Source organism: Malaclemys terrapin, chromosome 25 (genome assembly GCF_027887155.1).
Source record: "Malaclemys terrapin pileata isolate rMalTer1 chromosome 25, rMalTer1.hap1, whole genome shotgun sequence".
In the NCBI taxonomy this organism is placed as follows: domain Eukaryota; kingdom Metazoa; phylum Chordata; order Testudines; family Emydidae; genus Malaclemys; species Malaclemys terrapin.
Window position 1 is genome coordinate 6,677,197 of NC_071529.1, and position 143,420 is coordinate 6,820,616.

The 143,420-nt window shown below is 50.8% G+C and overlaps 1 protein-coding gene across 1 annotated transcript; it reads left to right on the forward strand.

Annotated features, from left to right (window-relative positions):
- The first annotated feature begins 22,034 nt into the window (after window positions 1-22,034).
- On the forward strand, window positions 22,035-121,480 carry CRHR1 (corticotropin releasing hormone receptor 1). Its single transcript, XM_054014455.1, has 13 exons — window positions 22,035-22,336; window positions 41,614-41,698; window positions 78,582-78,701; window positions 87,643-87,728; window positions 94,315-94,421; window positions 97,668-97,788; window positions 100,306-100,459; window positions 102,195-102,255; window positions 103,697-103,769; window positions 109,899-109,984; window positions 113,208-113,343; window positions 113,895-113,936; window positions 120,008-121,480. Exons 1-13 carry the CDS (start codon window positions 22,301-22,303, stop codon window positions 120,146-120,148), a joined length of 1,248 nt encoding a protein of 415 aa, XP_053870430.1. The 5' UTR covers window positions 22,035-22,300; the 3' UTR covers window positions 120,149-121,480.
- The last annotated feature ends 21,940 nt before the right edge of the window (window positions 121,481-143,420 follow it).

The following is a 143,420-nucleotide window of genomic DNA, read 5'->3' on the forward strand; positions in this document are numbered from 1 at the left end:
AAATTCCCTTTTCTAATACAGGTCACCTAGTGCCTTTGAATGGTTTCCAAGCATGCCCTCTGTCCAATGGATCCAGTGCTTTCTGGGCAGCACCCTGCTTAGAAGCTGGCCCTCAGTTTCTAGAGGCAGTAAGTTCCACAGGTTAATTATGCCTTGGGAAAAGGTCTATGCCCTTTCCAGCCCCTGGGCCAGGCTGTACTCCCAGTACTTTTTACGCTTTGACCTGAGCATTTTAACCAATATTCAAGGCCTTGCAGGTTTTTTGTTTCAATTAGGATGAAAAATCAATATGCGTCAGATCTAGTCTTGGCCTGATCTTGTTTATTCATAAAGTCCTATTTCCCAGAACGCAGTAGAAACAAACAACAGCAGGGAGCATCCTTGCTCAGAAATCCCCACACCTGCCCCTCCAATGAGTTCTGTGCCCAAGAAGCCCCGTCTCTCTGCTTCATCTCAGGACCAAGCTCACAATCCCTTCTGGCTTTCTGCCTTCCACACACACAGCCTGCACCTGATAGCCTAGCCCTTATATTTGCAACCAGGGAAACCCCCGTCAATCTATCTGGTTTAGCTCTGCTCTACCTTTCAGCCTGTTGCCTTGGGCGGTCGCCCGCATTGCAACTGTTTTTAACCACATAAATGGGTTTTAATTGCTCCTTCTGTTGAGCCTGAAAGAGAGCACTTAGCTCTCATTGGCTTTAATGAGGTCTGTTAATGGCTTTGCCTCCAAGCACCTTACAGCGTAACACTGTTATAAATACTAGTACAAAGACGTTTTCACACAGGGCCGCTCTTGTGCTTCTCGAACTTTCCACGATTTCTATTGATTTTATTTTCAAAATGTGTCTTTTTTTTTTTTTTTTGGTAGCCTTTGACCAAATTTGAAAATCCAGCTGAGTTCTTGTTTGCTCTTGAAAGTACTTTCCCTAATTATTGGGAATAATCCCTCAGTAAAGTAATAACGGCTGAAATGAAAGGCCAGCTGAGATCTACATTGTACCCCATGTGTTTCCAGTCATTTGCATATCTGTGCTCTATGACTTAGTAGAAAAGGGTGGGGGAGGGTATAGAATTGTCCACTACCCTGGGGAACTTTTTGTTGGTTTCTGCTTCTTTATGCTTAGCCAGTCAAGCGCCTCATTTCTTCTAGGCTTCAGTCGATTACTTTTTGGAGAAATGGAGATTCATTTTTCATCCAACCCAAGTAAAATTAATAAAACGCGTTTCCACTTTCCCACAGTTCAGCTCCCACTTAAGGGCAATGTATAAGCCCAATTATTACAACCGGTAGCACGGATGAGCCTGAGTCCCAAACTCCTTATAGGGACAGCTCACCCCAATGCCCTTAGCCCATAACTGGGTGCGTTCTGCACTTTCTTCCCTGTTTAGGGGCATGACACCCTGAAAGCGGGATTTGATTTCTTTGTGTTGCACGTGGATTCCACCCTGATGAGACGCGCCGATCATCTCCCTCCACAGTGGCCTTGTACAAGTCACTGAGCATCTCAGTATCCCCTGAACACCCAAGTGCTCCATTTACCCAACCCTGACCTGGAGGAATTAACTCTGAGGCTGACAGGTGAGTTTGGTCTCCATGATCCCTTAAGTCTTTGGCCTCAAAATGGACATGTGCTGAGAGAGATGGTGATTTTCAAGAGATGGATGGATACCTGTCCACTGGGATCTGAACTGAGATCCTCCAAACTCATGTCCGATCAGTCACTGGGTATCCATCAAATATGGTCAACTTTTAGAACATTCCTGGGCTTGCTTTGGTCCAGGGTTCTAGCAGAGAAAGGCTCTGATCCCATTACCACCACCTGGAGCTATCTGGTTGCCCTGAGCGGTTGCAAACTTTTTTAGTTCGCCTTTGAACTCCAGCCCATGCATAAAGCCCGAGGAGAGTAACAATATATGCCACCAGGACCTGTCATCGCCTGGTCCCCACGCTCCTCTCCAGCACCAGCTGTCTCGGGGTGAGGTTTTCAGGTCAGACGTTACTAATCCCCGCCACATGAAAAGCCGGGTGAGTGGCAAGGACATGAAGAGCAGCTGGCTCGAGCGGAACCCGGGCAAAACATTGTTGGGAAAGGGGAAAGAACGGTCGGGGAGGTTAGCTTCCTCTTCCATTGTGCATGAGTGTGGTGGGAAACCTCCGGCCTCTGCTTGACTCCCCACGTAGAGCTTGGGTGATCAAGTAGCATCAGTCTCTAAAAGGGCTTTCTTTCTCCTCCCGCTCGCCAGGAGACTTCGTTCCTTCCTGCCAGACGAATAGCTGGCCACTGCGATCCTTGCATGTGGCACCTCCAGGCTGCACCACTATAACTCCCTAAATAGGAAGTTGTATGTGAAGACAATGCACAGGCTGGTACAGGATGCGGATGCCCGGCCTTCTCCAGGACTTAGCTGCTATGAGCTCATCAGGTCCATACTCCAGTCCCTCCACTGGCTCCCAGTCACTTCTGATGCCCGTTTAAGGGCTGGGTCCTAATTTTCAAAGCAAAGAATGCACCAAGCCCCTGCTCCATTGAAGACCACATTTTGATCCATGAACCACTGCAAGAGCGGGCATCCCTGGGATGATGCGCATCCGAGGCCAGGGTGACGCAGGTGAGAGCTTGCGAAAAAAAACATTCTCACCCAAGCAGATTCACCCACAGAACCACTCCCAGGTGACTCCAGAGGTCTGGAAGTCCGGACTGAAGAACCTTCCTCTTGGGAAAATTTTCCCACCATAGGAACAATACAAACTTGACAGTCCTATCTATAAACCCTAACCCAGACACCCCTCCTGCCCCTAGATCCCCTCCCAATCCAAAGAGGAAATTAAGAACCTAAGAATGGCCATACTGGGTCACACCAAAGGTCCATCAAGCCCAGTATCCTGTCCTCTGACAGTGGCCAATGGCAGATGCCTCAAAGGGAATGAACAGAACAGGGAATCATCAAGTGATCCATCCCGTCGCCCATTCCCAGCTTCTGGCAAACAGAGGCTAGGGACACCATTCCTGCCCATCCTGGCTAATAGGTCCATCAATGGCTATCTTCCATGAATCTATCTAGCTCCCTTTTGAGCCCTGTTATAATATTGGCCTTCACAACACCCTCTGGCAAGGAGTTCCAGAGGTTGACAGTGTGTAGCGTGAAAGAATACTTTCTTGTGTTTGTTTTAAACCTGCTACCCTTTTGATTTATATTAATTCATATTAAATTAATAAAATCTACAGCCAAAAACCCTCCTGCAAACAGAGTTTTGAGCTGAAAAAGGGAGCCAGGCCAGAGACTCATGAAATCTACAAGGGATTTCACTGTTGCTATTGATTTTATGTAGAAGACCGTCAGATACTAGATAGATAGGCAGGCCGGCCAAGAGCACTTTGCTAGCCTGGCTGCTCAGAGTGGAGTATTTAATTCATACGAAGAGCAAAGGGGCAGTTAAGGAAAGAGCCAGCCAGCAGCGAGCGGCGGGCAGAGCCAGCCAGCAGAGATCAGCTGTGAATGTAGTTTACATGGCACAAGCTGCCTGTGTATATGAACTGGCACCTCTGTGACATGCCTAGGTTTCGAATGCACCTGCTCACCCTCTCCAGCCCCTTCTCTCTGACTTTGCTCCGGGAAGCCTGGGTCCATCGTACATCGGCCAGTTTATCAAATGTGTTTATAAGCCACCCCCCTGCTGGGGATAATGGAGGCTCCCTGGGGGCACAGGTGCAGCCTACATACCCTGTCCATGGCAACAGTGCTGTGTAAATAGGAGCTGGCACGGAGATTTAAATGCCACATTCTTTCCATCCTCTGGGCCGACGAGTTAATGGACAGGGCACGGAGGAGCCTGGCAGCATGGTTCTAACCTCAGTGAGGTGGGCGACACTTCAGGAGCGTGTCAAGCAGACATGCATCCCGCAGAGTCCAACTCGGACGCATCCCAGGGGGAACACAGACCCAGCCGGGGCTGTTTCTCTCCGGCAGGGAGCTCCCTCATGAGTGATCGAACTCACTTTTCTCCCCATGGGTGCACGTGGCCTGGGGTAAGTGCCTGGGGACTGAGAGCCAGGGTCCTTGGGCTCTGCTCCCCGCTCTGGCAGGCAGTGGGGTCTAGTGAGCAAAGGACTGGGAGCAAACACTCCTGATTTTTTCTGCCCTGAGTGGGGACAGTCTCACCCTCCCTACTGGCACCCCCACTCCAGCACCTGTTAGACACACGCATGGGGGTAGGGGGCATTGCTCCCCCAAACTGCAAGCCTCGGGGAGGTGCAGAATTTGCACACACAGCCCCACGCAGCCCCGTTAGCCTGACTGGAGCTGCCCCCCCCCCCCGCACCTCCCAAATACAGAAGTCAGACTACACCTATGGCCACCTGGTGATAATGAACTAGACAGGACAGATTGGGGGGGATAGCTCAGTGGTTTGAGCATTGGCCTGCTAAACCCAGGGTTGTGAGTTCAATCCTTGAAGGGGCCATTTGGGGATCTGGGGCAAAAATCTATCTGGGGATTGGCTCTGTAGGGGGTTGGACTAGATGACCTCCTGAGGTCCCTTCCAACCCTGATAATCTATGATCTGCCATCAGCACAGAGGTGGGAACTATGCCACAAGTCACATTATGTGGGGCAGACAGTGACATTCCTTGGGGGGGGGGGTTAGCCAGTGTGTGGAAATAGCACATGGAGTTGTATGACAGCTCTGTTCTGCAGCTGAGAGTTTGTATATAAAGCCTGAGCAGGGACCAGAGCCTTTCTCCATCCTTTACAAAGCCAGCTCTCTGTCCCCTGAGCAAGAGAGAACCACCTTGGCCCATCCTTTGTTTCCTGGGGCAGCCCAGCCATGACAGGTCTTGTGGTCCAGGCACTGGGCTGAGGTGCAGGAGATCTGGGGTTAATTTCCCAGGTCTCCCTGTACGAGCTTGAGCGAGTCCTTTCTTTGGGCATGAACTTGCCAGAGATTCGGGTGCTGGTGCTCCAAGACCATTGCCCAGTGTGACCGATATGGGTTCATTGTTTCTGTCCATGTCTACGGGGGTGGGTTGTGACTCACTAACTGTGGTTCAGGTGCATTGAAATGACCTGAATACACTGACACAAACCCTTCCCACGCAGCAGTTCCACACTGAGCATGTATAGTATAATAGGCTTGGCCAGCATAGTGCATTCACTCTGGATTGAGTTAGTGTGGACGAATGTTCATGTGCACACATCATTCATTTGCCTTGGTTTGGCTGTCCTCCAACAGCTATCCCACACTGCTTTGGGTGTCGCTGTGACCAACCTGTCTGTTCACCAGGGGCCCTCCACTGCTCCAGGTTGAGGGGATGTCACATTCCTCTTTAGCAATGTAGATTGTCAGCTCTCTGGGGCAGGGATCATCTCTTTGTTCTCCCTACAGGGCCTAGCACAATGGGATCCTGATCCATGACTGAGATGCCTTGCCACTGCTGCAACATAGATAATAATAAATTCATCTGTACCTCAGTTTTCCCATCTGTACAATGGGAATAGCACTAAATGATCTCGCAGGATAGGTGCAAGGATAAATTAGTTATATTCATAAGGCGCTCAGCTCCTACAGTCATTCATACAAAGGTAGGCCGGTACACTTTAGTTAGTCACCCCCTCTCTCTGTGTTTCAACCCTCCCCTACGTACAACGGGGCAAACACTATTTCTCTATCTCCAATGGCCCTGATGAGACCCAGTTAATTAATGCTTCTAAACCAATTTGCAAGAGAGAGCAAAGCATTTGGATTACTAAGAAATAAACTTGCAGTGTATGGCGCCTGCCTGCGCTGCGTCATGACAAACCCTGCAATGCCAAGGTACGTAAATAGAGGACGAATTAATAGCAGCATCCATTATAATCTCCTTTCCAGAGCCTCCTGGGATTATGTGGCAGGGAGGTTGATTTGGAACTTCTGGACTGTTTGAAATAGATCCTCTAGGAAAACAAAACCCTTGTCCTTTTTCTGTGCCCGCCTGGTTTCTGGGGCTCTGGGGTCACTGCTGGGTTGTCCCCTGGCCAGTAGGGCAAAGGTCTTCCAATTCATCCAGTCCTGGGCATTACGTTCACGGCATACACACAGAGAGTAAGACCCAAAACAGAAACACTTTTCCGGAAAGGCTGCGACGTGACATTACTTCATGGCTTAGAATCCAGAAATCCGACATACAGCCACCAAAGACAGAGAGAAACAAAGCAAGCTGTGAACTCAGCCTACCTTCCTCCAGACTGGCTAAGGACCCAGATCACATGCTTCCCTACAGAGCCCCCCTCGCTGGCCAACAGGACCAGGACACTTTAGAATGTCAAGCGGTCACTTGTAATGTTAACACCGTTTTCAATGCACTGCCTTCAGGAACAGTTCAAGGCTCAGGTGTGCAGCTGCAGGAAACAGACATTTGGAGCAGCTGTTCCAGTCCCAGGCCCCTTAACACTGAGAAACCCTGGTGGTTCTGCTCAGCCTTTCCACCCCTGAATCCTGCTGCTTTCTCCCCCATGCACAAGGAGCAGACCTGGTCTTTCATGCTTCAATGACCTGGGTCATCCATGAAGAAGACAAGTAAGGTTTCCCTGAGATAGCAAAGTGCCTTTTGCAGAGTACTGGAAGAGGGATGCAACCTAACACCCTTGTGCCAGTCATCCACAGTGGGGCCTGGGACCGCTGCATCTTAATCCATTAGCAGTTACTGCCTCAGCTGAAAACCCCAATGCTGTGTGAAAATACTGTAGCAGGATCCTTGGTCTTTAGCTGGCCCAGCCACCCGTCTGGAAGGGGACAGTACACCGCACTGAGTGGGCATGGCTTTCACGTACTTTCTCTCCTGGATGTTTCTTAGGGCCCTTGGGTTTGGTTGGGTCTGATCTGTTTCCATGGGGATTTGAACAGCGCTGACCTTCCTGAGTCTGCCTGACCACGTGCTTCGGGAACAAGCTTTCCGCTGTGCAATGGTTTAAAATCTTCTCAGGCACGGGGGCTTGTTCCTGTTATTTCCGGGCTGCCCAGGGAACTGGTTCTAAAATGGGCCGCAGCTACAGGCTCATCGCAACAGCCACCGACTAGCAGCCGAGGACCAAATGAGCCAGGCAGGCGTCTCCATCTCCCCCTGCACCTCCTTCCCCAGCCTCTCTACAGACTCCATAGACCTCCTAAGGAAGCGAGTTGCTTAGGAGAAGGGTACCAGGGCGAACAGACTTGCAGTGTCCGATTAACCTGTCAAACGGGTGAATCCAGTAAATTTCATCCCAATTGACTCCTGCTGCGTGCTGTCGATGTGGGCATCTGGCCAAAGGTGTCAGGCAACGGTCTGAATGTGACACCGGGCGCTTTGATTAAATTGCCTCTTCATTTGCAAACTGCTTGGCTGATTAACTTCAGCTTTGGTTGGGAATGTCTCCTTTTCCCATCGACTAGACTTCCGCCCTCCCTCAGCCCCCATGTGGAGAGTTTCCTGATGCCACCAGGCAGAGGGCACGGGGGTGCGTAGGATTTTATGAGGATCAAATATATGAATATTCGTTCACCAGCGATGGCCTGTAAGATCTCTACCAAGAGCCAGTAGCCTGCTGGTCACTATAATCATTGTGAGATGAGGGTAAGGATCATATTTAAGCAGATATGTATCTACACTAAAAATTGTCTTCTTCAGGTATTGAAGGTAAATAGGTCACCAGGAGGTGACATGCCTCGGACAGGCCCCTCTCAGGCAGGAGGTAATAGATGCTTCTCTCCCTGCCTGGTCATATGTGTTCTGTGTATTGTCTGCTTCCTTGGAGGCCTATTTGCAGACTGAGCCAGATGCCGATTAAGAAATGATAAAATCTACCCAAAAGGTGTATACAGGAAAAACCAACCCTCAGGGGAGCGTCCTGTTATGAATGAGGCCAATGGATTGTTCTGATCTATCTGGGGGTGCTGCAAACAGACATGCGGGATCTGTCGCCAAGTCTGGCTGCAAAATGTTGGAAGGATACTGGCGGAGTGTTGCTCGATAAGACATGAAATGATCCCGTTAAGTGAGTCTGGGTTCTAGAATGCGTCTTAGGGTTCTATTTTAGATGGAGCCATTGGTCTCCAATCCTCCTTCTCACTATCCCTGGGATCTCTCGACACTGTCAAATCCGCACGTGTGTGTGTTCACCGGACACCCGTCGGAGTGCTGCGTGTCGGGCGGAGCGGGGCGCGGAGGGAAATGGGGACCCTGGGCTGCACTGCCTTTTTGGAAGCAGCAAACCGGAAAATACTGCGAGCGTCCAGTGCAACAGGGGCTGGCCACTCCAGGGAGACAACCACAGAGCTCCGGGTGCCTGTGGCTAGCTGGGAGAGATAGCAGGGCCTCCCTTGGCCTAGAGAGCTAGTGGAGCCTGGTGGAGCTAGCGAGCTGACCCACAACAGGCCCAGACAAGGCTCCTCACGCTAAGGGCAGGTGATAACGAGGTGCTACCCAATGCTGGGTGCCCCCGGGAAGCGTCACAAGGAGGAAGGACGGTCCAGTGGTTAGGGATCTAACCTGTGCTCCCAGAGACCTGCCCCAGACTCGCTGGGTGACCATGGGAAGTCACTGAGCCTGTTCCCCAGTGAGGATAACAGCCCTGCCCTGCCTCGCTGGGGAGCTGGGAAGGTGAATGCATTATAGACACTATAGTCAGAGGGGGCGGTAAAGAGGCCCGAGCAGCACCCAAGACAGACAGCAGCTGTGCAAGAGTGGGCTTCAAATGCTACTCCAGCAGACTAGGTGTCACTGACCCAGGTGTCCGGCTGCACCCACTCAAGGGCTCGTAGCTCGTTAAGGCCACCAAGCCATTCCGACCTTGCTGCTTGAAATCTTAACTTTAAAACTACACGTTAAATCAACTAATCTTCGGCCTCGCGCACTGGATCACGCCCAGATGAGTTCAATACACGACATTCTCTCTCCCTGCTTCTCAAGTTGTTTTGCAACCAAGTGGCAAAATCTATTAGCCTGTTTGAACTCCGGGGAGCAGCCTGTGTTCCTTGGCCGCCAGGATGTGAGAACACCTTGTTCAGTAAACCTCAGACCTGGGAGAAAAATTCAACCTTTGCCCCTGGCCTAATTTATCAGTTTCGATGTTCAACGTGTCTTTGCCTGTGGATTTTAGAGACAGGGCCAGTCAGAGGCTCATTCCAGAGACTCATTGAGACTCATTTCTGTGGAGTAATGACCAGCACTCCACACAGCACTCACCACAGGCGTTTCATCCGCACAGCACAGAGCACTTTATAAAGGGTCCCAATGTACAGATGGGGAAACTGAGGCACCAAATTGACTTCACCGTGCCATTTTCCATGCCTGCCCCAATGCACCGTGGGGCTCCGTGTTTATTGTCTCTTAGCGATCCCAGAACAAAAGTGCTCAGCTGCCGACTAAAATGAATTCAAACTGGGGACTTCCCGTCGCATACGTCATCCCTAGGAATAAAGGATCTGCAGGGCAAAGCAGGCCCACAGTGCAGTCCTGTTACTGTCAGCGGGCGTGCCCAGGTGTCATTGACTGTATTTCAGTACGTAATTCTGCAGACAGTATCCGAGCAGAGATAGACTCCATCTTCCTTCCCCTTAGCCGAGCTGCACAGCAGTATGGAGCACAGGCCAAGAGTGCTTTTAGTCACTAGAGCCAGCAGGTCCGACTCGGATGTACACAGGGGGGCAGCTTGGCTGAGTGAGACGACGACATGAGCTTTGACTTTGGGGTTTCATAATAATCCCCCCAAATAACAGACACTGCTGGGGACCCAGAAACATCAGGAGACTTACAGAAGGGGGGGGGGGGAGAGTTTAAAGGCATAAAAATCTAGTTCAAACTTTCCCCCAGTGTGATCTTTCAGCAAAGCTTTTTCTCTTCTTTTTACCCTTCCCTAATACCAGCTCCTGCCTTAGCCTCTCCGCCATGTAAAGGAATTTGAGATTAACTATGACGAATGTACTGACTCCCTTTTCTCAGGGACTGTTTTATTTTTCCTCTGCCGCATCTGACAAGTTGCATTTTGCCATAAATCCCTTCAATTAGGCCTTTAAAACAGCTCTGCAGTCATTTCCTTGATGCATGGGGTTGGAATTAGCTTAATGTCCCTGGCAGCCAGTTCCTTGACTAAAAATAGTGCCGGCTGGCTTCGCTTCCTCTGCCTCTCCTTCCTTTCTCCTGGCATCTCAGATGCGCTGTCATTGAGGTCCTCCTTCCCTGGGACTCACGGACAGGCTGGACGGCTAAGAGTTAACGCCCAGACCTAGATGGGAGCCACTCAGCTGCTGGCTGTCCTTTGCATGCACAGACAGTTTGCAGTGCTGGAAAATCCTCATTCCAGGTGGCAATGGCTATAGTGTATTGGCTTTGTGTGGAGGAGTGCGGAGGTGACTTGAGGAAGGCTAAACCCTGCTATTGAGGGTTGTTACACTCGCCCTGCTTTAGCTCGGGGAAAGAGGCCTGTGGCTGGAAGACTGCGGGGTACAACCCCAGCTTCTGCCCCCAGCCGGACGCTGTGTTGATCCAGCGCTTGTGCCTCTTTGCAGGACAGGGATCCCTTCCAGTGCGGGAGAAGGGGCAAAAGCAAATCATGATTCTGCTAAATGATTTTAAAGTTGGGGTGTGGTCACATCTGAGGTTGCCATGTGCTCCCTGCACAGCATCCCCCTGCCCTGCTATCATGCCACCGGTGTGTGCTGAGCTGTTCCAAGGCCAGCAGCAGGAGGAGGAGAGGTGAATGGGATAAATCATAGACTCATAGAAGATCAGGGTTGGAAGAGACCTCAGGAGGTCATCTAGTACAATCCCCTGCTCAAAGCAGGACCAACCCCAACTAAATCATCCCAGCCAGGGCTTTGTCAAGCCTGACCTTAAAAACCTATAAGGATGGAGATTCCACCACCTCCTGAGGTAACCCATTCCACTGCTTCACCACCCTCCTAGTGAAATAGTTTTTCCTAATATCCAACCTAGACCTCCCCCACTGCAATTTGAGACCAATGCTCCTTGTTCTGTCATCTGCCACTGCTGAGAACAGCTGAGCTCCATCCTCTTTGGACCCCCCTTCAGGTAGTTGAAAGCATCTATCAAATCCCCCCTCACTCTTCTTTTCTGCAAACTAAACAAGCTCAGTTCCCTCAGCGTCTCCTCATAAGTCATGTGCCCCAGCCCCCTAATCATTTTTGTTACCCTCTGCTGGACTCTCTCCAATTTGTCCACATCCCTTCTGTAGTGGGGAGGCCAAAACTGGATGCAATACTCCAGGTGTGGCCTCACCAGTGCCGAATAGAGGGGAATAATCACTTCCCTCGATCTGCTGGCAATGTTCCTACTAATGCAGCCCAAAATGCTGTTAGACTTCTTGGCAACAAGGGCACACTGCCGATTCATACCCAGCTTCTCATCCACTGTAATCCCCAGGTCCTTTTCTGCAGAACTGCTGCTTAGCCAGTCGGTCCCCTGTAGCAGTGCATGGGATTCTTCTGTCCTAAGTGCAGGATTCTGCACTTGTCCTTGTTGAACCTCATCAGATTTCTTTTGGCCCAATCCTCCAATTTGTCTAAGTGACTCTGGACCCTATCCCTACCCTCCAGCGGATCTCCCTCTCCTCCCAGCTTAGTGTCATCTGCGAACTTGCTGAGGGTGCAATCCATCCCATCATCCAGATCATTAATGAAGATGTTGAACAAAACCGGCCCCAGGACTGACCCCTGTGGCACTCCGCTTGATTCTGGCTGCCAACTAGACATCGAGCCGCTGGTCACTACCCGTTGAGCTTGATGAGCTCTCTATCCACCTTACAGTCCATTCATCCCGCCCATACTTCTTTAACTTGCTGGCAAGAATACTGTGGGAGACCGTATCAAAAGCTTTGCTAAAGTCAAGATATAAAAACAGCAACACCTGTGCAATGTACCATGGGTACATAAATGCAGCTGAGTCCAATGGAATGAATATCCCAGGGGCAGGTCCTGGACTGGAGCGGCTACTTCATTGCTTGTGGAGATACAGATGAGCCAGGCTTGCTTTGGCACTCTGTTAGGCCTGGTAACGAGACCCTTATCAGCTGGGGCCAGGGGTGGGGGCTGGAGCGGCAGGGATGGGGGAAGCAGCGCGATGCAAGAGGGGCAGGCAGGGCTTAATCATTTCATCGGTGTAAAGCATTGGCTAAAGCGGGCTGTGTAGCCCTCCGGTGTCAGGGTCAAATAAAGCATAAGAGCTTATCACTAGTAGCAGCTAACCAAGCCAGGTCTTCCTTTGGCACTGGTTTCGCAGCCTTGTACTTTGGGGCTGATAGTGGTGGGAGTTGTCCCTGTTCCCAGCTTATGGGTGAGTCACGTGAATGACACCAAAGTGAAAACCGGGTGCATAATTAAGCCTGCTTGAGACTATATTAATGAGAATTAATGTAGGTCATGTAAGAAGAGGTGCAGTGAGACAAATACATGGCTCAGGCCTGGTCTACACTGGATAACGTAGCTGAAGTCGACGTACTTAGATCAACTTACCATGGTGTCTCCACCGCGGTGAGTCGACTGCTGCCGCTCCCCCGTTGACTCTGCTTGCGCCTCTCACGGCGGTGGAGTACAGGAGTTGACAGGAGAGCGCTCGGGGGTCAATTTATCACGTCTAGACTAGATGCGATAAATCGATCCCTGCTGGATTGATCGCTGCCCGCCGATCCGGCAGGTAATGTAGACATACCCTCAGGCTTGCAGCCCTTACTCAGGTACAACTCCCCTTTAGAGATGGTTGAAATCCTGAATTTCAATCCCGGAGGAAATTCCAATATTTGCTTTCATCCCAAATTAGGACCAAAAGGGAAAATCTCAGAATTTGTTGCAAAATGAAATATACAGCGAATATTTTGTTTTGACTTTATCAGAATGATATATTATATTATATTATATTATATTATATTATATTATATTATATTATATTATAAAGCAATGAAGTCAGAACAAAACGTATCAATAATTTCCTGCAAAAATGCTCAAAAAATGGATCCATTCCTGTGAAATGTTTCAATTTAATAAAAATCAGCATTTTCTGGCAGAAATTGGTTTTCTCTGAAAATTTTTGAGCAGCTCTGCTCCCATGATAACCCAAGTTCCTGCCTCCCAAGGTAGCCGATACCAAATGCTTTAGAAGACAAAACCAAAACATAATGGGCCTTATTGTATATAACTATCTGAGGCATTTCTTCCTGACCTCAGTTGGGAGTTACTCGGGCCATGAAGCTTGAGGATTGCTACCCCATGTAATTTTTATCCTAGTTAGTATAATTCCAGTATGGAGACTCTTCTTATTCCTATGAGTCTAACATTTTAAAAAACTCATATCAAACTGCTTGTTCCAATAAAATCCTGCCACAATGAGTTCCGAGGCTTAATGTATATGTTTATATAGGGTTGATATGGAAGCTGTTGAAGTAAAACAGAATTGGACTGTAAAGACTGCTATCTTGTTTCACCACCTGTTGGTGCTCTGGGATGTTATGAGACCTAAGAAACAAAAAATAAACAGCTTGAATTTTTAAGGCTTTTAATGATTTTCAACTATTTTCTTGGCTAAATACACGTCATAATATTTGAGGAATTTAGTTTGTATTATATGTTTTAATGAAAGTGCCTAGAGCATGTGCCCTTCAGAAACTGAAAGAATCTGTTCTATTCCTACAGTCCCTTCCATACCAACAATCCCAAAACAGCCATATACAAGGGTTTGCCGGGGCTCGACCCCCTTCGGGGCGGCGGGGAGCCACACTGGCTCACTACACACAGTTGCTGGTCGGGGAATTAGTCTGGCCGTGCGATCTTCCTCGGCAGCCCTTGTGGTACTGGAACAAATACCGTAAGCCCAGGAGCGCCGCCAGCTTTTCTGCCGCCCTAGGCAGCGGAAGGTCCCACCCCGAAATGCCGCCCCCCACTGAGGCAGCGGAAGGTCCCGCCCCGAAATGCCGCCCCCCACTGAGGCAGCGGAAGGTCCCGCCCCAAAATGCCGCCCCCCACTGAGGCAGCGGAAGGTCCCGCCCCGAAATGCCGCCCCCCACTGAGGCAGCGGAAGGTCCCGCCGCCGAAATACCACCACAGTCGCCGCCCCCCAAATTGTAGTGCCCTAGGCGACCGCCTACGTCGCCTAATGGGTTGCGCCGGCCCTGCGTAAGCCCAAGCCCTGGGTCAGGGCAGTGCAGAGTCAGGGCTCAGGCCCTCAGGCAGGGCTGAGCAATAACAATAGGCCTGAGCCTCCTCAGGTCTGGGGGTAGGGAGAGACGGCCACCCACAAGTTAGGTGGCAGGGGGAATGCAGGCCCCCCCACTCCACGGCGTCCCAGCCCGGGACCCTAGCAGTGGCAGTGCTGCAGCCAGACTGGGGTCGGCTGCCCCCAGGCTACTTCCGGACTCCCCCTCAGGTCGTACCTGGGTGCAGGTGTTCTCCTCTGGGGGGTCCAGCACCATAGGTTCCTCGGCGAGCGGCGGGTCTGGCAACTCCCCCGGGTAGTGGGTGCCAGGTAGGCCTGGCAACTCCTCCGGGTAGCGGGCACAGGGCAGGCCCGGCCAGTCCTGGCAGGCACCTTGGGGCGCGGGGTTTTCCCAGTCGCAGGCTAGACTGGAGGCGTCTGGCCTCTCCGGTAGCTGGGGCCTTACTGAGCTGTGCGGGCGAGCCTTTATACTTCCGGGTCACCACCTGACCCGCTGAGGGGCGGGCTCAGAGCTCCCTAGCTCCGCCCACTCCAGCCTCTGGAGGGGCTCTTCCCTCTCCAGGGCGGCGGGGAGCCACACTGCTTCCCTACAAGCCTACAAATATAAACAGTAATCACTTCACTTGTCACTGAAATGCAGCCACCACTGGTGTGGAACGCAGCAGGTGTTTTATCAGTGCACAGCAAAACTAGCCAAGAGTTAGTTCAGGAAGCGAAGAGGAATTCTAACTCCAACTGCAAATGCAGACAGAATTCAGGTGGGTGGAATGTAATTACCCAGGCTGGAATTTGACCAGAAAATCAGATATTAAATTTTTCTTCTTTTTGATTAAGGTGCTTTGGGATCACTCATGTTTGCTGGTTTTATGTCACATCCATCACTGAACCTTCCAGCATCTAAGTGCCTTCTTGTTATATTAGAACAACGCTAGGCCTCATTCTCATCTACCTCGGGGGGAGTCATCCACTGAAGTCAATGCATGTCCTGTGAGAGGAGAATCAGGCTTTGTGTATATCTGTGATCCTCTGCTTCTGTTGCCCCATCACCTGTCGCTGGTCTATGAACCCCACTTCGGAAAATTAGGGAAGACTAAGTCCAGTGGCGCTGGGGAAGGTGGCTGAGGGATGGACGTGTGGAGGTCTGGACTAGCATAAGACCCACCCAGACTCTGGTACACGGCTGCATAGGTGCCGACTCCATGGGTGCTTCGGGGCTGGAGCACCCGTACCCAGCAGCCACAGCTGTTTGGGGGCTTGGGGAGGGGCTTGGGGGAGAGCAGCAAGCAGCAGGCTGGCGGGGGCCTCAGGGCGGAGGCTGGAAGCAGCAGGGTGAGGGCAGGGCTTTGGGGGGAAGGAGGCAGAGCAGGGGCTGGAAGCGGCGGGGTGAGGGCGGGGCTTTGGGGGAAGAGGTGGAGTGGGACGAGGGGGGAAAAAAGTCAGTGCTAATGCACTGATGGGCAGGGGGTTCAGCCACATCCCCACGGCACCTGCTGGATGTACACGATGTACTTCCCTTCTGGTGCTGGGCTGGGCTAGAGGGGTTGGCAGAGCCATAGGCACAGACATGCTCTGCCCAGGGGTGGCTCCTTGCATCACTTCTCCCACGGGAGCACTGTTGGGGGAAGGGTTCTCAGAGCCTCTCTCCCGCTACAAACACCTCGGCTTGGGACGCAAGGAGTTGACCCATAGAAAGCACGAAGCTCAGGGAAAGAGGCTACAGGGTCCAGCCCCAGCTTCTGTCCCCAAAAGCAGAGATGCAAGGAGAGCCATCGCTTCCCTAGAAGGATGAGCCCTGAAGAAAGGAACTGTTCCTTCCTGGGTCCAGGAGGAACTGCGGTCTGGCGGGTAGCCTGAGATGAGAGGAAGGGTGGCCAACTGGGGCTGTTCCTTCCTCTACCACAACCTGTGTGACCTTGGGCGAGTCACTTCGCCTCTCTGGGCCTCGATTCTCCAGCTGTACAATGGGGTTGATGGAACTACTCTGACTCACAAGGGGAGTGTGAGACTCAATGTGTGAAAGATTGTGCCGTGCTCAGGTATCATGGAGACAGGGGCCCCAAAAGGGCCTTAGTTTCCTCATGGCAGCTCTGAGGGTCTAATCCTGACTCTGCCACTTGCCACTTGTCACGTTTCCCTACACACAAAATGGAGCTAATCATCCTGGTTTAGCCCATGGGGAGAGGAGCTGTCAGGCTGAAGTCAACAAAGGGCTTAGGGAGCCAGATAACAGGCAAGGCCCAAGCGTTGCTGTTTGGGTCCTGTGTCAAACTGCTGACGCATCAGCCCCCGCTGGCATGCTTGGGATATGATGTGAAACCCTGGGGTTTCTGAGAGGGACAGTTGCCATGGAAATGTGACCGTGGGTGGGGTGGTCAGATTTGAAAATGGGTTGGCGGGACATCTTCCCCCCACTCACACACACCACACTTGGAAAGGATCACCAGATGAAGGCAAGAGATGTGAACAAATCAAAGGGCAACTAGGGCCCCAGAATGATGAGTTGTTACTATTTCACAGTTGCTCAAGCATCAAGGCCTTTTAGACAGCTAGAACAGTGGGCTAAGCGAATAAAAACCCAGGGTCTAATGGCTAGATCTCTTCACTAGTCTAAGAAAGCTCTCTCTTGCAGCAGCCTTTCGCAAGAACGTACCACTGGTGCCGCTAAAGAGACATCCCCTTTTTTCCCCCCTTCTGTGAATAAGTAAAAGAATTTTAAATCCTGTTCAATTAATAGCAAACACTGATATTATACGATGTGCCAGATACAGTAGGAAAATGGAGAAGCTGATGGACTCTAATATTATAATTAAAATGTGCAGGAAAGGGAAGTCAACTCTAAGTGATACAGCTTTGGGCCAAATATTGTAAACTTTAATGACCGGTTTTACCTCGGGGGCAATCCGGTTAGGAAAGAAAGGGCCTGCATTCATAGAGGTCACTTTTAGTTTAAATGATAAAGTGAAGAAGGCGTATGCTGTCAAGTTAGTGAAATACACCTGTGCTGAGAGAGGTGATAAATAAAATGAATTGAAACCAAATAGTGTGTTTATAAGGACACTTGACCACAGAGTGGAATAATCAGAAATATAATGTTTGGTTAATAATGCACAGACACAGCTCAGCCAAGCATACCAAGGTCCCACCATTGTTGTTAGAACAAGGAGAACAGAAATGGAAGATTTATACAGTTGTTCCAGCCAGAAGGAGAACGCCAGTTCTTGAAGTGACTTTGCAGGATGGCTAAAACATGTTTAAAGAGCATCAAAGAATGTGGAGAGAATTTGTATAAATTATATGAACTTTAAACTGGCCCTTTCGGCAGTTAGCAGGGTGCTGATGGAAATGCTGCAATGTGAGCAAACATTACTGCAAACTTGGGCAAGGGATGTACCACAAAGGGGCCCATAAAAAGTGACTTGTGGAGGTAAGTGGCTGACCGGAGCAAAGCTGCCGTAGTTCCAGGTATGTTCCAAGATGGTTGTATCAACAGTTCCGGACTACCTTGCCTTACACGAGGTGGTGTCATAAAATATGTTGCACAAACAGACTAGAAAATTCCAATCCCAGTTGCAAGATCTCAAAAGCTGATGTCTCCTTCCCAGATTGGATTGGTGAGAGAGGACGGCTCTCATTTTGGTTGGACATTTTGAATCTTCAGAAGATGTATGGGTCACCATCTGATTGGTCCATGCCTGCACCTCCAAGAAGAAGAACCAAGTTGGACCACCCAGCAGAAACAGGATAAAACGGCCTATCTCCTTCAGCACATCACTTCCTGAAAGCCAAAGACACCTGGAAGAGAGACGACTGAGGTCCTGGGCTAGCCACCTGGGCATCCTGGTGACATCAAGTACTTGGATAGGCACCTTTAACTGTCTCGTTCTATTTTCCAGCAATTCAGGTTGCCCACTAACGCACTGGGAAAAGATTATAGTCCTGTCTGTCCTTCGCTCCACCCTTGTTTGCAGCGTCCACTCCTGCTGTGAACAATAACAGAGCTAAAATTGACGGCTGAGCAAAGATCTGGTGATAAGCAGCACAGACACTTTCTCTTGGGTGATGACCCAAATCAGTCAATTGACTGTTTTCTGAAATTGAGTACCTTATTAGTAAGGACGCATATATGCTTGTTTATGCATTTTAAAGGTTGTCAGAGAATTACTGTGTCTTTGTTTTATAACAGGTTCCAATCAAGATTGTTGTAAAACGGAACCAGTTGTTGTTGTTAACTAAGAATGTAGTACTCTGTACATGTGGTTCATGGTCTCACCTTGCCGTTCACGTTCTAGGGGTATAGAGACATAAAATGAGACCAGCTGTGCATGCTTTTTGAACTGCACTAAGTCTGTAATAAATGTAAGAGTTTAGTTTAGATAGTTAGGAGTGTTAGATGCTGAGGCTAATATAATTCATGGGGAAACAGGTAAGAAGGGTTGAATACTATGGATCCACTGGGAAGGAGACCTTGGTAAACTGGCAGGAACTGACCAAGCTGTCAGTGACCTAGCATTGGACTCTTTTTCATATAGTCTGTTAGCAACCCCAGAGCTGATAACCAACTGGCACAAGTGAGGTCATTCTAAGGGACTCAGTCAAAAATGTAAACAAAGTCACCCTCCCTCCAAAGTGACTGAGTATCTGGCATATGTTCTACTGTGGTTGTGTAATTTGATTCTGACAACCTAAATGGTTATCTTGACCAGTTTTCTAGTTGATGTTAGCCAAGTCATAGTCCAATACATAAGAACGGCCAGACTGGGTCAGACAAAAGCTCCACCTAGCCCAATGTCCTGTCTTCCAACAGTGGCCAATGCCAGGTGCTTCACAGTTAATCATCGAGTGATCCATTTTTGCCTTCTTATATCCTATACTATGAGTTACTGTTGTTAGGGATATTTTACAAAACTCTGTAAAACTAAATTCAACTCTTGGGTCTTTTCTTTAGTTAAGTAATTGAAATTCAAAGACCCCTGAGAATGGTGGTATGAGGAATCAGATAAGCAGTTGCTTAACTAAGGTTTGTTTTATACCCTAGCTTTCTTACAATACTGACCTCCTCTTTATCTGTCCAGGATATTTTGAACCCCAGGGTTGCTCTTGGTCATAATAACTGGCAGAAGCAGTGTTTGAACTGACGGGGATCTGACGTTTGAACTGACGGGGACCTGCCATTTGAGCTGATGGCAGGGGATGGCTAACTCGACGATTGGCTGTTCTGTTCATTCCCTCTGGGGCACTGGCCACTGTCAGAAGACAGGATACTGGGCTATATGGACCATTGGTCTGAACGAGTATGGCCATTCTTATGTTCTCTTGCTTCTGCTGGAGGCTGACTCGTGCCACCATGGCTTCAATAAGAAGCAAATGCCTTGTCTTTGGAATATACCCAGAAAACCAAGTGGAGTAGGAGAGGGAGCAGGGGGGCAGTGTGGCCTAGTGGACAGTGCACTCAATTGGGACTCAGAAGCACTGGATTCTGTTCCTTGCTCTGGCCTCCTGGGTGATGCTGGGCCAAGTGGCTTCACTTCTCTGTACCTCAGTTTACGCACCTGTAAAATGGGGATAATACTGCTGCCCTCCTTTGTAAAGCACTTAGTGATCCACTGATGAAAAGCAGTACATTAAAAAGCAGGCATTGGTATTATTACACCGTTCCTAGCGAATAAAGGCTACATGTCAGCGCAGGTACTGCTCCCTTTGTCCCAGTTCAGGGGAAGGGATAGTAGTCGGCCGGTCCAGAAAATAAGGGGAAGCTGGTCCCCATGTGCAGGGTGATAGGATTGGGGTGAACCTGCAGACAGGGAGTTTGCCATTAACTCCTTTTTGCTCATGCCACATGCATGCACCTTGACGTCTTGTGATTGCTTACAGAAAAGGACCTTGCTGACTAGGGTGACCAGATGTCCCGATTTTATAGGGACAGTCCTGATTTTTGGGGCTTTTTCTTATATAGGCTCCTATTACCCCCCACCCCCATCCCTATTTTTCACACTTGCTGTCTGGTCACCCTATTGCTGACTAGCTGTTTTTTTCCTGCTGAGTCATTCCAGGCAGGTATACTCCCAATTCATTTTCCTGGGGCTGGCTAACCCCAATCACCCTTCTACAAGACAGCAATCCTTCTACAAACCTGCGACATACTCTATCGCCATTGCCCCGTCCAAGCCTGCAGAAGCAGTTCTGGAAGCAGCGGTGTGGAGGGTCACTTTACACAAGGCAGGATAACCCCGGGTCCCATTAACGGAGAGTGACCCATAGGAAAAATGCTACAATATAACAGTCCTGAACACTTCAGTAATGCCTCTGTAAGCGACAGGGTCTAGGACCACTAGGGAATATTGCATCCGGCCAGGTAGCCCGAGTATTATGACCCCCAGAAATGCAGCAATGTTATTGCATTGCAATGCTTTGAACCACTGCTTTACCTTCTTTTATAAAGGCAACCCCTTCCTCTGCCAGCTTCCCCTGGAAATGACTCCGTCCAGGCACGCTAGGCAGCCAGGAATAAAATCCTCTACCCGATCTATCCCTCCTATCCTGGAAACAAATTGAAAACTGTACTGTGGGTCCAGGAACGCCAAGAAACAAAACAAGCGGTGGCTATTTTGTCCTGACTCTATCCCCTAGCGATCCTGGGGAAAGTGACCGTGGGGGCTGTCATCCCCGGGGGTTCTCTCTTGGTGCCACGGTTGGACAGCACTTCCCAGGTCCCCCTGGAGTGGCAGTTAGAGCAGGGGAGGTTAAGAGCCAGGACTCCTGGATTCTACTCCTGGCTCTGCCACCGACTCGCTGTGTCCCCTTGGGCAAAGTCACTGCCCCAGTCCGTGCCTCAGTTTCCCCTGCTGTAAAATGGGGATAAATTACACTGATTTCAATTCCGGTTCAAAGTTCACTGGCGTCCGAGTTCGCAGGACTTGCTCTGAAGCTCTCACGTTTCCGGGGTCAGCCAGGGACTGGGGGGGTGGGTAGGAGATGGGCCATGTGCCTGTAAAAACACCTGTGAATTCAATCTGGGGATGCCAGGTTAGCTCAGGGCTGTCACAGAAGGAGACAGAAGGGGGGGGGGAGGGAACCTGCACTGGGCTGTGGAGGGGGATAATCGTCCTAGGAGTGGTGGGGGCAGAGTCCGACAAGGCCCAGGGCCGCTGGGACTTTCCTAAAATCCCCTGCCCAGCTGCATCTCCCCCAGCAGAGCCGGAGGACGGGGGAAGGCGCCAGGGCGCAGTACCGCCCCAGAAACACCAGAGGCGGCTGCTGGCACAGGCGTGGATCCCATTCCCAGCCCCGCTGGCTGGTGGCAGGCGGCAGAGAGCCACCCCCACCCGGGGACAGCTCCCACCCACCCCCACCCCCCAGCCTTTGTCCCGCTCCCTGCAGCCAGCTGCCCCCCCTGCTCCGCCGTGCGCCCTGCGCCCCAGCCCGCCTGGTGCGCTCCAGCCGGGCTCCTCTCCCCGGGGCGCACGGTCCATGCCTTGCCATGTCCGGCCGCGCCGGGCGTCCCACCGGCTCCGCGCCTGCAGCGCTGCAGGAGTGAGTTAAAAATACCCAGGATCCTGCCTCCTCCCCCGGCCTCAGTCTCCCCCCTGCAGCCGATGCGCCGGGCTCAGCCTCTGCATCACCAGCCTCGCTGCTGGCATCCGCCGGCTGATCCGTTCCTGCAGGAGCAGGGACTGGCGAGGGCTTAGGGAGCCGCTGGCCCGGGCGGGCTCCCCAGGCAGCCGGCTGCAGAGAATCGGGTCCTCCCCTGGGCTGGGCAGGTTGGAAGTAACTGTTGCAAAGGGCGGGGGAGTAGGAAGGCGAGGGGGGAGGGCTGTGGAGGAGGAGGAGAGAAGCTGGTGGGAGGATGGCGAGGAGAGATGTAACCCAGCCCCATCCGAACAGGGGAGCTGGAAGGTGGCGATCCAGGAGCCGGAGCGGAGCGAGATTATAAAAGGAGGACACGGGCTGGAGCAGAGGGACAGCGCCTGCTCCCAGAGACCTCGCTTCGCAGGCTGAGAGACCTTGGCTTCCTCCCAACTCCTTCTCCTTGACAAGAGCATCTGAAAACAGCCCAGCGCCTTGCTCCCAACCCGCAGAAGGGAGCATGCCTGGGACAGCTGGGCCAGGGAGGAATTAAAAGCCCCAGGATGGTGCTGTGGGCATGTCCTCATATCTTCCTTCAGGTAAGAGTTTCTCCAGTTCTCCTGCTGGGTTTGTCAGCCCTGTCCCCCGCCCCAGAGATAGGGCCCCCTTGGGATGTCTTATCCCTGGATTGTGGAGTGAAGGGGAAAGTGAAAAGCCGTGCTGGGAATTCTGCTGGGTGACACTGTAGTTTGGGGAGAGTGGCTGTATTTTTGTTTATAAATAGAAGTGCCCTGAAAAGAGACATCGGTGCACATACCAGATGAACTTCCAGCCAGGAAGCAGAGAGAAGTGGAGGAGCTACATGGAGGTAGTTTCTGCATGGCTTTCCTTTTACGCAGATTAGAAAACCCAATCTCAGTATTGCGAGCTGGGCACCCACAAGGAGATGGGCTTAAAGGACATGCTCTGGTGTCGTAGAGAGTGAGCCAGCAGTGAGAGAGTGTCAGCCTATCTTTCCTCCAAGCAAATCCTCTGGCATGATGCTCCGCACCTCTCTTGCTTCATTTCCTAGTAAAACCATCTGCTCATCGGTTTCCTTAAACTGCAGGAGAGGAAGGTCCCCCTCTGTCTTGGCTGGGATGAAGCAGGCATGGCAAATACATGTCATGCCCTCCCCACCTGCGTTTCGAAATAAACATTCTTTTCAAAGGAATATACTTTAAAAACAATTGCTCTGAATAAAGCAGTAGCCGCCTTTCATTTTTCGGAGGCGCAGAAAATGCAACATTCCAGCTGCTCAGGAAATGACATTTCTTTTTCTCCCATGAAAATGTTCAGGGTTTCATTGAGAAACCAAACACTTACAAACCAAACGTTCTTCCGTTGCCTAATGGGGAGGGGGGAGGATTGTTTTTCGATGAGCATCTGAACGTTTTTCACAAAACCGGACATGTGGGTTGAAAAATGCCAGATTTTTTCTTGACAAAAAATGTATTGACAGAAATGTGTTTGACCAGCTCTATGCAAAACGCTGCGTTAACGGCACAGTAAAAGCTGCATCCTTCAAATGACAGTCAGCAAATGCAGAGGTTCAAGTTCTATCATCCCTTTTAGCACAGTGGCAGTTTGCACGCTGTGTGTCTGCGTGTTAGGTTATACGTTGTACAACAGGAACAGTAAGAAGTATTTAGATGCTCATTTTAAGCAGCAAAACTAGGAGTCGAAAGTGCCAACATTTGCTAATAATTGTTCATAAGTGTTAATAAGCTGTTGGAAGTTTCTGTCTTGAATGACCTGAGTTTCTGATTTTTAATTGGGCAACCACTCTATTGCATTAACAGAGTGTTTTGTAGCTAAATTCCGTGGTGGTTTTTTTAACAAAAATAATGGGAAATATTGCCTGTTTCGAGTTAGAATTTAAATGGTCCTCTACATTTCCACTGTCTTTGATCGCAGAAATAGCTGAACCTTTCCCCCATCATTCTTTCAAAGCTTAACTCACCCTTGGGCAGAGACCAGTTCTGGAGAATTCCATCCCGAACGATTTGAGAAATTATGATCAGTTCACAAAGTGGGGTAGAGGGATGAGAACGGAAGTAATTGAGCAGCCTGTGGGTTCGAGATCTCCTAGTATATAATGTGTGTGTAAAATAATCAGTAATACACCAGACTCACCATAATAAATTTACATGTCAACGCACCACATAGAGTCATGGAACTGTAGGGCTGGAAGGGACCTCGAGAAGTCATCAAGTCCCGCCTCTGCTCTGAGGCAGGATCAAGTAAATCTCGCCCATCCCTAGACCATCATACACTTTGCTTCCTTCCCCAGACCTGAGGAAGAGCTCTGCGTAGCTTGGAAGCTAGTCCCTTCCACCAACAGAAGTTGGTCCAACCTCTCCTACCTTGTCTCTGTCATATCCTGGGACCAACATGACTACAACAACACTGCAAACTAGAGCATCCTTGACAGATGTTTGTCCAAGCTGTTCTTTAAAACTTCCAAAGGCGGGATTTCAAAACCTCCCTTGGAAGCCCGTTCCATAGTTAGAAAGTTTTTCCTAATATCTGGCCTAAATCTCCCTCACTAGAGTCCTGGTTTAGATGGTTATCTGAACTAACATACAGTGTACTCACCTCTGATGGATCACACCATGCCCCATAGCTCCCTTCCCACACCAATACTTTCCTCCCAGCACCTCCAATCAGTTCCTCCCAGGTGGGGCCTCTCTGGGCACAGGCTGGTGGCTTCCTACCGTCCTTTGTCTATGTAGAGTAGATGGACTGTTCTCCAGTGTCTTCAGGGGCAAACCAGGCATGGCCTCAGTGTTGCTCAAATCCTGGTCAGTCTTTGCAGGGCTTGGGAGAACTAAGAGTCCCTCCTACGTGGCAACAGAGTGGAACAGAGATGTTCTGAGTGGCTCAACCAGGGGCCCCTGAGCCAATGAGCCAGTATGGTTTCTGCTAACTCTGGTTGAACTCACAGAACCCAAGTGAGTTCAACCAGTCAGAGAACCAGAACCAATGTCACATGATTTACACGACCAATCACAACCATGCAACCCAGCCTGAAAGAAGTCAACCTAGAAAATTAAACCCCTCCTCCAAGCGGAGTTTTTGCTCCAAAAAGAGAGAACTGCCAGAGAAGCCATGAAATCCCTAGGGACTTCGCTATTGCTATCAATTTTGCGCCAATACTATGATGATGGATGGCAGTAAAAAATCCAGAGAGAGATGTGAAAATTTGCTGCAAAAAGGTCACCCTTATCCTACAAGTGATTAAAAAACCCGAAAATGTTCATGTGACATTTTGTCAGGAAATGTTGACATTTCATACAATTACTGCAATTTCCAAATTGTTTTACCAGCCACAAAATTGACATGTTTTGATGGGAAGGGAGGGGGGGAAGAAACCTTTTGCTGCAAATCTTTTGCCCGGCTCTAATAATAGTAATAATGAAATTCAAAACTGAGACACCTCTGCTCAAAAGCCTGAGGGAAAAGTACGTGTGTGTGTGTGTGTGTGTGTGTGTGTGTGTGTGTGTGTGTGTGTGTGTGTGAACTAATCACCTGGATCATTTCATGTCTCCAGCGAACGAGATAATAGTGCAATCAGTGCTGAAAGTAGTTGTTCCATTGCTATCAGATGGCTGTACAGAAATACAATCTGAGAAGCCCATGGGAAAATCAGAAACCCTGTGTAGAGTCCCTCATATGTTTACACAGATCCATTGGAAGGTTTGTGTCCTAAAAGCCTCTCTTGAGTGGCTAGTCTTGAGTGAATAGACGTGGAGTTATGCATCACCTGCATTTTTTTCACCGCGTCTAGGGAAAGATTTAATCTACCAGACAAAGGAATAATGAGATCCAGTGGTTGGAAGCTGACACTCGGCAAATCTAGACTCAAAGCAAGGCCCAAATTCCTAACAGTGAGGACAATTAACCATTGAGACCAGGACAAGGTGGATTCTCCATCTTTTGAAGCCTTTACATCAAAGCTGGATGTCCTCCTAAAACATATGCTCTAGTTCACCTGAACATTACGCTCTGAGCGTGTAGGCCAATTTGAGTCTCTCTCTTTGAAATGATGCAAAAGATGGGGACCACACTAAAAAGACCTTCGATAAACCGTGACTCAATCCCCCTTGGAAGCTTATTTCTGTGCAGTGAAAGGTTGCCCTGGATTTAGGGGCTGGCTCCGTTCCCTTAGAATCAGAATTCTGCTTTCATTCATGTACTTATTGATTTTTGGACTAGGAAAAAGCCAGAGCCAGTGAAAATAACAGAAATTAAGCTACAAACAGGCTGGGAAGGGGAGCTGCTGCAAGAAGCAGAGCAGTTTTCAGTTAATCGACAGGTTCGTTGGCGTGACAGCGACTGGAGAGGAGACTGAGTGATGAAGAAATTCACTCAGAAGGGCCATTTTCCTTATGCTGCAATATTAGACTCCTCTCTAGGCAGTCATGTTCTGAGGAACTCACCTGAAAAGTAGCTGACGCACATAAAGTTGAAGCACTATTCATTTTTGGCTTGTGTCTTTTTCCGAGTCAATCTCCCTAAATCTGGGCTCTGCGTCATTCTCACAAGCGCACACAGAGAACAGCTCCCTTCGTACAGTGCCTACTCCTAGAGGGTAGGTTTGTCTTTCTTTTTCATGTACAGTCCTTCCCCAGTCTGCTTGTGTTCATAGCTAATGCTCTGGGTGAAATCGTGGCTTCATTGAAGTCAATGGTAGAACTCCCGTTGACTTCAATGAGGCAAGAAGTTCATCGATTCTCTGGCAGAAGGAACCAATGTGATCTATATATGGAGATATACCTATCTCATAGAGCTGGAAGGGACCTTGAAAGGTCATCGAGTCCAGGCCCCTGCCTTCACAGTAGGACCAAGTACTGTCCCTGACAAATTTTTGCCCCAGATCCCTAAATGACCCCCTCAAGGATTGAACTCACAACCCAATGCTCAAAGCACTGAGCTACCCCTCCCCCTGTCTCATCCGAGCTCCTGCAAAACACCGCCAAAGAACCTCACCCAGATAGTCCAGCAAAACTTCTCCCTTTACATTGTAGAGCTCAAAGTGCTAAATGAAGGGTGAGTATCATTATCCAATTCTATGGATGGGTAAACTGAGGTGCCCACAACCACTGAGTGAGACAGTAGCAGAACTCAGGTCTTGTCCCAGGCAAGAACCACAGTGGTCCCAGTTGCAAACTCTCAGCTAACTAATTATATTTGCACATCCCGTGCTTGTTAGAGGACTAAAGCTGCATGGTTGAGCTGAAAAGGGGATATGTTACGACCAGAGATGTTCAGAAAATGGAATTCCCATCCCATGGGAGCCCTGTATTTCAACGCTTGTTTTTGTCCTGAAACGGGACCAAAAAATGTTGACATTGTGTTGCCGCGCAAAAAGCCCCAAACACTTCCAGATCTGCAGTGTCCGAGCATATCATTTTTGACATCGTCACTCAAAGCAAAACATTTCACTTCCAAAACATCGGTGGTTTGGATATTTTCCAAACAGCGATGTTTCAAAACATCAATATGAAATGAAATGTTTCCATTTAGAATTTTCCCATGGGAGAAATTGAAATTGACATTTGCCCACGAAAAAGGTGGTTTGCTGTGCTATGTTGGGAGAATGCTTTGGTCAAAGAACGTTGACTGGCTCTAGCCAAGAAAGACATCCACAGCCCAGGAAACTTACAAAATACTGTCGTCAGGGCTGTATTATTATAATTAGCAGTATTACTTTGTATTGGTAGTATCATAGAGCCTAGCAGTTCTAGTCAGGCTCCCATTGCGCTAGGTGCGGTACAAACAGAACAAAAAGACAGCCAGTGCCCCCAAAGAGTTTACAATCTAAAGAGACAAGACCGACCCCGGGTGGGGGAGGGGAAGAGATAAAAACAGAAGCAGAGAGAACAACATATAACACTGTATAATCTGTAACAGGGCAGCCTGCCCCTTTAGGCGCCAGGAGGCCTGGGACCGGTCAGCCCTGTTCATTTAGCCCAGCCCTGATACGCATGTCCGGGGTGGTGCATTTCAGAGGAAAGTCCAGCAACTGAAGGCTGGCTGGGGAGAAGAAGGAGGACTGGGACTAGAATCTGGGCCCATGCTTGGAACCGGCTGAGGCCTGCCAGGGGTCACTGGGAGGAGGGTGCCCCTGATCTGGAGGGTTGGGATGACTGGAGCCCAGGAGTCCGACTTCAGACTGTGAGACGGGCTGCTGCAGCTGGGAACCCTCCTGTAAAGGAAGAGGGCTGAAGGCTGAGCCCTGTGGAGCTGAAGACGCTTTTGTTTTGATGTTGTTGGGGACTTGGAGTAAAGGATTCTGCTGTCCTGGAAGGGGTGGAATGCTTCTATGATTCTCTGTAAATCTAGAGCAAGTGAGAGCGGCATGTGGACCAGAGCGAGACGGGGCTTGGTTCTCCCATCTTGGGTCCCCTTTGGAACCTATTGGTGGGACACACCCCTGCCGGCACGACCCAGGTGATCTGATATTTTGCGCTGCCTTTCCATAGGTGTAAATGAAGCGAGTGGGGAGCCAGGGAGACACAAATATCTGCACCCATGGGAGCAGGGGAGCTGAACGGGACCAGGCAACTCAGTTGTGGGCATGGGAGTCACCTCTTTTACCAGGAGGAACCTGTGGAGGGAGAGGCACGGTGGTGTGCATAGGAAAAGGGGGGGCAGCTGGAGAGCTAAATGGGGCTTAACAGCAAGGACAGCAGACCTAGGTAGGGGCCAGGAGAGAGTCCATAAACCATTCGCCACTAGTCTAGTCTAGTCTAGTCTACCTACTGTCCTTCGTCTAGATAGCTCCATAGTATTCAGGGCCAGAGGTATCAGTGATGTCATATGGCAACAAGCTCTCCTCTGGAGTACACCTGGGATGGGGGGCAGGGGCGGATGCAACTACTAAGATTAAAATGTTCACCCGGCTTCCTTCTGCCCCACCCACCGAGCGCCCCGGAGGCCAGGGCTAGCCTCACGGAGACCCACAGGCCTTCAGGCCCAGGCCCTCAAAGGTATGAACTGAAGTTAGGAGCTATGCCCTGCCTTCCCCCTGCCGCTGCCAGCCTTGCGCTGTATGGGTTATTGCATTGTCTCAGCACACCAAGAGCCATGCATTAAGCTACAGGTTTAACCAGAAACACAGGACTGGGTCTATGCACTGATCTGGACCTCAGGACCCTATTAGCCACGCCCCTGGCAGCCATTAACCCTACCCATGCGGTGGTTCGGAAAGGCACAGCTAACAGCCGGACGACCGTACCTCTGCTCACACCATGCCGTAACCATAAGACTGTGGCTTAGGCCGCTGGAGTTTGTGGGCCCAGCTTAGATAAAGGGAGGGATAGCTCAGAGGTTTGAGCATTGGCCTGCTAAACCCAGGGTTGTGAGTGCAATCCTTAAGGAGACCGTTTAGGGATCTGGCAAAAATCTGTCTGGGGATTGGTCCTGCTTTGAGCAGGGGGTTGGACTAGATGACCTCCTGAGGTCCCTTCCAACCCAGATCTTCTATAAAAGCTGATTGTGAAATATTGCTGAAATGGCAAAGAGTGAGATCAAACCCCATGGGGTGATGCCAAGTTGGGGTCATTGGGGGGTGGGCGGGAATCACTGAACAAGCTTGAACCCTGTTGTGAGCAAAAATTAATGATAAGGACTGGAAACGTTTACCGTCCTGTTTTTTTTAGGGCACTGTATCTTGGGAACCCCTTGGCCAAATGGCCTCAAATTTGTATCACCAAGACTACCCTGGCCCCTAATGAAGCCTGGGAAATTTGGGGACAAGCTGAGCATGCAAAAACGTGGATTTTAGGGCACTTAGCGGGCAAACAGCCAGTTCCTGAACTGTAGCGGTGCTACTGCCCCACTCTGCTCAATTAACCCTATATATATCGCTCTATAGATCACTTCCTCCCTTGACTACGCCAAGGAATGACCGACTGAAATCTAATCCAGCAGCAGCCCCGGCAGGCCCTTCGCCCTGCTTGTTCTCGGGGGCTCTCTCAGCCAGGGCCCCCGCTGACTTGCAAAGCTCAGGGCAGCTGTTGTGCTTCTGGGGCCGTGGAAGAAAGTCACCCGGCCGTCAGCTTGGCAGCTGGGAGTCACCCCGGCAGGCGCCGCCTTGCAGGTCTGCCTGCCTGCTGAAAATCCTTGCTGTGCGAAGGCAGCGCGGCGGATCCAGGGAACTTCCAGTGGTGAAAAGGCCTCATCTGGAGTATTGCGTCCAGTTTTGGTCCCCCGCACCACAGAAGGGATGTGGACAAATTGGAAACAGTCCAGCGGACTGCATTAGCCTGGCTGGGAACTAGTGAGCACCCCTGGCTCTGTACGTGTCCAGCCGGCCTCAGTACAGGATCCCTTTGATGGTCATCACTGCTTCCCCCTGAAAATGAATTGCGGTGGCTCCCGAAAGCTACTTCACAATTAAACACGCCTCGGCCATCGCTGCCTGGGCACGTGCACGCGAAAAGTGAGCTGATGGGGCGGAGGCGAAGGGACCAAACTCTTTGCAGGGAACTTCCAGCTGTGAAAAGGTCTCATCTGGAGTATTAAGTCCAGTTTTGGTCCCCCCACTACAGAAGGGATGTGGACAAATTGGAGACAGTCCAGCGGAGGGCAATGAAAATGATTAGCGGGCTGGGGCACATGATTTACGAGGAGAGGCTGAGGGAACTAGGATTATTTAGTCTGGAGAAGAGAAGAGTGAGGGGGGATTTGATAACAGCCTTCAACTACCTGAAGGGGGGTTCCAAAGAGGATGGAGCTTGGCTGTTCTCAGTGGTGGCAGATGACAGAACAAGGAGTAATGGTCTCAAGTTGCGGTGGGGGAGGTCTAAGTTGGATATTAGGAAAAACTATTTCACTAGGAGGGTGGTGAAGCACTGGAATGGGTTCCCTAGGGAGGTGGTGGAATCTCCATCCATAGAGGTTTTTAAGGCCCGGCTTGACAAAGCCCTGGCTGGGATGATTTAGTTGGGGATTGGTCCTGCTTTGAGCAGGGGGTTGGACTAGATGACCTCCTGAGGTCTCTTCCAACTCTAATCTTCTATGATTCTATTAAACTGCCCTGTGTCTCCCAGCGCTTGTCACTGACACCCCCCGAGGCACTGCTGAGAACACAGACACTAACGCAGCTGCCTGGCATGTCTTTGTTCTGAAACGCACGGAATAGTTTGCTTAATAAAGCTTAGTGGCTCGCTCTCCAATTTCAGCCCCGCTGAGAGGGGGAAACCCAAGCTCCACCGCCCATTGCTAATTAGGCAGCTGCCCATCCATCTTTCTGCTCTGAAGCTGTTGCAGGCCTTCCTGCCGCACTGCTCAGATCTTGTCCGAAGCAGGAAAATGCTTGGACTTGGATGTTAATTAATTAGTTAATGGCTCTGGAGCCCTTTGGAAATGGAGCAACGCTCGGTGTTAATCCTGATGAATGAGGATTTCGCTGTTAGGTCACTGGCGGGTCGGGGGTGGTCACACACACACCGTGTCTCTGCGTCCACCGTTCACACACCTCTTAGCAGCAGTCACCACCAGGGCTCTCCTGCCAGCTGCTTCGTGCTAACACGTGCTGACAGCTTATCTCTCAGCCGCCGCCTTTCTCTCCAGCAGGGAGGAGACCGGCCCACAAAGCGCGTGGTCAAGGCCACATTCTTATCTGAGGCTTGGGAGGAACTGGAAAAGTAATGCACAAAATCGGAGATGCACGCCGGCCTTGACCGGGCTGGGAAGTGTCCTACCCGGGAATGGTCTGCCCAGAGTGAAGAGGTTGGGCTTGGTGTGCGTGGGTGCAGGGTGGGGCTGGTAGGCCTATGATATCCTGGGGATCAGACCAGCTGATCTGTGCTCCCTTCCAGCCTTAAACTCCATGAGGGAGACAGTGCCAGAGACTGCGTTGCACAGGGGACTTTATAAAACCGAACAGGGGCGGCTGTGGGAGCCCTGACTTCTTGCTGGCAGCAGGGCCTGATCCTGATGTCGCATCGGAGGGCGTAAAAGAGGAGTTAGTAACTCCGCTGCAGCCAGTGGATTTACACTGCAGGGAGGTCATGCCGTGAGACCAGATAGCGCGCACTAGGTAGGGTTGTTTAGGGTTTTATTTAGTTTTGAAGTCAACGTGGGTCTGTCTACACTGCAGTTAGGCTCCCGCGGCTGGCCTGCGCCAGCCGACTTGGGCTTGGGTTAAGGGGATGTTTAACTGCTGTGTAGACGTTCCGGATTGGGACCCTCTCCCTTGCAGGTCCTAGAGCCCGGGCTCCAGCAGGAGCCCAGAAGTCTAGACTGCAGTGAAACAACTCCTTAGCCCAAGCCCTGCAAGCCCAAGTCACTTGGCACGGGCCAGCCGCAGGTTTTTCATTGCAGTGTAGACAGATCCTGTGACTCATGCATCCACAGTGCAGCTCTCTGTCCTCCTCTAGTGGCCACATGGAGCATTACGTTTCTATTGCCACCTCTGCGCTAACCAGAGCGGGCCCTTTTAGTCCAAGCACTAGAGCAGGGGGTCTCAAACTGGGGGTCAGGACCCCTCAGGGGGTCACAAGGTTATTACACGGGAGGTCGCGAGCTGTCAGCCTCCACCCCAAACCCCGCTTTGCTTCCAGCATTTATAATGGTGTTAAATATATTAAAAAGTGTGTTTAATGGATAAGGGGGGGTCGCACGCAGAGGCTTGCTGTGTGAAAGGGGTCACCAGTATAAAAGTTTGAGGGCCACTGCACTAGAGCCTGTAGGACTGATCCAGGGTTCAGTCCTTGCTCTGCACGGTGTCCCAGGGGCACTGCGTTACATAAATATCCCACTTCTCCAGCAAGGAAGAGCTGATGTCCAGTGAATGGAGCGGCTTTGAAATTCACAGGCCCCTCTCATCCAGCAGAGCCCAGGGTCCCAACTGGAGGCTCTCGGGGTCAAGAACAAAGCTCAAAGCCTGGAGTGTTATCCAGCCGGGTGTGCGGTGCAAATTCTCGAAATCGCCTGCCCGCTTCAGATCCATTTTACACAGGAAAGTTTGTATCAGATTAAAGATGAACGCGAAGAGCCCAGTGACGCATAGCGGAATTGGGAAGTATCCTTTTAAATGGTGCGTGACTCCTTTTGTGCTGCTGGAGGTGCCCTCTGTCAGTCCCCAGGTAAAAGCGAGGTCCTGGCGGGTTATATTCATTGAAGAGCCGCTGGCACTTTTGATAAGAAACAAAGTGTTAGCCCCGGTGTCTTGACTAAAATGCACTTCCCTAAAATCTCCCTTTATACTTTCAATTGGATTTGCCCCTCTTCTTCTTCGCTTCTAGTCCTACTCTGTTCTGTAGTGCTGTTACACAGCACGCACGTTCCACCCCAGAGATGGCTGCATTCCAGCGTGCCTCAAGGAGAAAGAAATGGCTGTAAATCCCTTGACATTGAGATAACTTCCCTGTGGACCAGGGCTTCAGCTCCCTTGTGGGGAGGATGTTTTATCCCAGGGCTCTGCCTCTCTGTCTTAAGCAGGATCCCTTGAGGCGGGATAGATGAGATGTTCATTTATAGGTCCCCCAGCTTTGAAACCATGGCATATCTAGCTGGTGGATTGACCCAGCCTAGATATTACATTCCTCCCATTTGTGACCCTCCAGCTAGCCAGCGAGACAGGCTGGGGCTGTCCCTTTGAAAAATGGAGTGGGTTACCTCCCACATCCGAAGTGCCATCACTTATTTTTAGACAGGAGACAATGAGCTTTTCCGATTAAATCCAGGCAGCGGCAGCAGCCATCAGATAGCATCCAGGTGGATTCAGCCTACACAGTCAATATTAATATCGAGCCTGTTCTCAGAGTCAATGTTCAGGTTATTACGTCCGGCACTTCGGGGGCAGGGAGGTGGTGGTATGTCCTTCCTGAGTGTCAAGCAGCCATGGCATTAATGGGAGTCCAGGCTCCACTCCCCCCCCCCAAACCCACTGGCTTGGAAAGGTATCCTGGAGACAAAGGGAGAAAAAGAAAAAGGAAATCAATTGCTAGGACAGCCGTGCTGGAGGAAGCCACCGTGTGGCGAAAGAAGCTGCTGTGCAGAATTGGCAAATGAACTTCCGTAAGGGGTGACATCTCCGTGGTGGGCAGACCGATCCCTTTACATGCTGCTTTTGGATAGGAAGACTGAGACTTCGGGTAAAAGTGCCAGAAATGCCGAAGTGCTTTGACACCCTGGCACCCCAATATTCACCACTGTCATGTAATTAGGATCTGCCTTATACACAGTATGCCTGGTGAGGTGTCATTCTAAAAGTCTTGATCTGCTAGACGTTCATATCTCATTGGATTGTATGTGCGATCGTCGTGTGTGAAGTTATGAAGTTTGGCTATGTAGGTGTTGTTGAAACATGTCGTGAGGTTGAAAACACCCACAAGTAGCCTTTCAGGTATGACAGTAAAAAGGCCAAACAATGTGAATGGCTTATTGAGGAAATGCACACAAGCACCAGGATTACCCCAGGAACCGTGTACAATAGGAACCTCTCAGAGAGAGCACTGCACAATGGGAACTGTCTGACCCAGCTCACAGCAAAAGAGCTTTCCAGCAAGTGCGGAGAAGATATAAAAGGGGGAAAATGACATTATAGGGGGACCTCACTCTCCCAACAACAACAAACCTGGAAACACCTGAGGGGCAAGGACTGAACTGTGGGAAATGATGGTCCCAGGCTAGAGGGATTTTTAGCCTGGGTGTGAAAACCTGGGAAAGCCAAGGCAACCCATGCCTTAAGAGTCTGCTAGTCTGTTTATCATCAGGGTGAGAATTTGCTAATTTATATCCTACCTATCTAGTGTGTTAAGCTCAGTTTGCGGTGTTGTTTAAGTACTAAGGTTATCTGCACAATACAGTTGCAGCGTCTTCAGATACTAATAGCCAGCTCTTCTGTAGCACTTTTCCTAAACAGAGCTCAAAACTCAACACCGTCTTTACTCCTCACCGCCGGTGAGGCGAGGCAGGGACATTACCCCCATTTTGCAGATAGGGAAGGTAGGCATAGGGAGACCGAGTGACTTGGCCAGCATCACACAAAAGAGCTGTAGCAGAGCAGGGAATTGACCCCTCATCCGCTACACTAGGGCCCTAACCACTGGGCCTTCCTCTCGAAAACAGCGGCTGAGGAACATGCCGATGCTTCGCAGCCTAGTGCGGAGAAAAGCCCATTAATCCAGCCTCCCTAGCTGGCCTGCGGACAAAGAGAAGGCTGGAGCGTTCTTCATTCTCAAGAGTCAGGAACGTCCCAGGTGTAATTCTATTCCTAGCATCCCGCTATAATTCCCAGAGGCTGTGCAGGGATAGCCCAAGCTCCTGTCCAGCAGGAAGCCGGCGTTCCAGGAGGAACATCTGAGCCCCAGCTTGGGGAAAACAGGCCTGGAACCAGGATTAGAGGGGGACCTGCTGGCCGCTAGCTCCGGTAAGGGCTGCAGAGCAAACTCCATTCTAACCCTCTGCTCCTAACTCCCAGTCTGCAATTGCCCGTGGCTGGGCCTACGTTTTCCAAAGTTACTAGTGAGTCTGCGGGCTTCTACTCTGTTCTGTCCAGATTCTTGTCCCACGCTCATCACCGCAGTATCTGAGCGCCTTGCAGGAGACGAGCCTAACCTCTGTGTTTGTTCTTATCCTAAAAGTGCGTGCAGGGGAGGGTCTCGTGTTGATAGGAGGTTTCTAATTATTTTTAGGGGGTGAAAAGTCTTCAATGTACCGGGGCCCCACAGGAGACCTCTCAAAGGGGCCAGACTTTAAGAGAGGGCTGAACACCTAGCACCCTGAAAATCAGACCCCTTTTAAAGGTGCCCCCAATCTGAAGTCCCCAGGATCACTAACCACTTTGGATAGCACGGGCCTCGGTCTCTGCCCAGCGATGAAGTTGATCTGCCGTCCTGGAGGATGAGAAGAGAAAAGACACTTTGCCCTCTGAAAAATATTCTTGCCATTTATTCGCCATCTCTAAAGCCAAAGCGGTGAAGGGCTGAACACTGCAATCGAAGGAAACAAGCCCTCAGGATGGACCATGGCACAGCCTTCCCCTGGAGGGAACTGGCTTTGATTTGACTGAGCGAGGAATGTTTGGCTTTAAATGGGAGGCTGAAGGTTATGGCAGGCCTGGTGTGCCACACAGGAGCTAAGTCTGATGCAAAGAGAGGAAGGGGTCCAGTGGGAGGGACTGAAGATGGTGGCAGAAGTGGGATCGTTGGGATAGGACAGCGAGTGTTCTGAGCTGTGCTGGGAGGAGGAGGTCACATGCATTGGGGAAGCAGGGACTTTGGCAGTTGTGCACGAATTTAAAAAAAAAGCTGGGGCAGGAGACAGGGACTGAGATGGCCAGAGCTGCCCTTCTCTGCCAGCAACTCGCAGACCGGCCGTGTGGTTCCCCAGCTGGCGAAAACTCCCAGTGCTGGAAGTGTGGGGTGAGAAACCAGGCTCGGGCCAAGTACCGGCAGCATTCCCTAGCCCCGCTGTAGCAGGAGCAATTCAGAGATTCCGATATTCCAAGGCCAGAAGGGAGCACTGGGATCAGCCAGTCTGACCTCCTGCGTAACACGGGCCAAAGACCTGCCCCAAAATAATTCCTAGAGCAGGGCCGCGAGAGAAACAGCCCATCTTGCTTTAAAAAATTGTCAGCGATGGAGAATCCCCCACGGCCCTTGTTAATTGTTCCACAATAACGCATGTTTTCTAATGCTCTGAATCATTCTTGTGGCTCTTCTCTGAACCCTCTCCAATGTATCAAGATCCTCTTGAACTGCGGGCACCTGAACTGCACACAGGAGTCTAGCATCAGTCGCACCAGTGCCCAATAAACAAGATTGCCCCATTTACATCTCCCAGGATCACGTTAGCTCTTTCGGCCACAGAGTCACATGGGGAGCTCACATCCGGCTGATTATCCACCACGAACCCCAAATCTTTTTCAGTCAGTTCTTCCCAGAATAGAGTCCCCGCCCATCCTGAAAGTGTGGCCTACATTCTTTGTTCCTAGCTACCTACATTTGATTATTTGCCCCCAGGTTACCAAGCAATCCAGATCGCTGTGATTCTGTGTCCTGTCTTCTTCAATATTTACCACTCTCCCAATTTTTGTGGCATCTGCAAACTTGATCAGTGATGATTTGATGGTTTCTTCCAGGTCCCTATAAAAATGTTCAATAACCTAAGGCCCGGATCTGATCCCTGTGGGACCCCCCCTAGAAACAGACCCACTTGATGATTCTCCATTGATGGTTTCATTTTGAGTAATACCAGTTACCCAGTTTTTAATCCATTTAACCTGTGCCATGTTAATGTTATATTGTTCTAGTTTTTTAATCAAAATATCGAGTGGGACCAAATCAAACACCTTACAGAAGTCTACATGTATTACGCCAACACTGTTACCTCTATCAATCAAATTTATAATCTCATCAAAAAAAGATATTAAGTTAGTTTGAGAGGATCTATTTTCCACAAACCCATGCTGATTTGCATTAATTGCATTATCCTCCTTTAATTCTTTATTAACCGAGTCCCCAATCAAGCGCGACATTATCTTGCCTGGGATTGATGTCAGGCTGACGGGCCTATAATTACTCAGGACAGACTTGATGGAAGGGAGAGTCAGCCGGAGCATCAGGACTGTAATAAAAGTCTGGAGCCTTTCCCATCGGAACAGCCAGTATGAGTAGCCTTCGCACGCGCCGCAGGCACTTTTCATCCTGAGGGACCCTGAGATCTTAAGAGTGACACACAAACCAGAGTGGGGGATTGCCTCATCCACCTCTGGGGTGGAACCTCTGGCAGCGTCACAACCCTGAACCAGAATTTAGGGCAAGAAGCAGATCCTTGGTGCTTATCGTACACAGCGTTTCACTAGCGGTCGTCAAAGCATTTTATAGGCCCTAATTACCTACCCTTCTTAACAACCTTCTGAGGGAGAAAAATCATTATCGTCCTGTTTATATAGGTGGGTAAACTGAGGCACAGGCAGTCAAATTCTGTCCTGGTTAGTGCAGCTGCACCTGGGATGAATTTGACCCAGTGACTTCCCTAAGGTCACACTGTGAGCCAATGACCTTACTAGGAATAAAACCCAGGAGTCCCTTCTCTATAGGGTGACCAGACAGCAAGTGTGAAAAATCGGGACAGGGACTGGGGGGTAATAGGAGCCTATATAAGAAAAAGCTCCAAATATCAGGACTGTCCCTATACAGTCAGGACATCTGGTCACCCTACTTCTCTATCCAATAAACTCCTCTCCCCAATCTAAAAATAGAACCCAGGAGTTCTGACTCTGGTTCCCTGCTTTAACCACTAGTCCCTTCTCCCATCACAGACCTAAGAACCCAGGAATCCTGACTCCCCTGCTCTAAGCACTAAACCTTTCCACTCCCTCATTTTAACACCAGGCAAACCCACGCAGCGGGCTCCCAATGGAACACGACTTAAGAACACGTGCCCTCGGACAACCCCCTTCATCACAAGTGACTGAGGACCGAGCCCATGCTGGTTTGCAATTAGCAGAGCCCGCCGCTAAACGGCCTGCAGCGAGGGGAGGGCTTCGCGGGCCATTTCTGACACGCATCCCAATTATTTCTTTTCACCTTCATCTATCAGAGGGAGGCGGTTTTACTCCGGGGACTTGGAGCTCAAATCTCATCTCAACAAACCGCACGACAATACGTCAGGATGTAACACTGCCCCCGAAGAAATCAGAGGCGCTGCCTCTCTCCACCAGCGGCTGCAGTCGAAGTACAGCGCTTGCCTGGCATCTTGCTTTAACACGGGCGAGAATTTTCCCAGGTGCCCATAAATAAGGCAGGAAAGACTGGTCAGTGGCAAGGGGACTAGCCTGTGTGTTAGGAGACCAGGGTTTAGCTTCCGCTGTGGTACATACTCTCTGTCTGACTCGGGGCGGGTGATTTTATTCCAGAATAGCGACTCCATTTTGGAAGCACCCTAATCATTTCAGAATAAAAGTGACTTTTATTCCGGATTAAAGTGTCTACACAGGTAGTGGTGCCAGAACAGCTCGTTCGACAATAGCAATTCTGGGTGATTTCCCCAATCAGACAAGCCCTTGGCCTTTGCTTTGGACAGCCATCAACTTTAACCAGGTTTGTGACTGTCTATAGTTCAAAGAGCGGCTTGATGGAAGCCATTAACATCTTCCAGCGTAACAATGTAGTAAAAGTCTGTGATTTTATTAGCAGTAGTATTTATTATCTGTCTTCCATAAGGTAACAGGGTTTGAATGTGAAGACTGCTTTGCACGCTTTCTCTCTCGGCTCCGTGGTACCTGCAACTGCTAAGGCTGAAAAGGAAGATGATAATTGTTGTGCCATTGCTAAACAGGGTCAGAGTAGGTTGCAATGTGGTTCCTGGGCCTGTGGTGGGTCGGAGTAGGTTGCAATGTGTTTACTGGGGCTGTGGTGGATCGGAGTAAGTTGCAATGTGATTCCTGGGGCTGTGGTGGGTCGGGGTAGGTTGCAATGTGGTTCCTGGGGCTGTGATGGGTCGGAGTAGGTTGCAATGTGGTTCCTGGGGCTGTGATGGGTCGGAGTAGGTTGCAATGTGGTTTCTGGGGCTGTGGTGGGTCAGAGTAGGTTGCAATGTGGTTCCTGGGGCTGTGGTGGGTCGAAGTAGGTTGCAATGTGGTTCCTGGGGCTGTGGTGGGTCGAAGTAGGTTGCAATGTGGTTCCTGGGGCTGTGGTGGGTCGGAGTAGGTTGCAGTGTGGTTCCTGGGGCTGTGGTGGGTCGGAGTAGGTTGCAATGTGATTCCTGGGGCTGTGGTGGTTCGGAGTAGGTTGCAATGTGGTTCCTGGGGCTGTGGTGGGTCGAAGTAGGTTGCAATGTGGTTCCTGGGGCTGTGGTGGGTCGAAGTAGGTTGCAATGTGGTTCCTGGGGCTGTGGTGGGTCGAAGTAGGTTGCAATGTGGTTCCTGGGGCTGTGGTGGGTCGGAGTAGGTTGCAGTGTGTTTCCTGGGGCTGTGGTGGGTCGGAGTAGGTTGCAATGTGGTTCCTGGGGCTGTGGTGGGTCGGAGTAGGTTGCAGTGTGTTTCCTGGGGCTGTGGTGGGTCGGAGTAGGTTGCAGTGTGTTTCCTGGGGCTGTGGTGGGTCTGAGTAGGTTGCAATGTGGTTTCTGGGGCTGTGGTTGGTCGGAGTAGGTTGCAATGTGGTTCCTGGGGCTGTGGTTGGTCGGAGTAGGTTGCAATGTGGTTTCTGGGGCTGTGGTTGGTCGGAGTAGGTTGCAATGTGGTTTCTGGGGCTGTGGTGGGTCGGAGTAGGTTGCAATGTGGTTTCTGGGGCTGTGGTGGGTCGCAGTAGGTTGCAATGTGATTTCTGGGGCTGTGGTTGGTCGGAGTGGTTGCAATGTGGTTTCTGGGGCTGTGGTGGGTCGGAGTAAGTTGCAATGTGGTTCCTGGGGCTGTGGTTGGTCGGAGTAGGTTGCAATGTGGTTCCTGGGGCTGTGGTGGGTCAGAGTAGGTTGCAATGTGGTTCCTAGGGCTGTGGTGGGTCGGAGTAGGTTGCAGTGTGGTTGCTGGGGCTGTGGTGGGTCGGAGTAGGTTGCAGTGTGGTTCCTGGGGCTGTGGTGGTTCGGAGTAGGTTGCAATGTGGTTCCTGGGGCTGTGGTGGGTCGGAGTAGGTTGCAATGTGGTTTCTCGGGCTGTGGTTGGTCGGAGTAGGTTGCAATGTGGTTTCTGGGGCTGTGGTTGGTCGGAGTAGGTTGCAGTGTGGTTGCTGGGGCTGTGGTGTCTTCACTGAGCCTGAGTTGGGAGTGATTGCGGTGGAGAGGGTGCTGTGTGAGCTAACGCTTGCATGCTGCTATTGCGTTGGGTTGAAATGGCCCCTTACTTTGGGTTTTCCTGGCTTTTCAGGGTACGTCTACACTTCAGTCAGGGGTTGTGATTGAAGCTCATGTAGACATAGCTGGGATCTCAGTAGCTTAGGTGCCAAGACCAGTGAAGCTGCAGCAGCATGGGTTTCAGCACAGGCTATACAAGCCCACCCGGGCTCCTGGCTAGTTACTTGGCCGCTAGCTTGAACTGAAGGCCACGCGGCCACGGCGTCACTGCTATTGAGACCTGGGCTCACTAGATCAAAGCTAATATGCTGCGCTCACACCTCCGATTGCAGTGTGTCCAGACCCTTAGAGTCTGCACTAGGAGCAAATACACCCGAGCAAGCTTATTTTTCATTCCGGTGCCTAGGAAAGTGGTGAACAAAGTTTTTTTTTTTTTTTTGGGGAGGGGGGGGCAGAATAAATGCGATAAATTTCAAAAACCTACGGCCTGATTTTCTTTTACATTAAGGCCACTTGATATGGTTCTGGGTGTGGAGAGGGCTCTTAAAGTGAGTGTAAATGTAATGTATGTTCCCTGAAGGCTCCTTAGGCAAATCTGTTTCCTGGCTCTGTGCCTCAGTTTCCCCATCTGTAAAATGGGGATAATAGTACTGACCTCCTTTGTAAAGGGCTCTGAGAGCTACCGATGAAAAGTGCTATAAAAGTGGTAGCTATAAATTAATTATTAGTGTAGATGAAAATCAGCCCCTTTAGAGGAGCAGAGGGAGTTTATTGCAGATTCTCACGCAGAATAATAATAATAATAATTAATTAATACTCCTAGACAGCTCTGGGCCTGGGCCTCCGAGAGTAATTCCTCTGGCTCCAGGGGCATTACGCCAGGGATGGATTTGGCTCTGAGCTGCTCATTGGGCCAGGATCAGATGTCTTTGTGCACAGTCCTCACGCAGAGAGGGCTGCCACAAGGGAATGTCCCTGAGGCCCCATCAGGAGGCCGGGACAATGCGACCAAAGCAAACCTGAGTTACGTACTGTGACGGCCACCCACAGCCCTAATAGTGTTTGCTTCCTCCTCTTCTGTCTGCAGGTATTTATCCTCTGGATTAGCCCCACCTCGGCATCCATCCAGGATCAATACTGTGAGAATTTACCTCCGAGCAGTAACACCACTGGTAAGCACGCTACCCACCCTCCCCTGCACCAACCTCCCTGTCCCCTCTAGCTTTGTTCCTGGAGTTGCTGAATGGACATTAGCGACCTGGTTCTCCACCGGGGTAAGGGCTAGTCGGGCTGAAGGGCTCTGGGGTTAAATCGCCCATACTGCAGACTTCAGGGAGTTTGTCTCCTGGGTGTTAAAACCTGACTCCCAGCTCTGACCTCGCCCGAATAGGTACAAGGACACCCCGAGACAGATTCTGTGCTGTGTCTCTAAGTGGTGCAGCATAGAACTCCCAGCCTGCTGTTCTTGGTGCTGTGGGGCTTGGAGACTGTAATCCACCAGAGGCCCTCAATGTACCTCAGCCAGCCCTGGGGGAAGGGGGGGCTTTTAAGCTCCTTTATGCTACTCTCGTCCTTGTACACAGGGGACTGCACGGCAGCTGAGAACTGGCGGAGTGCAGATATGTTCCATCTCGCGCCCTTCTGCCCCCTGCGCTAGAGGGGCTCCACAGCTTTGTGTCCGCTCAGCGCTCCCTACAATGGGGGGGGGACATCTCTGCTGGCCAATTAGAGCCACATTACGTCACTCATATTTCGGGTGGTCGTCCTGCATTATTGATCATCAGCCTCATTGTCAGTAGAATGGCAGAAGGAAGAGGTGATCAGCGGGTGAGAGCTGTCTCAGAGCAGGAGACACAGGGTGTGTCCATACTGCACACTAAGTCTGGGCTGTGACTTGGGTTCAAGCCCAGGCCCCCACTTCCATCCACACACCTATCAGTCTGACTGGCTCCTAGGATCCTGCTTGGGGCGTGGGTCAGAACCCAAGTCCTGCTAGGACTTGGGCCCAAGCAGTGTGGACGCAGGCGAAGCCACAGACCCGAGTCAGAAGGTCTGCGTAGTGCAGCGCGGATGCATGAGCACGGCTGTGAGACCCGGATCCTACCATTGTAAACCCAGATTTACCGTGCAGCATGGACATTCAAGCGTGAGCTTGGAAATGCCGAGTCCCACAGACCTGGGCTTGGGGTGCAGTGTAGACGTACCCGCAGAAACTCGGAGAGTCAGCCCCTGAGAGGACTCAGAGACAGAAGGCAGAGCTGGTGGGAGCTGAGTTTGAAGGGAGAGCAGTAACTGGGCAGGGAGCTTGGAAGAAAGCTGTTGGTGAGAACGGAGCAAAGCTCGGGACCCCCAGGGAGGAGAAGGCTCAGGCAGTGGCCCCTCAGAAAGGGGAGGCTCCAGCTGGGTCAGTGGAAGCCAAGCCCAGAAGCCAGGAGGTTCTTGTGGGACGGTGGATCCCGCTGAGCAGGGGTACAGGCATGGAGGAGCCGGACACTGCAGGAGGGGAGCTGCCTGGGGGAAAATACTGGACAACGGGGCCCTGAATTAGGGCCAAAAGGAACTGGGAACAAAGTGCCGCTATTGACCTTCAGGTGGATGATTTGGAGGTGATGTCTCTAGAGAGGGGAATGGGAAAAAACCCTGCAGTATCTTTCTTTATTGTGGGAATTGGAGAATGGTTTTTATTACAAGGTTGGGGGTGGAGGGAGTTGCTGCACTGTGTGTGAATAAATTATACCCAGAGGCAGGCTTTGTGTTGGACACAGAGAGATTATGGTCTTTTCTTGGGCAAACAAAAGGGGAAACTGAGGCAGGCCCACTGCTTGTGCCGTGGCCTGATGCTGGAGGGTGCCTCAGGTGGGGGCTCGCTCTATCGCAAGTTGGAAATGTATTTCTAAAAAAAATGAAAGCCGAGATTATCACCTAATCCCATGACTCCAAGAGCTGGGGCTTTACAAAAAAAAACCCACTAAATGTCATGAGAGTTGTGATACCACTGGGTGAGCTGTCAACACTGAGTTTGGGCCAGATCCTCAGCCAGCGTAAGTCAGCGTAGCTTGGGTGAAGTCAGTGGAGCGACACTGGTTTACACCAGGGAAGGGTCTCCTGGCTCTCTCTCCCGCTTCAGTCACTGAGAAATCCCTCCAGGGGACACAGCTAACCTTTGGTTAGGTGAGAGAGCCAGCTAACTGGGCCGGCTGGATAGCCAAATGATTCTCCGCTCTATAGCCTGCAATCGATTTTGAAAGCAGAGCTGGGCAAATCACAATTTTTCCATTCACTAGCCATTAAAAAAAATCATTATTTGGTCGTCGGTCTGAAAATGAAATGTTCACAAGCGTTGGCAAATCAAAAAGATAAAACACAGGTCAAATGAAACGTTTCATTTTGATTCTGACCATTCTAAACTTGTTTGTTTGTTTGTTTTTTAATTCAGTCAGAGAATCATAGAAGATTAGGGTTGGAAGAGACCTCACAAGGTCATCTAGTCCAATCCCCTGCTCAAAGCAGGACCAATCCCCAACTAAATCATCCCAGCCAGGGCTTTGTCAAGCCAGGCCTTAAAAACCTCTAAGGCTGGAGATTCCACCACCTCCCTAGGTAACCATTCCAATGCATCACCACCCTCCCAGTGAAATAGTGTTTCCTAATATCCAACCTAGACCTCCCCCACTGCAACTTGAGACCATTGCTCCTTGTTCTGTCATTTGCCACCACTGAGAACAGCCGAGCTCCTTCCTCTTTGGAATCCCTTTTCAGGTAGTTGAAAGCTGCTATCAAATCCCCCTTCACTCTTCTCTTCTGCAGACTAAATAAGCCCAGTTCCCTCAGCCTCTCCTTATAAGTTATGTGCCCCAGCCCCCTAATCATTTTTGTTGCCCTCCACTGGACTCTCTCCAATTTGTCCACATCCCTTCTGTAGTGAGGGGCCCAACACTGGACACAATACTCCAGATATGACCTCAGCAGTGCCGAATAGAGGGAAATAATCACTTCCCTCAATCTGCTGGCAATGCTCCTACTAATATGCCATTAGCCTTCTTGGCAACAAGGGCACACTGTTGACTCATATCCAGCGTCGCATCCGCTGTAATCCCCAGGTCCTTTTCTGCAGAACCTCTGCTCAGCCAGTCGGTCCCCAGCCTGTAGCAGTGCATGGGATTCTTCCGTCCTAAGTGCAGGACTCTGCACTTGTTCTTGTTGAATCTCATCAGATTTCTTTGGGCCCAATCCTCCAATTTGTCTAGGTCACTTTGGACCCTATCCCTATCCTCCTGCGTATCTACCTCGCCCCACAGCTTAGCGTTATCCACGAACTTGCTGAGGGTGCAATCCATCCCATCATGTAGCCAGGTTTCTATCTACCTTATAGTCCATTCATCCAATCCATACTTCCTTAACTTGCTAGCAAGAATACTGTGGGAGTCCGTATCAAAAGCTTTGCTAAAGTCAAGATATATCACGTTCACCGCTTTCCCCATATCCACGTTGACTGTTCTTAATCACCTTCCTCTCCTCCAAGTCCTTCAAAATTGATTCTTTGAGGACCTGCTCCATGATTTGTCCAGGGACTGAGGTGAGACTGATTGGTCTGTAGTTCCCCAGACTCTCCTTCTTCCCCTTTTCAAAGATGGGCACTATATTTCCCTTTTTCCAATCATCTGGGACCTCCCCGATTGCCACGAGTTTTCAAGGATAATGGCCAATGGTTCTGCAATCACATCAGCCAACTCCCTCAGCACCCTCAGATGCATTAGATCTGGCCCCATGGACTTGTGCATGTCCAGCTTTTCTATATAGTCCTTAACCTGTTCTTTCACCACTGAGAGCTGCTCGCCTCCTCCCCATACTGTGCGGCCCAGTGCAGCAGTCTAGGAGCTGACCTTGTCCGTGAAGACCAAGGCAAAAAAAGCATTGAGTACATTAGCTTTTTCCACATCGTCTGTCACTAGGTTGCCTCCCCCATTCAGTAAGGGCCCCACACTTTCCCTGACCTTCTTCTTGTTGCTAATGTACCTGTAGAAACCTTCTTGTTGCCCTTCACATCCCTTGCTAGCTGCAACTCCAGTTGTGCTTTGGCCTTCCAAATGAAAGGACATTTCTAAACAAAGTCATTTCAGACTGAAAAATCATTTGGAAAAAGATGAAATGAGCTGTTTTGCCTTTTTCTAGGTTTTTTTTTTTGGGGGGGGGCAATTAAAGATTCTCTTGGGGGTGCGGATTTTCCACACTCCTGAATGACATCTCTATGTGGATATAGCCTTTCATTGTAGACAGGGCCGGTTCCAGGCACCAGCTGACCAAGCACATGCTTGGGGCGGCACCTGGTAAGGGGCGGCCAATCTTGGGGTGGCGGGGGGCGCTCAGGGTTTTTTGTTTTTTTTGGGGGGGGGTCGGTCGGGCAGCGCTGGGGGTGGGGTGGGCTGTTTTTGTTTTGGTGGCTGGGGGGGATTCGGCAGCAGCGCTCTTGGGGGGGGTGGCGGCGCGGCGGGGTGCTCCGGGGTGTTTGGCAGCACGGCTCAGCAGTGGAGTTGTGTGTGGCGGCAGGAGGGTTCGGCGGCACGGCGCTCCGCGGTTCGGGGGGGGGGTGTTCAGTGGCACTCGGCGGCGCTCTGTGGGGGACTGGGGGGGTTTGGCGGGGGGGTTCGGCGGCGCTCCACGGGAGGTGTGTGTGGCAGTGGGAGGGTTCGGCGGTGTGGCGCTCCACGGGGGGGGGGGTGTTCGGCGGCGCTCCGCAGGGGGTTGGGGGGGTTCGGCGGGGGGAGGGTTCGGCGCGCCGTGGGGGGCTGGCATGTTCCGCGGTGCAGCGCTCCGCGGGGGGCTGGGGAGGGTTGGCGGCGCGGCACTGGGGGGGTTCAGCGGTGTGGCGCGCCGCGCGGGGGGGGTGGCGGCGCAGTGCTGAGGGGGTGTGTTATGGCGGCGCTATGGAGGGCGGCACTCTTTTTTTTGCTTGGGGCGGCAAAAAACTTAGAGCCGGCCCTGATTGTAGACCAGCGTTTAGATGCTGGTCTCTGTTTCTCCGTGAGAGACCATGACACTCTCAGCCAGCCAGTAGAGGGCAGTCACAGACACACAGTCATTCGCCCGCCCCAGGAGAGCACAGTCTGCTTATTAGTATTATACCTGCAGGACAAAACATACATAAGCTAAGCAAAGGCCATGAGGAACACTGTGTCTATTTGACGAGCCCTTCTGAGTGCTGCCTTTACTACTTGGCATTCATTTCTATTAATTAAATACTCACAAGTAGCCCAGGCACGGGCTTTACTGGTAGAGTTTCTCCTGCATTACTTCCCCTTGCATTAGATTTGTGTAGGAATTAAAACACTGCCTGTAATTTCTGACCTGATTCATAGCTAGCTCCAGCACCTGGGTGGATCCTGAGCGCAGGAGAGTCACTGCCATTTGATGGACCTTTGGTCTCCCAAGTGGAACGAGTTTGGCAGGTCTCAATTTTGGAAATTTACACCTTGAAGCCAGAGGTGAAATAGGTCATCCCTTCTCAATGGGGAATGTGGGGGACAGGGGTGTCTTGTCATAGTCTCCATGCTGTGCCTATCCAGTACCCTGCAGGCTGTCCGGCACCTCTCGCCACGCTAGGTTCCCATCCAAAACCAAAGTCTTTTTTTTTTATTTTCCCCACCAGCAATTAAAACTCATCAATATTTCCCCCTGAGGACAACAGCATCCCTGCGTCACGTAGCCAGCGGGGCTGGGGGAGGATGCAAAGGAAGGCAAGAGCCTCACTGCTCTCTTGCATGAAAATGCTGGAAAGGTTTATTTTGCAATTTGCATGAAAGAAACAGTGGCCTCTGCGAAATCTCCTGGCCTGACACAGCCCCCTGTAATCGGCGCCCGCTCAGGGTGACTGATGGACTCAGAGGAGCCGTGCTGATGGATGAGCCCTGCCACGCAGCTCCAGTTAGCACGCCTCGCAAACTACTTTCTGAAATTAAATATTGGCACCGGCGCAGGGCGACTCCCTCCCTCTCCGGCTGGCGGCTGCTGGAGCGTAACGAGCCTCCAGCCGGCAAAGCAAACACGCTGCACGCCTCGCGCAGCGGGGGGGGCGAGGGAACCCCGCATCGGGGCCAGGCTCGGGAGAAAGCTGGCCGCAGAGCGAGCCGTATGGCTGCACTCCGGGATCGCGGCTCGCAGCACAGCCATCGGGAAAGGGCCAGTGGCACAGTGGCAGCAGCTGGCCCCTTCCTTTGGGAGCCCGAGTGCAGGCCCTGTGAGTCCGGAGCAGGATGGGAGCTGGGAGAAACACAGAAGGGACGTCTACACTTGGAGCTCCGGGAGACGTACCCACGCTAGCCCTGATCAGGAGAGTGCACTAAAAATAACGTAGCCACAGCAGTGCAAGCGGCGGGAGGGGCTAGGCACCTCATGTGGGTACCTGTCTGAGACCCCAGGCATGTGCTCAGGGTGGCCAGCCCCTCCTGCCACCTGCTGTGCCATGGCTACCCTAGACACATGCGTGGCTCCTGGGAAGTAGGTGCCAGCGGTTTGCATTGCTCTGCAGCAATCTCTTTGGCCAAGGCATGGAGTGGTGTCGACAGGCATAAATACCCTGAGAAATCAAGAAGATCCACTGGCCACCTCAGCTTCCCCTAGGGCACAGCACCTCCCCTGAGGTTCTCCCCTCCCATGTAGGGTTCTGCCCCTATACGCCCCTGGAGGGTCCCAGCTCCCATGGGCCCCTGCTCCCTCTGAGTCCCACGCCCAGACCCAGCTCCCATGAGCCTCTGCTCCCTCTGAGCCCCAGACCCAGCTCCCATGAGCCCCACACCCAGACCCAGCTCCCATGAGCCCCTGCTCCCTCTGAGCCCCAGACCCAGCTCCCATGAACCCCTTTCCCTCTGAGCCCCACACCCAGACCCAGCTCCCATGAGCCCCAGACCCAGCTCCCATGAGCCCCTGCTCCCTCTGAGTCCCACACCCAGACCCAGCTCCCATGAACCCCTTTCCCTCTGAGCCCCAGACCCAGCTCCCATGAACCCCAGACCCAGCTCCCATGAGCCCCTGCTCCCTCTGAGCCCCACACCCAGACCCAGCTCCCATGAGCCCCAGACCCAGCTCCCATGAGCCTCTGCTCCCTCTGAGCCCCAGACCCAGCTCCCATGAGCCCCTGCTCCCCCTAAGCCCTCGAACCAGCTCCCATGAGCCTCTGCTCCCTCTGAGCCCCACACCCAGGCCCAGCTCCCATGAGCCCCTGCTCCCTCTGAGCCCCATGTCAGCATCCTGCTCCCTCCAATTCCCAGGCCTCAGCTGCTCTATTTCTTCCAGCCCCGAGTTAAGGCTCTGATTCTCCTGCCCCACCCCCCAGGTGTCCTGCATCGGCACTACGCCTGTGCTGCCCAGCAGTAACTGAGCAGAATCAGGCCTTTCACAGTTACGAGGAGCAGACGTCTGTATTATTATTATCCATTGCTAGGACTCTCAGGGTTAGCAGCTAGAGGCCTTGTTCCAGGGATCAAGACCATACTGTGTCAGGCGCTGTACAAACCAGTATAATAGCCAATATTCAAAAATAAACTCTAGTGCGAGAGGGTATCGGCCAACCGCCCCAGCTACTGGGGATCTGGAAGACATTTCCCTGGAGGGAGGTTATCCCAGAGTGGTCTGCTTCAGAGTTTCTTGGGTCTTCTTTCGAAACAGCTGGTGAGGGCATTGTGCTGTCTGGAGTAGCTCATATCAGCCTTAGGCCAGGCTGTCAAAAAGCAGGGCAGACACCCCAAACTGGTGGTGCGTTCTATGATTAGATTTCACCAACCCAGTACCAATTCTGAACTCCTGATGCACAAAACCAGTCTTACCATGGGGTCCCAGACAATTCCCTTGAGCACTCTGGCCTATCTTGCACCCAGGCCAGCTGGACTTAGTGATAGATTGTCACTTATACCAAATATCACGAAATATTCAGGTTCCTTCCAGTCCCAAGAGACCAGTCACCTACCTCGGGTCAATTTGTACCTTAGAGCTCACAGCAAAGACAACCCTTGTAGCCAATCCTGTAATAAACTAACGAAGGCTTTCTTAACTAGGAAAAAGAAACGAGAGAGTTATTTACCGATTAACGCCAGCAATATACCTTACCAATGAGTTACAGACTATGGTTCCAAAAAGCGACAGAGTTGTAGCAATCTATCAGCACTGAATGGCCTCTCGGGCTAATCCAGGTTGACCTGGGGGATCTTTGCTTTTGTTTCTTAACCTCAGGCTGAGGGAGTCCAAACAGGAAAAAGATGAAAAATTTTCATGTCAGCTATTTTTATTTCGCTTTTCCGGAATCCAAACGGATGGGACGAGCCCCTCAGCGCATAGCCCGGGTATGGCCAATTAGCAACGTCTTTCTAACGCGATGTGCCACCATGACCCATTTAGTTCTGATAATCCTCCCTAAAGGTCGGGGGGGGACCACGCCTCCTGCCTGAGTTCACAGGTGCAGAGCAGGCATTTGTACAGTTACAGAGCAAAACTTACCTCTTACCTTCGAGCATGGGATACAGACATTACAAGTCCGATTAACGCAGGCAGCAACTTACAAGCATTCTATAGAGACTAAACACTAAACACATAGTTCCCAGTCCAACACCTATCTTGAACAATATTAACATATTGGTTGGTCTGGTTTCCAGCAATGAGATTGTCAGTACTCAGCTGACAGCTACAGCCTTGGGACGAGCTGGCACCTGGTCTACCAGCATCACAGTCAGAGACAGGATATTGGTCAGTGTTCTGACCCGGTCTGGCAAGTCCTATGTTCCTAATGAAAACAGACAGTGCTTGCCTCAGAAAGCTCCCTGTTCAGGATTATGACAAGGTGAAACAGACAAAAGAGGATGGAGAAATGAGACAATGGCTGAATAAAGTGAGGCGTAAATGAGGGCTCTTGGTAGTCACAGGTTGAGTGGGGCCAAATTTTTCTCACACAGCTTTTTTTGGCAAAAAATGAAGGTTTGGGGGCATCAGAAGGTTTATCAAATACATGTTGATTTCATAGAATATCAGGGTTGGAAGGGACCTCAGGAGGTCATCTAGTCCAATCCCCTGCTCAAAGCAAGACCAATCCCCAGACAAATTTTCACCCTAGATCCCTAAGTGGCCCCCTCAAGGATTGAACTCACAACCCTGGGTTTAGCAGACCAATGCTCAAACCACTGAGCTATCCCTCCCTCACCCAATTTTTTATTGGGGGGGGAGGGAGGGGGAAAAACTTCTAAAAAATTCCCCCCCAAATCTATTGTTGATGTTTTCGAAACAAAACATTTCTCTTTTTCAGTTTGAAACAACTTTTCATTTCAAGTGGCTTTCATTTAATTTCTATTTATATTCAAAGATGTTTAAAAATGGTCGCAACGAAAACAAAACAATTTGTTTGACCTCAAACATTTTTTTTTCAAATTTTCAATTCGCTGACAAGTTTTTTCAGTCTAACCCAAAGTGAATGTTCCCCCAACTGTTTAAAATTGCCACTGAACCCCAAAAAGCTGTTTTTTCACCCAGCTCCAGTTGCAGGGGGTTGCCAGCCTGGCTGAAGGCAGAGGGTAGTCAGTTGTTGGCATCACCATGGGAAGTTCTCCCTTATTATTATTATTCTGTTATTTGTATTGTGGTAGGACCTAACAGCCCCCGCCATGGACCAAGACCCTGTGACGCTAGGCATTGTACAAACTCAGAACAAAAGACTATCCCTTCCCCAGAAAGCGTCCTATCTAAGGGCACATCCACACTTTAAATGCTGCCTTGATGCTGCCATGGGGCTTTAGTGAAGATGCTCTATGCCGACAGGAGACAGCTGTAGTTAATCCACTGCCGCCAGAGGCGGTAACTGTGTGGGCAGCTTTCCCACCGACAGAACGCTGTCTACACCAGGTCCTAGGTCGGTAGATCTACGTTTTCACACCCCTGAGCGACGTAGTTACACCGAAGTAATTCTGTAGCGTAGACCTGGCCTCCTTTGGGACGGAGACTCCTTGTGAACCAGATTCCCCCTCACACACATGCTCCAGCAAAGTGACGTGATGAAGTTACGAAGCCCAGGGTGAAAACAAGGTGTGTAATGGAAATGCCAACACAGCCTTGGCTGGGACGCAGGGCAAGCAGGTGTCAGGGACATAATTCATTTGTTTTCCTCCTTGAAGGGTTTCATTACCTTGCTAGTGCAGGTGTCATTTGTCCTTGGGAGTGTTAGGCGGTGATAAATGGCATTTGCTTTTCTCTTATTCATCTTCCCTGAGCCGCAGTGTGCCTGGCTTTGTGGGTTCTTGATCTATTTAATTCCCGATAGTCTCCTGATCAGGGACTATTTGTCTGCCTTCTGCTGCGTAGCTGCCTAGATTGATAGACACACGCAAAGATGGACTGATGGATAGAGACCGGGACAGAGGGCTGGCTGGCTGTCACACAGAGAGGGGAAAACAGTAACCCTTTCAGCACTGTGTCCACCCAATGAAATGGTATGTGGGGGCATCCCTGACCCATTCAGCAAGGCAGCCGGTACATTACTCTGCCTTAATATACCTGCTGCATTCAGCACGATGGCCTGCCTGGTATGCTCAGAACCACAGTAGGGGCATTCTGCTTGGCTCTATCTGGAACGCTGGACATGCTCTTGCTTCATTTTCCCATCAGTTCCCATCTTAGCAGCCGGGCTATCAAAGGTGGAGCGAGAAACCGATTCCTTTTGCTCTCTAAAACCAGACTCTTTCTGGCAGCAGGAAGCCTCATTCACTGACTCTGTCATCTCACCAGAGAGCCGCGGCTAAAATCAGGTCAGAACGGAAGGTGGAGCTGGTGGAGGGAACACAGCTGATGAGAAAAGCATGACTCTAACGTCCAGGAACGTGGGGGGCTACTGGGAAGTGTTGCCACCATGAAGACGTGGACACTGCTCCTCCAGAGTTTGGACTTTGGTCATGTAGCGTTTTACTGGGACTGTCCTTAGTAAAGCCCTGATCATGGCAAAGTGCCAGTTTCACTTGGAAGAAGGCAGCCGGTCTGAGCGCAGGTCTGGGAGACGGGAGCTCCTGAATGCTAGACTTGCCTGATGCCTCCAGCTAGCTGTGTGACCGCCCTGCTTTGCATCCCAGGTACAAGCTGGAGATGATGCATAGCTAGGGACAAGGGGGATGGGATAGCTCTGTGGTTTCAGCATTGGCTTGCTAAACCCAGGGTTGTGAGTTCAATCCTTGAGGGGCCCTTTGGGGGCAAAAATCTATCTGGGGATTGGCCCTCCTTTGAGCAGGGGGTTAGACTAGACGACCTTCTGAAGTCCCTTCCAACCCTGATGTTCTATGACCTCTTTAAAGGGGGGGTGGTGGGAGGAAGGATCCCTCCTTACTGTGCTTCACAATCCTTGGAGGGTGAGAGATGCTAGGGAAGCATTGCATTGTTGTTAATTATTAATCAGAGCACAGAGAGAGCCAGTTCCACTCCATCTCTTTGATTTGTCCTGATATTGTCTCGGGTTAATCCATTATTGCTCACCACCCGGCTTTCTGCACCTTTTTTGGAAGCATCTGGTTCTGGCTTCTATCGTCAGACAATCCTGGTCTAGTCTAATCCAGTCCAGCAATTCCTATGCTCCAATGAGAGCAGGGAGGGGTGTTATAGGTGAATTACAGTTGGATGTCAGCATAAACCACCACTTGGTAGGGAACGGTGTAAGCTTAGGATAGGAATTGTTTGATACTTTTCCACTAACAGCAAATTTCCCCTTCTGCCCTCCCTGGGCAGTGGGAATCTCTCCACACAGCTGCGCTGGGAAAGACTGCAGATGACATGTTCCTCTCTAATGCCTGCTGTGTGGAAGTGTGTCCCAAGTTCTACTTGTGTCGCTTTTTCTCTGACAATGTCCCCCCAAATCCTTTGGCTGACAAGGAGCTGAGAGTTTGGGAAAACAAATACTGGAAGGAGTTGGCTGGGACCTATGAGCGTCAATGCCCTCCGCTGAGTACGAGTTGGACTGTTCAACTGTGTATCATGGGCCATATAGTGCTAACAGCAAACGGAGATTCTCCTTTAGCTCTAGTGGCAGGGGCCTGGGCTTGTGGAGAAGGAGGATTTGAGTTCTCTCTCTGTTGCCTCCCTGAAGTTCTGAGTGGCCGTGGGGGCAGCGTAGTGACAGCAAAGTCCCCGATGTGCTACAGGGTAATAAGAACAATCTGTTGTCTTTTTCATCCAGGGCTCTTTTAAGTCCCGCTGGCTTTTTATAAATCAAATATCACAGCCGCTGTCTCTCGAGGGACTGTGCGTGTGCGTTATAAACAGCCGGGGTTCTCTTCTGGCCTCAGTTCCACAGATGCAATTCCTGCTGGGGTCAACGCTTGTCTGAGAGCTTGCACGACGCTGCAGTCCAGAGTACGGGGGTGTGAACTGCAGAGCACTCAAATGTGTTGCACTCTAACTGCCCCATCTAGACCCCGCTGGAACAAACTAAAAGGTACCTAGTGTGCATTACCAGAGCCCTGTTTAAAAGGGACGAAATCAGCATGAACTCGGTACCTGTTAGTTCACGCCAGCAGGGTCTACACAGGGCAGTTAGAGCAGAACAGGGTAGAGCTCTCTACAGGTCACACCCCCCGTAGGCGGCTCTGTGTAGACAAGCCCTAAAATACAGCAGAATCAACTCCCCTGTAGACCTAAATTACAGACCTAAAAGTGGCAATTCTTCAACAAAAAAACTTCAGAAACAGACTCCAACAAGAAACTGCAGAACTGGAATTAATTTGCAAACTGGACACCATTAAATTAGGCTTGAATAAAGACTGGGAGTGGATGGGTCATTACACAAAGGAAAAACTATTTCCCCATGTTTATTTTTTCCCCTACTGTTACTCACACCTTCTTGTCAACTGTTTGAAATGGGCCATCCTGATTATCACTACAAAAGTTTTTTTCACTCCTGCTGATAATAGCCCACCTTAATTGATTAGTCTCGTTAGAGTTGGTATGGCAACCCCCATTTTATCTCTGTGTATATACACCTCTACCTCGATATAACACTGTCCTTGGGAGTCAAAAAATCTTACGGCATTATAGGTGAAACCGCATTATATCGAACTTGCTTTGATCCACCAGAGTGCACAGCCCTGCCCGCCCCCCCCAGAGCACTGCTTTACTGCGTTATATCTGAATTCGTGTTATATTGGGTCGTGTTATATTGGGGTAGAGGTGTACATCTTCCTACTGTATTTTCCACTCCACGCATTCGATGAAGTGGGTTTTAGCTCATGAAAGCTTATGCCCAAATACATTTGTTAGTCTCTAAGGTGCCACAAACACTCCTCGTTCTTTTTTCCCCTGTAATGCGATTCCCAACTGCCTTGATTTCAGGATTTCTGCTGCTGTTACCAGGAGCGGAATCCAGCTTCTGGCCAGATGAGCTCAGGATAACTGGATTAATCCACTCTCATCTCTAACTAGATAAGTGGATTTCATCTGCAGCCCTTTTTCTCGGCGTGCGTTTCAACTTCACGGGAGCCAGCAGCACTCCCGTAGGTGGGATTTTTACAAAACTGCAGGGGAATTTAGAAAACCTTTGTTCAGGGTAATTGTAAATTCGGAGTTTTATAATGAAGCTAATGAGAGCCACAGTAGGGCTGTGATACGTAATTAGCTAATGTCTGTGCGACACTTGGGAACTGGCATGTGCTCATAGCGTGGGGATGATTAGACTCTAGAGCCGCATGCTGTTGAGCTCGGTGTCCGCTGAATACAGAGGAAGGGCTTCCTGGCATTCTGCAGCGAAATCGCTTTTCGCATCGACAAATATTTTGGAGCTGGGTTTTATCTCACTTAGGTTCTTATCCGGCCCCCTTTCTGATAGCACGTGAGCCCCTCCCAGTCTTTAAGGCATTTATTCTCCCAACCCCACTGTGAGGCAGGGCAGGGCTAGTCTCCATGTTTTCGAATATGTCGACACTTGGAGCTGGGGTGTGGTTCCCAGCGGGAAGAGACATACCCATGCTAGCTCTAATAAACGATCACACTAAAAATAGAACGTAGCCAAGCGCGTGCTTGTCCAAGGCACTAGAATCATAGAATCATAGACTATCAAGGTTGAAGGGACCTCAGGAGGCCATCTAGTCCAACCCCCTGCTCAAAGCAGGACCAATTCCCAGGCAGATTTTTGCCCCAGATCCCTAAGTGGCCCCCTCAAGGATTGAACTCACAACCCTGGGTTTAGCAGGCCAAAATGCTCAAACCACTGAGCTATCCCCCCCAAGGTTTGTACCTGCAGCAGTGGGAGTGGCTAGTGGCACCATGTATATAACGAATCTCTCAGATGGGTACCTAGTTGACTGGAGTATTGTGTTGGCATCCTTTTGTCTGCGAGAGACGGTGGGAATTGCAGCCTCTGATGTAGATGGTTTGTAATGTCTCATATGACTGAATAGTCCAATCCGAGATTTGCACGATCGCTGGCTATCATAAACAGATAGTTAAGGGTTAATGCTTCTTTTACCTATAAAGGGTTAAGAAGTTCACCTAGCCTAGCTGACACGTGACCAGAGGAACCAATGGGAGGACAAGATGGTTCAAAGGGAAGGAGGGAAGTTCCCTTTGTCTGTTGAGTTTTCACTTTGGACCGGAGTGGGAAAGCTCCAGAATTCAGCCTCTTATCAAGTAGTGAGTATTAGTGAAGGAAATAACTAGGTTTATGTTTATTTCTTTGTAACCTGTCTTGTGCAATTAGAGGAATAGTCAAATTGGGTATTTTTTGTGTAAGTTTTTGCCCAGGGGAACATCCTCTGTGTTTGGAATCTGTTGTCTGTGAGAGTAGCTGGTATGCTAATCTCTCCCAGAGGGTTTTCTTTTACCTTTCTCTTCTTTAATTAAAAGCCTTTTTTAATAACCTGATTGGTTTTTCCTTGTTTTTAGATCCAAGGGGGTTGGATCTGGATCCACCAGGAGTTGGTGGGAGAAAAGAGGGGGGATGGTCAATTTCTCCTTGTTTTAAGATCCACGGGTTTGGATCTGTGTTCACCAGGAAATTGGTGAAGAGTCTCTCAAGGCTTCCCAGGGAAGGGAATTAGTGCTTGGGAATGGTGGCAGCCAGACCAGATCTAAGCTATTAATTGAGCTTAGAGCTTCTCATGCAGGTCCCCCACATCTGTACCCTAAAGTTCAGAGTGGGGAAGGAACCTTGACATGGTGAGCAGCGGTGAAGGATTTTTTTTTAGGAACCAAAAGCCAGATTTTTTTCCCCCTCCTTTGAGATGCTGGGGAAGCAGTGAAGGAGAGATCCCCTGAAGGCAAACAGATAAGAGCTTCTAACAGAGGGCTTTTTGTTAGAAGGGAAGCTCCAGTTGTGATCACTGGAGGGTCATTAACATTGCCAAGGCAAGTCACAAAAACCTGTTTTACTTGTGTTTTTCCCCCTAAAGAGTCACATTACAGTAACCAAAGATTCCAAGCTGTTCCCCTCCTCCCCCCCCCCCCCCCCCCGCCCCAGATAGCTAAGGTAGACCAGGGGGAAAATGTCAGGCAAAGGGAAAAAAACTATGCAACAGGACCTAGAATTAGACAAATTCCAGGCTGAGGAGAATGAAAAGGAACATGACAGACAGATGGCCAGAGCTGAGGCTGCACACAAAAGAGCTATGGAGGAAAGGGAAAAAGAAGAAAAAGCCAAAGAGGATGCCCACAAAAGAGCTATGGGGGGAAAACAAAAAGAGATGGAGCTAAAAAAAAAAGGAGACGGAGCAGAAACAAAAAGAGATGGAGGAGAGGGAAAAAGAGAGGAAGCATGAACTGGAATTGGTAAGGGCTAGGCAGGATACACCAGCCAACCCTAACAACCCTTCTCTAGGTACCGCTTCCCATCCCAGAAAACTCCCCACCTACAAGGCAGGCGATGATACTGAGGCCTTCTTAGAAAATTTTGAAAGGGCCTGCCTTGGGTACAGCATCTCTACAGACCAGTACATGGTAGAGCTGAGGCCACAGCTCAGTGGACCCTTAGCAGAGGTGGCGGCTGAAATGCCTAAGGAACACATGAACAGTTATGAACTTTTTAAAAACAAGGCCAGACTCAGAATGGGGCTAACACCCAAGCATGCCCGTCGGCGGTTCAGAGCCCTAAGGTGGAAACCAGACGTGTCATTTACCCGACATGCCTACCACATTGACAAAAATTGTGATGCCTGGGTATCAGGAGCCAATGTTAAATCTCTGGAAGATCTGTTTCTCCTAGTGAAAATGGAGCAGTTCTTAGAGGGTGTTCCTGATGAAATAGAAAGGTACATCCTAGATGGGAAACCCAAAACTATAACCGAGGCGGGGGAGATTGGAGCCAAATGGGTGGAGATGACAGAAAAAAAAAAACTAATAGCAGTTGGAGTGAATATCAGAAGGGGCAACCCGAACCAAAAACCTACCACTGGGACAACCCAAGGCCCCACCCACATCCCAAGGGAAACCCCAGACGCCTTCTCACCCCACCACACCAGTCTCCACCAACCAATCTCGACCCGGTGATACCTTAGCAGGGCAATGTTTTAAATGTAATGAACTGGGACATATAAAGGCCCACTGCTCCAAGAACCCCAATCGATTACAGTTCATTACACCACAATCACACCAAAGATCCCCAGGCCCAGATGCCTCTCAAATACCCTCGGAGCGAAGGGAAACCTTGAGAGTGGGCGGAAAGAAGGTTATTGCATGGAGGGACACTGGGGCACAAGTGTCAACTATCCACCAATCCCTAGTGGACCCCAAACTCATCAACCCGGAGGCTCCGGTGACAATTCAACCCTTCATGTCACACTCTGTAACCTTGCCTACAGCCAAGTTGCATGTCCAGTACAAGGGCTGGTCAGATATGTGGACTTTTGCAGTCTATGACAATTATCCCATCCCCATGCTGCTGGGGGAAGACTTGGCCAACCATGTGAAGCTAGCCAAGAGGGTGGGAATGGTCACCCGCAGCCCAGCCAAGCAAGCTTTCACCCCCATCCCTGTTCCTGAGCCGTCCACCAGGGCCCTGTCTGTGTTACCAGAGACCCAGACAGAGGTGGTGGAACCAGATCCCCTGCCAACGACTGCAACAGCCGTAGTTGATCCAATCCCAGAGACCCAGCCAAAGCCAGTCCCAGAACCGGAACTGGCAACACAACGAGCACCAGAACCATTGCCAGCACTGAGTCCAGCGCTTGCAAACCCGTCTACAACTTCAACGCCAGAGGGCACCAGCGAGCCTGACCTGGCGGAAGCAGCAGATAACCCTACCCAAGAGGCTCAGCCAGAGCCTGAGATACCACATAGTGCACCAGCGGACAGCGGTTCACAGTGAACGGAAACAGCCCCAGCACCTGCATCGCTTCCAGAGGGACCAAGCCCCAGTCCACAGTCCAAGGAGGACCTGATGTCTCCAGCATCAAGGGAACAGTTCCAGGCCGAGCAGGAAGCAGATGACAGCCTTCAGAAAGCTTGGGCGGCGGCGCGGAGCACCCCACCGCCTCTCAGCTCTTCTAACCGATCCCGGTTTGTTGTAGAACAAGGACTTTTATACAAGGAGACTCTTTCTGGTGGGCACCACTGGCAGTTATTGCAAATGTCTGTATCTTGGTTGGGAGCTGCATGCTTCCTATGGGCTTTTGTCTCTTCAAGCTGCAGGAGCCAGCTCCTGTCATGGACTTTGCCTGATGGAGGCAATGACACCACTTGTTACGATCACTTGCCAAGACTTCCCATTGGTCAGGATCAATTCCAAATTCCTTCATATCTCGCTTTCACAGTGTCTTTATAGTGAAGCTTGGGACGTCCTGTTGTTCTTGTTCCCTTTGATAGCTCCCCATATAGCACGTCCTTGGGTATGTGTCCGACTTCCTACCTACTCAGATGGTCCAACCAGCACAGTTGTCTTCACTTGAGCCTGGCTATCACACTTCATAAATTTTCCCTTTGAAGAACCTCTGCATTGGTGACTTTGTCCTACCATTTGGTGTTGAGTATGTGGCGTAAACAACCTAGGTGGAAACTGTTCAAACTTTTCTCCTGATGAGCAGAAGTTGTCCATGTTTCCCCACCATACATGAGAGTGCTGAGGACACAAGCTTGGTACACTAGCATTTTGGTCTTGATGGTCAGCTTTGAGTTGTTCCATGCTCTTTTAGTTAGTCTGCTAAAAGTAGTGGTAGCCTTTCCAATGCGAACATTTAGTATATAACTAACATTTCAGATGGCTACTACTTGGCTACACTATTTTTAGCACATTAGATTGACCAGACCTAGCACGGGTATGTCTCCTCCAGCTGGGATGACATCCCCAGCTCAAAGTGCAGACGTACCATTAGAGGTGAGACACACCAGAGCTAAGTGACTTGCCCAAGGTCATAGAAGAAGTCTGTGGCAGAGCAGGGCCTTGACCCCCGCAACGTTCCCAAGTCCGACACTCATGACATAACCACTGGATCATCCCATCTCTGAAAGCAGTGTTTCAGCAAAGCAATAGCAATGAGGAATTTTCTTTTGTATACATAGTATTGTCAACCCTAAGCGTTCAAAGCTCAGGCCTCCAAAATCCCAAGATTGCCTTAAAATCATCAGAGTTTTACAAACCATCAATGTGGCGTTTGTTTTATTTGCCTTCTGGGTTTTCAGCCTTTAGAGCTCACGTTTTCATGTTTCCCTCCACTAGGAATAGCTAGAGTTAATGAAAGCTGAGACTAATCCTATGACTCTAGGAGCTGGGGCTTTAAGTAAAACCCCAACTAGCAAGAGATTTGCAATAAAACAATGTGAGAGGGCAACACTAAATGTGGGGGAAAGCAGACTGAGTATGTCTGGAGGGATCAGTCAGTGTTAAGTCCCTGGGGGTGGTTTTGTAAAGGCGGCAAACCTTCTAGGAAGGGTTTGGGACATTTGTTCCTCCTCACACATTGTTAATGCCCCTAGAAGCACCTGCAGTGCCAGTTCCTGCGCCTCCCTTCGAGGGGATGAAAATGATTGCATTTAAGGCAAACAAGCCACCTCTGGTTATCCCCGGAGCCCGCTCGGCACAGAGATAAGAGTCCCAATTTCAGAGCAGTTAAAATCTGAGCCCTCACCGATCCCCCCTGCTTCCCAGCATGCTCTGCAATCATCTAAGCCTGTTGGGTGGCTCTGATAGATCAGGCCTCTGAGCGTCTGATCAGGGGGATGCATTCCCAAGAGCTAAGCCGTGCGGCGCTCCAGGTCTGTCTTGCGTATGTGATAAGCACAAGAAAGCCAGGCGTTAAGATGTCAGCTTGGCTTCGGGTTACCAGGCAGCCCCGTCTCACTCTTGCTAGGAGCGGTCCAAAGAGAATGACGGAACGATCTAGTGCCATAGCTGTTGCTGCCCATGAGAGATGGGCCCAAACCAGAGCCCTGCACCCAGACAAGCCGAAGCTTCAGGCAAGCCCTGAGTTTCAGGCGCATTTTAATGTTTGTTCTACAAGGATGCTGGGTAGGAAGGTACATTCCCTCCAGAGAAGCAGGGAGCACTGCTGGTGAGGTGGTAGCTGGCACACTTCCCTTGGCGTTAGTGCCAGCGGGGTCCGTGTTCGTGGCGGCGCCATCCTTCAGATGAGGCCTAAAACCTTCATGAAAGATCCCCTAAGAGAGGGGTGTTAAGGTTGGTGTCCCAGCCGAATTCCAATTCGGGCAGTTCCACTGTGCTTCCCTAACTCCCCCGCCAGCTTTGGTTAGATTTGGGGTTTTTCTTCACTACAGGCCTGATCCGCCATGTGGAAGCAGAGAAAGAACTGACAGGAAGGGGATTGCAATGCATGACAGTTCGTTAGCAAGAGTTAGGCTAACTGTAACCCTAATAACGCGAGATTTGTAGAAGCGAGGAATGTGTGAGGCGAGTGGGAAAGAACTGTGTGAGAAGTTGTTGCGACCTTGTGTAGATAATATGGAATGTAGACTAAGAGTCTATAGTAGTGAGCAAAACAAGATATCAGAATGACCTATGTATAAACAAAATGCAGCTGTTGGTCATTATTGTCTGTAACAAAAGGTATAAATGCTTGCTGTAATTGTTTACCTGTTGAGAGACCTGTTTAGCTCTCTCCCTCTATGCAATTGATAGAGAGATAATAAAGTATCTGATTTGCTGTACCCAAACCAAAAGTGAGAACTCTGTTATTCTCCAACAATTTGGGGGCTCGTCCGGGATGGCAACACCCGCAGAGCCCCCAAATTGTCGGAGAATAACAGAGTTCTCACTTTTTGTTTGGGTACAGCAAATCAGATACTTTATTATCTCTCTATCAATTGCGACAGCCGCTCATCTGTCCCGGAGCTAGTCGGGAGTGACTTCATTAGCATTAGTGCAGTTACACCAGGATAAAACCAGCTACATATGAGACTTGGCCGCCCCTCCTCATTACGTAGCATTGCTGTGTGTTGTTTAAGAGCCACCCCCGTCAATCTTCTCATCCAGGGGAAGTGGGTATGGTGACCCTAGAGTTCCATTACCCACTCCACGGGAGTGCTGTAATTAATGTGCTTATTAATGTTTGTAAAGCCATGTGGAAAAATATTATGTGATCATGTAACTAAAGGCATACGCACAAGGGGATGAATTAAGGTTGCACAGGCAATCTATATTATATTATATTATATTATAGTAGGGCTGTTGATTAATCACAGTTAACTCATGCCATTAACTAAAAAAAAAAATTGCGATTTTCAAAATTAATTGCTGTTTTAATCGCACTGTTAAACAATAGAAATAGCAATTGAAATGTATTACATATTTTGAATGTTTGTCTACATTTTCAAATATATTGATTTCAATTACAACACAGAATACAAAGTGGACAGTGCTCACTATACATTATTATTTTTATTACAAATATTTGCACTATTAAAAAGACAAACAGAAGAAATAGTATTTTTCAATTCACCTTATACAAGTACCGTAGTGCAATCGCCTTATCGTAAAAGTGCAACTTACAAATGTAGATTTTTTTTGGCTACAGAACTGCACTTAAAAACAAAACAATGTAAAACTTTAGAGCCTACAAGTCCACTCAGTCCTACTTCTTGTTCAGCCAATCGCTAAGACAAGCAAGTTTGTTTACATTTACGGGAGATAATGTTGCCCACTTCTTATTTACAATGTCACCTGAAAGTGAGAACAGACGTTCACATGGCACTTTTGTAGCCGGCGTTGCAAGGTGTTTACGTGCCAGATATGCTAAATATTCGTATGCCCCTTCATGCTTCAGCCACCATTCCAGAGGACATGCTTCCATGCTGATGACACTCATTAAAAAGATAATCTGTTAATTAAATTTGTGACAACTCCTTGGAGGAGAATTATATGTCTCCTGCTCTGTGTTTTTCCCACATTCTGACATATATTTCATGTTATAGCAGTCTCGGATGATGACCCAGCACATGTTGTTTGTTTTAAGAACACTTTCATTGCAGATTTGACAAAACGCAAAGAAGGCACCCATGTGAGATTTCTAAAGATAGCTACAGCACTAGACCCAAGGTTTAAGAATCTGAAGTGCCTTCCAAAATCTGAGAGGGAGGAGGTGTGGAGCAAGCTTTCAAAAGTCTTAAAAGAGCAACACTCTGATGCGGAAGCTACAGAACCCGAATCATCAAAAAAGAAAATCAACCTTCTGCTGGTGGCATCTGACTCAGATGATGAAATTGAACATGTGTCGGTCTGCACTGCTTTGAATGGTTATTGAGCAGAACCCGTCATCAGCATGGACGCATGTCCTCTGGAATGATGGTTGAAGCATGAAGGAACACATGAATCTTTAGCGCAGCTGGCATGTAAATATCTTGCAACGCCGGCCACAACAGTGCCATGAGAACGCCTGTTTTCACTTTCAGGTGACATTGTAAACAAGAAGCAGGCAGCATTATCTCCTACAAATGTAACCAAACTTGTTTATCTGAGCGATTGGCTGACCAAGAAGTAGGACTGAGTGAACTTGTAGGCTCTAAAGTTTTACATTGTTTTATTTTGGAATGTAGTTATTTTTTGTACATAATTCTACATTGGTAAGTGCAGCTTTCATGATAAAGAGATTGCACTACGGTACTTGTATTAGGCGAATTGAAAAATATTATTTCTTTTGTTTTTTTACAGTGTAAATATTTGTCATCAAAAATAAATATAAAGTGAGCACTGTCCACTTTGTATTCTGTGTTGTAATTGAAATCAATATATTTGAAAATGTAGAAAACATCCAAAAATATTTAAATCGGTGGCATTCCATTATTGTTTAACAGCGCGATTAATCACATTATCACGATTAATATTTTAATCACTTGACAGCCCTAATGATATTATATTATAAAGTCAAAATGTTGGGTTTATGATGTGTCTCCCAATTTCCACCTCTGTAGTTGCTGATTCTGCATTCAGAGAGTCTGCCCCAATTTTGAAAACGGCACTGTGCTAAGGTGTTCATTTTCATGCCTTCTTCCATGGTGTTTCTTACACACTCAGCTCCATATCTCTGGGTCCCACAGCCACCTCTCCATCCTCATTTGATTCCCCCCTTTATATCACATTCCTTCCACGAGGCCTTTTTAGTCATGCTGCTCAGAAAATGGGCAGGTGGGTTCACCATACAAAATTTCGACTTTTCATAGAAAACCTGAAAACAAGCCAAACGTGTCTGCAAACCCAACATTTGCATCCCGTACACACCAGTTTTCTGACCAAAATCAAACATCTGTGGTCAAAAACTGGACCAAAAAAATCAGTTTTTAGTCAACATTTTTCAGTTTCCAGTGAAAAATCAAACCTCTTCGACGAAAGCAGACATTTTCTGCTAGGGTTTTCATTTCATGGAAAACCCCATTTTTGGATGGAAAATTTTTGACCAGCCTTACGTTTCAGTGACGATCTCTCTGGGATATTTGTCTAGTCTGGGGAAAGAAATTGTGCCTGAAAATCCATTAATGAATGTGCTTTAAATAATGTGGTCTTAAAGACGACTTTGTACCTGGTCTAGGCAGGGCAAGTCACATTGAATAACGTATTACATGAGCATGGCCAGTCTAGGAGGAAGCCTAGGGTTGACTCTGCCTAGCTAATGTGCCGTATTTTGTATTTAAACATGTCTTATTTCCCGATGGTGTGTGAGATCGGCCCTACTGGGTGTATATGATCCTCTGTGTTATCTGTACCTGAACTGTTTTGTGTATCTTAGATTGGGTCCACCTCTCCGTCTATGTGAGTTCAGGCACGAGAAGCACTGTCGGTGCTCAATAAATGATAATAAAATAATCCCAGTTTTCTGGCCTCACCAGCTGTAGAAGCGACAAGAATCCTCTGCAAAGATCTCTGCAGACCAGGCACTCAGGCTAGGATTTTGAGTATCAATGGGAAGTACGTGCCTAACTCCCCTAGGCTCATTTGAAAATTCAAACCTCCTGTGCCAAGGTTCCACTTTAAGTAGCATGTGCTGAGCCCAGTGGAAAATCGCAAAGCCCAGGGGGTTGTGAGACAAATCGCTATCCATGCCCATCTTTCACCCCTGGGCAGAGGGCCAACACAAAGCTCATGCTCCTTGATCTTGAGTGCGATTTTTCTTGTGCTGGCTCTGAACAGGGGTGAATTTGACCCTAAATGCTGAATATTACCCCAAAAGCATATAAAAAAAAACGTTAGCTGTCCCATTGTCAGTGTGTGCAGCTTTGTCAGGGCCTGTCACCATGACCTCTGGGCATCTGATGTAAACGGTGCAATAATTGAGGGTAAAATACACTATAAGAATGTTATAATTATCCAAAAATCAAACATTAGAAACCTAGGAAATTGTTAAGTAAGGGGGAGGGATAGCTCAGTGGTTTGAGCATTGGGCTGCTAAACCCAGGGTTGTGAGTTCAATCCTTGAGGGGGCCATTTGGGGCAAAAATCTGTCTGGGGATTGGTCCTGCTTTGAGCAGGGGGTTGGACTAGATGACCTCCTGAGGTCCCTTCCAACCCTGATATTCTATGAAATTTAAAAGGAAATCCAATAGGGATCAGGGCCCCATTGTGTACGGTGCTGTACAAACACACAGGAGAGATGATCTCTGCCCTCAGTGGCTTTACAGTCTAAGCCAGTGTTTCTCCACTAGTGGGTTACAACCCGAGGGGGTGTGATGAAAGGCAATCAGGCAAGGCATTAGACGTTGTATTACAATCAGAAGCAAAGGAAAATTTGCTTGCCTGTGCACCCTTCCCCTTCAACCACACACCCGGCTTAGCGTTGTGAGCATAAACAGAATGTCAGAGGCTTGCAAGTTTCAGAGTAACAGCCGTGTTAGTCTGTATCCGCAAAAAGAAGAACAGGAGTACTTGTGGCACCTTAGAGACTAACAAATTTATTAGAGCATAAGCTTTCGTGGACTACAGCCCACTTCTTCGGATCTATGCATCCGAAGAAGTGGGCTGTAGTCCACGAAAGCTTATGCTCTAATAAATTTGTTAGTCTCTAAGGTGCCACAAGTACTCCTGTTCTTCTTTTTAGAGGCTTGCAAAAATGTCTGACTTGGAATGAAGGGTTGCCAACCTGGAATGCTTGAGTAATGCTGGTCTAAAGAAAGTCTGATGGGAGTGGGGCTTTATGCCTTATTATTAGGATTTATTCTCTCCAGGGAAGCACCCGGCAGCTGGTTTTTTACAGCTGCTCTTACGGGGAGAGCTATTTGCAATGAGACGGGTCAGGCATTTAGAGCCTGGTTTCGTGCTAATTCCTGGTGCAAACGGCAGAGCTGAATGTTGCCAGTGGGACCTCTTCAGCCCTGACCCTTTATTAGGAGAAAATCACTGTCGTTTTCAAAGCCTCTTTCCAAGTAAGGGGGCGATGCTTTTCCAAGCGGCTCAGCAGCAGCCACTCGAGTGGAATTGTGTGTCGAGCTCTCCATGGCTTATTGTGGCAATTGCACCAAGGGGGTTCATTTGAATTGACCCTCTTTGCCTGCAGGAAGCCACTTAAGCCCTGATCCGGAGCACAGCAGAGATTCTGAAGGCAGGTCTGCCTCTGAGAAGCCACAGAGCAGAGGGGTCATTTGCTTATGGGCCCAGGGGGGCAGCTGCCACCCCAAACCTTTGTTCCCCACTTCAGACTTCTCATAGGTCTCTATGCTCCATTTTTTGACCCCCAACCAGACTTTACAGGATATAATATAATTGCATATCATAATTGTTCTTTATGCCAGGGAGTCTCAAACTGGGAGTTGGGATCCCTCAGGGGGTCATGAGGTTATTACGGGGGGGGGGGGGGGGTCATGAGCTTTCAGCCTCCACCCTAAACCCTGCTTTGCCACCAGCATTGATAATGGTGTTAAATATATAAAAAAGTGTTTTTAATTTATAACGGGGGGGGGGTCGCACTCAGAGGCTGGCTATGTGAGACCCACTGCGTGTATGCACTTGCCCCGGGTTTTCTGAAATGATGCCCCTGCCATGGAGTCACCTTTAACACATGGGCAACTGGCTGGTATGGGGCAAAGAGGGGTGGCAGAACAAATAAGGCACCAAAGAGGGTGCTCACTCGTGCTACAGGAGGGTGGAAAGGTGAAAATAAGCAGGTAGTGGCCTCCCCAGCTAGTCCTGCTGGCCAAAGCTTCGAGGAGATCAGACCCTCAATTATTCTGGTCCCACTGCTGTTGGGCCAGCTATACATGTGCTGCCAGAGCCTGCCGACAGCCTGAAACAATGGGTCAGAGAGGTGTGAACAATCCCGAGCATCAGGTTGTTAACTCTGAAGCTGAATGGCTACAATGTAAATTTCAGCAACTTCGGTAGCTATTCCATTGCTGATCAAAACACAAAAGGAAGCAGAGGGACAATCATTTCATGGAGATCGGCACCGTGCCCTGAGAGCGAGCCGCCTCCTTTTGGCATCTTGTTTTAGCTTCTCGACTAGGCAGACCATGGTTTAGGCGGGAGCTTGGGAGAGCTGCACCACAAGGACTGATCCAAAAACTTCACAACCATTGGATTTTGGACCTGTCAAAAATTGTCACAGAACGAGTCCTTTTTCCTTAAAAACATCCCGCATTTTGTCAGAAAATCAAACCTCTGCAACCTAAAAATTTTGGCTGAAAATTAAAAAGACTTGGGGGTTCACAGTTTTCGGATGAACATTTTGTGGTTTCTGATAGTTTTCCCAGACAGAACAAAAAAATTTTAAAGATATTTTTTCATTTTCATGCAAAGTTCCAGTGGAAACCCCACTCATTTTCTGATTGGCGATATGCACAATTCATTTGTAGTTTGCTCTCTGGGGCTGGTGGAAGCAATTGAAGCAGAACATACTGTTTAAAGCTCTTTGGGCTTTAGGGACTATATTTTCATAATTGCTCAGCGCAAAATTTCAAAAGGCCCAGCACCATGACTGGGGATAGATTTCCCGAAATGTTTAGCACACTGCAGCATTCGTGCCAGGGAGGGCCAGATTTTCAGAGAAACTCAGCAAATGGATTTTTTCTAAACAAAAGTCTGTTTTGATTTGAATCCAACAGAAATCAAAACAAACATGTGATATTTTTTTTCTTTTTTATGTAAGTTTTGAGCTTGTTTTTAAAATGTGTCATCAAAAAAAAAAAACTAAAAACCAACAAAATGTTGGTTTTAAATCCAAACAAAATTTGTGTTTCGTCAAACAATTGGCACAGTTGAGCTAATATGGATATTTTTACAAATACTTTGATATGATTTGCAAACCATTTCATTAAAAAAAAACCCACATTTTGATCAAAAACATTGGCCCAGCCCTAGCTTAGATCCCTGCGAATGTTACCTTGAGGCAATCTCTTTCTGGGCACTCGCTTTCTCAGCCATGCACGACTCCCTTGGGGTGCTGCTGGAATTTCAATCCATAAAGGTCAAATTAACAACATCAGCATTTCTTTCCCCTTCAGTCTCGCACGTCTTTCACACAGATATAGACGTACCAAGCCGAGGAACTAAATTGGGATTTCAGAGACGGGTGATGTAAAATGATCAGAAGTCTGGAAAAAATTCTATCCGAACATATTGGAACCATTTAGCGTAGAGAGCAGACGAATAAGAACTTGCCCAGACACAAACATTTGACCTCTTTAACTAGACTGGTATATTTAATGCTGTACAACCCCCTAAGGTGGACACGGTTATACTGGAATAAAGTGCTTGTACTGGTATAGTTTTTTCCCTATAAGGGAACAACATGCTATGCCAGTACAAAGCCCCTTTATACCAGTGTAATTGCGTCCACATTAGGGGCTGCACTGCGCTAACTATACATCACACCTGTGGCTTACAGAGGTATAGAAAAGCGGAGTGTACACCAGACCTAAGAGAGGACATACTGGAGATACACAGAATAATGACTGGGTCAATCAGACAGCTTCCATTCGCCCTGTCGCAATAAGACCACCACCACCAAGCTCTTCTATACACTGCTGCAAAGTGCTATCTCAAGTCTCTCCAGCACTTTTCATGTAATTAGCCTTACAAGCCCCCTCGGAGGCAGGGCAGGGCAGTTCTCCCCATTGTACAGATGGGGGACCGAGGCCCAGAGAGGCTAAGTGTCATGCCCAAGGTTACACGGAAGTTAGGTGGAGCAGGGATTAGAACCCAGGTCTTCTAAATTTTAGGCTAGTCCATGAATTATGAGACTCTATAAATGGACTAAAATGGAGGGGCACTGAGGGAAGTATCACCTGGATTAGGATGCGAAACAGGTGAACGGGGGTGAATTAGCATCTCTAAGGAGCAGACTGTGCACCTTTCCAGACAGCTATTGTGTGTCGCTACCTTCCAAGGACTGCTTTGCGGGTGAGCTGGGACATGGGATGACCAAAAAGGAAACAGAACAACTTAGTGGCCGCCTTCGGGTCTGGATATGGTGATAAGCCAAGCGTATCTAAAGACCCCAGGCTTGAGAAGCAGGTGCCGGGAGACTGGGACCAAAATAAAGGGAAACTGAGGGTCTTCTCTTTCTTCCCCCCGTCCCATAACATGATACCAAGGGTGACTCTGAGAAAAAGCAAACAATTTTAGAGTAAATGATATCAAATACTTCCTCACGCAGCATGTAACCAGCCCGTGGGATTCCGTGTCTCAGCAGGTCACTGAGTCAACACTGCAACTGAATCTGGGTAGTTTCATGACCGATAACAACATATGGGGTTTGGCATCTTCAGTGTCACAATTTGGTGCACGTGCTGATTACTGCAGAGGAGTGGGAGGAATCAAAGAAGATCAGGGTTGGAAGAGACCTCAGGAGGTCATCTAGTCCAACCCCCTGCTCAAAGCAGGACCAGCCCCAACTAAATCATCCCAGCCAGGGCTTTGTCAAGCGGGGCCTTAAAAACCTCTAAGGATAGAGATTCCACCACCTCCCTAGGTAACCCATTCCTGGGCTTCGGTGCACCCAACTTAGACTTCCCCCACTGCATCTTGAGATCATTGCTCCTTGTTCCATCATCTGACACCACTGAGAACAGTCTAGATCCATCCTCTTTGGAACGCCCCTTCTAAAGGTAGGGGAAGGCTGCTATCACATCCTCCCTCACTCTTCTCTTCTGCAGACTAAACAAGCCCAGTTCCCTCAGCCTCTCCTCAGAAGCCATGTGCCCCAGCCCCCTAATCATTTTCGTTGCCCTCCTCCGGACTCTTTCCAATTTGTCCACAACCTTTCTGTAGTGAGGGGCCCAAAACTGGACACAGTACTCCAGATGAGGCCTCACCAATGCCAAATAGAGGGGAATGATCACGTTCCTCGATCTGCTGGCAATGCTCCTACTAATGCAGCCCAAAATGCCATTGGCCTTCTTGGCAACAAGGGCACACTGTCGACTCATATCCATATTCTGGAGGGTCTTTCTCCAGTCCATTTTGAAATAACTCAAGTGCTGGCGTTACCACTACCTCCACCGGGAGTTGATCAGGAATCTTATCTCTTGATGGCAAGCCCACATTTCCCTGAGCTCCTTGCCAGCCCGCAACTCAGATTGGGGGAGAATTGTATGTGGTTTTGGACCTCTCGTCCATAACAGAGACAGGACCAAGCTCTCCATCTCGGGGCTTGGACGTGCACCGGCTTAAGCAAAGGGACGACCATAAACTGCACTGCCAAAGGCAGTGTGGACGCTCTTACTTTGGTTTAAATCCGACTTCTTTTTGGTTTATCTTAAGTCGGTTAGGAACAGGTTTAAATGAATTTATAGGGCTTGTCAACATGGAGAGATTTACCAGCATACCTATGACAATCTCATTATCCTGCTGTGGTTATGCCTATGTAACTCCTTGTGTGGATACCCTTATTCAGTGATAACAGTGCTTTTTTCCAAGTTTGTGCTGCTTTTAAAGCAACGTACGCTACACGCAGAGGAAGGCGTTCTACACCCGAGCACAGACAGTGTGCACCAGTGTAACTCACCAGTGCACGCACACATGTGCAGAGACCCCTCGGACTCGTATTGTCGTCCCGCTGCGAAGAACATAAACAATGTCGCGGTTATAAACAATTCTGCCGAGGCCAGAGCAGATGTTTGCAAAAAGCAGCTTGCGAAATAATTCCCTCTAAAATATGGATGGGCTGGAAAAGAAAACATGAATACATTTAGTATCTGATCAATATCATTTCCACGCTAAGCGGTGCTCTAAACTCTGGTAGCCAGTGATGGCTAGTAATGAGGGACAAATGGGACGGAACCTCACCTAGCAACACCCATTTCTTTTATTATGGCAGACCACCAGCTCTGCTCTAGTTAAGGTTTAGACTGTAAAATCTGCACCGTTAATCTGATTTCCTTGAAATCTGGTGTGCCTCATGGGGACACTCGCTTGGGTTAGAGGTCCAAATTTGGGGTCATTTCACTCAGGAGTTTCTGAGATACAGCCATCCCTCCAAAAAGATTCCTCAAATGTGTGGCAGGTGATCTTCCTTCCTCCGTTCAGCACAATGGAGAGGGGAGGAGAACTGGTAAATTCTAGCCCCATTAGCACAATACTGTAAAGCACTGTTTATAGCCCTGGGACTTGCCCCGAGAAAGCTGTATTGCTGTACACCAGCGTGAGTGAACAGAAACTCTCCAAAACAGAAGTCACGTATGTATCCAGGCAAAACCACTGGGGGAATTTATGCAATCTCTCCTGAACATTGGGTATCAATGCTACTAGTAAAAAGAGCCATGAAACTATTATTCAGCCAAGATGCACCCTATCCCTTTCATCACTGCTCTGTTTAACCCATTCCCCAGACCCAGCTCCATCGCCACACGCCTGCCTCGGGTGCAGGATCACAGCAGTCAGGACTAGAACTGGCCAGGATGTGGACTTTCACGCTTGGGGAACTTGCCTCTCTCCCACGTTGGCACCCAGGGCTGGGTTTTCCCAGTTTATCCTTTTCCCTACGTCTTGCTGCTGCTGCCCAGTGCTGTAAATAGAGTTGGGGGGGGTTGTTTTTTTTGTTCTTCAGCCCAGGACTCACCTCGGCCTGCCCAGCCCCATTTCTTTGGCCGTAGAGGGTAGCCTGGGACACCCCCCTTCAAGCTCCACCAGTGACCCTCCCACGTCGGTTATTAGGGTTACAACAGAAAGACGTGAAGCACGTGGCCCAAACGTGTGTGCCACAGAAAGCTCATATACCTCACGCCCGTGCACAACTGACCCCCAGTTCTTCAGCTCCAGAATCCCAGCCCCATGAACACGTGAGCAGACAGAGAACGAAAGCCCACACCCCCAGAGGTGTTTAGGAGCCTATCAACAGGCACGAGAGGGTGAGATGCACAAAGCCATCTCCATCCCTTCCTGCCCCATTCCCACCCCAAAGCAGGAGATAGGGGCTGGGGATCAAAGGCAGCATTGTAACACTAACCATTGCTGCCCTGAGTGATAAACGGCCTCTGGGTGGCTCCAGTGGGTCTGGGCCCTCCAGTCCCCTGATGTCAGCCCCCTCCCCACATACCCTGCTTCAGGGTCCTGTTCGCATTCAGCGGGAGTTGCCTGGTGACCAGTTTCAGCCCTCGGCCATCTCCTGACGAGGGGGCAAGGCCCAGCTGCTCACAGCTATCGAGGCCCCTAACTCCCAGGATCTGGGCCTAGGTGCCGTCAGTCAGGATCCAGCCTCCCAGTCACGCCTGTTACACTTACAGGAGCCGAGGACAGGGAGGGCCCAGCCCACATTTAGGGCCTGGACAGATTCTTTCTCTCCACCCCCCCCCTCCCCGAGACTGCGTCATGTTGTACGTCCCACACACACAACGCTGAGCGTAGTGCACGTGAAGGGTGCCAGACTGATGTCCCTGTAGGTGACACCATCTTGGCAGAGAGCGGGCACTGCCCGGGCAGGTCAAGCATCCCAGGCGTACCCTGCCCCAGGGATATCCGGCCAGGGCGCCAGCGTATCACTGAAGCAGGGTCGAGAGGCCACAATCCCTACTTTGGGGAGATCCCCTTGAGCCCCTCGGGCAACACAAAGGGGGCAGACATCACCTGCAAGTTCCCTGCCGGAGGAGGGCCCTGTGGGCATACAGCCGACATAGCCGGTTCGCCCCCATCCCTGCAGCCCCCGGCACAGGCCGGGCTGGGGAGGGGAAGTGGCTGCTATGCCCTGGACTCCGGCTATCCCCAGATGGTGCATGGTCCCTATGGGGGCTGTTTGGAGGAGAGTGGCCATCCTGTGTTAGCCCCCCCACACCCCAGGTTCAGTGCTCCTTCCCTGCTTTCACAGGACTCCTGCAACCTGGCTGGGAAGTAGCCAATGGAGCAGCCACAGTGGCTCTTCTCCCTCTCTCGCAATGCAGCAGGCGGCCACTGGGTGAGCTGTTGAGACGCTGTTGCAGAACTTAGAGCTGCCCCAGGGCTGCTCAGGCTGGTGACCTAGAGGCAAAGGGCTCCATAGTTCCTTCCAAATCCTCCCTGACCCGTCTGTCCCCACCACTGTCTGAGCTTGGACATTAACTGATCTGCCACTGGCCACAGCATTGCCTTAGCTGCTCCGCCTCAGGCCAGCTGCTGAGACGTCCCATCCCCACCTGGCCGTTGCAGTCCCGGAAAGGCAGCTGCTCTCAGCTCTCTGTGCACCAGCCACGCTGATGGGGCCAGAGCGGCAGCTCCGCCAGCGGGATTGATTTATGAGGTTTGTTTATTGCCTGACGCCATAAATCTTTAATCTGCGGAGACACGGGACCCGGCTGAATACTCTGTCGCAGGGTCAAGGTTGGGGAGCTGACTGCTTGGCAGAACTGGGATCTGAACCACCGGACAAATGCCCATTGCACGTTGGTCCCGGGGCAGGGCGGGAGACGAAGCAGGGGCCTATTTCATCCTGAATAGTGGTGGTTGCGTTAGAGGACCCTGAAAGGAAGGATGGGCCAGTGGGTAGGTCACTCCCCTTGGGCTTAGCAGCCTCTGGGTGAAGTCCCTGCTGTGCCACAGATTCCCTATGTGATCGTGGGTAAGTCCCTTTGTCTCTCTGCCTCGATTTCCCCATCTGTAAAGTGCCCTCTCTCACAGAGGCGTTGGGATGCTTAAATACAATGAAGAGTCGAAGGTGTTCAGCTATAACCCAGGGGGGCATATAAATAGGGGGAGATGTTAAATGGTAGAAAAGTGAGGGGAGGTTTACACAGTCTCCTCTCCCCAGTAGAAATCACAGCCTCCAGGGTGCGTGTACCAGTCTGGCAGAGCCCGCCGGAACTCCTGCTAGTTGATAATTCATTTCTTTTGGGCCCACATTCATTTTGTATAGTGCTAATTCTTTCATCAGAAAGTCATGAGGTAGGATGTCAAATGCCTTCTGGAAATTTAAGTATATTATATCAAGACAGCTGCCTTTATCGACCATGCTTGGAACGGTCTCACAGAACAATAGCACGTCTGTCTGACAAGATCTAAATTCCATGAAAACTATGTTGGCTGGTATTAATTATATTTCCGTCCTCCTTTCACTCTTTATTGATAGCACATTGATTAATGGAATCAGCCATTCTATTATTATGCCTGGATTCAATGTCAAGCTATGTAAACCTTTAATTATTCAGGTCATTCTGTTTACCCTTTATGAATATTCTGCTTCATTCAGTGGCCAATGACTTCTCATTTTTCAGTGCTGTATCGCTATGCAAACCTCATGCCTCCCAGCTCACCTGTGATGTAGGCAAGTGATAAGCCCCATTTTACAAATGGGGAAACTGAGGCACATGTGATTAAATGGGATCTGCCCACGATCACACAGCAAGTCAGAATGACCACCATGATTTTTTCCCCAAGGAATGGGCAATTTAAGGTTGTGACAGCCACATAAACATTAGTAAAAACTGAGTTAGAATTAAAAACACCTTACCACTAAAAAACATGGAATTGTTTCCAACACTCTGAACGCTTTTACAATTCGGATGTAGAACTCTTGGGAAATGATTTTTTTCCTGCAATAATTTTTTGAGGAAAACTTTTTCAGCAAATATTTTTAAAGGACTTTGGATTTTCATCAAAAACTCAAACAGTCCATTTTCAGTGAAAACAGATTCTCCCCCCCCCCCCCCCAAATATTTGCATTTTATCAAAAATCCAATTTTTGGCCAATTGTTTTTGGCCAGCTTTATTCACATGCCATGTAGGAGAAATGCAGACACATGAACATTAAAATGTCCAGTTGCAACCAGAGCTCCCCCACAATGCACTGCAGCTACCGAGATACACTTGGGTCTATTCTGCTCTCATATCAGCAAAAGTATGGAGTAACTCCATTCAAGTCCGATGTAGAATTGATGTAACTGAGCTCAGAGTCAAGCTCACAGTATTTGAGATGCGGAGTTACCGAAAGCCAGTTAGAAAAGAATGAAACCACTCATTTCAGCCCAGAAAGTGCTGCCGCATCTTCAATAACTATAAGTGCTTTGCACTAAACCAGACAAACACCTTTCAAGGTCTATTGCACACCCCTGTTCAAACTGCAGAATGTTAATTATTGAATTATGGTGACATGACACAGAGAAATCGGTTTTGTATCTAATCCTCAGATGTAACAAAGACATATTTTGCTGCAGAACATCCTGTACTATGTTAAAAATATATATAAATAACTCTGCAATCTGGCCTCAATAAAGCCTAAATTAACACACTGTGCTTTCATTAGCCGTATTAGCCATGGCCCGGATAGAGCCGATTTCCTGTACAGTACCACACAGTTTACAGAGTGCTAAACCCACACCAAGAAAAAGAGGTCAGAGTTAAAGCCACCATTAAAATTTGATGTTGGATTATTCCGCCTGCAATGCACTGAAAAATCTTTTCACGCAGAAAGCGTTACACACATAGCACTACGGGTGCAGAATTATTTTCAGCCCCGAAAGCGACATGCTTAATCCCGGGTGCCACGAATGGACAACATGTGCCCAAAACATCGCCAGCCAAATCAGGCCTCTTTTGCTGCCCCAAAGGCAGCATGAAGCACAAACTCCCTCTAGGTTCTTCCAGAGGACCCAGTGCCTGAAAACTGAATAGGAACCCCTGGAGGGGAGGGGAGACTGCAAAGGAGTAATGGGGAAGTGGGGCGGGTCCCTGTAAGGGTGCGGACTCACCCCTGCGGTGCCCCCTACTGGTTGCTTCGGGGACTCAGTTCATCCAGCATCTGGAGCGCCCTCTACAGGCCAGTGATCCGCCTGTCCTCTTCTGGCCCCCGTGTCCCTCCTGGGACCCAGTGCCCCTATTACTGGGATGCTGCCCCCTGGCAGTACCCCACAGATCTGGGTTTCCCGTCCCTGGGGAACCCCCACCACTACCCCCACCTTACTAGGCCACTGCCAGTCACCAACTAGCCCCCACTCCCTGGGGCAGACTGCAGTATAGGCCACTCATCAACGGCAAGGTTGGTTTGGACCTGCTGCCTTGGCCTAGCCCTGGGCTGCCCTCTGCAACCCCCAGTACCCCTTAGCCTTCCCCTAGGCCAGAGCCTGGGGCTTTCCAGGCTGCAGCTCCCCAGCCCTGCTCCACTCAGGTACTCTGTCTAGCTCCCTACAGCCAGGCCCTTCTCTCTCTGAAGGCAGAGAGAGACTCTGGCCTGAGCTCCTGGCTCCCTGCCTTTATAGGGCCAGCTGAGTCTGTTTGGGGCCTGGCCCCCACTGCAGCCACTTCCCCCAATCAGCTCAACCTTCAGGCTGCCTGCTCCCTGGGCTATCTCAGGCCCTTCCAGGCAGGAGCAGGTGTACATTCTGCTACAGTCCCTCAGAAGGAAGAGCTGTTGCTTTTTCTCAGTACATGCTCTAAGCTGGTGGACGTGGTTGTGAAACAACTACTGGCATCAAATGAGTTAATAAAACTATGTGCTATACCCTGTTAACCATGCAACTGCCAACTTGCCCTACTTAAACTTGAATTCTAAATTAGCTGGAATAAAGCATTATTACAACCTGGGGGGGAAGGAGGGAAGGAAAGGGGAGGTTTCACCCTGTGAACATGGTGACACCTGGGCTCTCTGTGCCACAGGAAACCCCCTGATACCTTGTTATTCTCTCCGTGTATACATGATTTTTTTGCTGGTTCTATAGACATGGAGGCTGAAGGCCACAGTGAGTGCATGTCCTTCCACCAGGGCTCAGCGCTCTACTCAAAAGACCCTCGTCAAGCTCCTTGGCCCATTCAGTCCTTCCTTGGCCAACAGATGGGCCACGTTTCCAGAGTGGGTTTTATAACAGGTGCTGCAACTAGGGCTGGTTGAAAAATGTTCAAAACTGTTTTTTAACAGAAAATTGGCTTTTCAGCTAAACAAAATTTGTCTTGAAAAGTGTCTGCCTTCTTTGAAAATGTTGTGAGGTTTTTTTTTGTCAGAAACCCAACATAGCTGTATTTAGATAAGATGTCGTGGTGCCTCATGGGAGCTGTAGTTCAGCTGCCTCATGTCCTCATTCTCCTTCATGAGCCAGGTTCCATAGTCAGACTACATCTCCCATGATGCACCATATCCAGGGACTCCCATGATACAACTGCCTCTTCTCGCTATGAGGGGACACCATGTTGCATCATGGGAAATGTAGTCTAACCAAGGAGCCTGCCTTATAGAGGGGAATGGGAGCATGAGGCAAGTGAACTACAACTCCCATGAGGCAATTGCAGCAGAATTTCCTAATTGAAATATTTTGGTATTCGTGCACACACACACACACACAGTTTTCCAACCAGCTCTAAACATAACCAAACAACTCATTATACATAAGACAGCAGGACGCTCTCATTTATTGTCACAACTTTTGGTTCCTTCTCACCAGGGATAGAGCTGAACCACCCAACTGAGACTGAAAGTCTCCACTGCCTCTCTCCGATTCCAAGTCCACCCAGGCCCACTTACTATAATCCACTTTGCATCGGAGTCTGAAACGCAGGTATCCCCAGACAGACTCCGACCCAGGATAGGGCAAGCATTTCCCCAGTCACACCTATGTTCAAGCTAGTCCAGTTCCTGGGCTTGCCTTCACTAGGGAAAGAGGTGTGTTTCTCCAATGAGATAAGCTCTTGCACGTTAGCTGTCTTGCTGTAAAACCCGAGTGGAAACCGTGATGTAGGGGTAGTTGCTGATGGAGATAAAGGATGGAGCGGGAGGGTTTAAGGCAGGTGCTTCCATACTGCGGTACATGTACCACTGGTGGTACACGAGCTTGATGTTCCATCCGTTTGCTTCACAACAAGTTTTTAAGAAGGTGGTACATGAACCGGTGCATGTACCGGAAGCCAGTAGTGTAGGGTTTAACCACAGCCAGCTACAGCAAGGTAACACTTCCCCGTGCCTCGTCTCCACTAAGAGCTTGCAACCCTGTGGCTAGTTCAAGTTAGCTATATCGTAAGAGAGACCCCTTTTTTATTTAGTGAAGAAACCGACTCTGACAGTGGCCAGCAATGACTGCTTCAGAGCAAGAAAGCTTCCAACGTGTTAGGGGATAATGGGATGCAGCAAACAGCTGGGAATGGGATGCAGTGAGCAGACAGCAATAAATGCCCTAGCCCACCCCCCCAGCTCTGCAGGGGTCAGTCCCTTTGCTCTGTCGCCCAAGGGGGGCTGCGGGTGGGAGCTCCGTGCAGTTAACTTTGGGATCTCTGTTAACCCTCTCCCCTGTCTCTCCCAGGTCTCCAGTGCAATGCCTCAATAGACCTGATCGGTACATGCTGGCCCCGGAGTGCTGTGGGGCAGCTGGTGGCCCGCCCTTGCCCCGAATACATCAACGGAGTCCGATACAACACCACAAGTAAGGCCCGTGGGTCTGACGGGGTGGGGGAGGGAATAGGAAGGGGGTGGCAGCACCAGGGTCACTGACCCCCAGAGATGAGTTTGGCATCGGTTGCACACACACAGGGCTATGGGGCAAAAGGAAAAGCCCATTCATGGCTCCCAAAGAGCTTCTGCTTCATTTGCAGTTGACATGGGCACTTGCCCAGCACATGAACGGTGGGGCCTCGCACTGGGCTGAGCCCAGTGACAGCAGTTCAGTCAGATGTTTCAGGCCATCCGTTGGGTGCTGTAGGGGTGAGGAGAGAACCCAGTCACCCCATGTTAGGTACCACATGGGAACATTGCCAGACTGTCTCAGACCCAAGGCCTGCCTAGTCCAGTACCCTGTCTCTGGCAGATGCTTCAGGGAAAGGTGCAAGAAAGTGCCCCCCACATTAGGTTTCATCCTGGTATCTAATAGTCAGTGATTGGCTTAAACCTTGGAACATGAGGTTTAATATCCCTTCCCAATTATTGTTAGCATTAAATATGGTCATTCTGGGGAGCTTTGTTACCATGTAAACGCCCAATCCTTTTTGGATTGTGCTAAGATTTTGGCCTCAGCAGCATCCTGTGGCAGTGAGTTCCACAGGCTAATCTCCTGATGTGAAAACATATTTCCTTCGACCTGTTTTGAATTTGCCGCCTTTCAATTACATTGACTGTTCCCTTGTCCTTGGGTGAGGAGACCGGGAGAACAGAAGCACCCAGTTCTACTTTCGCTAGCCCATTCATCCCCTTTGTGTAAACAATGGGCCTCCACGTTCTGGCACTTGGCCAGTGCTAGCCATTGCTGGGCACTGGGTAAGAGGCTTAGAGTCAGAGAGTTTAAGGCCAGAAGGGACCACCAGATCATCTAGTCTGACCTCCTTCAAAGCACAGGCCACCAGCACCACCCAGCACTGGCACACCAAACCCAACAACCAAAATGAGACCAAAATATTACAGCCCACCGGAATGGCTTTTGGGAGCAGTGGCAATGCTTCCAATAGTCCTAGCCAACATGGCAACTCCTGTTGCATGGGATGATATATAGCCCTTTCCATCCATTGATCTCAAAGCACTTGACAAAGGAGTGTAGCGGCATTATCCCCATTTTACAGATGGGGAAACTGAGTCCTTCCTCCTAACACATCCCCTTTCTGGGGTGCCATTCACTCTCAGGTGCTTCTGCAGGAGTGGCTCCCCAGAAAGGGGACGGGTTCGGAGGCAGGACTCAGTTTCCCCATCTGTAAAATGGGGTTAATGCTGCTACCCTCCTTTGGGAGGCTGACACTCTGATGCACTACAGCTCTGCACTTGGAGAGAGGAAGGATGGTTCTGGGGTTAGATCACTGAGTCTCTGCCCTACTACAGACTGCTTTTGTGACCTTGGGCAAGTCACTTAGTCTCTCTGTGCCTCGGGTCCCCTTGTGTAAAATGGAGATAAGGGCACCATCCTACTTCACAGCGGGGTCATGAGGGGTTAAAGATTGTGTGGTGTTCAGATATCATGGTGGCGGAAAATAAGCACTGTCGGCCCATATCAATGTGCTTGGGAGAAAGAATAGTAGGTTATTATCTAAAGTCCCGGATCAGCCTCAGGAGTAAATATGTGAGTAGAAAGCGGGTCTGTCCCCCTGTTTTTAGGAATGGTCACATCCTTCCACAGAGAAAAGGAAAGTGCAAATTTCCAAGCTCCCTCGGACATAAGGGGCCTGAAGGGAATTGTTTTCTGCTTATTCTTGTTCATGGCATTTTAACGAAAATGGCTGATGACGTTTTGCTGAGAGCCAGTGATTGGGAGAGAGGGGGATGGGGGAAACCTCCAGTCTGGTTAATGGCTACGGCACGGAGAAGGGTATCTTTTTTCCCCTCAAAAGTGGTGATAATTATCAACCAAAAAAAAAAAATCTATCAGAAACATGAATTATCCCCGGCTCTCCCAGGGAACAGGATTTATATTCCGTTAATGTTCTTAAGCTGCTGATTATCATGATTGTCCACATGGCATTATATTTAATGATTTAATGATGAAGCCACCTTTGTGATGTCAGCTAGTTGTCATGGGGACTTTCCAGCCATGCTTCTTTGCAAGGCCGCTTAGATTTGTTTGTTTGATCTCTGGGGTGACTTCATTGTTGGGAAGGGAGCTTTGCTCAGTGAAATCGAGAAGGTTTATATTCCTCCTGCCTGGCTCCGCTTTGATGTCTTCATTGTTTGGTAAAGCATATTACATTGCCTTACTGGTGGCTTTGCAAGCCGGCACCGCTAGCCAGCGTCTTCAGTTTATTAGGAGGAGAGGTGAGCTCACGGACAAAGATGTAAGGGATGCTGGTCACATTTTCCTATCGCTTTCATGTCCTTTGGGTTCCCATTTCCTTACAATTTATACTAGGTGAGGCTAAGTCTTGGTAATTTCAGAGCTATCTATTTATCTGAGGTCCCCATTATCTTAGCATCAGAGCCGCATACAGTCTTCATCCTCACAACACCCCCGTGAGGTCGGGCAGTGCTCTTATACCCATTTTACAGATGGAAAAGAGAGGCTTCAAAGGTATTGAGATTCGTAGTTAACAATGGCAGGCTGAAGTTGGGAACCTGGGTTTACCCAAGTCTGGGGCTGGAGCCTTGACCAGCGCACCAGCCTTCCACATACCCGGCGTTTGGAAATTTCTTCCACACGTTGAACCTCTTGGGTCTGCGGAGCAGGGATGGGAATCTTCCACGAGGTTTGCAACTTCTGCTCAGGTGAGGAGGCCACGGGATCTCCCAGCGCCGCCGCCTCTTCTGTGATGCCTTTGAAAAAGAAGGCAGCCAAGCGAGACGTGGGTATTCAAAAAGTGATCTCCTGTCTGCTGTGAGTCTGGCTAGCACATTGTACGTCAGCCCGTGTTAGACCCCGATCCAGCAAACACGAGTCGCCCCTCCTGAACCATATGATCCCATGGACGTAGATTCTAAGGCAAAAAGGGACCAGTCCGATGAACCAGTCTGATCTCCTGTATAACACAAGCCAAGGAACTGCCCCAAAATAATTCCTAGAGCAGATCTGACCTCGCTAGCACTCCTTGCCTTGGGCCAGGGCTGCCAGGTCAGGCCCGTAGAATGTGACTAGGTCTTGTGGGAAATATTCTGGCTAAACGATTTTTCGATGGAGAGTCAGGTGTTTGGCTAACTGATGCCCTTTCACCACAAGGAAGTGCTTTCCACAGAAAATCTCCAAATCTCATCGCAAACGCTGTTGGCTGAAAATTGAAGTGTTTCAGCCCGTGGAACATTTTCTTATCTTTGATTTTTGGAGGAAAAGGCCACATTTTCCATGGAGGGCGGGGGGAAGAGCCCATTTCTTCACCAGCTCTAAATGTGAGCGGTTAGAGAGCGCTCCTAAATCAGTTAGGCCTTGCAGTGGGGCTAACGGCCTGTCCACACAGTCTGCAGCAGCGAGCCACCCAGCCCAGATAGACAGACTTGGGCTTGCACTGAAAATAGCAGTGTAAACATAGAATCTCAGGGTTGGAAGGGACCTCAGGAGGGCATCTAGTCCAACCCCCTGCTCAAAGCAGGGCCAATCCCCAGACAGATTTTTGCCCCAGATTGCTAAATGGCCTCCTGAAGGATTGAACTCACAACCCTGGGTGTAGCAGGCCAATGCTCAAACCACTGAGCTATCCTGCAGCTTGGGTGCTGAAGCCTGGAGAGGGGATGGGCTTCAGAACCTGGATTCAGCAGCTACATGGCCATTTTTACAACACTGGCACAACCCCCACCAGGCCCGGTCTGCCAGGCCAGCCTAGGAGGCTGGCTGCCGTGCGCTGTGTAGATTTATCCTATGTGACTTGCCCAAGGTGACACAAGATGTCGGTGGCAGAGGAGGGGACGGAGCCCAGGACTCCCAAGTCATAAGCTATCCCCTTAACCACTGGCCCATCCTTCCTTCACAGGGAATCACTGTGGTTTTATTCAAATGGAAGCTTCCCCCCCAATTCCTTTCTCGCCGCAGCAATACTGCCCTAACCTCGGCATTGTGTGTTGGATGTTTATTATTAGCAGTAGCGGCTAGCAGCTCTCATCATGGATCACGATCCCATTGTGCTAGGCGCTGTACAAACAGAATAAAAAGACAGCTCCTGCCCCAAAGAGCTTCCAGCGTGAGCAGCCCTTTGTTTTGCCTTGTTGAAGCCGATAGCAGGACCCGGGGCCCAGGCATCTTCTAGCTCCTCAGTGGGTGCAATCAGCGTGACGAGGAATCTGACAGCTGGTGCTTACATTCACGTACTCGCTTCCGCTCTCTCCCGCTCAGCAGCCTTCCCACACAATAGCTCCTCCGCCGCTTTGTCCTTCGCCACATCCTGGCACCTGGCACTCTCGGAATTAATGTGCCCATCTGCCAGCGCTTTGCACTCACAGCTATTGACCTGGTTCGGTTAGTGGGCATCCGGAGACCTAAGTGCCACTCCCCTCTGTGTGATTTTGGGCAAGTCACTTCGCCTTGAATCCTTTTATGGGCCTGTGAATTGGCTCTGTGTGTGTGTGTGTGTGCGCACACACGCTCACACCACTGCAATCTACCGGGTAGAATCAGAGCTACTCAACTGTGTGTCCTAGGCCCAACACTGCTACTAGCAAATGAAGATTCTCCTACAGCTCAGTGTCGGGGGACCTGAGCGTTGAAAGCGGGACAGGCTGAGTCCCTAGGCCACTCTTACCACTAAGCTCTGAGTAGCCATCTTGTGCAGTGTAGTGACAACCAGGAAGCTCAAGGTGGCTCCAAATTTGCAGTGTTGTTTGAAACCCCCTGACCCACCCAGCCCCACTTTTTGTTTGTTTAGCTGTTTTGTGGGACTTTTAGAATTCACAATATGGTACAGACACCTTCCAAGCATCCCACAAACCTTTACCTCTCCTAGTCTGACCTGCATAGCGCAGGTCTGTACATTTCACCAGTTACCCCGTATTGAGCACAATGACTTTGATTAGACTCAAGCATTGAAGTCCTCATGAGACTAAATGGCTGTGTGCCGCAGGCAGAGACCAAGGTTCCACCCATGCCCGAGGCCCCTGCATTGGCAGGGAATTGATTAGGTGCCAATCTGTGCCCGCTGGGAAATTTTTTACCGACCCCCTCTAGTGATCAGTGTGACCCTGAGCATGTGAGCAAGACACACCAGCCAGGCACATAGGAAAGAATTCTCTGTACCTCGCACCAATCTACTTCAGTGTTGGTCATGTCCTGAGTCCAATCCAGTTTCATGGGTTCTCTCCAGATTTTGCATCCAGTTTGGATTCCTCGTGGAGCACAGGTTGGGTGACCAGACAGCAAGTGTGAAAAATCGGGACGGGGGGGGGGGGTGTAATAGGAGCCTATATAAGAAAAAGCTCCAAATATCGGGACTGTCCCTATAAAATCAGGACATCTGGTCACCCTAAGCTCAGGGCTTTAGGCGTTGAGAGGCTGTTTTAGGTGTAGACTGGTCCCAGTCTTGCAAAATGTCGCATTAACTATTAACCCAGTGGGCTGTGAAACACACAGTAACATTGCACTGGCTTCTGACAATTATACCAGTACAGCATCCCTCACACACACACACACACATCCCCACACACACACACAGAGCTGGCAAAGAGCCTCACCCCCAACTTGCAGTACTCCCTGCTATTCCAGTCCTGGGATCCCCGTGCAATTCTGCCAATACAACTCTGATCGACGGTACCTGCTTATTACAGTCCTAGACCTCTGCTGGACTGACTTCCACTCCTGTGTTGAATTATGCAGTGAACAAACCCACTCCACCATCGTCCATTAGCACTGGCGGCCTTTGTGGAGAAATGTTGCCGTTAGGGCTGTCAATTAATTGCAGTTAAAGGCACGCGATTAACGCAAAGCAAATGAACTAGATTTTAAAAAACAGTCGTGATTAATGGCAGTTGTAATCGCACCGCTAAACAATAAGAGGATCCCAATTTACATTTATTATAAATGCTTTTGGACATTTTCAAAGATATTGATTTCAATTACAACCCGGAATACAAAGTGTACAGTGTTCACTTTATGATATTATTTTAGATTACAAATGTTTGCACTGTCAAAAGATAAACCAAAGAAATAGTATTTTTCTGTTCACCTCATACAAGTACCGTAGTGCAATCTCTTTCTCGTGAAAGTGCAACTTACAAATGTTGATTTTTTTTTGGCTACATAACTGCACTCAAAAACGAAACAATATCAAACTTTCGAGCCTACACTTGTCCTACTTCTTGTTCAGCCAATCGCTCAGGCAAACAAGTTTGTTTACCTTTACGGGAGATACTGCTGCCCGCTTCTTATTTACAATGTCACCTGAAAGCGAGAACAGGCGTCCGCATGGCACTTTTGTCGCCGACGTTGCAAGGTATTTCCGTGCCAGATGTGCTAAACATTCCTATGCCCCTTCCTGCTTCGACATTTGTAAGTTGCACTTTCACTTTCAATGTAGTTGCAAATGTAGAGAAACACCCACAAATACTTAGCATACATTTAAATGAGTGTTCCATTAGGGTTAAACAGTGCAATGAAAACGGCGACGAAGCACGGTTCTTTTTGTTTAATCTCGTGACGAACGGCGATTATATTTTTGAATTATTTGACAGCCCTAGTTGCCAGGGCCGGCTCCAGGCACCAGCAAAGGAAGCAGGTGCTTGGGGCGGCCAAGGGGAAGGGGCGGCACGTCCAGGGTCTTCGGCGGCAATTCAGCGGCAGGTCCCTCAGTCCCTCTTGGAGCAAAGGACCCGCCGCCGAATTGCCGCTGAAGAATGAAGCGGCGCGGCTGAGCTGCCGCCGATCGGGGCTTTATCTTTTTTTTTTTTTTCCCCGCTGCTTTGGGGCGGCAAAAAAGCTGGAGCTGGCCCTGCAAGTGGCCATATATTGACCAGAGAGGCAACACAAATAGTGAGTGTGATAAATTAGCCTCGGGCTTGGGTTTGGGATCAGCGCTGCCTGTCGCAGCTCTATGGCATTTGAGGGCATAAATTGATCCGAGGGGAGGTGGTGTGCAGGAAGTTGCTGTGAAATCATTACACCATCAATAACCCGAGGGGAGGGGGTTTTGTTTGTTTTATTTAACAAACAATCCAAGGGCTGTCTGTGTCCCTGTGAATTCTCCCCGGCTGGCACTGTAATGTGTGGTCTCTAAATCACATTCACAGAGCTCTCATCACTAATCTAGCCCTCCCATTTGATGCTGTGTGTGAAGTGTGCATGAGAAACAAATGGCGCGTGATCACATCTAGCGACCAGAGGCCTCCAGAAGGGGATGAAAGGACAGGTTTAGCTATGGGCACATTGATGCCATACTCATGACTGGGCTATTGAAGTGCTGCACTGCTGGGCGGGGGGGTGCCACAGGGTACCAAGGTGTTCTGTGTGCGTTCACACCAAATGGCAAAGGGTTTGTGTCTTCATCCCACCGCAAAGGTGGCACTGCGGAGGTGGAGGGTGGCCAGCAGGAGGAAGCTAACCACAGCCCAGCGTGGGAAAGGTATCAGCTTCCTGTTTCATTCAAGAGAGGGTGCCCCCTGCTGCGGCACTCAGGCATTGGGGCCAGCACTGTCGCGGAGGGGAGATCACCCCCTACTGCTCTACCCACTCCACTGCCTGCTGCCCAGCGCCTCCTGGCACCGCACTGGGGTTAGCACTAGCACCAAGGGGCTGAGACAAAAACCAGACGTGAGGTTTTCTCTGGTATCCCACATGGAGGACGCCATTGGCAAAAGCGCGCCGCTCCGCCTCCACCGGCGTGACCTTGTGCACACGCGTTTGAGATCATGCTGGGCAGCGCGGTGCGCTCTTCGAAATAGAGTCCTCCGTGCAGCATGGCCTCACCTGCCCCATGCTCGCGAGGGCATGCCAGCGGAGGCGGGGTCACGCAGGTGGGGGCAAGCCACGCCACTCCTGGACATACCGGCATGTCTGGTATTCTGGGCTCTGAAACCCAGGCCTGTCCGAAGCAGTTCGCTCTCCAGCAGGGGGAAAAGCAGAACAAGAGACTGGGCCCCCGTGTGATTGGTGATGAAGCGGCTGAGTCTGGGGGGCAAGGGGAGCTGCTGGCAATGTCCTGATGAGAGGTGGCAAGAAGAAAAAGGCATCTCCGGTGAGGAGAAAACTGAAGCTTTGGGCTATTTCTTTATTCTAGTTCGTTGGTTATCGGTGATTAACGTCTGCCGTGAACAAGGGGTTATTGAAGGTAAAGTCTGACTCAGACTGGTTTATATAGCCACAGGGGAAACTGAGGCACAGCTCGGGGCCTGGGCCTATGACAGGTCCCTTCCGGCCTTGTAATCTCTGCGTCCGATTTCTCTGATAGGGCACAAAGGCCTGTTTGCTAATAATAGACCTGCAATGTCCCCCTCGCTCTGTCATTCCTCTGGTGCTAACGCTAATAGGATACTGCTTTGGGCTTGCCACGGGAGCTGTCTTCTCAGCTCGTGGTGCCTAGAGTCATCCCCGTGAAAATGAAATTTGCCGATATGCTAAGGCAGTTGCTATTGCAGGAAATAAGGTGCCAGCTTCACATTATCACCGAGATAGCGTTAAAACAGACAGGGAATGATCGTACGGGCAAACAGCCAGTACGAAGGGAAAATTACCGCCGGCCCTTTGCTCTAGATTTGCTTTTCTTTCTTTCCTCCTTGGCTCCTGCTTTCATCCTTGTTTGCAAAGAAAGTTTTTGAAAGAACAAACATGGCATTTACTAAGTGGCAACTGGGTTTCCATGTTGAAATAATAATAATCAAGTCCATGAGTCAGTATTCCAGAAAAAAGATCCAGTTGGCCGGGCACCATAGCAACCTGCAAAGCTCGCCATAGCAACTTGCAAATCTCTTTTTTAAAAAGGTTTGTGCCCAGCGCCCTGCATCCTGTGCTATTAACTGTTCCCTGTGTTTGTGTCTCTTTCTTCCAGACAACGGGTACAGAGAATGCCTCACGAATGGGAGCTGGGCAGCCCGCGTCAATTATTCCCAGTGCCAGGAGATTCTCGACAAGGAGGTACGTGCCCATGGACCATTTGAACCAGGTCGTGTTTGTTCCGGGGGGTTGGAAGGAGGAAGAGGAAATCAAGTTTTAAAAGGAAGCATGTGTCTTCAAGAAGTTTTAGGGTTTGACAGTAATGAGCTTCGGTGGATGGGCGTCTTTAGGGAGAGGAGTAGCACGTGTAAGGATGAGGCAACATCAGCGGGGAATCAAACCTAAGGCCGCTGGATCATAACGCACAGACCTTTGCTCCCTGACCGGATGTTGTTAGCCAGGCCCACAGCAGGGTCTTTGACTTCTCTATAAGTGACCCAGGCACCGCTATAAGGTGACAGAGTGCCACAATGAGTGAGCGTGGGTTACACACCGTGTGCATCGTGAGCCATCCGTGTTCACAAGCAGCCATCTCGATGCACCAGGAGCTTTTAGGGTGACCACCTAGGGAGTAAAGGACAAGCTGCATGACCAGCATAGAACAAAGTGTATCCCAGTCCAGGGGGTTTTACACGTGGCATGAAATAATCCATTGGCCGCACAGGGCATGATTCACAGCACAATTATCACTGAAATGCAGGACAGAGCGTCCCCTCTATTGACTTGATAGCAGGACAGTACGTAACAAATCCAGGGCATCCCTTCAAATAAAGCACCCTAGGAACCATTGTCTAGGCCAGCGTGACTCAGATTGAAGCTGCAAGTGGCTCTGTAATGTGTCTCCCGCGGCTCTTTGCAGCACATATTAAGACACTGTGTGATTGAATTATTAACCTAAGTAATTAACCAATCAGGATGCTTTTGCTATGTTATTAACCAATCGTAGTGGATAAAATAGTAATACTTGGTCAATCATTTTGCTGTGAGATAGATAGATAGATAGATAGATAGATAGATAGATAGATAGATAGATAGATAGGAGGGGATGTATGGGGATAGATAGATAGATAGATAGATAGATAGATAGATAGATAGATAGATGGGAGGGGATGTATGGGGATAGATAGATAGATAGATAGATAGATAGATAGATAGATAGATAGATAGATAGATAGATAGATGGGAGGTGATGTATGGGGGGGGAGAGAGAGAGAGTAAATGAAATAATTAATTTCACTACTGTGGCTCTTTTGGGTAATGTTGATCGCTCATTTGCTCCTGAACTGCTGAGATCTGAATGTCACTGGTCTCTGCAGAAATCTGGCCAGGGGTTGGGGATAATGTTGCTTCCTGGCTCAAGAAGTACATGATATTTTAGGAACCATTTAGGGCTGTACTAATTTCTCGGTAACTGATGTAAACTAGTGACAGTCCTTACCAGCTGGTAGCCAGTCGCGGAATGAGTTTGTCGGGTCTCAGTTCGATTCTTCCTGGACACGTCTCGGTAACACAACACAAGCCACTGTCAGGTGGCATGAGTGGAGTCCCCTGTGGAGAGTCTCAGCAAAGATGCCAAAGGTTGAATGGGATGTGCAAGCGGCTCTGAACCCTGGGCAGCACTTAGTGCCTTACGCACTAGGCCCGCTCGAGCACTATCAATTCACTGGAGGGAGGGAAAGTCGCAAAGAACAAAATAGATCAGCGTCTTGTATCTGCCCATGCAGCGGCACCGTTCATAAATCCACCGGCTGAGATTCCAAGTGGAAAGGAGCCAGGGTGGCTTTGCTCCCAAGGCTAGACTGCAACCGGGGCCAAAATCGTCCCTCGTCTGAAGTAGGCAGCCCAGATGGCTGCCTCTCCACAGTGTGTTGCCCTTCCTGGCCCATCACAACTGTGGGGGAATGGAGAGCCATGTCATAAGCCTCTAGAGGCCAGGGCCGCCCAGAGGATTCAGGGGGCCTGGGGCAAAGCAATTTCGGGGGCCCCTTCCATAAAAAAAAGTTGCAATACTCTAGTAACATGTATTTGGAAATGTAAAAAATAACCAGTGAAATACATTCAAAAATTATTTTTTAGTAATTTGATAATACACAAAATACATTATTTAAAAACATTAAATGCTTTAATGGTATATATACATTTACAATTACATAGTGGACTGTCGCTGGGTGATGGTTGGTGCCAATGGGCTGTCGCTGCCTGGGTGTGGCGCTGCTGTTGCCCAGGGCTGGGTGGGGAGCTGGGCTCTGGGTTGGGGGGTGCCCGGCTCACAGGGGCTGGGCTCAGAGCTGGGGGTCAGGGCTGTGGGGGGATGGGGTCAGGGGGTGCCCAGCTCAGAGGGGCTGTGCTTAGAGCTGGGGGTCAGGGCTGTGGGGGGATGGGGTCGGGGGGAGCCCGACTCAGAGGGGCTGGGCTCGGAGCTGGGGGTCAGGGCTGTGGGGGGGCAGAGGGGTGTCCGGCTCAGAGGGGCTGGGCTTGGAGCTGGGAGTCAGGGCTGTGGGGGATGGGGTCGGGGGGTGCCTGGCTCAGAGGAGCTGGGGATCAGGGCTGTGGGGGGGCAGAGGGGTGTCCGGCTCAGAGGGGCTGGGCTGGGAGTCAGGGCTGCAGGAAATGGGGTTGGGGGCTGCCTGGCTCAGAGGAGCTGGGGATCAGGGCTGTGGGGGGGGTCGGGGGGGGGGGGTCCGGCTCAGCGAGGCTTACCATGCTGCTTACTCCCGCCTCCCCTCACTCCGGGATCCTCAGCGTGCCGCATCCAGGAGCGGCCCTGGACAGCGCTGCAGCGGCATGGCTCCAGCGGGGCGTGAGCTCCCACTGATCGGCCCGGAGCTCGGAGCCCCACCCCCTTACCAGGCAGCTCTGAGCAGGAGGAACTCAGGCCCCGCTGGAGTGACGCCGCTGCAGCGCTGTCCAGGGCCGTTCCTGGATGCGGCACGCTGAGGGGCCGGGGGAAGACGGAGGTGGGGGCGAGCCTCTGATATTCTTGTGGGGGCCGCTGCGGGGCCCGGGGCAAATTGCCCCACTTGCCCTCCCTCCCCTCCGGGGCGGCCCTGCTAGAGGCCAGGACAGCTGGGAGGGAGATCCCTTCTCTAGGGTTTAAAGCCAGAAGGGATCATTGCCGTCATCTAATCTGACCCTCTGCATAACACGGGCCATAGAACCCACCCCGTACTTCCTGCAGCCAGCCCTTAGCATCTGGTGGAGCTAGAAAGAGGCATCTAATCTCAGGGTAAAGACTCCAAATGAGGGAGACGGCACCACGCCCCTGAGCCAGCTGTTCCATTGGCCACGTTAAGAACGTGCCTCTAAGTTTCAGTCTGAACGCGATGGATTCCAGCATCCAGTCGCTGGCTCTGGCTCTGCCATCGCTTGCTAGATGAAAGCGCCCTCTAATGATCACAGATCTCATCTCGTTCCTTCTGCTTCGTTGGCCCTCACCTAAAATGGAATCCATGGTGCAAAGGAGCTCCAGGAGCTTCCTCTCCTCGCTGCATGCCCACGGGCCACTGAAGAAAGGTGATGGCAGGGACATGTGTAGCAGGGGATGTGGGGGAATGAGAAATGGGAGGGTCTTGCAGGACCCCAATGGATTCATCATGGGCCCCTCAGAACAGGGAGGAAGGGAGGGCAAAGACTGATTAATTGCAGCCGATAAAGCCTCCTGGTATTTAAGATGCCTAGGAAGGAGTACTGCAGAAAGGGATTTGGGGGGTCATAGTGGATCACAAGCTAAATATGAGTCAACCGTGTAACGCTGTTGCAAAAAAAAGCAAACATCCTTCTGGGATGTATTAGCAGGAGTGTTGTAAGCAAGACTCGAGAAGTAATTCTTCTGCTCTACTCCGCGCTGATTATGCCTCAGCTGGAGTATTGTGTCCAGTTCTGGGCACCACATTTCAGGAAGGTTGGGGATGAATTGGAGAAAGTCCAGAGAAGAGCAACAAAAATGATTACAGGTCTAGAAAACATGACCTATGAGGGAAGATTGAAAAAATTGGGTTTGTTTAGTCTGGAGAAGAGAAGACTGAGAGGGGACATGATAGCAGTTTTCAAGTACATCAAAGGTTGTTACAAGGAGGAGGGAGCAAAAGTGTTCTCGTTAACCTCTGAGGCTAGGACAAGAAGCAATGGGCTTAAATTGCAGCAAGGGAAGATTAGGTTGGACATTAGGAAAAACTTCCTAACTGTCAGGGTGGTTAAGCACTGGAATAAATTGCCTAGGGAGGTTGTGGAATCTCCATCATTGGAGATTTTTAAGAGCAGGTTAGACAAACACCTGTCAGGGATGGTCTAGATAATACTTGGTCTTGCCGTGAGTGCAGGGGACGGGACTAGATGACCTCTCGAGGTCCTTTCCAATCCTACGATTCTATTCTGCTATCACTTGCCGGGAAGGGTTTTCTCACCAAGTTAATTGCTGATTCTCAGGTTGGATGAGTGCCTGACAGTAGGGGCAAAGAATTAGTTTAATTGGCACGCATGTCTTCTCCTGAGCCCGCACTGCTCTGGCCGAAACCCACCACCACCCCTCAAGGGTGGGAGGGAAAAGGAATCAGTTGAGATATTGGATGTATCAAATTTCCAGGCACCTTTGCTCAATTCTAATTACATCAGAGACCTCTGGGATTTTCACCCAGGCCTCTCCACCAAGCGGGGCTGCTGGAGGCGCAACGTGGTTGTATCAGACATTAGCTGCCTTCACCTTCTTGGGCCCAGCACCGGCAGAGCCATGCATGGTGCCTTGCAGCCCACAGTTCGGCCTGCTGACTCTGCGGAGCGCTCAGCGCTCTGGACAGACGAGGCCCAGCTCTCAAACGTCCCAGCCTTTGCCGACCCATCCAGCCTTGAAGACTTCGGGAGCATAGCTGCCTACAGAGCGGAGAGGGGAAAGTCTTCGATTTCCCCCCTCCCCCATGACATTCTGGCTCAGTTCCCCTCCCTGCTCACGGCCGAAGGCTTCCCTCTGCCATTTCAGGAGAACCCGAATGGTAACTATGGGGCAGTCTGAAACAATCCAACCCCTAACGCAAGTGACCCTAGACAAAGGTGTGTGTATGAGCCACCTGCTCTGCAACCTGCCAGACCGGGTCAGAACCAGTCAGCGGCTAACCAGGCATCAGGCCTCTCTGGGCTCCTTGTCTCACCTCAAGGGACTCCAGCCCCTTTGTCAGTGCAGCTCAGGCTCCCAAGTGCCTAAGTCTCTTTGGAAAACAGGATTTGTGCTCCTAGGTCACTTAGGGCCAGATCCATAGCAGTTAGGCACCTAAATACTTTTGAGAATCTAGGCCTTCGGTGCCTTTGAAAATGTGACCACCCTCTTGCCCCCCACCCTCCCAGGCCTTAATTATAAAAGCTCTGGGTTCAAAAAAGAGCTAGACAAGTTCACGGAGGATAGGTCCATCAGTGGCTATTAGCGAAGATGGTCAGGGTGCAACCCCATGCTCGGGGCACGCCATAACCTCCGACTGCCAGAAGCCGAGAGAGGAAGACGGGGTGGATCACTCCAAATTGTCCTGTTCTATGCACTCTCCCTGAAGCTCTGCTACTGGCCACAGAGACAGGATACTGGGCAAGATGGACCATGATGTGACCCAGCGTGGCAGCTCTTACGTTCTTCGGACCATCCTTCCCCTGTACATTGAGATTCTAGCCCAGATTTTCAAAAGTGGCCTGAGATACAAGGGGTGCCCCAGACTTCGGGTTCTCAAGCTGAGACACCAGCTAGAGGCTGGATGTTCAGAACTTGCTGATCCACCCATACTCTGGAAATCAGGTCCTGGGCAAGTGCCTCCTGCGAAGCATCCCACGTTCAAGGACCCCAAATCACTAGACACCTTTGAAAAGCTTGACCGGCCTTTCCATTTTAATGCTTGAGGGTGTTAGACATGAAACAGGGAAGGAGCTTTTAAAAAATGTCAGGCCTGATTTTCATTGATATCAAGGACAGCTTGTGCTGCATAAAAGGGCCTGCAAGTGGGAGTGAATTCCATCTACGCTTACTTAGATATCTTCCACACTGTCAGAGCCTTAATGTCGATGCAAATCAAGGCCCGTGAATTTTTGTCTTGAGATATCCTGGTGATTGGCTCCGTGAGGTCTGTGCCGAGATCTTGTATTTTCCTTTTTTGCCACTTTCTTAAAGATTTAATACAAAGAGATTTTAAAACGAGACTCCCGCAGCAGGGCTGAGATGTTATCGAGTGCAGGCTCGTGCACATTCGGTATCGGCTGCCTCATCTCCTTACAGGGCTTTCATGGCCAACAGCGCCCCCTGTGGATTCATTGTGCTCCTCCGCCCCGGGCTCCTCCAGGCCAGGAAGGAGGCAGCTGCAGGTACCTGTGGGCCCTGCACTATAAAAAAGATGTCGAGCAGTTGACTGGAATCTAAAGAAGGGCAGCAACATGGATTAAAAGAGGCTTGGGGAACCCAACCCCCCAGAGCCAGATGGAGAGAGTCAGTAGGATAGAGTGGTTAGAAAAGCTACGAAAAACACAGCGGGAATCTAGCATGGCGTTTGCAAGCCGTCACTCTGCTCACGTGTTACTATATTCCTTCCTCCTGCCCTATGTCTGTCTTGTCTACAGAGACGGTAAGCTCCTCAGGGCAGGGACAACAATAACAATTGTGAGCTCTTTTGTCAGTAGGTCCCGAAGCACTTTACAAAGCAGTGACCCTCGGCAGCCACGAACTTCCAGCTTATCCACCGTTGTTGTGTCTTTTCTCTCTCAGAGGAAGAGCAAACTGCATTACCACATTGCTGTCATCATAAACTACCTGGGACACTGCGTCTCGCTAGGGGCCCTACTCCTTGCCTTTGTCCTTTTCATGCGCTTGAGGTAAGAGACCCAAGAAGCCCATGGCGGGTGTTCGAGTTCTTTATTCTCCTCCTCCTCCTTTCTCCCGCCAGTAAGCAGCCAGAGATAGGTACTCTTGTGCAGCTCACTGGGATTGAGATGGAAGAACTAGACTTGGTCAGAAACATTTTTGTCTCCATCTACATTTTCCAAGGAAAATTTCAGTATTTCAGCAGAAATTTGAATAACAACAAATTTCGGCCAAAACCCTCAATATTTTGATTTGGAAATGCCTCATGGGCATTGTAGTTCTGGTCCTTCATGCTTCCATTCTCTTCTATAGGCCAGGCTCTCTAATTGGACTACATCTCCCATGATGAACCACAGTCTTGGGGAGGAAGGGTGGTGCATTATGGGAGTCCATCCCAAGGTGCATCATGGAAGATGTAGAGCAGCCGGGGAGCCTGGCCCATGGAGGACAATGGGGATATTAGGCACCTGAACTACAGCTCCCATGAGGCATTGCGGCAGTAAATCAAAACTGAAATATTTCAAGTTTTGGCTGAAATATTTTGATTGGGCGCATTTTGTTTTTCAAAACAAAATTTCCAAGGAAAGCAGGCATTTTTCACAAAAACAGTTGTTTAATTAAAAATCCGATTTTCTGACACAAAAACAGTTTAGACAAGAAATTTCCGAGCAGTTCTAGGAAGCACTGTTTTGAGCCCCTGCTTGCATTTTCCATATTGTCCATATTCCCCAACACTCCCCACAGACCTATAAATCGGAGAGCTTGGGGAACGGATTACTACCTCTTTGCCTGAAAGATTAACTGTTTGTGTCTTTTTCCGCTCAGTCGAGTTGGTGGACAATTTTTTAACAAGTATCAGGGGGTAGCTGTGTTAGTCTGTATCTACAAAAACAACAAGGAGTCTGGTGGCACCTTAAAGACTAACAGATTTATTTGGGCATAAGCTTTCGTGGGTAAAAACCTCACTTCTTCAGATGCATGGAGTGAAAGTTACAGATGCAGGCATTATATACTGACACATGGAGAGAAGGGAGTTACTTCGCAAGTGGAGAACCAGTGTTGACAGGGCCAATTCAATCAGGGTGGATGTAGTCCACTCCCACTAACAGATGAGGAGGTGTCAATTCCAGGAGTGGAAAAGCTGCTTCTGTAATGAGCCAGCCACTCCCAGTCCCTATTCAAGCCCAGATTAATGGTGTTAAATTTGCAAATGCATTTTAGTTCTGCTGTTTCTCTTTGAAGTCTGTTTCTGAAGTTTTTTTGTTCAATGATAGTGACTTTTAGATCTGTAATAGAATGACCAGGGAGATTGAAGTGTTCACTTACTGGCTTTTGTATGTTACCATTCCTGATGTCCAATTTGTGTCCATTTATTCTTTTGCGGAGGGACTGTCCGGTTTGGCCAATGTACATGGCAGAGGGGCATTTCTGGTACATGATGGCATATATAATATTAGTAGATGTGCAGGTGAATGAGCCCTTGATGGTGTGACTGATGTGATTGGGTCCTCTGTTGGTGTCGCCAGAGTAGATATGGGGACAGAGTAGGCAACGAGGTTTGCTACAGGGATTGGTTCCCGGGTTGGTGTTTCTGTGGTGCGGTGTGTAGTTGCTAGTGAGTACTACACACCACCCTGATTGAATTGTCCCTGTCAACACTGGTTCTCCACTTGCGAAGTAACTCTCTGCTCTCCATGTGTCAGTATATAATGCCTGCATCTGTAACTTTCACTCTATGCATCTGAAGAAGTGAGGTTTTTACCCACAAAAGCTTATGCCCAAATAAATCTGTTAGTCTTAAAGGTGCCACCAGACTCCTTGTAATTTTTCAACAAAACAATTTTTGTTGGAAAATTCTGATTCATTCAAACCAAAACTGTTAGTGGGAAAGAGTCTGATTTGACAAAGTTCCCATTTCAAAACTTTTTAAAAAAAAAAATATTCCAATTTGTCAAAACGTCCCGTTACGACATTTTCTAAATGAAAAGTTCCAGGTTGAAAATGACTTTTCATTACAAAATTTAAGCTCATTGTAAAAAAAAAATTAGAATTTTAGTATTTCAGTTGGTGGAAAATTTGGAATTTTTGACTTTTTGTCCCAATTCAAGATGGGAAAGTTTTTCAAAATTGCAAAATGTTCATGGGATTCTGACCGGCGCTGGGCCGGGCTGCGATGCTGGTCTCGGCTCGGGAGACGGTCTGTGCTGCACGGGGCAGGACAGCTCAGGGACCTGAGTACAGGAGCTTTTACTCTTCAGAGCCAGGCCAGCAAACACAGCCTGATTCAAGCCAATGGGCGTTACTTGTCCCTGCAGTGAGAGACTAAGGCCCCGGGCTGGTAGTGACTGAAAGTGTTGGTGGCTCGGCTGCCTGTGTGAAATGAGTTGGGTGTGGAGAGGAAAGGAGACAGGCCTCCATCCCACAGAAACAACCGCCAGCACCAACAAAGAGCCAGGCGGGTTTACTAAGGGGACTTGGCTGGCATATTATCCTGGCTCACACAAACACACACACTCACTCAGAGGCACACAAACAGGGGCCTTGCAGACACAGAGCCAGAGGGATTTGCTCAGGAGATTTGGCCGGCATGTCCTGGCTCTCTCTCTCACACACACACGCACACACACACAGCACTGTGGAGAGGCACCACTAAGTCCCCTCTCTACAGGGACTTAGGGTCCCTCTACACAACAATTAAACACTCGCGGCTGGCCCGGGTCAGCTGATTCGGGCTCGCAGGACTCGGTCTGTGGGGCTGTGAAATTGTGGCGTAGACATTCGGGCTTGGGCTAGAGCCTGGGCTCTGGGACCCCCTTAAGTCCCTTGTAGGTCACCAGTTTGCCTGCAGCCCAGTTCAGTGGGGACGAAGAGCTGCTCCCACCTAGTAGACGGTTGAGATGAGTGTCACCATGTTTGAGGTGAGATCTAGACCTGTGACGGGGTGTGTCACCCTTTTAGATACAGAGTATAACCCCTGGTGTGTTGGGGTTCACTGAACTGGGCAGGCCAGCTGAAACTCATCATCTGATACCAGTGAGCCCCTTGCCCCCTGGCCGAGGGGTGCTCTTAGGGTTGCAATGAGTTAGGTGGGTCTCAGCTCCAGCTCCCCCATCACACTTGGCACTGATTGGCCAGCTCCGCCGGTGGACATCAGGGAGGCGGGGGAAAGATTAGACAGGGCAGAGGACGGTACTGCTTTGACTCCGAACGGCAAAGGTGTCCTAACAGCCCCTTCCCATCCCTTCTTGTGCGCACAGGAGCATCAGGTGCCTGCGGAACATCATCCACTGGAACCTGATCACAGCCTTCATCCTACGAAATGCCACCTGGTTCGTGGTGCAACTCACCATGAACCCGGCCGTGCAGGCGAGCAATGTGGTGAGTCCAGTGGCGGCCAGGGTGGGCTGCTACACGCCCAGCCTGCCGGGCATTGCCCAGCCCACGTAACAATCGCAGTGACGCGGCAGCAGCACGAGCGAGTCACATGGTCCCGGGGGGCACTGAAGCCTCTGGCCACCGCAGCTTGGCTGCTATTTTTAGACACGTTCGCTAGATTAAAGCTAGCGCTGGTCTGGCCACCCGGGCTGCAGTCCAGTCACACACCCGAGGTGCAGTGGGAACATATCCTGAGGGCGCCAGGCACTGCCCAGGGTCCAACGTTCCATGTCTGGGCATCTCGGGCACTGCCTTGGGTGTAATGTTGCACACCCAGCATGTTGGGCACTGCCTTGAGTGCCACATTGCACACCCAGGATACTGGGCACTGCCTTGAGTGCCACGTTGCACACCCAGGATACTGGGCACTGCCTTGGGTGCCATGTTGCACGCCCAGGATACTGGGCACTGCCTTGGGTGCCATGTTGCACGCCCAGGATACTGGGCACTGCCTTGGGTGCCATGTTGCACACCCAGCGTGCCGGGCCCCGCCCAGGGTGGTATGTGATACCCAGTGTGCTAAGTCGTAGCACTGGGTGGTGCTGCCCCCATGTGGCACGTGTTGCCTGGCCCAGTGGGCGAGGTGCTGCCCAGCCGGGGTGGGCGGTGGGCCCTGCAGCCGAGAGCTGTCACAGTGACAAGTCGCTGCTGCTGCGGCTAGAGTGGCACTAACCAAAGGGGCAGGTGGTGCCAGCATGGGCATCGCCCCGCTCGTAGCAGTGACCGGTGCTGTGCCTGGCTCCCAGCAGGCAGGCAGCTCAGGCCAGTGCAGGCTGGTCCCCGGTGATGTGGGCTCCCCCAGTGTCGAGGGCAGAGCGCTGGGGCGCAGCAGGACCCACGGGGAGAAGCGGGCCCCGCTGGGTCTGCTGGGGCCCCATTGAGGGGATTCTCAGCCCCGTTATCTCTGAGCCCTGATGTCTCACCAGGGGCCCTGCAGCCGCCGCAGCCTCAGCACAGCTGTCGGGGACGGGGGAGCCCATCACCACCCCTCGGGGCCCCGGCCTGTGTCTGTTGTGTGGTTGCATGTGTGAGTTCATCGCCCGGAGCAGCCTGCCTCCGGGGACGCGATTAACCTGGCGCTCGGACCTCCCGGCCCCGAGGCCCCCCCGGGGTCATCGGAACCTCGGCAAGGTAGTGCAGAGGGGAGGAGACATGCACCCCTGAGCTTTGCCTGGGGAGGATGACGGGGGTGCCAGAGTTAGTCTATAGCCTAGACCAAGGGCTACTGACCCCCCCCCGCCCCTGCTGCTTCCAACTGAGGCACCAGAGCCCCCAGGGCTCCTCCACCCTGCCCCCCACCCCCACAGACCTGGCTAGTTTTCTGCAGACGGATGTGCAGCTCCTTGGGTTCAAACCCTTCCGGCTGCCCTGCCTGGGCTCCCAGCGGGGTCCCCCAGGGGTGTAGGCCAAGGGGTAAATATCACCAGCTCCAGGGGCTCTCCAGTGCTTTGCTTCTCGTGGCAGCGCCGGATTCTTCACAGCCGGCAAAGAGCTGAGAACGCGGGTAGGTGCTGGGCAAACTCCCCCGCCCTCTGCTCTGCTGCTGCACCTCGCTCCTGAACCACACCCACTGCCGAAGTTCGCACCCAGGGCTGGGATGTGTCCAGCAGGACCGGCCCCTTCTAACCCTCTCCCAGCAGCCCTCGCTTGCAGGTCAGCCTGGCTCCAGCCTGGCATTGTGGGTGGTGATTGGCAGGAGATGGGGGGGTTACATGGTCTCTGTGAGGGGAGGGGAAAGGGGGGCATGAAACCATAGCAGAGGAGAAGAAGCCAAGTCCATGCCCAGGCCACCCCTGGAACATGCCCGTGCCTGGGGCCTCTCAGCAGGGAATCACCTGTGTGAGCTGCACCAGGCGCAGTCAGCCCTGGGGGTGGGTATCACGATGCAAGCAGGTCGCACCTTGCGTTAATTTACTGTATGTGGAAGGCCATGGAGCGAGCCGAGAGGCGCAGGGATGGTGCAGTTAGGGGACTACCCTGGGACTTAGGTGACCTTTGTTCAAATCTGTGTTAAGCCACTGAGCGCTTGGGTTAGTTTGTGCCTCAGTTTCCCATGTGCTGCAGAGGGTTAATAGCAGCGTCCTGCTTCACAGGGAGTGTTGTGAGGATAACTATATGAACAATTGTGAGATGCTTTGATGCTACAATAACGGGGACTAGATAAGAACTAAAGTAGAGTCAAGAGAGTTGGGTTCTCTGCCACTGACCCACTGGGTCTCCTTAGGCAAGTCACTTTCTCTGTGTGCCTCAGTTTCCCCTCGGTAATATGGAGCTGCTGGGGCTTCCTACCTTTGAGCGCCTGTAGGAAGTGTGCTGTCTGCGTTCAGCACCAGATGAATCAAGCAGCCCAGCGGGAAGAAGAAACTCTGAAATGGCTGGGCTGATCGTTTTATGGCTTCATGGTCTGCTCCTAACACACATCCTCTCCTGCTTCCTTTGTGTCCCTCCCCACCATGGCAGGCCTGGTGCCGCCTGGTCACAGCCACCTACAATTACTTCCACGTCACCAACTTCTTCTGGATGTTCGGCGAGGGCTGCTACCTCCACACGGCCATTGTGCTCACCTACTCCACCGACAAGCTCCGCAAGTGGATGTTCATCTGCATCGGCTGGTGTAAGTCCCAAGGGTGGGCACCAGCGCTGCATGCGGGGATCCGTGCAGACACCAGGGGTGGACGTCAGCGCTGCATGCGGGGATCCGGGCAGACAGCAGGGGTGGGCACCAGCGCTGCATGCGGGGATCCGGGCAGACACCAGGGGTGGACGTCAGCGCTGCATGCGGGGATCCGGGCAGACACCAGGGGTGGACGTCAGCGCTGCATGCAGGGATCCGGGCAGACAGCAGGGGTGGACGTCAGCGCTGCATGCGGGGATCCGGGCAGACAGCAGGGGTGGACGTCAGCGCTGCATGCGGGGATCCGTGCAGACACCAGGGGTGGACGTCAGCGCTGCATGCGAGGATCCGTGCAGACACCAGGGGTGGACGTCAGCGCTGCTTGCGGGGATCCGTGCAGACGCCAGGGGTGGGCCCCAGCGCTGCATGCGGGGATCCATGCAGACAGCAGGGGTGGACGTCAGTGCTGCATGCGGGGGATCCGTGCAGACACCAGGGTGGACGTCAGCACTGCATGCGGGGATCCGTGCAGACAGCAGAGGTGGACGTCAGCGCTGCATGCGGGGATCCGTGCAGACAGCAGGGTGGACGTCAGCGCTGCATGCGGGGATCCGTGCAGACACCAGGGGTGGACGTCAGCGCTGCATGCGGGGATCCGTGCAGACACCAGGGGTGGACGTCAGCGCTGCATGCGGGGATCCGGGCAGACACCAGGGGTGGACGTCAGCGCTGCATGCGGGGATCCGGGCAGACAGCAGGGTGGACGTCAGCGCTGCATGCGGGGGATCCGTGCAGACACCAGGGTGGACGTCAGCACTGCATGCGGGGATCCGTGCAGACAGCAGAGGTGGACGTCAGTGCTGCATGCGGGGATCCGTGCAGACAGCAGGGTGGACGTCAGCGCTGCATGCGGGGATCCGTGCAGACACCAGGGGTGGACGTCAGCGCTGCATGCGGGGATCCGTGCAGACACCAGGGGTGGACGTCAGCGCTGCATGCGGGGATCCGGGCAGACAGCAGCGTGGACGTCAGCGCTGCATGCGGGGTTCCGTGCAGACAGCAGGGGTGGACGTCAGCGCTGCATGCGGGGATCCGGGCAGACTCCAGGGGTGGACGTCAGCACTCATGCAGGGGATCCGTGCAGAGCAGACAAGCACAAAAGTCCCATCAACGTTCAGTTGGACCCCTCTTTTTAAAATCATGTCAATGTGCCTAAAGAGTGTTTGTTGAGCACATTCCTTTATTAAGATTATTATTAGTGTCCCTCATACATAAGATGGACTTTTATAAAAGAAATAACTTTCACAAGATACAAAATCTTTAATCTTAAAAAGGAGAAGGCTACTGACTAAAATGTATCCGCATGAGTCACCAGTAAATTCTGGCTGACCGGACTCTGTCGGCACTCCTTTCCCCAGTCGTGTTGTCTTTGTTTTAAAATGTTCACCTCATTTTCATTTTGCCAATCACACTTCCAAGCCAGCCCGATATTGGGTTGAAAAAACAAGGAGGCGGAGGGGGAAAGTTCATGAAAACATCGCCTGCATTTGTCCCAATGTCCAGCTTTTGAATTTGCAAATTTCATCAGAAACCATCTTCCAGAGCCAGAGCTAGCGCTTTGGGGGTGGCGTCTCGTGAATGCCCCCAGAATCCTGGTCAGAAATTTGGAGTAGATCTTCCCAGGACCTTCCTCTGTACTACTGCCACTCAGAGCGATATGTTTCTTTCCTCGCAGGTATCCCTTTTCCAATCATTATTGCCTGGGCCCTGGGAAAGCTGTACTATGACAATGAGAAGTAAGCCTGATTTCTACTACGTCTATGAGCATCGGGAAAATATTGATCTAGACGCACTGCTCAGGATGGCTGCGGTACAAACAAAGAGGTGGATATGTTCCCACCCTAAAGAGTGTGCGGAAGGCCGGCTACGTGCAAAAGATGGGGAAAGACAGACCAGAGTCTTCCTTGGTTTGGTGCTCGAGCCCAAGTCCCGCTCAGTGCCTCGCTGCCGCTGGCCTTTCCCCTTGAAGTGATAAGTGAGGATGACTGAGCCTGGGATCCTACAAAGTGTTTGCTAAATGGATCTGAGATTTAATTTTCCAGCAGAGTTATATGCTGCCTCCGCCTGTGCCGTTTTCACAGAGACCTGCTAAGGGAGGACTTAGCTGGAACGTGACGTGTTCGTCCTGTGAACGGTGGCGTTAAAATTAGCCCATTTCGGCGCCTGACAACTTGCCTTGTTTGTCAGCCGCGGTTTTGCCTTGTGACTCTAAGACCTTTCCCGCTCCCCTAGGAGATGCACCGGTTGAGATGCACTTAAAGGGTGGCAAAACCCGGGTATAAGTATACAAGTCTAACATTCCATGTGGACAAGTCTCAGGACTTGTCCACATGGAATGTTAGACTTGTATACTTATACCGCTTTGGTTATGCCCTTATAACTGCCTGTGTGGATGCTGTAATTCCTGGAGAACAGGGTCGCTTCAGTTTAGATTAGGGCACATCTACACTACCCGCCGGATCGGCGGGTAGTGATCGATCTATCGGGGATCGATTTATCGCGTCTAGTGTAGACGCAATAAAATCAATCCCCGATCGCTCTGCTGTTGACTCCGGAACTCCACCGCGGCGAGAGGCGGAAGCGAAGTTGACGGGGGAGCGGCCATCCTCATGGCCAGGTAAATCAACCTAAGATACTCTGACTTTAGCTACACTATTCCCATAGCTGAAGTTGCGTATCTTAGGTCTACCCCCCGCCCTAGTGTAGACTACTTCCAAAGCAACATAAACTAACCCAGCAAAAGGCCCTCTTAAAGCTTGCCTACACTCGAAATTGAATTCAGATTAGGGTAAAGTGTGAATTTAAAATGCCTTTGCTCTTCCTGACTAATTCCACGTGTACGCCCCCTCCTTCCAGAATAAGAGTGCCTGATTCCTCTTTAGTTAAATTAAACTAAACCAGAGCAAGGTCATTTTATTCTAGAAGAAGCCTACCACACATGGCGCTGATCAGTCATAGCTATTCCAGAATAACTCCAGGTGTAGACAAGCCTCTATTCCGGATTAAGAGTCTCCACATGGGGAGTTATACCCGACTAGTTATTGTGCTTTAAATTCACACCCTACCTTACACCGATACAATTTCCCATGTAGACAAGGCCTTAGGAGGGGCTCTTCCGAAAAGTTGTGCCTAGATTCATGGCCCTGATGCTGACCGCCCCGTTCGCTTGACTTGCAGGTGCTGGTTCGGGAAGCAAGCAGGAGTCTATACCGATTACATCTACCAAGGCCCCATGATCCTGGTGCTCCTGGTAAGAGCAGATGTTCTTGCTCCCTTGATGATACCTTCACTCTTGTCCTGACTGTGGTGGCCACATTCTCCTAAGCTGCTCAGGCCTCTTCAGCCAGGGGAAGCATCCCTGCCCATGGGAATGGTGAAGGGGGAACGTTTCTTAGGAGAGCGTCTGCCTCAGCAGATTGAGGTCTCCTTGGAAATAACCACAACCCCCGAAATGCCCCTCAGTGTTTCACCCCGCCGAGCAGTGTGCCAGAGCCAGCCAGTTGGGGCGTCTGACACTCAGATGCTTCTGTGGGGCGCCCTGAGGAAAGCCTGCGGGTACCGCGACAGCCGTTGTACTGTGATTGGCTGGCGGCCCCCTGACAGGGTGACGTGAGCGGGGAGAGCGAGGGATAAAGAAGGAGCAGTGCAGGGATGGAACTAGCCGGCCAGCATTGCTTTGGGCAGGAAGGACGGGTTAGAACGTGACGTAGCTGCCCGGCTCAGCACTGGACGTCCCATCCAGTGCAGTTGAGCAGCTAACTAGACAAGGCCCCCGTCAAACCATACGATCCCAACCCAGCTACTAACCCCACCACCCTGCAAAATCTGACTCCCTTGCTCCCTTAAACTCTTTAAGCACGTTGGGCATTTTCTGTTTGTATAGCATCTTGCACCCTGATCCTCCAGGTGCTCCCACCATATAAATAATAACTGGAAATCACACTGAAAATTGATCCCCTTTCTGCACCCCCAAGCTATCCTACACCCCAACTTCCAACCCCACCTTTGCACCCTGCTGGGAGGAGGCACTCCCTGCTTGATTCCTCTCCCATCCGGAAACCACCCTCCCACTTGTAACCCTGGGTCTGTCCCTCCCATTCCTGCCTCCCCCAAATTCCAAAACTTCCCCCCCCCCGCAGGGTTGTCACTGCTCCCCTCTTCTCCTAGCTGCCAAACGCCTTCTTGGGTCTGAATCAGGTCAGCTGTACCGTGTAGACAGCTCACTGTCTGCAATGGACATCTGCCAACCATCCCAGATGGGCACTATCCTGAATTCCATGGCAAAGTGGCTTGCCCAGATTAATAACATTATCTATTCCTTGTATTCTTGTAGCATTTCCAGGCCCGAGGCATGGATCAGGGCAGCATTGGGCTAGGCACTGATTTAGTTGGGAATTGGTCCTGCTTTGAGCAGGGAGTTGGACTAGATGACCTCCTGAGGTCCCTTCCAACCCTGATATTCTATGATTCTATGACCCAAATGACAGGGTCTGCCCCAAAGAGCTACAATCTAAGGATAACGTTGAGCGACAATGGGTGACTGTGACAGCCAGGGGAATACAAGACAATCCCGGTCGGTAAAACAGGCAGCAGACGGTATCAGCACACCAGCTGCCTAACCGGCGTCTAGGTTTTCTTCAGGCTCACAGCAAAGGGGCGTTTTGAGGAGGAGGACGAGGTGGTTTTGCTGACGTTTATGGGGAGCATGAGGGGCACGAAGGTGCTTGTCAGAAAATGTCATGAACGGGCGCCGGAGGCTGGCGTTGCTGGCCGAACAGAGTGGGGCGTCAGCGTCTGGGTAGCGAACGAGAGCCGAGGCGGGGATAGGCCATGAGAGCGAAGACGAGCGGTTTGTGTTGGATGCAGTGAAGGGCGAGCCAGTGGAGGGGCCCCGGGGCAGAGTGCTGGGAATCAGCAGGTGAGCCAGCACCCTGGTCGCAGTCCAGCGGCCTGGGCTGATTGAGGCGATCAGATCTGATTGGGGTGGGGAAGTAAATGAGCCCATTAACAAGGAGGCTGGAGAGAAGAGCATAGGGAGGCCATGTCGGGGGAAGGAGCAGAAGGGAGAGAGGCTAGTAGGGCTGACAAAAGGGAGTTCTCTGGGAGGAGACACCTCTGCTCCCCCCACCTTCGGAGAAGGGGCAGTAAAACTGGGGGGGCGCTGTAAATCCTGCGCCTGCACTAGTACATCGAAGGTGGTGGAGTGAAACACTGCCCGGAGGTATAGGCCTGTGCCAAGCAGAGGATGCCCCGTCCCAGAGGGGTTGCAGTGACAAGCCAGGGAGATACTGTTTGAATGGATTGAGCCTGTAGGGAGGCCAGAATATTCCCCATGCCTGGGAAGTTCCTTTTCCGCCTTTAAAATTGTCACAAAGGGAGCATCCGTTCCACCGCGTCTTTGCTAAAGCAGCTCAAACAGCACGCGCCAGACCAGCCCTGGCTTCTCAAGGCCTGAGTGCGCTTGGCGAGGAAATGCACCGGGACTCGCCAGATGGGATTCGGCGCAAGGTGTTGGAGAGGCCAACCTGGGCACCTCAGTCACGTGGTGTTTCTGGTCCTTGCTCAGCTGACTGACCCTGGTGAACAGGAGATGTGAAGGAGTGAGACACGTTGGGACTTGGCTTTGCTCTGGGGCAGGTGGGTCTTGGGACGTGTTGGCACAAGGGGAAAAGCCCCTGTGGCTACTCCTCCCTTCTCACCGATCAGTAATAATACCCAGCATTTTTAATCACCAGTATCAACTGGCCTCCCCTCTATTCCTCTGGATAATTGGGCCTGGCTTCTCATTTCCCAGCCCTTTAGGTAGCCAGACCATTTTTAATCTGTGTCAGTTTTGCTTGGCCCTGTCTGCAGCTCCCCCCATGACCTCATTAATGGAGCAGAAAACAGGGAAGCTGCCAGGCAATGGATTGATTGCCTCCGGGACTCACAGACGCTCACTCACCTTTCTCTTCCTTCTTTTTCTTTCTTTCGCCCCTTGCTCCACCCCTCTGTCTTGTAACCCTTCCCCTCCAGCTCTCCATCTCATCTCCATCTCCCCCCACTTCTCCCCTCTCCCGGAACAAAGTCCAGATCTGACACTGAAGTTGCCCCCCGAATGTCTTGCTAATAAAATGCTTTGAAGGTGCTAAATGTCTCACTCCTTCACATCTCCTGGTTACAAGGGGCAGTCAGCTGAGCAAGGACCAGAAACAACACCACGTGACTGAGGTGCCCCTTCCCCGCGTGCCGTCCAGCCTGCTTGTGGAACGAGGCGGGGTCCTGTGGAAATCATGGAAGTCATGAAAGACTCTGTCAGAATTAGAGCGGGATTGACGTTTTTTTCATCAACGCTTTTTTTTCCAGCAAAAAAATGGCTTTTTTTAAATAAAACTGACATTGTTATTTTTGAGGTTTTTTGATGAAAAACCATAACCCCCCTTCCCCCCAAAAAATTTTACCATATTGAAATGACTCCATGAGGAGAAAGGGTTTATAAGTGCATGTAATTCTGCCCTTGTGAGACTGCAAGATTGGGGCAACTCGGGGATTCCACATCACATGGGCCACATTTACGATCAGAAAGATGCTTTTCCTACAGACACCCATTGGGATCTGAGAGTCAAGCTGGGTCTTTTCCTTCTCCTTCAGCAACCCCAGGAATAAAGGAATAAATGAGGCCCTCGGTAGGATGTCAACCGAATTGCTGGCTACGTTCCAGTCTGATACACTGGGCCAGCCCCGGGGGCTTGAGTGAGTTTCATAGAATCACAGAAGATTAGGGTTGGAAGAGACCTCAGGAGGTCATCTAGTCCAGCCCCCTGCTCAAAGCAGGACCAATCCCCAACTAAATCATCCCAGCCAGGGTTTTGTCAAGCCGGGCCTTAAAAACCTCACAGGAGTGGCTGATTGGACGCGAGTTCTGTCACGGATGCACAGGAAGGAATAGATTGTACCTCACTTGCCCAGAGCTCAACCAGGTGCCAAGCAGCGATGGGAGATGATTCCCCCCAGTGCAAGGGGGGTCACTACCGAGGCAGTGTAGCCAGCCCTACACCATCACCCCAGGGCAGGGTGCAGCCAGCTTTTCCACCCTCCCCTCGGCAGTCCAGCTCGGCTCCTGGGGCATGTTATGCTCCCTTATGCCAGACTTGAGTCTGGCCCTTTGAGATCAGACCTGCTGTCTTGAGATGAATACATCAGTCGCTGGGTGCCAGGGGCATAGGGCAGGTGGCACGGCTCTTGGGGGGGTCTGCTCCCCTCTAGGGCCGGGTTCCCCCTGCCATGCAGCAGCCTCTCCTCCTGCGTGCAGTGAGTGAGTCTGGCTCGGCCAGGTCTGATGCCCGCCTTATGCCAGGGTAATCACTGACGCACAGCTCAAGGCCGAGGGGCATCCGGATGGATGGGCAGCAGCGCCTGTCTGCTCAGAACTGGCCCCCGGGGAGAGAGCACTTGTCTCACACCACCATACGGGTAATGAGGCCTTTTCATCCTCTGCCTGCCGCAGAGGCAGGGCGGCATGGCCGGGTGAGGCTGGCTCTGATGCACGCCTCCCTGGCACCACGGCTCTCTCTGCAAGTTTCTGCCCTTGGGGGATGATTCCCCCCTTCCTCCCCCCGAGCTGTGATGGCACCAAGCAGCCATCGGGGTAACTGCATTCTCCAGCCAGCTCCTGTCGCTACCCCCGGAATGGGAACAGAGAAGTAGGGCGGGGGGGCTGTGCTTTTTCCCACCATCTGAAGCGAAACAGGGTTAAGGTTTCAGCTTCATCTGGTGACCAACCCCCAAGAGACGGGGGCTTGGCTGCATCTCTAAATGGAGGGGCTCTGTCCCATAAGATTTATAGAGGGGCTATTTGACTCTCTGTTCCAGTCTGACCTCCTGTCTATCACCAGCCCTTAAAGCTCACCCAGTGAGGCTGGATTGAGCCCAGCGACTTGTGTTGGACTAAAGCACTAGCTATCCACCTCTCCTGGCAGCCAGCCCTGGCCCTCTGGACACATGCCTGGGCCTGACCTGCAGCCAGATCCAAGCCGCCCTTCTTTCTCCACGATCAGGGAGGCAGCCAAGCTGCATGGCCCTACGCAGGGTAAACAACTCAGCCAGAGGTGCCTCCCAGACCGACCGAGAAGCCCCAGAAACATTCAGGAAGCCGGAGGGGCAAAGCGTTTGCGTGACAGACGCAGCCATGGCTGGAGGGGAAAGCTGCCAAGAGGAACCAGCCAGGGACTCCAGCTGTTCAGAGCAGAAAAAGCCAAAGCAGGAACCTTGGGACATTCAGAGAACTTCCCATCGCCCCTGCCCTGTCCCCCTCGTCCACTTCCCTTCCCTTCTCTTTCTGTTCAGCTGAGCCCCTCCTAACTCACCCCCCACAAAAAGAACGGCATTTGCTGCTGTCCCAGGGCTAGTGTGTTTCTACCCCTTCCCTGCTCCGGGTCTGGAGGCTCTATTTCACTTATAAGCCCCTTGGGGCAGAGACCAGCAACTATCCTACGTCTGTACAGCACCTGGCACAGTGGGGCCCCATTCTTGGTTGGTCCTTAGGCGTGACCGTAATAATCATGATAAATAACATGATATGCAGACTAGCCACTAGAGAAGGATTTGATGCACACTTGGCCAGTGGGTTGCAAACTACTGCTAGCCTGCAGGAGAACAGTGGCGAGCAGGAGTCCAGACTCTGGGCGGGGAGTATGGCCTAGTGGTCGGAGCCAAGGTTAGTGACAGACTAACCAAAGTGCACATGTATTGAGCCTGTTGGCTTTGAAAGCTTCGTGGCTGAGTGGATTAGCCACAGAGCTGCCGCATTAGAGGCCTGGGTCAGTAGAATGGTTGGAAGCGGCACAGAAACCGAACCAGCAGCCAGTCAAGGTGAGAATTGAGCACCTTGGCTTCTGGCTCTGGGCTCTGCCGTCCCCTAGGGTGTGGGGTGTTTGGTGAGGAGCTCATGCCTGACAGCCAAACACACGGCACATCCTGCCAAATCCAGTATGCTTAGGAGATGCGACACCCCACCCCCTGCTGTTACAGCCCTGAGCGCCATACCTGCAGCTCTGTCCATAAACCCCAATCCTGCCCGCTAGTCCACTCCTGATCCTTTAAGGAGGGACCAATTGTGCCAGCTACTCGGGGAACTTAATGCTATGGACAGATGCCTGCTAGGAAATGGAATGAAACACAAACCTCATTCCCCGTGGGCGTGAAATCAGGACCCAGTGCAAGTGTCCAGAGGCAGAAGGCTAGTGCTATGGGCAGAGCCTCTGCAAGACTTTCAGGAGCTGTTCTCTGGGCATTAGATTTTATTTTTTCTGGAGTCCTCTCGGGATCGTTCCATGGCATGTGGGGTGAGGCGTGGGAGCCGTGTGAACACTGGCGACTTTCCACCTTTTGTCTCTGGCAGATCAACTTCATCTTCTTATTCAACATCGTCCGAATCCTCATGACCAAGCTCCGAGCCTCGACCACCTCGGAGACCATGCAATACAGGTAGCAGCACGCACGCCAGAGTGCCACTGACAGCCCGCACTGCAGAGTGACAGGTTGGCTGAGGAGGGCTCCCAATTCACTTCTCTCCTGGAGTACAAATAAAGCACCATGGAGAGCTGCCCCGACTAGCCACCGGCTGCCCAAGAGCTGGGCAGTAGTGAAGGCGTGGGAATGCCCCGGCCTTGCCTCTCTGGTCTACCCTCGGCACTGGCTGCTCCTAGCACTGGGGCCCTGGGCGCCAGCTCCCTGAGTTCAATAATCTAGTAACTCCGGCTCCTAGGCCTGCACCCCTTAGTCCCTCCTGCGCCCCAACCCCCGCCCCAGCCCTGATCCCCCTCCCGCCCTCTGAACCCCTGGGTCCCAGCCCGGAGCACCCTCCTACACCCCAAATCCCTTCGTCTCCAGCCCCACCCCAAGAGTCTGCACCCCCAGCCGGAGCTCCCTCCCATACTCTGAACCCCTCAGCCCCAGCCCGGAGCTCCCTCCTGTACCCCATTCCCTCATCCCCAGCCCCACACCAGAGCCCGCACCTCCCCTGCACCCCAACCTCCTGCCCCAGCCCAGAGCCCCCTCCCGCACCCTGAACCCCTCATTTCTGGCCCCAACCCAGAACCCACAGCCCCGGCCCAGAGCCCATACCCCCTCCCACACCCCAACCCCCTGCCTCAGCCCAGAGCCCCTCCCATACTCCTTCACCCCAAACCCTTCATCACTGGCCTCACCCCAGAGCCCACACCCCCAGCTGGAGCCCTCACCCCACCCACACCCAACCCCCCTGAGCCAGCCCAGTGAAAATGAGCGAGTGAGTGAGGGTGGGGAGAGCAAGCGACAGAGGGAGGGGAGGATAGACTGAGCAGGAGGCGGGGCCTCAGATAAGGGGTGGGGAGGAGGCAGGGCCTTGGATGAGGGGCGGGGCAGGAGGCGGGGCAATGGTGTTTGGTTTTGTGTGAGTATAAAGTTTGCAACCCTATTTAAAGATCCTTGCTCCTGGCTATGAGAGCGCTCTGGTTTTGTCCTGCTGGTCCTGGCCAAATGTTCCCCATTCCTCCCAAGTACTTTGCCACTCCCCACCCCAGAGGTGGCTGCATTTCAGCAGCACTGTGTCTGAATCCGTCTGGAGCCCTCATTAATGAATGATCTCCTCGAGTTCCTGCAGATGCATTGGGGCCCCAAGGGGTGCTGGCAACTTTCACACTGACGGGGACTCAGGCAAAAAGGACAATGGTACCAGCGACGGGTCAGGGGGTGTGAAGGGCCAGGCTTTCCGAGGCTGGGGTCTCCCTCTGAAAAGCACCAAAGTGGCTTCAGAGCCCAGCCCCCAGTAGCCATAATCACCCTAATCTCTCAAGGCTTTTGAAAATGCCAGCCAGCGAGCCCAGGCCAGAGACTGCGAGCTGCTGGGTCCTTCACTAAAGGGAGCAATTAGAGGCTGAATGACTGCCTTTGCAAACGCCTCCCGCAATGGGAGCCCCCCTTCTGCTCCCCAAAGCTGGCCCTGCCAATCCAGGCACGGAGGTGAGAATGAAATGGCCACTTGGGAGCACAGCAAAGGACTAAGTAGGAGGAATTAATCGATGCGGCTCAAACACCTGCCCGCCGGCACATGGCACAGAAAATGTAACCCTTCCTCTGCTGGACAGCACTTTCCAAAAAGAGACAAATGCCAAGTCCTAATATTCCAGGGGTCTTGCTGGGACGCTGGTCCAGATTTTTAAAAATATGTAGGGGGCTCACTCCCATGGGACAGCCTTTCTTACAGGAGCTTCCCCTGCAGGACAGGAGCCAGGATGTGTCTAATAATTCTGTTCTTTACTATAGTTTTAACCAATTTGCCTGATACTGAAGTCAGGCTTACTGGCCTGTAATTGCCAGGATCACCTCTGGAGCTTTTTTAAAAATTGGTGTTACATTAGCTAACCTCCCATCACCTGGTACAGAGGCTGACTGAAGTGATAGGTTACATACCATAGCTTCTCGCAACAACCTTGTCTTCCTTGAGTGTTCCTTTAGCACCTCGATCATCCAGTGACCCCACAGATTGTTTGGAAGGCTTCCTGCTTCTGATGTACTCAAGTTTTTTTGGGTTTTTTTTTGGTTTTTTTTGGTTTTTTTGCTGTTAGTTTTTGTGTCTTTTGCTAGTTTCTCTTCAAATTCTTTTTTGCCTAATTATACTAGGCCTGCCTAATTATACTTTTCTTCTTGACATGCCAGAGTTTATGCACCTTTCTATTTTCCTCTGTAGGATTTGACTTCCAGTTTTTAAAGGATGTCTTTTTGCCTCTAACTGTCCCTTTTACTCTGTTGTTAACTATGGTGGCATTTTTTGGTCCTCTTTTTTTTTTTTAATTTGGGGTATACATTTAATTTGAGCCTCTGTTATGATTTTTTTTTAAATTCCCATGCAGTTTGCAGGCATGTCACTCTTGTGACTGTTTCTTTTAATTTCTGTTTAACTAGCTTCCTCATTTTATGTAGTTCCCCTTTTGAAGTTAAATGCTACTGTGGTGAGCTTCTTTGATATTTTCCTCCCCACAAGGATGTTAAATTTAATTACAGGATGGCCTCTATTACCAGCGGTTCAGCTATATTCACCTCCTGGACCTGCCCCTGTGCACCACTTAGGACTGAATCAAGAACTGCCTCTCCCCTTGTAGGCTCCAGGACTAGCTGCTCCAAGAAGCAGTCTAGAAAGTTTGGTGTCTAGAAAATTTATCTCTGCATCCCATCCTGAGGTGACACATACCCGGTCACTATGGGACTAGCTGAAATCCCCCATTATTGTTGGGTTTTCTGTTTGTTTAGCCTCCCTAATCTTCCTGAGTATTTCACAGTCACCATTCTGGTCAGGTGGTCGGTAGTATATTCCTACTGCTATACTTATATTATTCAAGCATGAAACTTCTATCCAGAGAGATTCTCTGGCACAGTTTGAGTCATTTAAGATTTTTCCAATATTTGATTCCGTGCTTTCTTTCATATAAAGTGCCACTGCCCCACCCACATGACTTACTCTGTCATGCCTAGATATTTTGTACCCCGGTATTACCGCATCACATTAATTATCATCATCCAGCGAGCTTCTGTGGCTGCCCCACTCCCCTGCTCACAATAATCTGTAAGAGACATTGATCCCAGCCTCCCCGCTCGGATCGGCCCACGGTAGCAGCGGGGGGAGGAATCTGCTGTGGTGCTGATGTGGTTGAACCCCGTGTTCCTTCCTCAGGAAAGCAGTGAAGGCCACGCTGGTCCTGCTGCCGCTGCTGGGCATCACCTACATGCTGTTCTTCGTGAATCCGGGGGAAGACGAGATCTCCCAGGTCGTTTTCATCTACTTCAACTCCTTCCTGGAATCTTTCCAGGTATGCGCCCAGCATCGCCCCCTCCTGGCCAGAACCCTGCCAGCACCAGCAGGCCCACGCCCCCAGGAGATATGTCACCCAGCTGGAAAATGTGCCTGAATGTGCATCAGATTGAGGTCCCCAGGCCGTATTGAGACCAGTGACCACCCTCACTGCTGGGTTCTACACAAAACCCTGTGAAATGGCAAGATTTTAGCCAGGCTGGCCCCACACCGCAACAAACCAGAGATTGGCTTAAAAATCGTGAGATTAAAGACATGAATTGAGGGGAGTCTATTTCTTTGCCTTCTGATTTCTGGGCCTGTCAGTCACACCCCGCTCACATTTCCAGCTTTTCTCTGCAACCACAGGGGTAGAAACTTCCTGTTTTGTTTAATGGCAGCCAAGATTCTCACTCCATCACTTGACTCCAGGAGCTCGGGCTTTAAGGAAAGCACACATGACAAGAATGGACATGTCTGATCAATGCAACGCAGGTGGCTATCAGCCCCAGAGCAGCCCGTGGGCACTGGTCCCCCACAGATCATAATGACTGTGTTTCTTTCTTCCAGGGCTTCTTTGTCTCCGTCTTCTATTGCTTCCTGAACAGCGAGGTGAGCATTTCCTGGTGAGGTGGGGGGATGGAAGGGGATCTCTCAGCTTTATGGCTTCCACATGGCGGTTCCCTCTGTGCCTGGCAAATGAAACAGCCCTGTCTGCCCAATCTAACGACTATTCATGGATGGGGAGATGGGCCCATCTGGTCACCCTGGGAGACCTGGGGTTTCCTGACACTTGGAGGCATAATGAAACAAATGTGGTGGTTTTAACATGTGTCCAGATCGGCTGGCAGGGGTATTAAAGGCCAGGGACCGAGGTGCATCGGCAGAGCTGGGTGTGGTCCCAAAGGAGTCAATTCATCAATGGGACCCATCTTCCCCCGGCAATGCCAGATCTGTTCCCGCAGAGCTTGTAATCGGCACTATTCACAAATACGCCAGCTCCCGGCCCTGCATTTCAGGAACAAACTCAGCACTGCATCGTCTGGAAGGCCAAGAGGCAGTCACAGCTGTATGCAGTTGCTACCTTCCCTGTCTGTACTGAACAGATTCTGGGATTGTTGCCCTCCTTGGGATTAATTTCCAAGGTACGAAACTGGGTAAGCAGGAAACACACACACACGTCACTTCTGGGGAGAGCAGGTCAAAAAATGGCAAGTATTCGTCATGGGAAAACCTCAAGCTTGAATTGTTTTCATCAGAATTTCCCATTAAACTGTCTTGGGTTGGGGGGTTTTTTCAACAAAAAAGGAAAACTGGAAACAGAAACATTTTCAGTGTCTTAAAAACATTTATGGGGGGGAAAAGTTGGGGTTGGGGGTTTTTTTGGTGAAAAGGGTCAGGTTTTGCAAATCAGAAACCAAACATTTTCCTGAAAACCGAATATTTTCACCAAAGGCTTTTACTGAAAAAAACAATTAGGCCTTGGGAAATTTTGGCCGGAACGAAACTTTCCATACAAATGTTCAGTTTGGCCCCATTTTTCATTTAACTTCCTTTTCCATGAGGACATTTCAGCCCACTCTGCTCCCGTGGCCGGAGAAAGACGCCACTGGGCTGGCCGAAGGCGCGTGAGGCTATTTTGACGCAGTGCATGGGAAAACTGTCACAACGAGACCCCAGTTCAATTTGTCCATTAGGTGGTGTCCCTGTAAACCTTTCCTAAGATGAGCAGAGTTTGCCAGGGCTGCACACCAGTGTCGGGTGCACCATCTGTTTGAATACAGGGATCGGTTCCCCAAACCTAGCGCATTGTGACCCAATGGAAAAGGAACCAAAGCCCCTCTCTAGGCTAATCAGTTGTGTTTCCGTGTTTCACATAGAATCATAGGACTGGAAGCGACCTCGAGAGGTCGTCTAGTCCAGTCCCCTGCCAGGACTAAGTATTATGCCTCCCTGCAATTGCTTTCACACCTTTGCTAGCTGTAAGAACGGATGGCTGGGTACAAGACAGATCCCGGGGGCTGGGGAACATAAAAAGCCTTTTCCGACGCCGAAGGAAAACATGGCATCTCTTTGCTGTACCCGTCCATAGCCTTCCCTCGGGGAGAGACAGCTCCCAAGCCAGCAGCTCTGTGAGCTAACAGTCTGGTGTTTGCTAAAGAATTCACCCCCCGTGGCTGTTTCTGTCCTGGGAATTTTGTGGATGGATTTTTTTTATTATTATTATTTTCAAAAACTTTCTTTTTTAAACTGTTTCCCACCTTCTGCAAAGTGGCAAAATGGTCTAGTTAATCATTCAAGGATGAGATTGGCTTTGCCTTCCCCATCACCAAGGCGGGAGGGTTTGTTCAGTTACTGAGGATGACTCTAAGCCCCTTCATGGCTTATGCTTTGATAACAGGCAGTTTGCTGTGGTCAGTCAGGCCAAAAGTGACCAGGGAGCAAATCACTTGATGATCTCCTGGCCAGTTCATTCCCTCTGAAACACCTGGCATTGGCCACTGTGGGAAGACAGGATACAGGGCTAGATGGACCTTGGAGCTTTGGTCTGACTCAGTCTAGCCGTTCTTATGTTCTAAATAGGCCCAGATCCTCAAAGGTGTTTAGGCTCCTAACTTCTGATGGAAGTATTTGAGGATTTGGGCCACAATGCTGGGCACTCAGCTATTTACCAATTCATCCTCACAACACAGCCGTGGAGAATTAGCATGGCCCCTATTTACAGAGAGGGAACTCGAGAAGTAACATGGCAAAGGGTCACGCAGTGAGTCAGTGGCAGACCGGAGTCCTGATGCCCACTTCCCTGCTATAACCACTAACCAGCACTTCCTCCCAAAGCCAGGCATAGGAGCCAGTGAGTCCCACTGCAAGTCCCTTCCTCTAATCACATGGCAGCATTCCTGGCCCAACATCCACTCCCAACAGGGAAGGAACATTCGCTAGAAAGGGACTGAAAAGATAAATGTGCTGGAATGGCTCCTGGAGAGCTTGAAACCCCGAGGGGAGATGTGGGATGGGATGAACTAGGAATCCGGGGGGCTTTGCAATGCATGGAGGGGAAGGGACAGACATCTTGGTGACAGGATGCATTGCTGCAAATTAGCCAGGGCAGCGGAGGAACTGAAAGTGGGACTTCCAAGAGGGCCTGTTGGGAAGCAGCTCAGAATCTTTCCTGAGCCCCGCAGGGGGCAGCGAAGATGGGGACAAAGAAAGGCCAGTGCTGTTTTCTCCAGGTTACCCATGGAGGGTTTTAATGCAGCGTGTTGGAGACCAGGGAGCCGATGTGTGATTCTGTTATTAGCTTCCCTGCAGACTAGCTTGTAACCTCCTTGGGGCAGAGCCATGACTCCTCTGCGTGCCCTGAGCCCTCTTGGCATTCAGCACGTGGTAAATAATAACAGCAACCCTCTGCAGAGAGGTAGCAGCTGTCGGGACCTTGCAAGTCCTCTTCCTGTTAGAGGAGAAATCAGTAATGTGGAGGCTGGGGATATTGGTGTAATTTGTTTATTTACTGTATATTCATCAGTCCTGGAACAGAGGTGGGCACAGATAGCACACAGGCAATCCCCTCTTTCAGTACACACAGCCCAAATCCCAATGCCCAGCTCCCAACTCTATCCCCGGAGCAGACTCTGCTTACAGAGGTTAAGGGAGAGAGCAAACTCTCCTGCTACTTGCAACAGCTCCCCCCAAGGAAACCGTATCTGAAAACCAACATGGCATTTCTTCCAAGACTAAAAACTTGCTCGCACACTAAGAAAAAGAATGTGTAGGTCTCTATGTAGCACTGCCGTCTGATAACAATGGCAGGGCTACATATAACAAAAATATTATTTGAGATGTGTGTTCCAAATCATATGTTTCCTGTCTAAATCATAAAGACATTTGAAGCCCAGAACAAGGGAAAGATGCTGCCAGCTACTGAATTTGTAGCAGGTGGAGAGAGGCTATTTTTTTCCATGTGGATCAGGTAAAAAGCTCCTTTCTCTGACCTCCTGTTGCTGTGATCTTTGACCCTAAACTCCGCTTCTCCTCCCTCGTCTCCTATGTCGCAAATCTGCCTGTCATTTCCTTCTGCAACCTCCCGCATATGCTACGACTTCCCATCTGCCGCTTTCCTCCTTGGTTCCTACAAGTCTATTCCCCTGCAGCAGCTGCTGTCCAGCCACATCCCCAATCACAGCTCTCCAGAGTCTAGTAAGTGCAGAATGCTGCCTTCCTCGTCAAAGAAGTATGGCCCGTGCACCCCACCCACCAACATGGTTTGGACCCAGTTCAAAATCCACCCCCCACTCCACCTTTGACCTTCTCTCTCTGTACAGCCCTCCCCACTCCCTTCCTTTAGCATTGGCGTCCTCTCTGCCCAACCCTATAGACACTGTGGGTGCAAGAGCCTTCTCCTCTGCAGCTCACGCCAGCAGCAGCAGCCTCCTTGTGTCTCTAAGTGCAGAGTCCTGCATTTAGGATGGAAGAATCCCATGCACTGCTACAAACTGGGGACCGACTGGCTAAGCAGCCATTCTGCAGAAAAGGACCTGGGGGTTACAGTGGACGAGAAGCTGGATATGAGTCAGCAGTGTGCCCTTGTTACCAAGAAGGCTAAAGGCTTATTGGGCTGCATTAGTAGGAGCATTGCCAGCAGACCAAGGGAAGTGATTATTCCCCTCTATTCGGCACTGGTGAGGCCACATCTGGAGTATTGTGTCCAGTTTTGGGGCCCCCACTACAGAAGGGACATGAACAAATTGGAAAGAGTCCAGCGAAGGGCAACGAAAATGATTAGGGGACTGGGGCGCATGACTTACGAGGAGAGGCTGAGGGAACTGGGATTATTTAGTCTGCAAAAGAGAAGAATGAGGGGGGATTTGATAGCTGCTTTGAACTACCTGAAGGGACGTTTCAAAGAGGATGGAGCTCGGCTGTTCTCAGTGGTGGCAGATGACAGAATAAGAAGCAATGGTCTCAAGTTGCGGTGGGGGAGGTCTAGGTTGGGTGGTGAAGCACTGGAATGGGTTACTTAGGGAGGTGGTGGAGTCTCCATCCTTAGAGGTTTTTAAGGCCCGGCTTGACAAAGCCCTGGCTGGGATGATTTAGCTGGAGATTGGTCCTGCTTTGAGCAGGGGATGGGACTAGATGACCTCCTGAGGTCCCTTCCAACCCTGATGTTCTATGATTCTCCATCTCATCACCGGGCTGTCGGGGCCTCCCATAGGATTGCAGCAAGGCAGGCTGGGGAGCAGTTGGCATTTGCCCCAGTGAGCAAATCACAGGCAGCTTAGGATGGGACCCCGCTGGAGACGCCCTGGGAATTTCAGAGCCCTCCAGAATTTCAGTGCTCGCCCAGGGTCACGAAGCGCTGAGATGCAGACACACCCGGTAGCCATTACGTAGACCAGGCTCTTCGATCCCATTCCTAGCTCTGCTGTCGGACAGGACACACTGCTGGACTGCGCAGTGCGTGTGGCCCGGTTCTGCTGCAGTGCCCACGGCGCAAACAATGCGCCGAGACCGGATTGCCGGCCGGGGCGGTTCCGTGGGAAACAATCGTCCCCTGCACTAACTCGAGTAGCTCGGAGCCAGGGGGACAGAAAGGGGGCAGTGCCAGCTAGTTAGCAGCCCAGGTGTTAAATATTTGGAATATTGGAATATAATGACGGGCACTAAGAAATCTGTCCCCACGTGGCTGTTTCATCTGCCCCAGCGGCTTCTGTCCCCGTTGGTGGAATTCGCACCTTGCTGCCAATCAACCGCCCTACTGCAGTAACGCCAGGCAGTATTCTTTGCGTCGTACGGGAGGTCAGACTAGATTAGCACAATGGGCCCCGCTGGCCTTGGAATCTGTGAATCTCTGATATTTACCAGCCCCCAAGGCATCTGCACCGCTCTAGGTTAGAACTGACACAGATGCGGACCAGACAAGTAATAAAGACACTCCGTGAGCCCATCGCTCACTTGCCCTCCGTCACACACTAGACAGCCTCGGGTTTATGAGCCGCTAGCCCCTTTTTCTTATAGCCGGAGTCTGGATTTATCTCCTGCTCGCTCTTTCGTGTTCCTGGAGCTGGGATCATTGCTGTTGTTTCCTGTCAGACCTTTAAAGACAGGATTTATTGAGGTCAGGGCCCAACCATGGAAAGGGACTAGCCGGGCCTGGGAGTCGGGACTCCTGGGACCTGTTCCTGGCTCTGGGAAGGAGGCTGCCTTGTCAGTTAGAGCAAGGGGTTTGGAGTCAGAACTGCTGGGCTCGAATCTCCCATTGCAACGACGCCCCCGCCCATCTGCCTCAACTCTCCCCCCAGCACACTGGGATAAGCATTTTCCGCAGATTCATAGGCTCTGGGGGTCAGAAGGCTCCACTCTGATCACCTAGTTTGACCTCCAGCATAAGGCAAGCCCCAGAACTCCAGGGTGACCTTGGGCAAGTCATGTCCCTGCTCTGTGCCTCAGTTTCCCCATCTACAAAAACGGGATAATGCCATGAACTGTCCCTTCCTTCTGGGGAGTTTGAGGGCTTAGTTCATTGATGTCTGTAACCTGCTTTCAGCCCCTTAGTTCTTAGGTGTATTGCCAGGCTGTGCAATGGGAGAGGGAAATCTTGCCCCAGTCTTGCCTCAGGGCTAAGGAAAGCCCTCTTCCGCAACATGGGTAGTAAATGCCCTGTGTGCTCTGCAATGTGTTGGCAGGTCCGTTCCGCCGTGCGGAAGAGATGGCACCGGTGGCAGGACAAGCACTCGATCCGCGCCCGCGTGGCCAGAGCCATGTCCATCCCTACGTCGCCGACACGCGTCAGCTTCCACAGCATCAAGCAGTCGACGGCTGTCTGAGCGGGGAGGAAGCCATCGCGCGGGAGGGGAGCCAAGGTTTGCAGCAGAGCCGCCGCTACTTGCACTGCAGACTGAGCACGGCCTGTGGGCCCTGTACTTCCAGGACGGACCCCCAGCCCCACAAGCACAGCAGAGTCCCGGCGGGGGCAGGGACTGTCCGACACCAAAGAAACCCCTCGCCAGTGTCTGCCCTGGGAGACCAGAGCTCAGAGAAGCTCTTTCTTATTCTCCCAAACCCTTGTGAGGCCAGAACCTCCCTGGCCCAGGACTGTGGGTCTGGGCAATATCTGGTGGCCCTGGCAAGGCCTACAGCAACTGAGGACAACGGTCCAGTCACATTATCCCAAGGCCGGCTGAGGGCAGAGCAATTCCCCGAGTGATGCCAGGTTTGCTGGAGATACGGCAGAGTCCAGCATCCGCCCCAGTCCTGACCTAGCAGCAGGTGTAGCGGAAACCCGTGTTCGTCCAGTGAGAGCCCCGGTCCGGCTAGCACTGGTCACATGGATGGGATATGACCTGTCTATGTTCTTGCCTCTCTCCCCATTCCCATGGGTATAAATCCCTCGCTCTGGTTCAGCGGCTGCACGGCAGGTCTGCATCCAAAGGCGTGGTGAAAGCCCTGTTTGTGGCACATGGCGATGGCACCTCGGGAACGACCCTGTCCGAAGCCACTGCCACCCCACGGCCCTGCTAACCCGTTCTGGGGGGCAAGGCTGGTAAACGCTGCTTCCAGGCTCCTGCTGCCAGTGCAGATGCCCTGAAGGACCTCTGCAAGCTGCGGTGTTGGGGAGGGATGCCCTGATGTGCATTAACCCAGAGGACAGACCGGCTGCTTGGGCCATGAACGCAGTTTGCCCGGTGCCATTTCTGTGCTTTGCCTTATGCCTCCGTTTTATTCCGACCCTGTGATGATTCATCCCCCCGCATCCCCCCTGTTGCCCCGCACCAAGCGGGACACCTGGCGAGGTCACGCGGCCTGCTGCAGCACTGGGGTCACCCTGCTGCCCCCCCCAACCCCAGCGTGCAGTGCCTGGCGAGGACCCGCGGCAGCCAGGCCCGCACGTAGTTGTGTGAATTCAGCGTTTGTGAGCGTAACCTGAGTCTTCATGGCAGCATTCGCCCCAGGGACCGGCCCTCATGCTCACTCCTCTGGCATTAGCCCAGCGCGAGAGTGGAACGCCCGCTGGACCCCGCCGGGCCAGCCCACGCCAGCGGAAAGCCCCTCTTCACCCGCACTAAGGTGGAAAGAGCCAGCGCCCGTAGGGAACATGGAGATCAGAGCCCAGGGGAGGAAGTGGGTAAATGAACACTAGATCAGCAATGTTAGCAGAGATGCAGCAAGTGGGGGGGTGGGGGGGTGGGAGGAGATTCTTCCTCCCAGAGCAGAGACCTGGCATAATAGGGCCATGGGCCGGGTGCGAAGAAGAGGAAGGCAGCTCCCATTGAAACACCAGGGAAAATTGAATTGGGGGGGGTGTTGGCTTCTGCCCATGGCAAGACAAGGATTTGGAGGACACCTGGGTTCACACCCGGATCCTTGGAAAAAGGGAGTCGAAAGCCCCACAAAATCTTTTAACTTCTCCCAAATCCACACGCACCCATACACCCTCACACACAGACGCACTCTCCCACACACACATACACACTCACAATCATGCAACTCACACACACATAAAGCCCCTTGGTTTTATGCTTCATCCGGCCACGCGGCTTTGATGTCTGTTTTTTCTAACGTAAGCAAAATTTGGTCCAACTCTGCTGCATTGTCTACAGGCCGCAATTCCCGCAGGAGAGCCGTGGGGATGCAGGAGGGGCCATGGGGCTGAGCTGCCCCGGGTCTCAAGCTGCTCCTCCGGGCTTTGTTCCCGAAGGGTGTACAGCTGAGATGGAGAACTACAGAAAGCACCGAGGAGAGACCGGTAGGGCATGGGCGGCATGTTCTGAAACCTGCAGTTTTACAATCCAGCTACTTCCGCATATTTATGCGTATTCATTCAGTATGCAAATGAGGATATTGGCTCATTTGCATAAACCCTCCAGATTTCTGGATCTTCGGCCTTGTATGGGCCGGGTGGGTAGAGCTGTGTGGCAAACATTCCCAGCTGCCCTGAACTGCTTTAGCTGAGAGCTAGGAAACAGATCGTTTGTGGGCAAGGTTTGCTTGTGCCTTCTCGACAGAAAAATTGCAGATGACTAACAAAGAAATGCAAATCCTGCTTTTCTCAGCCCGTAAACTCACGGCAGTGACAGTGGAGCTAGTCAGGAATTCTTCGATGAGCCGTTTTTTTCTCCCCAAAATGTCCATTTTTCTAAACTGCACGTTTTCTCAGGAACGGCTGAGTGACGACGAATTCCTCAGCGGTTGAAAAGAAAGTTTCGAAGCTCCAAAAAGGTCCCGTTTTGATGTTTTCTAAATGGTTTTCCAAGTCCAAAAGACTTTTTGTTCAGAAATTAAAGCTAATTAGAGTAACGACATTTTAAAAAAAAAATATGGTTGAAATTGAAATAAATGTTTCAATTGGCCCGAAGTGAAATTTGGAGGAGGGCGGTTGTGGGGGGGTCATGAAAATGTTCAAGAGTTCCACTTTTCATCCCAATTTGGGATGGGAAAAATGTTCAAAATCTGAAAAATGTTCATGGGACGGGGAATCCGTTTCCCATCCAACCCTATGACACAGACCTACACCTATCTCCTTGTACTGACCTTCCTCCGAAAGTCTTTGCTCAGCGTTATTAAGTTCTACCAAGAGTGCCAGCGTCTTCTCTGAAATACCTCTCTCACTCCATGGCCCTACCTCCGTCTACAGCCTTGGAGAGACTTTATCCAGACCCGGTGTCCGCACTTCAAAAAGGATGATCAACCACTGGCGAAGGTTTAGAAAAAACTTATACATTTGATTCAAGATCTGCAAAACCTGCCTTCCAGTGAGAGTCTAATGGAGCTCCATCTGCTTAGTTTATCCAAGATGGTTAAAAGGCAATTTATTTGTGGTCTGTGAGTAGGGTCCTATTTTTCAGGGTTTATTAATTTCATTGGGGAAGGGTATTTTTAGCCATTTTTGAGTTCTGTGTGGATGTCCAAAAACTGGGTTATTTTCAGGGCTTTCCCTTTGGATATACACCTCGTACCGCTGCAAACTGCACCATGTTCGTGTGCAGTAGGGAAACTGGTGCACACCAGCAAGGTTTACACAGACCAATTAATGCACAACACGCTAGTGCGCTTTAGAAGTCACACTCCTGTAGTCCGCAGTGGTGCTCCATGTGGACAAGCCCATAGATACAAGCCAGTGAGTAGGGACATCACCTATGTAAACACACAGGGCTGGGAAAGGGGTGAAATCCACGTGAATTGAGAAACCATTCCTGGTGTTTTTCAGTGTTGACTGGATAAACACTGGTTTGTTTTGGGGTTCTGTATCCGGGGTGTTTGATCAGTGTTTATCAGTTAAAACCTAAACTCAGAAGCCCTATCCATCCATACCTATGCCGAGAGAATATATCAGTCGTAGAAAGCTCTTTTAGGTAGCTGGCAGAGGCAGAACAAAATCCACCAGCTAGAAGCTGCAGCCAGGAAAGTTCAAAAGGGAAACCAGATGCACCGAGGGGAAATAATTCTTGGAACAGGTTAGCAAGGGACCTGGCAAATTCATCATCACCGGGAGGCTTTAAATGGAAACGGGCTGTCCTACTGCCAGAATCACAGGGTGACGTTTTCAGGACTGTGGTATACAGGCGGTCAGACTAGCTGATCATTGGAGTCCTGGCCTTAAATCTATGACTGTACAAGGCTGTGCCATTCGGAGAAGGACAAGCGGGGTTGGTAACCCAATGCTAGCCAGACAGCATGTCTCATTCCAGGAAGTACCACTCCAGGCAGGGGATAGAGTGACCGTGAACCAGGCTTGGCTCTCTCTGGGGTCCTGGCCGATTCCCCTGATGGCCATTTTTGTGCTTGTTTGAACTGTCCCATGTTCCCTACACAGGCAGGTCACATTTGTGTTTGTCGGTTCCACGTGGCTGACGAGCCAGCAGTTCTCGCAGCAGAATATTTCCCGGATGGATGGGGTGTAGGAAGGACCTTCTGTCTGGCAAAGGGGCTAAAGCAGGGGTGTGGTTTGCGGGTCCCATTTCACCTTATCCTCCCCAAACATGAGCTAGTTAGTGCTCAGGGGCAGGTGGGCCCTATGCAAAATTTACAGACATCGGGTGAAATTCTGACCCCCATTGAAGTCAATGGGTGTTTTGCTATTGACTGCACTGGGGCCAAGATTTCATCAGTGTTGCCACTACAGATGAACAAACACTTCTAATAAGGGCAAGGAGAGTGCACTGGTTAAAGGGCAGGATGGTGTAATGGTTAAAGGGTTGACTAGTCTAGCTTCCTTCTGCTTTAGGAGATGCTTCATTCCTGAGGACCCCTGGCTTCTAATCCCCACTCTGCCACTGACTCACTGTAGGACCTTGGGCAAGTCACTTCACCTTTCTGTGTCTCAGTTTTCTCCACTATAAAGTGGGGCTAATGATACTTCCTCAAAAGGGAGTTTTGAGGCTTCACATTAATATGCACAAAACACTTTGTTATCCTGGAATGAAAGGTGCTAGAGAGGAGAAGGAGAAAACACACAATGAAAACCTCCATCCAACCTTCAGGATGTTCCCTGAACTGAGATCCATCTCTGGACCTTTTAAGCCCACCCATGACCAGCTGCCACATGCCCAGAAATTGCTTCACAACCCACAGGTCATTGAAAAGCCCTAAATTGATGCTGAGGGTCATAGTTACCATGTTCTAACTTGAAGATGTTGCTCTCTCATTGGGGTGATTCACCAGCACATGGTGATGCAGCAACATCATGTCATCCAAGCCATGTCACAACCTGAAGACACAGAAGTCCATAGATACCAAGGCCAGAAGGAACCATTGTGCTCGTCTAGTCTGACCTCCTGTATCGCACAGGCCATGGGACTTCCCCAAAATAATTCCAAGGTGCTGCAGCATTGTGGAGAAATGAGTAGAGCTGGGCAGGACCTGGATTTTTCATTTCAAAGGAATTTCACAGTTTCTAAATTTGTTCCCTTCCAAACCTGGAACAAACCAAAAAATTGAATTTTCCCGCAAAAGGAAATTCTGGGAGGGAAAATCACTTTGGATCCATGGAAACGTTTCATGTTGGTACAATCAAAACATTGCATTTCAATTTCAACCTTTGGAAACCCTTTTACTTTTTTAAAAATATTAAAAAAATACATTTCATGTCAAAAATCATTTCAAACTGAAAAATCACAGCAGTCCACGCCAAAAATGTCGAGCTAGGATAATATCCAATCGCTTCGTAGGGGGAGGTTTTGCGAAACGTGCTGTTGTCAAATTGACACTTTTTCTCAGCATTTTGATATCGGCAAAAAAATATTCAATAAAAACGTGGCGCTCAGCTCCAGGAATGAGGCAACGGCTTGGTACTTTGCCGACGGCGTCTCAGACCCAGGAATGGGACCCAGGAACTCCTTGTTTTCCAGCCGGATGGGATTGACTGCCGCGTAGAACACCTGATTCAAATGAACCCCTTTACAATAGGCAGAGTCAAAAAACGTTCACCGGCTCCAGGGTGCGGAGGGATCCAATACGGAAAGTGAACTCCAAAGAGAATGAAACGAGTGCAAGCAGAACCAGGAATGGCATTCATCAGATTCCAGGGAAACTGAGGCCAACGTGTGATGCCCAACTTGCTGCCAAGCCTACGTCCTGCCAGCTCTCCGTGTGGAATGGCACCAGTGCCCCGTGATTTCGCAGTCATAGTTTTGCCCTGCAGCCTAAAACCTCGCCAAATAAACGAAATGAACATTGCCATCCCACAAGCTATAAAAACTGTTGCCTAAACAAACCATCACATCCAGGCGATTCCCACCCACTTTAACACGGAAATCCATCAGCGAGGGGCCAGTGCGCTCCCTCCTTGGGATCCCCTCATGCGGGCCAATGATCTTAGTTTGTCCTTGGGTGCCCGGGAGAATGGATGCAGGATGGTGCCAGTTTGGGAGACCTCAAGCTGGCTCACTAATCCCTTTCTCCCTCTCCCTGTATCCTGCTCCCCATGGAGGGGCCTCACCAGGGCAAGTCACCTGCATAAGGATTTGGAACCATCTCACCTAAGAGCCACCAAACGAAACCCCGCCGCTTTATTTTGCTTCTCCGAGAGGCCTCGCTTTGTCCAGGCAACAGAACGGGATTTCCGAGCGCTTTGACCAGCACACAGCTTACATCCCAATCAGCAAGGCCATACTGTCGTGGGTACAGCATTGTGTGCGGATTTCACTGCGCCCTCTCGCCGCAAAGGGCAGCATTTCAAACAGGGAGCTGAATCACGACACAGAACCCCCAATCGGCTTCCCACGAGGTCGGTTTGATTTATCCATTGTGTGCTGGTGGGAGACATCAATGGAGCTTCTGCTTCACAGAAGGGATATGCCCTGGGGGTGTTTCCATTGTACATATGAAACGATAACGTAATGGACTTTAAGAAACCACTCCAAAGTCCTGGGTTGAAGGGCATTTTAAAAGCGGCTCGTGTCGTTTTGGCTCAAAGCAATCTGATTTTTTTTTTCAAAAACGACAACAAAAAGCAGCTCTGTGTGTGGGTGTCACTAATTATTTCATCCTCCTGTTATACGATTGTTCAGATGTACACAATTTGCTTTAAAAATCTGTGTGTTGCCTGGTGTGCTCTCAACTCTGTTCGATTAAAACTGCTTTTAATTATTTCACGGGGACTTTGCAGGTGTGTTTGTCTCCCGGAGAAGGAAGGGCTGGTTCAGTCATGGCTCTTCGCACCTGTTGGATGCGACCCCAGAGTCCTGCCTTTTCTCCCCACATCTAGGACATCTCAAGAGGAACTGTTTCCAAAAGACCAGAGCCTCAGATCCAAGGGCATGGTCTTTAAGTTCCAGCCGATGATGGGCATCAGAAAGCATCGGGGGTTGAAGCCAGGGCACAAAATACAAAGCAGAACCTGATCCTGCTATTTCTTTTTGGGTGCCAAATGAGCTAAAATTGGGTGGTGAGCTGTAGAATTAACCTGGCACCTTGGAGGCAGTGCGGCCTAGTGGACAGAGCTCAGAAGACCTGGGTTCTCTTCCCAGCTCTGCCCCGGGGCAAGTTACTTACCCACTCTGTGCTGCCATTTCCCCAACTGCAGAGCGGGGATAAGGAGACTCACCTCTGTTGACATCTACTGCTAACAAGTACACTGTGTGTATTACTATTCCTGTCCCTTTAATGGGAGAGGAGCCAAGCCCCCACAGCCAGCCCCCTTTGCACCTCTGTTCCCCATCTGTTACGGGGGTCACGATATGCGAGGGGAGTTGGGTGGGATCGGCGGTGCGGTTTGCAGACAGGAAGTGCTAATTATTACTATGCTATGTTCGAAAAATTATTACACGGCTCAAGCTGTCAATTTCTACATGGAGGGGAGAGCGCCCCCTACTGTGCCCGCCCACTCACAGAGCCTCCCAGCATTGTACTGGGCTCAGCGCTGACTCAGAGGGCAGATCGCCCACTACTGAGCCACCACCACTCCCGGCAGCATAGCATCCCCCCCCCCCCACCACCACCACCACTTTGGGACATTTTAATCAGAGAGGAGAGCGCCCCCTACTGAATCCCCCACACAACTCCCTGCAGAACAGCACCCCCTCGTGAGTGTGGAGATTGATTCAGGACTAACTCGGAGGCTGTGTAGTAGCTCCCACGCCATTTCAGGCAGAAACCAGGTTGACCCTTGGCCTTCCTCCCGCCGCTTCCCTTTAGACTGTGAGCAAATTCACAGGCTGAGGTGGTAGGGCTGGAAAACCACAGTGTTATTTGAACTTCTGCATGAGGCCTCTGAGGCTGTTCCTCACTAGCTGGGCCAAGCTATAATAACGTTGCAATGCAGTTCCTCGGGGGCAAGGCCAATCAAAACTGAATGTCATGCCACGGATCTCCGTTTACTGCTGAAATTCAGACACAAATGTCTCTTTCTGGTCAGGTTAGTCTCGTGCGGAATTAATTCACGTGTTGCACCGAGCTTGAGGGGCAGAAGCACTAGGCACATAAATATAAATAATAGATAAATATATTAATTATATTATTACATAAATAATAATTATAGGTTCCTGCTGATTACATGATAATTATATTTAAGAGAGACAAGGTGGGTGAGGTAACATCTTGTATTGGACCAACGTCTGTTGGTGAGAGAGAAGCTTTCGAGCTACCCAGAGTTCTTTAGGTCTTCAGCCCTACGTAAGCTTGAAAGCTGGTCTCTCTCACAAACAGACATTGGGTCAATACAAGATATTACCTCATCCACCTTGTCTGTCTAATATCCTGGGACCAACACAGCTACCACAACCCTGCAAACAATTATAACTAAAGTTCTCAATTCCCAGATTAATGAGCTGTCGCTTGCTGTCCTCAGATCTCCTGACACGCTTCTAGCAGGGCGAGATGATCCTGTGGTAACCCTCCAATCATGTCCCGGTATATCGCGGGAACAAGAGATGCTCTGTTCGAACACAGGGCGTAGGACTTCCTGGGTAACCAAGGCAATCCCATCATATCATCCCATTCATAAATTTATCAAGCTCCATCTTCACAGATTCTAAAGCCAGATGGGACCACGATAATCATCTAGTCTGGCCTCCTGGGGTCTCCTGGCCCCACTGCTCTTACTGGCAGGCTGTTCGAGACCCTCCCTCTGCTGTTGCTTAGAAACCCTCTTCTCATGTCAAGCCTACATTTCATCATGGCCACTTGATCCCCATTTGTTTTTGTGCCAGTCTTGTCCTTTAGCTCCAGTACCTCTCCTCCCTCACGGGGTTTTCCCCCAAGGCCTTCTGCATCGAAGCAAGCAAGGCTTAGAAGTCAGTGTCTCTACGACAGGGCTCTGTACTGGTCACTAGATGGGTCTTTGACTCGGTTTAGTTAAACCTGCGGCCCGTGGGGTCACGTCCATTCAGAGACCTTGTGTGGGCCGCCCTTTGGCTTTTTTAATAGTTTTATGCCAAAGGAAGGCAAAAAAAAAAACCACACGGGAAGAGAAAACCTCCACAGCCACTCTGAGGAGCGTAGGCGGGTGGAGGACTAGCAAAAACCTCCTCCGGCGCTGAGGGACTCTCCCCAAACCTAGGCTGAGCTAATAGGCACCCGTTCAGTTCCACGTGGACTAATGCCTTTGTCACACGCCCACGTCCCCGCTGTCTCCCCATATCTCCCCTTCCTCCCGCAGGCTTCAGCCCAGCCACAAACGACCCATGGCACTAGCACACTGGCCTGATGCGTGAGTAGGGCACGCTCTGGTAGAAGGCTCCCGCAGCTGAACACGCTAGCAGCACCAAGCAGAAGGCGGCGGCACCATGCGCGGTGACAAGTGGAGGCACAAGGGACAAGCGCTGTCCTTTTCCCTTTGGGTAAGTGACCCCCCCTGCCCGCAACAGAGATGCCTGCAGGAGATGCTGTGAAACACTCCTCGGTTGGAAGTCACAGAAGGTGCAGTCCTGGCCAGATGTTTTGAAGGGGCCAGCCTGACAGCCCTGGAGACCACAGGTAACATTTCCAAACATGCCCAAATCCCATTGAAAGTCAATGGGATGTAGGTGCCTAAATCACTTAGGTGCTTTTGGAAGTTCCCCCGGGGCAGGTATCGTCCCCACCCATCAATGTGCCTCAACTTGCCCAGCCGGAGGGGTCAGCTGGTAGGTGAGTTTCTATGGCCCACTCCATCCTTACCCTCGCTAACAGATGCTGCCAACAAAGGCCAGATTTTTACGTGCCCAGCTCCCCAGCGGCTCCCCGTTGACCTCAAACACTTTGGGAAAATCTGGCCGCTCTGTTTCACTGCCTAACCAGGAGCGGCGCGCTTTTGAGAACAGGGCCGAGGGCCACTAGGGAAGAGCTGGGCTGAGGCCCCCAGACTTGTTACATGAACCACGCAGCAGGCAGGCAGGTGGTGACGAGTTGCAGTTGCTATCCAGCCAGGGTGGCTTTAAAGCAGACACCTAAAGGTAAAAAGCTCTGTAGGGTCTTGCTAGTGCCCTGGGCTACCCAGTTCCCCCCATCCTAGCCAGCCATTGACCCCTCCTGTTATTGTAAGCGCTGTCTCGGGCGTTTGGATGCTCATGTCTTTGGAATTCATTCTCTGACTGCATCGGAGCGCGGAGCATTTTACAGAGTGGCAGAGTTTAATGATTTCCCACAGCGCTAGACAAGGCCAGAGAACGATGTGGGAGGATGTTCAGCAGGACGGGGGCTGTCCTGGGGTCCCTCTTTGGCTGGGGGCTGAGGCAGATTGAAACTAGGAGCCCCCGTGAATTCCTTCAATGGGACAACAGCACAAAAGCCCAGAATGCAACGTGGGAGAGACAGACAGCAGGTGGCATTTCATTTTGCTCCCTTGATTTGATTAACAAACGAAGCCCTCTCCAGGGGCTGCCTCCCGCCCCACAAATCGCGCCGGCTCAGCCTTCACCATATGGGGTAGTGCCGGGGTGACATTTAGCGCCCTGCTCTCAGGCTCCGGGGGACTGAGATCTTGCGAAGACAGCCCTTCATTTACAGCAGTGACAAGACCAAAACAAAGAAAGGAAAGGAAAGAACTCGAGAGCTCTTTGTCCATCGCTGGATTTTACCCAGTTGCTGACAGCACCCCTCTGCTATGAACAGGTCCACATCTGCCGATAGCAGATGCAATTCCAGATCTTGTATAAACCTTGGGGAGCCAAAACTAGAACCCAGGGCTTTGGCTCCAAACACACAAGTCCCTGAGCGAAAGGAGCACTCTCCTAACTGATACGAACAATAAACCTATTATTCTCTCTGTTTGCCCAGCTGCTAGATGGGGATAAAATACAACCCCTCTACTTAGCTGTCTACAGCCCCCTATTACCGGATCACCTCCCACTCATTGCATTATTCTCGTCACCGCCTTTTGAGTAGGTCAGTGTTATTATCCCCATTTTCCAGATGGGAACAGAGGCCAGGTGACTCCACACACACAGTGACTTGACTATGGGGCTTATAAGTGCTAGACTAATACCCTGACCACTGCTCCACCCTTCCTAGCAGCATGTGCCTTCCATAATCCAAGGAGCACGCGGCAGGACCCACAGATCACTCACAGTTGCCCAGTGGGTCTAGGAGTAGCTGGCCCTGCTCGGAGGAAGGAAGACCCTCCTCTCCACTGGAGCCTTTGCTCATTGCCAGACCCGAACGTCAATCAAACCTGTGGAAAGGCTGTGACGTGTCCACGTCACTTTGTTTCCCTCCCGTTTATTTTTCGCGTTTGAAAAAAAAAAAAAAAACAGCCAGAGGTTCCAACTCCCCCGTGCTTCAAGAAGTCTGTTTCCAGGCCAGAACCACATCATCTGACTAATCCCTTTTCCGTCAAGGTGTGCCAGGGTCAATCTCCCCATTTTACAGATGGAGAAATGAAGGCACAGAGAAGTCATGTGTTTTGCCCACGGTCAGAAAGTCAGTCCGTGGCAGCGGAGGGAATCGAACTCAAGTCTCCCGGCATACCCAATCCGATTCACCAGGCTGCAAAAAAGTCCCCAAACCTTCTGTGCTATGAATTAATCCACAAGTCCAGAGGCTGGCTATAGAGCCAGCCAAGAAGCTATAAATGAACATGCCAGTCATTCAGCTTAGTAAAGCCGCCACACTGACTCCTTCTGAAACAGAAGGCAGGCTTCTTCAGGATATGTCTCCATTCCCAGCCGAGGACTAAGTTTGCTCACAGTCTCATTCATGACACTCGGTCTGTAGGACGACCAAACAGCAAATGTGAAAAATCGGGACAGGGGGTGGGGGGTAATAGGAGCCTATATAAGAAAAAGACCCAAAAATCAGGACTGTCCCTATAAAATCGGGACATCTGGTCACCCTATCGGTCTGTGACAGCAACATCAGAACCAGGCTCTACATAGAGGTCACCATTCACAATAATACAGGTGGGAGAGGGAGACGTCTCTGGGCAAACGGCAATAAAAATGCTCAAATTAGACATTTTCAGCTGTAACAGGAAATGAGATTTTCCCTCCCCCCCGCAGCCTGTAGGGATGAACTTAACCCCTGCTTGCCCTGCGTGTGGCTGCTGTGTACCAATGCCATTTACATCTTGGTTTTTTTACTAAGCAGGGGACTCTATAGAGGCCCAACAGGGAATGTGGTCAAGTAGGTGACTGAGTCTCAGGACGCCTGGGTTCCATTCCCGGCTCTGCCGTGTGACCTGGGGGGGGGGGGAGTGGTGCCTCAGTTTACCCAGCTGAAAGTAGCATAGCAGAGGCCTTTTTCTTCCCTGCCTTGTGTCAGCACTTATGACCTGGCTACGTTTTAACACCACTTTGCACTGGTATAAGTGCTGACACAAGGCAGGGAAGAAACAGGCCTCTGCTACTTTCAGCTGGGTAAACTGAGGCACCACTCCCCCCCCCCAGGTCACACGGCAGAGCCGGGAATGGAACCCAGGCGTCCTGAGACTCAGTCACCTACTTGACCACATTCCCTGCTGGGCCTCTATAGAGTCCCCTGCTTAGTAAAAAAACCAAGATGTAAATGGCATTGGTACACAGCAGCCACACGCAGGGCAAGCAGGGGTTAAGTTCATCCCTACAGGCTGGGGGGGGGGGGAGGGAAAATCTCATTTCCTGTTACAGCTGAAAATGTCTAATTTGAGCATTTTTATTGCCGTTTGCCCAGAGATGTCTCCCTCTCCCCCCCGTATTATTATTCCAACCTCATGAAACTCTCAAATTAATATTTAATCCCTTCATTCCCCTGCGCTTGTCTTCCCTGCTCCCCAGAAGGAGCCCGGCTCACATTTGTCAGAGCAGTCACCGTGAAATGGCGTGCAGTGATGGTGCTTTACTGCTCTCATGAAATTTTCAAAGGGCTGGATTGTTCCCGGTTGGAGGAAACGTGAAGGCAAGAGATACAGTCTGGCCTCTGCCCTGGGAGATGAGCACATCTGGGGAGACTTTTTAAAGGGCTGGTAAAACATGCCAGATGGAGAGTGCTGGAAGCTGACGTCCCCCAAGCCACAAAGCATGGACCCTAGTTCCAAACCACTTCCCCCTGACCACGTGTGACCCCTTCTGGTGAGACGACAGCTCCGGGGCGGGGGCTCAGTGGGTCCCAGTCCTGTTTGCTGAGGTTGCTGATAAAAGGGCCCGTTATGCCAGTGGATTTGGGGATGGGGTCACCTGTCCTCTGGGACTTAGAGAACCTTTGGAGTGGCCTTAGCCACCACCCACCCAACACCTTGCTCCACACCTGTCACTGAGTCATCAGCAACCCCATCCCGCCCCGTCTCTGAAATACAATGACAAAGGAGAGCACCTGGCTTGGTGTGGCTGGGGACTGCCCCCAGCTAGGCAGGAGCCTCGGAGAAGCAGCTCCCCTGCATCTTAGACCAGCCCAGCACTCTATGGGGACTAGCTGAAATGAAACCTATTTCGAAAAGCATCAAGTCTCCTAGAACCATAGAATATCAGGGTTGGAAGTTTCAGAGTAACAGCCGTGTTACTCTGAAGGGTTGGAAGGGATCTCAGGAGGTCATCTAGTCCAACCCCCTGCTCAAAGCAGGACCAATCCCCTACTAAATCATCCCAGCCAGGGCTTTGTCAAGACCGACCTTAAAAACCTCTAAGGAAGAAGATTCCACCACCTCCCTAGGGAACCCATTCCAGTGCTTCACCACCCTCCTAGTGAAATAGTGTTTCCTAATATCCAACCTAAACCTCCCCCACTGCAACTTGAGACCATTGCTCCTTGTTCTGTCATCAGGTACCACTGAGAACAGTCTAGATCCATCCTCTTTGGAACCCCCTTTCAGGTAGTTGAAAGCAGCTATCAAATCCCCCCCTCATTCTTCTCTTCTGCAGACTAAACAATCCCAGTTTCCTCAGCCTCTCCTCATAAGTCATGTGCTCCAGCATCCTAATCATTTTTGTTGCCCTCCGCTGGACTCTCTCCAATTTTTCCACATCCTTCTTGTAGTGTGGGGCCCAAAACTGGACACAGTACTCCAGATGAGGCCTCACCAATGTCGAATAGAGGGGAATGATCATGTCCCTAGATCTGCTGGCAATGCCCCTACTTATACAGCCCAAAATACTGTTAGCCTTCTTGGTAACAAGGGCACACTGTCGACCCATATCCAGCTTCTCGTCCACCTTAACCCCTAGGTCCTTTTCTGCAGAACTGCTGCCTAGCCATGCATGGCAGGGAGGGCGAACAGACATTGGCTGTGGTCACAGCTATGTTCTTCCCCTGCCTTCTGCAAGTGGCTGGAGTCCCTCTGATCCTTATGCCTGCCAGCATGACGGATAGGCCTGAGCCATCAACCACCCAAGCAGCTTCAGATATGCTAGCCTTTCCAGCTTTCCATGCCAGGGGTTAGAACCTCCCCAGCCCTTATAAATAAATGGAGATGTCCTATCTTCTAGAACTGGAAGGGACCTTGAAAGGTCATTGAGTCCAGCCCCCTGCCTTCACTAGCAGGACCAACTACTGATTTTGCCCCAGATCCCTAAGCGGCCCCCCTCAAGGATTGAACTCACAACCCTGGGTTTAGGAGGCCAATGCTCAAACCACTAAGCCATTTCCCCCCCATGAGCCCTTACCCGCATCACTGCACAAGGGAGGGGTGGGATCATTATCACCATTTTACTTGATTTGTGACAGTGACTTGCTTGAGGTCATGCAGCCAGGCAGTGGCAGAGGTGAGAAGAGAACCCACATCTCCTGGCTCTCAAGTTTAGACTTTCACTGTTACACCCTCGGGGCCAGCAAGGCCTGCTGTACAGCACCATTCATCAGAAAGTACCTGGGCCCACAGCAAACTTTAGAAGCTGGAAGGGAGACGAGGTCAAAGCCTGAGCCACGAGTGGCTTGGAATCCTTCCAAGATGGCAATGTATAGAGGTGTGGCCCACTGAGGTGACCAGTCTCAGAATGTGACACCCCAATTTGACCGAAATTGAGGCACTTGGACAGTGCACTAAATGCCCCAGTAACAATTACTTGGGGGAACCAGACAGTCCCTACGCTCTCGACTGAACTCACACAGGAAAATGATAAAAGGTGCAAACACCCTATCACGTGTGGGTGAACACTTTTCACAAGGCGATCACTCTAGATCTGACCTATCAAAGGGAACCTGTATGATGCTTTCAAAAGATGAGCCTGGGAGCTTAAATTTCATAGCTTTGCTAGACACTAAAAATCATGGACTCGGTGAAGACACTGGATTTATGGCTCATTACAACAATCTGTAACCCACTGACCCTCCTTTGGCCTATGCATGCAGAGATGTTACCTGCCCACTTCACCTTGAATGGTCTCTTGCAACATGTGTTAATGTCTTATGCTTAACAATCCATCCGACCTATTTAGTTGTGACACTTGGATTGCCTTTCCCAGACTGAAGAGCTCTGTGTAAGTGTGAAAGCTTGTCTCTTCCACCAGCAGAAGTTGGTCCAATTGTCTACCTCAGAGAGCGATGTAGAGATTCAGTTCATTGAAGTACATAAAGCACTTGAGAACTTCAGGTGGAAGGTTCTGTAAGGAGGCTAAATATTTTATCTGGCTCCACCAAGAAGAGGGTTTACTGGAAAACTCTCCCTTGCAAGACATCTCACTCAGTTCTTCAGATCTTTCTGAGGTTTGGAGGTGCATGTAAAACATAGGGTGATTATCCACATTGAACCTTGAACTCTGTGGGTGTTCACTACTCTCCCTATTTTCGAATTCTTCACAACATAGACTGACCTTACTATGGAATTTTCCTCTCCGACAACTAGTTCACTGGGGCTCCTGAATTCCTCTAGCAACAGAAAACTGGTCCAAGTAGCTGGCTGGATGACAGCACAATACCAAATTTATTAGACTATTGTTCAAGGATTGCATAAAAGGAGTAATTATCATGACAGCTCTGAGTTAAAGTTTGGACTTAGTTTATAAAAGAGAAAAAAGGTTTACTAGTATAATAATTTCTCACATTTTCATAGTGCACTTTTGTCAAAGATCTCGAAGTGTTTTACAAAATACAGGGCATATATAGGAATCAGCAACAGCGCAAACCCCAAAGAGAAACAGCTTGCTTGCAGATTGAGTGCCCCCTGGATCCATTTCTACTTAAGTCCTTAAGACGTTCTGGCTAGATGTTCAGTCTGTGTCCATCACTGGCAATCTTATCACACCACCGCGGCTTCTGGCAACTGTGGGATTGCCGGCAGAGCCGGCTCCAGCTTTTTTGCCGCCCCAAGCAGCAAAAAAAAAAAAAAGAAAGAAAAACCTGATTGAGCTGCCGCTGAAGTGCCGCCGAAGAGGAAGAAAGGGACTGAAGGACCTGCCGCCGAATTGCCGCCGAAGACCCGGACATCCCCGCCACCGAATTGGCACTGAAGACCCAGACGTGGCGCCCCAATAACGGATGAATTGCCGCCCCTTTCTATTGGCCACCCCAGGCACCTGCTTCCTTCACTGGTGTCTGGAGCTGGCCCTGATTGCCGGCCATGTAACAGTATGCCTTGGTAAACACATGTCATAATCCATTGGTCTTTGATTCTAATGATACATATAGGAATATTGTGCAGTACATAAGGTATGTGGCCACTGAAGAATGAGGAGAAAACAAAATATTGAATAGCTGTTCACTCGGTGACCACCGTCCATCCTGCGCACCGAGTGAGACCAAGATCCCCCAGGAAAAAAACAACAACAGTGTGTGATCACCTAAATATGCACAATGGGGCAAAATAACATTGCACAGGCCACCTTAATTCTGGCATTTTCTAGCTTTGGGGTGCTTGACTTTTCCTTCTGAAGAAAGCTCTTTAAGGTAGTTTTCTTGTGAGCAATTTCCTAAGCTTTTAAAAACGCAAACTGACAAAACAGAAATTCCATCATATTGATACGGGGCATCAGCAGGGTTGGAAGCTTTAGATCCACCACCCAGACCCCTGCCACGTGAGCTAACACAGTGACGGGTAGCAGCAGTAGGTTGCCATCCCCCAGGTGGCCCAGCACTAGAGGGAGAGGGGACAGTTTGCCAGAGGGTTTCATAGATATTTGCGGACAGCAGAGGAATGGTGAGATTCAGGCTCGTCTGGAGGGGAGCGTGCTGTACTGGGCACCGACTCTTCTGCCCCTTGCTCCCAAGCGTGCCCTGTCCCCTCCAGCAGGTCCCTGGCAAAGTCTATTCTCCTCACCTAGCCAGTCCCAGTCTCCATTCCTTCAGCTTCTCTTCCCAGTCGCAATCCCCTTGCCCAGTAAGTCCTCGTCTCACTCCTCTGGACTTCTCCGCAGTCTGTCCCCCCATACTCAGTCAATCCCAGTTCCCCTCTCTTCCTCTGATCTGTCTCAATCCCTCCTCCTGCCTCCAGTCACCCCCCTCCATGCTCCCCATTCCCATTGGCTCCCAGTCCCAACCTCCCAACCCCGGCTCCATGTCCAGTGTTGTTGGGATCTTTGAGGAATTTAGCTGTGAATGTAGAAGTCTCTACTGAGCATGTGCAAACTGCGATTTTTCAGAGGTGTATAACTTGGCCAAAGATGGACAGATTTTCACGGGCTTAGCAAAAGGCACATCCCTGACCTAAAGGCCGCCTCCGGGCCCAATTTTAAATCTGTGCTCCAAAGCACAGGGGTGCTAGGTCATCTCAAAAAAAGTTCACCAGAAGGTTTTTTACATGGGCAAATCAATGTATTCTCTCCCTCACCTTGTTCGCAAAAATAGCTGAACCAACTATTCTGACTGAAATTTTCCAGAAATATTCAGCCAGAGGCAGACACCTGGCATAGAAAATTTCAACCAAACAGATAAAATTCAGCAAAAGTTCTAAGTAACTGAAAACAGGGTCTTGTAATGGGAAGTATCAAGCAACCTTAATGGGCAGCGCTACCAGCCCTGCCTAGATTACCCACTGTCCTGACCTCACTTTTGAACATATCGCCCCCTACTGCCATGATGGCACATTGGCATCAGCAGCAGATGGGATAATGAACTAGAAACAGGGTTCTCCTCGGAGGTTTCATCTCCAAGGTCTGAGCAGGCCTATCCCAGTTTAATGGGCGAAATCACAGCGCCAGGGAACACGTACATAAAGATGAGTAAGAACCAGAAGACAGGGCAGATTCATCCACCTCAGGCCTTCAGTGTCTTGCATCTGCAGGAGTCTCACCAGCGACATTAGACAAAAGCAAAGCGCAGGCGGTAAAAAAAACTTGTGTATGACAGCAGGTAGCAAACGTGTGCAGGCCCATTAGGCCATCAAGGTTTCTTGGCAACTACCTGAAGAAAATTGCCGAGGGAGAAGGACAGTGCAACACACCACCAGTGCTATTATCCTAAATTGCAGTTATAAATATTAGTCCCAGAATGCAATCAGAACCATTTATTTTCTTGCCCAGGGAACAGAACAATAAGTTGATCATCGTATCAGGCACTCAGCACTGGCAACCTATCACTCCCCACAAGCAGAGAGAACAACTGTGGTCGAAATGCGAGCCCAGAGAGCAGGGGGAACGGCTGGGCCTCTCCTCTGATCTTTGTGCTTTTGAAATTCACTGTCTAATCAAAGCCGGGGAGCAATTTCTTTTTTTTTTAAATTGCTTCCATGCAAGTAACAGGTGCTGGATTGGCAGCTCTGGAAACTGAATCCCTCTGATAGCCACAGAATGGGGGCAGAGATTCAGCAGTACTGCAGTCTGCCCAAAACCCCTTCGCTCCCAACTCGGAGACTTTAAGGCCAGAAAGGGACCATCACGGTCTAGCCTGACCTCCTGCACACCCCAGGCCGCAGAACCTCACCCACCCGCTCCTTAACCGGGCCCAGAACCTCGGGCTGAGTTACTGACCTCCTCAAATCTTGATTTAAAGACTTCACGTTACAGAGAATCCACCATTTGTTCTCGTTCAAACCTGCAACTGACCCGTGCCCCATGCTGCAGGGGAAGGCGACAAATGCCCAGGGCATAGGCTGTGGGTATCAAAGGCCAGGGTAGGCTAAGCCACCCCTGATCCAGGCCATGGCCCCACCCATGTTCTGCCCCGAGGCCCTGCCCTGCCTCCCCATCTACCCTGAAGCTGGCCGGCTCCAGCCTGCAGCAGCACTTGGGGCAGCCTGGGGGGGGCGGAGGCTCGGGCCAGTGGCCCAGGGTGACGTTGGGGCCAGCCCAGCGCTGAGGGGGCCAGCAGCTTGGCCCAGTGCTGGGGCAGGCGACCCGGTACTAGGGAGGGCCAGCGCTGGAGGGGCTCAGCACTGTGGGGGGATCACCCGTGCCCAGGCCCCAAGGTCTCTGCCAATCTGACCACAGGGAAAATTCCTTCTCCACCCCAAATATGGTGATCAGTTAGACCCTGAGCATGTGGGAAAGACCCACCAGCCAGACACCGCGGAAAGAATTCTCCAGAGTAACTCCAAGCCCTCCGCACCTAGTGTCCCCCATCCAGCCATTGGAGATCCAGACAGTGGGATGTCTGTGGGTCAGAGGAAGTGAGACAGCAGTCCAGGCCACATTGCCCAATCAGTCCTTGACCTCTTGACATGGCATAGAAGACACAGTCCGGTTAGGGAGCCTGAAGCACCCGAACTACAGCTCCCACCAGGAACCGCGGCAGCTCAGGCGAGCACAGATTAACACTGATCTGACCCAAAATGAGCCGATTTGATTCCGGGTGACCCCAATATTTCATTTCTGATTTTCCCCAATGGAAACCTGAAAAGTTTCGGCAAAAAAGAAAAAAAAATCAAACCGTGGAAAATCTCTATTTTTGCAGAAACTACATCTCCTGGCAAAAATAAATGTTTTGCTGCAAGATTCCCAGCCAGATCTATCTTGCATCAGCATCTAATTCACACTAGATCTTGCAAAAACGCGATAAACTCATTTCTGTTCTTTGTTGCCACTTTGTAATAAACTGTTCCCCAGGAACCCGATCTTACAAGAAGTGCATTTCTGCCCTGGTACTAGTTAATCATAAGGAAATATCTGAGGGCGGTGAAATGGCTCCAGACCAGAACAGCATTCGTGTCAGCAGCAGGGCCCGTGCTTGGATGGCAGAGGCAAGGAGACCGTAGCAAGACAGGGCAACCTATGCAAAACGAGCTAGCAATTAAATCTGAATTAACTGGATTGCAGGAGGGGAAAATTGCTTCTTTCAGCCTTCTTGATTCTAAAGCTGCCATGGCCCAGTGCTTCCACCGCATTTCCTTGCACCAAACAGCTGAAGAGGTTGTTAATCAGGATTGTCAGATGCCTTCCCAAAGCTGAACATCCTTGTACAGACCATGGTTCATTGGTCCCATTCTCGCTCTCTGCCTCAGCTTCATCTGTTCTGCTATTAGCCACAAAAATGCCGACTGGAGAGGGGGGAATCTTTGTATTTACAGAGGGGAGGGATGAATAGTTCTTGCTCGGGATTGGGAGTTAATTTCCCTGGCTAGATATAATGAAGACAGATACTATAGAAGAATCTATCCCTGACTCTGCTCATCTACTTCCACCCCAGTCTGCAGTGCACCCCCATTTTTGCCATTGCACCTCCATTCTAGCTTGTAGCTCCGCTGTTATTGTACCAGCGAGAAACAGTCTTGTGTATGGTCCTCCGGGCATATGCCTGGGTCTCCAGAGGCAAACCCCATCCTGCAAAGTAACTCAGCTTTGAAGTATCTCAGTATCTGCAGCGCAGCCTGTGCCCCACAGATGCGGCTGGTCTGGACATATTATGGATGCCAATTAGATTCCAGCTTGGGGGTCTGAGACAAGGAGTCAGAGCTTCCGTTGTGTTCAGCTTATCCCTGGAGCCAAGGCCGCCTGGACCTTTAAGGCACGGGTCAAACTCCAGACTTGGCGTAAACAGGAGCAATTCTGTTTAAACCAGCTGAGCGGCACTCGCATCCACCAGGCTGAATCCAGCTCAGTGCCTGGCCCAGGAAGAAGGCCCATGCGAGGGCAGCATATGGGGTTTATAGCCTTCCAGGTCTCCCCTCCTCCAACTGCCTCCCCTCCATCATTTCTGCACCCCGACCCCAATGAGCCTACAAGCATTATCCACCGCCTCCTCCTAGCTGGGAATGGGTGACAGGGGATGGATCACTTGATGATGACCTGTTCTGTTCATTCCCTCTGGGGCACCGGGCATTGCCACTGGTCGGAAGACAGATACTGGGCTAGATGGACCTTTGGTCTGACCCAGTCTGGCCGTTCTTACGTTCTCCTGCCTGTGGTGTGTCTTAGCGCAGCCTTTTGGGGCAGGGCATCGGTGGCTCCCATCCCCGTGCAAAGAGTGTCGGGCACAGCCCTGGAGCAACGGGAGGAGGAGGGAGGCTATGAACGGGAGCCGCAGAGCAGGGCTGCAAAGGGTGGACGGGAAATACACATCTGCTCCCGCTGATCTGGCACTTGGCTTTGGCGCCTGCCAAATTGAAACAGCTGGACCAAGCCAACAGGGCCGGCTGTAGGAAGAGCAGGGCCTGATTCAAATAGTTTCGACAGGGCCCCGGCCGGGATGACTCACCCGGCGGCGCTCCGGGTCTTCACTCCGGGTTTTCCACGGCACTGAAGGACCCGCTGCCGAAATGCCGCCGAAGACCTGGAGCGAGTGGAGGACCCGCCACCGAAGTGCCGCCGAAGACGGGTGAGTAAAAATTAAAAAGGCGCCTAAGTTAGGCGCTCTTCTTTAGGGCGCGGGGCCCGATTCGGGGGAATCGGCCTAAAGCCGGCCCTGCAAGCCAAGGGGCTGCAGCAAACGGTGGAGAGAAGGACACGTTGGTCCAAAACTGGCTGTTGCCGGCAGAGGCGCATGTATTGTGTAAACATTTGTTACCAGCCATATGCAAACAGCTCCTCCAGGAGCCCTGGTCACAGCAACCCCCTTCTGGCAGGTGCTGAGTACGAAGGGTGCCAAATCAGGCCCTAGGGGGTAAAGAGGCCATGTTGATTCAAAAGGCCCAAGCAAAGTAACGGCTGCCCTGGCTCAGAGCCCCCTAAGTGATGGGAAACCAGCCCCATCAGCGAGAGCCCTGGGATTCCGACTCCTCTCCTAGCCACAGGCACCTCTTGTCCCCGAACAGGGGCTGTCCAGCCAACGCCACTTCTAAAGACGCCTTTGAAAATACAGGAAGGACCAAGCCCAAGAGTCATCAACTGGACAGTTCGCATGGCAACGTGCCTCTCACCCCAAACCCGCTCATCTCAGACCCAGCCCATAACCCCCTGTAGTGGGCGGACTGTCCTACTCCCTGAGAGTATGAGCTGCGGCAGGCCAGTGGGCCTGCAGAGGCACAGCCAATGGGAGAAGGGCTTATTGGGAGCCAATCAGGGCCCAGGTTGGAGACAGCCAATCAGGGCCAGGCTCAGCCCTATAAAAAGGCTGCTCAGGAAGCAAGCAGTCAGTCTGTCCCAGGCCTTTGACAGGGGAAGGTCTGTCTCCAGAGCAGGGAGACTAGCACTGTGGACAGCGCAGTGCTGGTCAGGCTCGGGGAGCAGAGAGGAGCTCTAGCCTGAGGCCCGCCAGGCTGCAGGCCCTGAAGAGAAGGGCCTAGTTGGTGCGAGGGGCCATAGGGGAAGCAGCCCAGGGAAGTGGACAGACGCGGGGAGAGAAGGAGGACAGCAAGACGGCCGCTAGAGGGTTCCTGGGTCGGGGCCCAGAGTAGAGGGCGGGCCTAGGTCCCCCCCTTTTCCCCCCTTGCAGTACACCCAGCCATTGGCCGTAGGGAGCGGCCATTATAGACCACACCAGATCCCTGACAGGAGGGATTAGATTTTGGGGTGTGTGGTTGGACATGGTGGCTGGAATGTAGGACTGCTGATCACCCCTCCCCGGAAGGGGGTGTGGATGGACTGAAGGGCACTGCTGGAGGGCAGTGGTCCGGGAAGAGGACGCCGCGAGTTGGTGAGCAACGTGGGCTCAGAAGCCAACCAAGGGCGAGACAATGGGCGGGAAACCATTGAGAGAGGGCGCTCCACTGGACTGAGCTAATTCCCGGCGTAACCAGTAGGCGGCGCTGCGGTGGTGAGTCCCAACCTTGTTACACCCCCCTACCTAGCGCACATACCGCTCAGTACCCTGCCCTGCCCACCCTCCCTGACCCCTATCCCCGCACTCACCCCAGAAATGCAGCCACCCCACTTCTGCACCTCACCCCTCCGCTTCCTGCCCCCGTGCGCCCACAGATATGCCTTGCGCTGCCAGTCACACGCCAGGCACGGAGAGGGCCGCTGCAGAGCC

Bases quoted from the DNA above. Each gene is read 5' to 3' on its own strand.
- CRHR1 (XM_054014455.1), top strand. From the start codon at position 22,301: ATGGTGCTGTGGGCATGTCCTCATATCTTCCTTCAG. The intron at 94,422-97,667 runs GTAAGAGACCCA...TTGTGCGCACAG, and splicing joins GTCCTTTTCATGCGCTTGAG to GAGCATCAGGTGCCTGCGGA. The intron at 100,460-102,194 runs GTAAGTCCCAAG...CTTTCCTCGCAG, and splicing joins GTTCATCTGCATCGGCTGGT to GTATCCCTTTTCCAATCATT.